The sequence below is a fragment of the Channa argus genome, chromosome 21, assembly GCF_033026475.1.
Source record: "Channa argus isolate prfri chromosome 21, Channa argus male v1.0, whole genome shotgun sequence".
Taxonomy (NCBI): domain Eukaryota; kingdom Metazoa; phylum Chordata; class Actinopteri; order Anabantiformes; family Channidae; genus Channa; species Channa argus.
In genome coordinates, this window is record NC_090217.1 from 16,924,167 (window position 1) to 17,068,345 (window position 144,179).

At 40.6% G+C, this 144,179-nt stretch overlaps 4 protein-coding genes and 1 long non-coding RNA gene across 16 annotated transcripts in view; 2 read left to right on the plus strand and 3 right to left on the minus strand.

Moving 5' to 3' along the window:
- Positions 1–5,195: 5,195 nt before the first annotated feature.
- On the minus strand, positions 5,196–60,346 carry LOC137106951 (uncharacterized). Of its 3 annotated transcripts, none has more exons than XR_010912046.1 (4): positions 60,206–60,346; positions 19,341–19,414; positions 10,392–10,496; positions 5,196–7,672 (listed from the first exon to the last, which is right to left on the minus strand). It is a non-coding gene; the product is annotated as an uncharacterized lncRNA (long non-coding RNA). The 3 variants fall into 3 exon arrangements; XR_010912045.1 differs by having other exon boundaries at positions 8,014–10,496; XR_010912044.1 differs by lacking the exon at positions 5,196–7,672 and having other exon boundaries at positions 7,679–10,496.
- On the plus strand, positions 60,282–89,561 carry mkln1 (muskelin 1, intracellular mediator containing kelch motifs). Of its 4 annotated transcripts, none has more exons than XM_067491042.1 (18): positions 60,282–60,415; positions 67,355–67,424; positions 71,766–71,908; positions 72,974–73,062; positions 73,155–73,264; positions 73,548–73,740; positions 73,880–73,996; positions 74,240–74,305; positions 77,185–77,297; positions 77,690–77,902; positions 79,052–79,273; positions 79,380–79,509; positions 80,405–80,552; positions 80,796–80,910; positions 81,825–81,964; positions 83,180–83,282; positions 83,632–83,686; positions 84,039–89,561. In XM_067491042.1, exons 3-18 carry the CDS (start codon positions 71,874–71,876, stop codon positions 84,158–84,160), a joined length of 1,971 nt encoding a protein of 656 aa, XP_067347143.1. In that variant the 5' UTR covers positions 60,282–60,415; positions 67,355–67,424; positions 71,766–71,873; the 3' UTR covers positions 84,161–89,561. The 4 variants fall into 4 exon arrangements, with proteins under 4 accessions (XP_067347143.1, XP_067347139.1, XP_067347140.1 ...); XM_067491038.1 differs by lacking the exon at positions 60,282–60,415 and adding an exon at positions 66,194–66,343; XM_067491039.1 differs by lacking the exon at positions 60,282–60,415 and adding an exon at positions 66,194–66,343 and having other exon boundaries at positions 73,880–73,957.
- Positions 89,562–90,152: 591 nt separating this feature from the next.
- Positions 90,153–104,791, minus strand: podxl (podocalyxin-like). Its single transcript, XM_067491043.1, has 8 exons — positions 104,310–104,791; positions 96,388–96,903; positions 95,416–95,858; positions 95,297–95,320; positions 93,924–94,056; positions 93,785–93,828; positions 93,543–93,662; positions 90,153–91,816 (listed from the first exon to the last, which is right to left on the minus strand). The coding sequence occupies exons 1-8, from the start codon at positions 104,383–104,385 to the stop codon at positions 91,622–91,624; spliced, it is 1,551 nt and encodes a 516-aa protein (XP_067347144.1). The 5' UTR covers positions 104,386–104,791; the 3' UTR covers positions 90,153–91,621.
- Positions 104,792–117,772: 12,981 nt separating this feature from the next.
- nfyba (nuclear transcription factor Y, beta a) lies at positions 117,773–123,191 on the minus strand. Of its 6 annotated transcripts, none has more exons than XM_067490923.1 (7): positions 123,052–123,191; positions 120,832–120,925; positions 120,170–120,300; positions 119,835–120,032; positions 118,769–118,847; positions 118,586–118,662; positions 117,773–118,464 (listed from the first exon to the last, which is right to left on the minus strand). In XM_067490923.1, the coding sequence occupies exons 2-7, from the start codon at positions 120,923–120,925 to the stop codon at positions 118,432–118,434; spliced, it is 612 nt and encodes a 203-aa protein (XP_067347024.1). In that variant the 5' UTR covers positions 123,052–123,191; the 3' UTR covers positions 117,773–118,431. The 6 variants fall into 6 exon arrangements, with proteins under 6 accessions (XP_067347024.1, XP_067347021.1, XP_067347023.1 ...); XM_067490920.1 differs by having other exon boundaries at positions 120,170–120,303; XM_067490922.1 differs by lacking the exon at positions 123,052–123,191 and adding an exon at positions 122,919–123,051 and having other exon boundaries at positions 120,170–120,303.
- Positions 123,192–130,508: 7,317 nt separating this feature from the next.
- Positions 130,509–144,179, plus strand: part of chst11 (carbohydrate (chondroitin 4) sulfotransferase 11) — a 73,423-nt gene continuing 59,752 nt past the window's right edge. Inside the window, exon 1 of one of the 2 annotated variants that reach the window (XM_067490799.1) lies at positions 130,509–130,687. In XM_067490799.1, the coding sequence (XP_067346900.1) occupies positions 130,585–130,687 (103 nt within the window). In that variant the 5' untranslated portion in view covers positions 130,509–130,584. Of the gene's footprint in view, positions 130,703–144,179 lie in introns of both variants that reach the window. The other variant, XM_067490798.1, reaches the window with a different exon arrangement.

Consider the following 144,179-nt stretch of genomic DNA (forward strand, 5'->3'; position numbering starts at 1 on the left):
TAAGACTACAAGATCAGTTCTATCATGAATTTTTGAATCCAAGTAGGTTATTTTTTTATCTGTGAAACTTCCCCCCCCCCCCCGAGTCCTAAGAAGTAACTTGAGTTTTTTAAAAGCTGTTGTAAAGTGCACAGATGGTGCTGGCACAAAAAGACTAGTATGTGCATTAGGCCACGACATGTGGCAGCAAACCTCTGAACTGCTGCTTATCGGGACAATAAATTATCCTGTGGGCAGCACATGGCAGGTAGTGAGTCATTAGGTAGCCATTTTGGGAGGATGTACCCACAACAATGCAGTCGCCTTCCAGTGACTAATTTATAACCACTGTTCCACCAAGCACACGGACCATCTGCCCTCATCACAGGCAACGTTTATCTCAAATCTTTCCCGTGGTGGCAGCCTGGTTCTCCAAGGGAGCAGGAGGAGACACTGTTAACACTGAAGACCACCGTGTTGGCTCCCGGACTGTCCTCTGGTTCTTCTCGACACAAAGGGTGAGTAAGAGTCGGTTGTCAAGTGGGAGATGATGTGGACAACTGGATCTGGAGCTACAGATCCAGGAGAGAAGGCAGAATGGATGAAAGAGAAAGGTGGACAGGCAAAGTTTGAAATGTCTTCTAAGGCCGAATATGTGTCCTCCCACACTTTCCTGTTCCCATCATTTTGATTGAGGTTGATTTGTGATTCATCACTTCATTAAACCTTGATCCCCAGCTTGTCTGGTTTCGTTTTGTTAACACGACTCCAACCTGGCCATTGTGTGTAATTTCAGGCTTAAGAGAACCTACGTGTTCCTACATGATTTTCAGGAAAGGGATTTTCCATTCCCCCCTTAAGACTTGTGTTCCACTGTCTACCAAACATTTTCTAGTCCTGTGTGCTGCTGCATTTTTTAAAAATGTACCTGACTATTGCTATTGTTAGGACAACTTTGGATATTGTTTTTGGACTTTCATTATTTTCTCAACACTGAAACAACAAAAAAACATAATTTAACATCTCTGACCCGTTTCCCCGTATCAACCTGCAATATTTTAGACATCTACAATTACCTGATCAACTTACAGATGGATTAAATTTGGATATTTACATTTTCTTGTTTACCAAATACAATTTGTCAAATAGTTGCAAGCATAAATGTTGCTCTTTGAAAATGGGATTTCATGTGTGTTCATGTGTTGTGTAATGTGTTGTGTAATCCACTTAGAAAATGTGGCCCCAGGATATAAGTTCCATGCCTCAACCACACCTGTTATCAAACTTGCTTTTTGTCCCTACGTACGTATAATGTCCATGTGCAACCTGAGTTAGTCTGTTCATCTGTGCTGTAGATCTCCACTGTTCTCCTAAAGAAAATGGATGACATTTCTTTATTTCAAAAAAAAAAGCTTCCCTAAATGACACTGCAATCCTTCTCCTTCTCCGGTCGGCTGTTCCCTTTCAGGGCTCGCCCACAGCGAATCATCTGCCTTTTTTTTCCAACACAAACATCTCCACATTTTTAGGGACATTACTAAAAGTAGGATTCATTGAGAAAAAATTACAGAAATTGTCTTCTAATAAAGCTGAAAGCTACGTATTTTTGTAGACTACAGCTGATTCTCCCATATAACATGTCATATAACATATAACCATCAAAACATAAGGACATTCAAAAAGAATTCATGTTTCAAAGGCTGTATTCCATCTGAAAATCTGACATTTTTGTTTGTCAGGTTGTTATCCTTTATTATTTTAGGGATAAACAATAGTTGCTTATGGCTAATAGGTGTGTAAATAATGTGTCCTCCTCCATCACAAACAACTGTGTTGGTTGTTTTCAGTTCTCTTCTGTTTATAGGTGTCCAGACTCCATTTCCAGTTTGGGAAGATGAAACTGTACAACTTATGCATCGCTTGTAGTTAGTTAATATGCATTTATAATTTCTAACCTTTGGTGACAGATGATACTTTCTCTGACCATCACATGAAGTGTGATCACGCTGTGTCTTTGTGAGGACACGGCTCAGTAGGACACGCCGATACCGATCTGGATATCATGCAGATCTGTCTTACTTCCCTGTGTTTCAGCCATTCTCCAGTCTAGTGTCATGTCTTTGAAAAGCTTAACAGGTCTTCAGGTGTGTCCCCACCTTTAGGTCAGCATACATGACATTATGCTATTTTCTCGCAGTGGTCCCTCTTTGAGTCTTCTGAAAGCAGAGGTTTATGATCTGTGATCAGCGGTGCAGTGCATGTCTATGAGGCTGAGCTCCTGCCTTCTCCACCTCATATAGGCTTGTGGATGTTATGAGGCAGTGCTACTACTGCACACATTGCTGGAGGTTAGTGAGCCCACTGACTCACTTCCAGTTGGCTTCATTCCTCCGTTCCTCGTCATTCTCACCACAGCCCAGTCAACAATTTGCCCGTTTTCTCCCCCTCCCACTTCTGTGATTCATTTGGGCGTCAGTTTGGCCCCTGCTTTGCTTCTCACGGTGCCCCCCACCCCCACCCCCCACCCCCCCCACTCCCTCCCCTTCTCATCCTCGGCTTTGAACATGACCTCAGTTTAATGAAGCACAGATCCAGAAGGCCGACCCAACTACAATGGCAAGGAGCCCCCTTTCCACTTGCTACTCATAGCCTGCTCCTAAGTGGTGTAACTGTGCCCCATTCACATTTTTGCAGGAATCAAAGCCATACGCTGCTAAAACTACAGTGGCAACCTGAAGCTGCTTTTGGGGGAATTCCACCTCCAGTGTTGTGACTGAATACAGCTGTGAATGCAGCTCACCCAGGAGCCAGACACAATGAGGGGTGGTGTTCTGCATTTCTCTTTCTACGCCGCAGTGCTGTTAATCCACGAGTCCATAACTCGACTTATTAAGATTATTGCTCTAGGAATCGTCAAACAAGTCTGTCAAGAAAAGCAAAGGTGAATGTCAACATCGTATTCTACAGATTTTCCTTCACTTCCCCCTAAATAACATTGGCATTGATGGTTCAAGCTTAGACTTGAAATATTCAAGCCCAACACTTCACATTTTCATGGCTAGAAACTATTTTTCTGCTTCACTTCAAACTGATTTTCACTGGACATTCTTGGCATATGTGGACATGTTTAGATTTCCACTGGAGGTCGAGATGTGGTTTTTGAGACTTGGTTTACTTCAATATGTGGAGACAGAAATGTGACTTTTGTGTCTCCCCTGCTGGAGTTCACACAGCTTAAAAGCTGCAGCATTTGCCAAAATCCCAAACTCCAGTGACATCTAGTGGAAGCCAGTGAATAACGAATCCATTCATAACTGCACATGTCATTTCTTACCTCATTTGATCAGACAGAGACGTCATTTTACCTGTTATTAAGTCCTAAAAAAAGATTTCCCTTTGTCAACAGTAAGTGCTTTTATTTTAAAGCCCTAAGTGTGTTTCAGCGGCAGCTGCACTTGTATTTCTGTTGAAACGTCAAAAATGTCTTGGACCACACACTAATAAGCTTTATCAGTAAATGTCTCACTCCCTCTCAAGTCACCTGCAGGCACAGCTTAAGCTGAACTGCCGGACTATATAACAATAAAACACCCTCCTTAACATTCGTCTCCATAATATTTTGCTGCAGCTCCATGGTAACTGGGCAGGATTTGGCTCAGGTCTGGCTTCTCCCAGCCACAGATCCTATATGTGCCTCCACATAAGTCTCTTATGCAACACTTACTTGAGCATTTAAAACTGTATCTGGGGTCCCAGTTTGCGAACTGCTTGTGCTTGTGCCTGCACTCTGTGAGCCTTTGACTTAGATTTCACACCTTTACTGAACCTTTTGCATTAGTTGCCCTGACATGAATGACACCCACTGATTACAGGACTAAGAAAAGTAGCTTTTAGTTTCACAATAAACCTAAATCACTATTTGTTCTATTTTCTTATAGCTTCCTTTTGCTTCCGGACGCAAAAGGGACGAAGTGGAAAATTCTTGCGTATACTCCTGTTGTGTTAACATACAGTGCTGGCTCGAGCAAATATTCGTATTTAGTTGATTGGTTTACGATGTTGAGTGGGGCTGGAGACCAATCAATTTCTTTTCCAAATTCCATAACTAAACATCCGGTTCTTATTTCAGTCGAACCAGGGCCAGTTTTCCTGCCTTTAAATGCTCTCTGTATTGGAGAATGCCTGGAACCGATCTTACAATTACTTATATTCTAAACCTTAATGAGACAACAAGCATTACCCAAGAACAGGTCTGTGATTAAAGTGAACCAACTTTTCCCCTATAGTTACTCTATTGCCCATAATTATGGACTCCCATGTTTTTAGTTTTTCTTTTTCTTCATCTGTCTCTTTCAGTGTTTCGTGGGTTTTCACCGTTCAAGTCTCACCGTTTTTTTTTTTTTTATTTCTCTCCACCTGGTCGACTGAAATCAAGTACAACTCTCCTCTTCGTAAAAATTCCTCCTGGTTAGGTCCTGATGGCTGTGAGCTGTCTAACCAGCCAACAAATCCCTAACCCCAACCATCTTCATCTAGGGTGCTTGTCATACTAAAGAAATCTTATTTTTTATCCCCTTTCTGGGGAGAATTTCTTGAAGAAGAACTGCTTCACTGTTTTACACCAGCTGCTAAACCAGCTGGGGCAGGTGTTAACATGTAGACACACTAACTACTCCCTTTTTGCACAAACTGGCAGGAGAAAGCTGTGGAATATGAATGTCTGTTTGTATGAGTGTGTAAGCCACAATATGTCTACAGTGTCAGTGCACTAAGGAAACTAGAAGCTCCGCATTCCCATAGTGTGGGTACTGAAATGTCTGAGAGAAAATGTATATTATGAATTGACCTTAAGGACATGTCACCACCCCCTTCTCTTACTCCTGATACACATCTCATACTCATGAGATTTGTTTATCAGGTAAAACTTGAAGACTTGTAGCTTTCTTTGGGTGGAGAGGGTCAGCAAACAACATGAGCTCACTTACAATTTGTAGGAATTTTTCTTTGTCCAATTCCAAATGTTTGTCTAGGGACATAAAAGACTTTTTTTTTTTTTTTCCGGTATCTGGAACCCACATTTGGGGTCAGGGTGTCTTAGGTGAGGGGGGTTCCCTGTGAACAACCACAAGTCAAGCTCTGTAAATTAAGGCTGATCGTTCCTTGTGTGCTGGACATATACAAGCTGTCAAGGAAATAAATGCACATTCAAACATTAATCTGTGAAAATTGTAGAATTTTATTTTATATTTTTACTTCAGAAATGCATTTTCATTCACTCACACCTTTGTAGGGCCATTGGGTGATCTGTGACTTTGTTGCACCATCTAGTGGTGGTCAGCAGGAACTGCAGCAGACTCGTTAATTCCGATTATGAAGTTATTGTCCATTTTCAGTGTCTTTCAAACTCTTTTAACAATAGGAAGCCAGCAGATATGTCCTTCTGCTTGATAGGTGTTTTCTGGAAGACTTACGGATGCAGTCATCCACGGTTTTATAACCGATTTCAAATGGTGCTAGAAGGCTGCAGTGGGCTCTAAGCACCAGAAGAAATCAGTTATCTTTTAGTGGAGAAAGGAGAGGAGGAGGAAGGAGGGCTGCCCTGTGCCTGTTCCCCTGAGCCTCGCTTACTGCCAAAGCTGTCCTCCTGTCCCCAAGAACACTGATTTCAAATGGTGCTAGACAACGGGAACAAACATCTAAACCACCACATGAAACCAGCTTCTGGGGGAAGACGTGTTCGGTCTCAGACCACAGCTGCAGCGGTGAGATGAACCCAGGGTCGGGGGTGACAGTCACCTCTTTAATTTCTACCATCCACTTAACAAGCATCAACATCAAATAGGGCTGGATTTATTTATTTTTAATAATTATTAAGATAAAATGAATCATTCAGTCAAGCCTGGTGAATCTGTGTAAACAATCACTGGAACAACATCCAAAACAGAGAGCTAAAAGAGAAAAAACATGAAGGATTATAAAACTTTAGTCCAATATCATGTAGATGTTTGAACATAGTTAATAAGTTCTTCTTGATAGAATTTCATTTTTCATATATTTGCATAAAGTAAAAAAAACAAAAAACAAATAAATCTTAACTGGAAGTTAAATTGTAAATGCACTTATATAGCGCTTTTCTACCTATTGACACTCAAAGCACTTTACACTCCTTCTTATTCACCCATTCACACACACAATCAAACACACACTCATACACCAATGGGGGAGCTGCTATGCAGCTGGCCAACACTCACCGGGAGCAACTAAGTTTGGGTTCGGTGTCTTGGTCAAGGACATTTTGACATCTCACAAGAGGAGCTGGGGATCAAACTAACAACTGCAGGATTGGTGGATGACCGCTCTACGTCCTGCTCCCCAGTTGCCCCTGTTTGCATCCTTAAAATTTTGCAGTTTTTGTCAAAATTGAAGAAAATATGTTGAATATTTATTATTTTAAGCCATTTTTTGTGTATTTCATGTCTGAAGGGGGCTTCACATTAAATCCAAATTACAATAATAATTAATCTGGTAAAATAATCTGCCACAAAAAACGCTGCAGACTGACACCTATTAGTAGAGACTATTAATTGTTGCTTTTCATGTCTGCATGAGGATGGTTAAAAATTCCATTATTTTGACGTAATAAAAGTTATCATTTATTGGGTAAAGGATCAATTCAATACATGTGAGAATTATTATTAGAATAATAAATAATGAAAATATCTTTGAACTGAAATTTGAACTGTGAAACCTTATGGTTGCTCCTTCCTATTTATCCAATGTTGAGGCCATGTGTATTAAAATTGACTTTGATCTGGTTAATTGCTTACACAGTTAATCTCTGCTGTAAAGTCCTTACTGTCTCTCATTGTGTCCATCCTGACTCATAGTAACAGAGATTCCAGAAAGACCAAGTCTGGAAAAGGCAATAAGACCAGGACACGCAGCTTGATCTCTGGCAAGCTGCCCCACAATAGCTAATCCCGAGGGAAACTGTGTTTACATGAGCATTTGAAAAGAGTAAAGCCTCCAGCTGCCTGTTCTGAGCCCACATCTTATAAATCCTTCCACCAGAGGTATTGAGAGCAAAGTCAGCACATGTTTAGACTGATCCCAACTAACCTAAAGTTTTTCAAAGCTTTTTCTTCCAGGGTTAAGTCAAATTTATTTATTCAACTTTTTTAAAAAAATACAGGATATACAACAAACTTGGAGCTAAAATAAAGAGCCCCTGGGTCTCAGTCAGGCCCTATTTTCTGACCCTGGTCCCTTTATGAGGTTAAAATGCCATTTCATTACTACTGTTACTACTAGTACTGTGGCCGGTTCTTTATCCAGAGCACAATAAAAAAATTGCAGTATCAGAAACGCAAGTATAGTTAAACCGGTTTGGACTGACAGTGATCTTGCAGTACATCCATGTCTCAGTCAGTGGATGAATCATTCTGTCAGAAGAGGACAAACAGGACAGCGCTTCTAATTTAGAGCGAGTCCATCTTAAACACGAGTGCAGTTGTCATGGCAGCGGTTGGCACATGAAAATTGGCCCCTAGTAGCAGATGTAATCAAACGGAGCAGGCGCCACAACAAATAGTGGTGACAGCACCTGTCAGTAAAGCCCATGTTAGGACACATCCATGGTGGTATCTTGCACTCAGAGGAAGAACACACAGTCGCACACTGGCGGTCTTTAATCCTGCAGGGGGAGAAGAAGTGTGTGCACGCATTAGTATTCATGAGTGTACTGTACACTTTCCCTTGCTCCATCAGTAGCCGATGTATCGTAAACAGTTCACATATGTTCACACTTATTTGGCAAAAAAAAAAAAAAAAAAACAATTTGTAAACAATTAGTTTTTTTTAAAGAGAATAAACATATCAACAGCAAAATGCACACTAATTATATCAGATAATAGTTTTTCATGCATTTAAGGGCAAGTGCACCAATTTTCAACTTCTCCTCTATGGTCTTTATTCTGTGAGAGCAAAAATACAAATGGTATTAAACTGCCTTCTGCCTCCCCGATAATAAAATACCTCTCTGCATCTAGCATCCTGATGACGTCATCACGAGGTGCTTATTAGCGGTTTTTCAGCTTGAGGTTCGTTTTGTGTTTAGCTAACCTGTGTGTGACGCTCCAGCCATCAAGCAAAGACAACAGGAAGACTGATGACGTAAGCAAGTGTGTGATTGCTCAAGAGATGCTGTTTTAACAAACGTGGCCTGGACCAGTTTAAGTCCACAAACAACTGCAAAATGTCACATTTGCATGAGGACACTGACGACAACCAGGAAACCACAGCTTCTGTGTACGTGTACGTTCTGAGTACGTAAGATATGAATGGCAGATACATATTTGACTTGAAAAGTACGAGTGCACCTCCTCAGCCCAGACCAATAGTGTTAGTGCTGTATTCTGTAGCTTGCTGCAGTGTAACAACTGGTTAAGCTTCAGGTAATGTCAAGGCTACATAGTATCATGTCATTTAAATTGTTATCATAAGAAGCTCTCATCCTCCCCATTTCACACCTGAGATCAACAGAAGTGCATTTGTGCAGCAAAATATTGGCGATTGAACTTCTTTTCTTACTGTAATTTAAAGCTACCATATTCTACAAAAGCATTAAATTGAGACTTGAAATTAATCTTCTATGCTCCACCCAGTTTTCTCTCTTCCTGCTCTTCTATGCTCTGATATACTCTGGAAAGGTGCCTGGCTACAACATCACCTATTCACAATAAGATCCTGTAAAATATTAAGCCATATTTGCATCTAAAATATTCAAACAAAACACCACAGAGCAATAATCAAATATCAAATTGAAAAATGATAAGAAATAATAATCATTTCTTTTTCAAATATTCAGTTGCATTTTGCTGAGCAAAACAGGTGAGTAAGAGAAACGACAGTGGAAATAACTTCTGCGTCAACAGATTGACGTATGTTTAAACCACATTAACAGTCACTACTTCAATTCATGACACAACAGGTCGAACGCGCCTGAAACCTGCTATTCTAATTGCTGGCACAAGAGGGTGACATGACTTCTCCTTCATCTGCTACCGTCTCCTCTGCTTCCCTTGCGCAACAGTTACCATGGTGACGCAGCGCCTGTCCATTTGTACAGGGAAAGCTCTCCTCTGTCCTGCCCTTAGTTTAGGGAGGTCAAAGGTCAGGATCAGCAGCAGCAGCAAGGTCGCAAAGAAACACTAACATGGTGTGAGTCATTAGTGAAAACAGAACAACAGAGCAGGCAGTGGATGTGAAGTGAAGATAGCATTGTTGATGATAACAAATCATTCACCTGACAAATAGTTTCTTCAAGGTTGATTTTCCAATTCAAATACCGTCGTCTTACTGTTCTGCCACTACATTGCAAATCAGATGAGAAAACATCTGAGCTGGTAAGAATGTAAATACACTTATACTAAATGGCCCTCAGCTATTACTGTGTACTCACAGCAATAAGTGCTGCAACAAGTACCATGTGAGCCTTCATTTGGCCCTGGGTCTTGTCTCTCAGGCTACACACTGTACAAGCAGCCATAGCTCATTAACGAATGCTTTCAGGGATGCATACACAATTAAAATAATACTTACTGGCAGTACTCAGGGCTAAAGTAAAGCACTGAAAATGGTGTCATTGCCATTTACTTTCATCCATCATCTGAGCCTATCACAGCTGGGCAGGACTCCAGTCTATCTCAGGGCCAACACAGAGAGACACACACCGAGAGACGGACAGACAACCATTCACAGTCACACCTACAGATATTGAACCAAAGGCATCCAACTGCCTGGTTGTAGTCCAGAAGTGCTCAGGGCACAGAGCCTGTAGTAAGTTGTGTTATATTGCAGGAGAATAGACTTGATGGGCTGTAAAATGCAGTTGCTGAAATTTAGCAGTTTTTCTTTCCTTTGTGTCTATTATTGTGGATAGACGTCTTTACTTATACCACCTGGAAATGCTAGAACAGATGCAATAGAACGTTAAAAATGATACCATGGATACTGTCTATAGGCTGAGGCTGTCTTTGCCCTCAAATGCTTCCCCTATGTCGTAACGTCACAGCAGAAGGTCACGCCATAGTTGAATCAGTGCACAGTGCTTTTCCAAAAGAAAACCTGATATTCGGTTCAAAGATTTTGTAAGGCTCCGACCTGAACTAACAGAAGGGAAACATTTAGTGAAAAACCAGTGGAGACTTAAACCACCAAACCACCTCCCTGCTGGATGAATTCAGAGGGTGAGTGAGGGGCACACACTCGCAAACAGTCCTCCTTTTTATCTCTCAGGGGAGAAAGGCTTCCTTGTGGAGGTGAGGCTAGTGCTTTGCTGTCATCTCTCACTTTGGCTTCCTGCTCTATTCTCTCCCAGGAAGTAACACACACACACACACACACACACACACCGCTGGCATGAATGGCCGGCCTTGGCTTCCACAATGATGTCATCTCCTCTGTCATTCCATCTGTCCGTCTGTCTGTCTGACTGCGTGTCCAGCCCGCCCCTGTGCCTGGAAGCAGAGATGTACGAATGACGTTAAATGATGATGCAACTTTATGTACGTTTTTTTTTTTTTTTTTTTTCCCCCCAAGTTTCGCTGAGTCACAGCAAAATGCGCAATTGCACTAATAACTGGGTTTCTTATATAACAAGCCAATTTTAAAAGTGAGATCCCGGAACCGATTTCATCCACACTACAGTTAAAGGTGAGTGTAGGAGGGGGAGGAAGCTGCATTCATCAAAGAGATGCACAGGGTCTACACACCATTTATCACTACATTATTAGTCACACTGCAGCAGCACTGTTGGAACCACCTGCCACGTCTTCACACACACCTTGAGCAAGAAAATATGAGCAAGCGACCTGCTCTCACACGAGGCCTGTGTAGCTGAGCAAGTTATTAAAAGCCTGTTTTGTTGTGTCCAAGAATGAAGTGCTTCAATAACTTCAGTGGCCATGTTATATATGACTAAACATCTGAGACTTGATGCTTTAGTCTTTGGGTTAAATGAAATTTCTGATAAACTTAAAAAGGCTTTTTTAGTAATATGTATTTTAATTTTTAGCTGTAGCTAAAAGATGAGCTTAACAAATGCAGAAGAAATCACAAAAAAACTCTTGTGTCTCTTTGTGCTCTGCCAACAGCAGCTTCCAAATACTTTCTTTGGACTCTCTGAAAACATTTAATACAATCCTATATATGAACGCCATCAGTTTATTAAGGGACCACCCTCATTTTGGGTCCGTGAGCCCACAACCTACACAGTCACACCCACATGCTCTCAGCACATCCATGGCTCACAGCTCTTGGTGCACTGGCTTCTTCCGAAGAAGAGGTCCCACATAAAGTGCTATTATTAGATATTATGTACTTTGGGGAATTGTAAATCATGCAAAACTACGTCAGTAGAGCCCCAGAATAAAACTACAAACCCTAAATTATACCTCACATGGCCTCTTTATATTAACTTTCTTAACAGAGGTTTTTTTGTGCTGGTGCAATAAGACATAAGAAAGACAAACCTTCCCCCTCGGATTGTTCATTATTCCAGGAAAGTAAGGATTTGATAAAGATACAAAGGACGTTTAGAAGCCTAATAGAGGAAGATGTGAGATTTTCCAGGTGGTGACTCATTGAATGTCAACTGTGGTATTGATTAAAGAAGTGATACTATCTACTCTGACTTAAACCACACTGATAAATTGCATTATACTCAAGGATGAATTTTTCTTTCATTTCCTGGGACTAAGTGAAAGTTGGCACTAACCCAACCATTCATAACTGGGAAACCAGCCACAGAGGGGGAGACTGTGCTTGCATATATCAGCGTGTGTGTATGTGAAGTGCAAAAGTGTGTTTGTATTAAACCCAAAAAATGAATTGAAATTTGCAACATCATTGGTAGTAAAAATATACATATACATACTATGCATAGATTCTTAATCTTACTGGCCTACACACACATTACACATAAAAAAACCATTTCACAGGTATAATTCCAGTTCCACAGTAGTTTGCTAATCCAAATGTGCTGATGTCAGTGACATGTACTTCAGCAGGTTCCACTATTACTATTACCGAGACAATTACAGAGTAGTTGCTGATGGTGCTCAATTGAGCCTCTTACTATCAGTAGTGGCGTATCCCAGGGCTCTATTCTCGGCCCATTACAATTTGCATTATACCGTATAACTTTTAATAATAAATACAAAACATATTTTTAAAGGATGTATGTGGATAATTTCCACCTGACTTTCCTGTCGGTAAAACTTTAAAATGGTACCAGCATTTCTTATGCTGAGTCATAAAAACAGAGTCATTTAAGATTTATAGCCCTCGAAAGGCCACCTTACTTTCTTGTGTAGCATATAATTCTGCCTTTTATTTGAAACAACAAACTTTAATGTCTTGTACTAATATTTTTTTCGTCTTGCCTCATACTCCTTTCACGTTATTCATCAGTACAGCTGTACTTGGCTGTACTCAAAGCTGCTAAACTATCCCACATAACTGGAAATGTTTCTTTTTCATACCTCTCTTGTAATCTCTTAATCTCAATGAGATGCTAAGGAACAGAATGGACTGGGAATAATTAGTTCCCGTTTTTATTTTGAATAATGTTTGAAGTTTTGACTGGTTATATTGGCCACTTCTCTGTACTTTGTCACATCGAAGCCACTGTTCCTCAAACAATAATCCATAATCCATAAGGTCCATAATTAATGTCATAAGCAGATTTTCCAAGCTCATCTTTCATTTTATGGTTTCAAGCCTACTATAGCTTATAATTACATGCTGCCACAAAGACATCCCAGATGACATGGTTGTGGTGTGGTGACAGTTGAAGTTGTAATGTTTGTTAAGCATTATTTCCTGATGGTTTTTATTTTTTTATGAGTGTTAGCTCATGGACAGGAAGGGCATAAAGTGACAAAGCAAAACTCTGACTAAGTCAAGTGAGGGCTTCAGATTAACTGTGCTGGACTCTTTCAGTGTGTGGAGGCTGTTTTTCATACGAACACTTAATGGTGGTAGGTCTTGCTTTACGGCAGCAATGTGCCATTCGAGTTGGTGTGACTGTGTTCTCTGTGAAGTTATATCCAGTGTCGAGGTCAAGAGATCTGTTTAAATGAATTCTCTGTGATTGGAGCTTTTCACTCAAGGTTCTTTTCTCAGCTTCAGCCATCTTTACCTACTGGCTCTATTGCTGGCAGAGGAGTTTAAGTCTATAAAGCATTTATATCACCCCTAACTCACAATAAATGCAATTAATTAATAACAAACCATCAATATTTGCAATGCATCCTCTTTGTTACTAACCTATGTGTCTACAGCAAATCTTTTTTTCTGATTTTACACTTCTTTAAGATCAGGAAAGGAGAAATAATGTTATGGTCTTTCTTCTGCCATGAGGCTCCACTTAACAAAATCCGATCCAGAAATTATTACTCAGATGTACTGTCACCACACTGAGAATTAATGAGGTGTCCAAACACGCACAAAACAATTCCTGACTTGTGTAGAGGAGCAACCAGCTCGAACTCAACTCCATTCCTGAACTTGTAGAGGTGCAACTGGATTCTCTTTGTGCCAGGTTATGTTTTACACATTCCACAACCACCTAAGGTCTTCACGGTTGGGGGCTGGATCACACTTTTGGAAAAAGAACCTGCCGCTGGATAACTTTATGCAAGCAAAGCTTTGATCATCAAGAAGTTTCTTTGGTTTAGTTTACCAAGTATCATTGACAGGCCCTGCTAGAAGTAGAGGAAACAAAATGCCAGTCTACAGGCACCTGCAAGAAGAATGGATAAAAGATGATTGGCATAAATGAATATAATCTTGTCCATTGAGCAAACACCCCAGTGACCCCAGGCCATCAATTTTCCAGTGAATAATAGAGCGCACATCATAAGACAAACCTCAAGAGATCCTGTGTTTCCAGAACACCAAACAAAGCTGACGTATTTCTCCTCACCCTCCTCTTCCATCCTGGAAAAAGGAGAGAACAAAACAAAAACCATCTCCTTCTGGAGAATTTCAAACATCTGGCTTTGCTTGGGCTCAGTTCCGGGAATGGATCCCAACTTCAGTCCAGAGAGGTCGACTTCCCTCCCCGGACAGAGATAAACAATCTCAATAGCCGTTTCGAACAAGGTAAAAATAGCAGCACGTTGATCTGAAGTTAACTGTGAAACAGGCCTTGTGGAGGGTGGACAGACAGAGGGGTCTGATGATGGGGTCACCCTGGACAAGGGGTGCGGCTGGATGGCTATGGCATCATGACAACAATCTAAGTCGCTTAAGTCAAAACAAGGGCTGATATCAGTGAGTGTTGCTTTCAGGATTTAAAAGAGGGAGAGCGAGGTAAAGAGGGGGTGTGTTTGTGTGTGTGTGTGTAGACAGAAAGCCAGTGTGTTCGAAAGAAACGGGTCATGACATAATCTTGACACATCACCCACTTACAGTAAAGCAAGATATTTAGTCATTTCTTTGCCAAAAACAGCACCTACTCATTCCTCTGAACTGCTTATCCACACACACACACACACACACACACACACACACACACACACACAATCCCTCTGGATTGCTCTGCAGTTGTTTTTATGTCTGACCCTCCTAAGGCCCACAAAGCAGTGAGTCAGAAAACACTCACGCACACTTAAATGACAAATAACAGCCTTTACTGGCAACGTGGTGCCGAAAGGACCCAGTCGTGTAACTCAAACACTCTGGTCTTGCTGCCGGGCAGACACGCTGCAGCCGGATGATGGATGCATTTCACACACACACACACACACACACACACACACACACACACACACACACACACACACACACACACAGAGTGTGAGTCAGCACTGAGACACAGCGGCAAACCACAAGCCAAGATGTAAATCTTGTAACTTCCCCTCTGCTTCCCTCTTGGCTCCGTGCCAGGACAGCTTCCCAAAACGAGGGGAGAGGTACAGTGCAGTAAGTGCTGCTGCATTCTTGCAATCTCCTGTCTGTCAACACACCACCACTGTGGCTCCACGAATAAAAATCTCCTCATCGAATACTTAAAATCCCTTGATTTCAAATAGACATCCCGATATCGGCCGGTGCTGCGTGCATGTGGGTGTCTTGTTAGAAAGTGTGCGCTGGCTGACGGCAAGTGAGAGATTTACGTCAAGGTCTGCTGGCAAAGGTAAACAATCTCTTTGCAAATGAAGCCCTGCTTCAGAATTTGCTGGCAGCAGTTCATCATTCAGTTTCATTTTTACAGACAATCGGATGTGCGAGTGTGTTAGTTAAGACCCGATCACGAAAGCTCAATGCCTCGTTCACTGAAGATAGAGAACCAGCTTTATATTGTGCATTAGACAATCTGCTGAGATTTGCTTTGGTTGGTTTAGTCGTTTAAAGCTTTTCAAGAATGAGGAGCTGCTGACATTTAATTGCCTCTTTTTTTCAAATTGGAAACATTTCCGGTAGGTCCTTCGGATTATCTATTCATTAGATAATTGCTGTCACGGAGCTGTAATAGACTGGTCATCTTTTCCAAGGTGCACCCTGCCTCAAACCAAATGACAGCTGGGAGAATCATCGACGAGTATAAAATTATTCAAACTCAATGAAGCATTTAGCAGCTAAAGAGTCCAGAGGTTTCCTCAGTAGAGAACAAGAACAGATCTATGAAAGTGTGACTATCCACAACCCCCGCGTAGATGTAAATGCACCTATGTCCGTAAATCTATAGAATTTGGTAACTAATTCAGCATTACTTGATTTTGAAGTTGAATTTTATGTGTCCCGGATGTGTTTACAGCTTGTTCTCAATAGCAACACCTGCCAAACCAATTAATGCTGCTTAAAAGCTGAATCACGTCTGCTCCTCAAGGTAAATGTTTAGTCCAAACATAGGGAATTTCAAAGCTTGTCTAGAATTTATGTTTGACCAAAGCCCACACATCAAGTGCATAAAAACAAAATGGTTGTAACACAAAAGTATCCTCAATATGATCTATCATTTAGAGCCATGTGTTGCGATAATCTGCCAACACAACATTTCAATATACCGAGATACACGGCTTGACACTTTTTTGGTCACCAGCCACTGCAGGTAGTGCTTTTCCAAAACTGTCCACTCCTGGACAGGGGAAGGAGTGTAGGGTGTAGGACATCCTACAATCAATATCAGTGCAGAATGATATTTTGGGGAGTGGGAATGCTCCTGAACCGCATGAACACTTTGCACAAAAGCTACTTTCTAATGAAACACAGATGACCTTTGTATCCTCCAGGGCTTGACTATTGCAACGCACTGCTAGTTGACATTAGGTGACAACATATGGATTATTGTGGATTTGTAATGTTATGAAATGAACCTTTAGGGGCCCTGCAAAAATAATTTCAAGATCAGCAAAAACTATCAAAGTTAAGTCATCAAAAGTCAATATCCATAAGTCAATACCGTAATTATTGTTACACGTCTGTCTACGGGTTTGGTAACAGCTTTTGTGCCACCACATCTTCTCCGCTCTACAGCTCCTCTGGGACTTCTGTTGTTGGTCCCTAGGGTGAAATTGACCCGCATTTGATTGTGTGATTAGGCCTGGTGGCTCAGTGGTAAAGCATTGGGTTGGGATGCAGAAGGCCACGGGTTCGAATGCCACCACACCAGGTGTGGCTCTGCCCAGCCACCACGGGCCAACTAGTGCCAGTCCAGAGTCTGGATAAAATGGGAGTGTTGCGGCAGAAGGGGCACCCGGCATAAAAATTCATGCCAAATCAACATGGGGACCCCCTGAAGGGTAAAGCCGAAAGCCGTTGGTTTTGGTCGTTTGATGGGGGTAAATGTCGAGCCCTGCTGAGATACAATGCGATTCTTTGCAAGCTTTTTAATATCAAATTTTACAAAGACTGTTGTAGTAATGACGAAAACACCCCCGATGTAAAAAGTTTAGTTTTACAGCTGCCCGAGCAGCAGAAACACAGATCTATCTAGTCATCGGGGGTTTAAATACGATACAAATTGAACCACTGTCTGCCACTAAAATTTTGCATGTAAGCTGTTAAATATTGATCGTGTTTTTGAGGATCAATAATCACAAAAAATAATATCGCAATATTTAAGTGTATCAGTACTTTTTCCAGACCCCCTTATCCATCCCCATCGCTCACTGGCTTGTCCATCCCTTCAAACCCCGAGGTGGACCACCATGGGGGAGGAAACAGAGAAAAGCAGATTAAATAAAGCAACACTTCGGCTTCAACACTTTGCTTCCGAGTTGGGCAGTGTTTGTTCAGTTACTGTACATTGCATCCCAGTGCCGAATCTGCCTGCCTTCCGGAAATCAATGATTAAGCTGGAGAGTTATGTTTTCAAGCAATAATCAGTCAGGTCTCAAAGGCCTCACACCTTAAGAAAAACCCCTAGGTGTGGGCAGCATTCGGTACATATTCATTAACTATTAACATCCACAATCAGCCACGGAATTTTTGGAACCACCTGAGACCTGTAGTCTCAAAAAACTCTTTGAAGCTTTGAAGCCTTGACACCATACACAGTCTGTCTGTTATTAAATCTGACTGGAGAGAGTATAAAGCTGTTCTACAATTATTTTATGAATGAGCAGAATACCTCTTTAATGTGAGGAAAATAGAGCCAAGATAAACACAGCCCACCTTTAGCTCGGTGATTACCAAGTGGAAGAAGAAAAAAAAAAAAACACTGTGCAAACAAAAAGCCAATTTAAGCAGTAATCTTGTCAACGGTTGAGGAAGTGCAGAGACACACTAGTTAGCTGAAGTCAAACCTTGAGACTTTGTGAGAGGAGTCACAATTGTTATGGATGTTTTGAGTCTGTACAGTTTAATATTGCCTCACTCTCTTCGGTTATCAGTGCTCTTGATTTTGTTCGTCACGGAAAAGAAGCATCACGGCAAGAGATTTTCCAAACTTGTTGTTAATTCTAGTTCAGTTGGTTTGTTTTCATATTTTGCACAAACCCTTTTTGAGCAATCGTGTTCAGGGACAAACTAAAATGATGTACTGAAACCACATAACCACATCTCTTGATCTGGCCTCGGATTCTGGAGCAGTTTGTGGTGAAAATGTAATCTGACCTTGAATTTAACAGAGTACAACTTGTACCCAAACAGCTTCAGCAGCCAGGTGCACTATGCTTACTGGAATGCGGAAAACAGGTGCTTGTTGGTTCCCTTTCACTTTTTGTCTCTGTGAAAAGAAACTAAATCCAGACAACTCGTTCAAGGACTGGGGGTTGCTCCCACCCAACAGCATTTCCAACCATCCCTCATTCCAACCATTCCTTACAACTGTCCCTTTAACTTCCGACTGACTTTCAGAGCATTAACTGTGCAATGAATGAATCATGACTGGATGGAGATGAACAACTAAGTCAAAAAGATACTATTCATATGATACAGGCAACAACCCTCCTGTAATACAAGTTACAGTGAGCAGAACACACCCACTGAGGTTTGACACACTAATGCTCCTCCGGTGATTTCACTTTCTCGTCACAGTCTATTGTATTTGAGCAAATGTCAAAACGTCACAGCGCTTTGTCTGATTTAAGTTATGAGGGTGTGTGAGGAAAACAAAAGCTCCTCTCTTCTTACACAGAAACAGGAACTGTGGGTTTGGTGAAGCATGTCGCGTCATGACCCCACAACTCTGCTTGCGGTTTGGGAGACAATAATGGCAACGTGGATGTGATGACAGACTGAGGGATGCTGTGGACAGAGGCAGCCTGTTGTCTGACAGTGATGTCGTAATTGTCCATTCAGCTGAGCCATTGATGAGACACATTAACTTGGGAAATGTTTCACCAAATCTATGAATTACTATCAACCCAGCTCGGTAAAAAGTACATTTTATCTTGATACTGCAACACCCTTTCAGATTAGGTTTAGATAAAAAATAACGCAGTACTTCTACATCCAGTGGTTGTTGGCTGGCGATGAAGCAATTCCCTGCAGTGTAATTCTGAGTTAAGACACTGTAGGGTCCAAGCAGCAGAGCTACTTCCACGATGCACTATCCCTCCCCTGTGACTCAGCAAAGAAAACGTTTCACGTGTTTTCTTGTATTTTACAAGAGGAAATAACTTTGCACTGACTAAAAGATACTCACTTGATGTGTTGACTTTATATAAAACAAATACTGCACAATGACTGTACAGCCATTAGAGAAAGAGGGAATGGTTACAGTGAGCAGTAACGTTTGAATACATTGAATTAAGACCTGAAAAGTCAGAACTGATTTTATTTATTTTTTTTGTTTAATCTGGCTTTATAAAATTCTCTATAATAATCTATAATATAACAACATGACTTACTGTCTTGACGTTCAGGTGTCAGTTTTGTGTAGCCATCTCAATAACAGGATTTCTGCTTTGGTTCCCTCTTTGTTCTGCGGTGGAGAAAACAGACATTATGTCAATTAGATGGTGCCACCTCCATCACTGATCAGCAATCAGAAGTCAGATGTCTCTCACCCTGAATTCATAGGTTTTCCTTTAGATATGTGCGCGCTTGCATTTGCCTCCTACGTTCATCTGAACCAATCCTTCGTTGTAATCTTAAGCACTCAATGCTTAAACCTGTGCCCAACCTTCCTCTAACCCTAACCTGTTAGTTGTATCTGCTCTCGACTCTTTGACAACTAATGTTTACCAATGAAGTGAAGTGGTGAAGAAGAGGAGGGCGTTCACTTTGTGTCGCACCCACAAAGTTCACATATGTGTCGTTTGCGTGATCTTTGAGTCACTAAAATCTGGGCAATTTAAAGAGACAGGGTGGGGCACATTTCGAATTAAGGAAATGCTAGAGTTTGTGTCATTTTCAGCTTGTTGGAAGCCAAAGTTTGCTTGCTCACATTGAGACTACAATTAAAGTATATGTATAAGATTCGAGCAGCACGGTGGTGGAGTGGTTAGTGTTGCCGCCTAACAGCTGGCAAGTCGTTGGTTCTCCCCGTGCTTGCGTGAGTTTTCTCTTGATACTCTGGTTTCCTCCCACAGTCCAAACACATCTATGTATGTGTTGGCTCTGAAATAGACTGGGTACCTATCCAGGTATGACAGGTGGGATAGTGGGAGTGACTGTGTTACTTGCCCCTTCTCAAATCCACCATTATCTGTTAAGGTCAAGCTCAGACTGTGTGACCTGAGCATAACCCCATAACCTTGTGCGATGCCAGCCACCCATCAGCGCCCCTGTGGGAGAGTCCTGTAAACAATATTACTGGCATTACTGGTCCCTTTTTTTTTTAAAAGGAAAAATGACAGTGTTGACCCCAAAACCTCAAAACGACCCCCACACACATTAAGCAACATGGTGAGATCACTGCTCCTGCTTCTCAGTGGTACTTGGGCTTCCAATAAGTCCTGAAAAGCCAGCGGCCTTGCTCATAGCACACTAATGCCTGCCATGGCACATGAACACACCCAGCAGTGACACAGGCTCTTGGCCACCACTTCCAGCTCAAACAAAGTGCTCAGCATAGCTGATATGACGCAGGCAGCGTCACAGTTCTGGCTCCTGATTGAGGGCCCTCCTCCGATGCCTATTCACGCTCAGGTGTCAAATGGGTTGGGGAAAACACATTATTGACTACGATCACTTAGCTTGGACAGGCTAAGCAGGTACAGGAGAGGAATTAAGGACGGCTGCTTAAACTAATAAATAAATAAACTGGAAGTTGTCAAAATGCATCTGCTAAGGCTTCTTGCTAAAGTTTGTATCAAGTAAATTAAAAAAGTGACTACTTTCCATACGAAATTAATGTGCAGATAGTAACTTACTATCTGCACATTACTGGCAATAAATTGAAATTATGGCTCCACTAAGAATAAACTATGGGTTGAGTGACAGGTGTCAGCTTACAGTAAGTTTGATTTTGTTATGTTGTATAAGGGAATATACAGTTTTGGCCACACTTCACACTTACACTTGTTCAATCCATTACTTTTGACCAAACTGAAGCATCTTAAACTGTCATGAAACACAAAATTCTTTGTTTCCAGAGAATGAATTCTACTAACTTTTATGGTCGCTGACTTCTCCTCTAGCATCACCAGCAAGAACAACTTAACCATTTATTCAATCAAACTCTTCAACGAATCATGAGCACAAGATTCGGTACATGACTGAATAATTAACAAGAAGGTACCGAACCGCAGAAAAAGATCACAGCTTGCTGAAAAACCTTGTAACCTCCGCTGACGGTTGTCAGCATTTTCCAGTGGTATCTGGTTGCAGACAGATATCAGCAGGAAAGAGTAAAAGATGCACCTTGAAATTAAGATGGAAAGGGTTGGACAGTAAGGTTGGGGTTAGGGAAAGTCATTGGTCAAGGTGATGAGCCCCAGAAACACACAATTCAGAGAACGTTGACAACTGTTGGCCAAGGTTAAATATCTACTATCTTTTTTTTGCAGCCACGTGCGTCTTACATTCATGTCATTAGTCATTAGTCAGATTTTTTTGCCTTTAACATTGCTTTACCCTAATCATTCAACACTATGACGATCTTTGTTGTAGTAGTATAGCTGGAATCACTGCATAATCACATAAGAAAATAAGTGGCACTTTCACTATTAGACTTTACTCAGAGTTATCAAGGAATGTGCAGGATAAAAGAATGTGATCTCACAATACTCAGTTTCTAATCTGACAGCTCAGTGTATGTGTGTGTCATCAGGTGAGTCGACTTACGTCTGCTGGCTAATTGTGGTTAATATAAAACGGTTTCAGTCCTCATATAACTGTAAACGTGTGTTTGCTGCTGTGTTAACCTGCCTCCAACCTTCCACCCTCAACAAAAACAATGGGGGATGTTTCTGCCGGCATTTTGCATCGTTTCAATACCCCCAGATTTTCATCGCTTAACACACACACACACACACACACACACACACACACACACACACAGTCCACCTGTCTGGTAACATGCTCTGTGTTGTCTATGTGTATGTGTGACAGTGCAGTATTACTGAGACATGTCAGGGCAATTAATTCTGGCAGGAGGTTGGATCAGAGCCCAGAGGATCCTGTTACCTTCCACTGATGGGAGTCCATGTGGGAAAGCACACAGACAGGTAAACGGACCTTGGCAAGTACTACATGGGGCAGTCAAGAACACACACACACACAAACACACCCACACTCATTTACACTCCTGTGAATAAGCCAAAAGCCATTACCCGCCTCAGAAACACATGAAAAAACAACTTATTGCTGTAGTGCATTTCACTCACTGTGTCCTGTGAAGGTGAGTGTGAGTTTTCGTCTGTTTGCTTGTCCTCTCCTCCCGCCTCCACCCAGTTCTCCCTCTCGACATTTCCGAGGAAAAAAACATTCCCTTTCTTCAGAATTTGACCAGTTCATTGCCCTGTGTTGTTCCTTCATCCCATCTTCACCTCAACTGTAACTGAGAGTTACTCACTCCTCTCTGTGCTTGTGCCCTGTCCTACAAAACAAAGTGGGTGTGTCTCACTAAAACAAGCCAAAAAAAATATGAGTAAAGAAGAGGAAGCACACACCCACGTGTATGCAGACTGTGTGGATCTGCTCAATTGCATGTGTGTGACTAAAGTAGGTGTGACTGCGTGTTTCCGTCCAGGCTCCACTTTCCCTCTTTCTGTTTCTCTCTCAGCATTTCCTTGACTCTAAGATGCACAGACTATTTGCTCCCAAAGGCAACTGAGTTTGTGTATGTGTGTGTTTGTTCGCGTGATGCCAAATGCTCCCCTTTCTCAGGCAGCCAGACAGGATCCCAGCAAAGTCGGGAGGATGACACGCAATACCAGGGGGAAGTAGAATACCAGCTTAATTCACACAATGTGACTCTGCACCCAGGCAATGCTAGTGTTGAGCTGCAGCACCACATACAAACCAATCGAATGAAAAACAGACAAAAGGTCCGTTTTCCTTCATGCTCTAAAACGTGCAGCTTTAGGCAGCACCATATGATGTGAATGGCAAACAGAAGGAGAATGAAAGCCGCCGAGGAACTCCATCTCCATGGCGATGCCAGAGGCAAAGAGCGCTTCTGTCCGAGAGACCAGGCTTTCCGTCTCCCTCACCGTCCCCCCACCGCCACCTCCTCTCTATACACACAGGGCATTGTGGGAAAGTGGACCCAGTTCACATGCCCTCCCTGTGGGGTACCAGACTCATTCACCGTCACTCTCCGCACACTGAGAAATGTCCTCACTTGCAATGGACCCACATAGGTCAAAGGTCAAGGACAAAACAAATGTACTACTATATAGAGTTTTCTCACTTGTTTGCCTAATGTTAGACCTTATGGTTTCTTCCAATAACCAAATAAAACAAACCATGTTAAGTGGTTGTGACCAGACATTATTCATTCAAATGTGTCTTGAGTGAAACACGTAGTAAGTGTGTGACACAAAGCCAATTTGTGGTTTCGGCATCTGCATTTTGATATTCTGCCTGTGGGTCAGTGAATTTCATTATCCCCAAGTTCTCTCTTCATACTGTTCCCATGACGTTTTTCTAGTGTGCACGTGTGGAACGTGTCTGCACACACAGAGGCCCATTTTGTAGTGTTTGTGCTGCGTAGATAATTGGACAACCCTCATTTCCAGAAAAGTAAGGACAATAATTCTAAAATGCAGTAAAAACCAAATCAGTGATTTGCCAATTCGATCGAATCCCGATTTTACGAACCTCTAACAGAAGTAAAAAGACATCATTTTCAGTGTTTTTACCGACCAATGTACTTAAAGAAAGGTTCATCAAATACTCAAGTAACTCTGCTGAAAGGTGAGTGGCATACAAATGCTAAGTTAGCAGTTTCTAAAAGCGGTGAGTGGTGAGTATACACTACATTCAATTAACTGCTTGTTAACATCCACTTGCAACCCCTGGTCTATGCAAAAAAATAACGTCTCTCTTTACATAAAATGATTTATTAACCGCAAATGTATCAAAACTTCCAGGGAAACAAAGTTGCTGCTGTGTTTTTGGACAGACTGGTCCCTTTAAAAAAACTGCACTAATCTGTCTCAGACGTGTAGCAGATCTGGATCACGGCACTAAACAGAACTACAGCTGCTGAGAGCCAGCGAGAGCAGAAGAACAGGAGCTGTGTCTCCAATTAGGAAGCATGATCCATGGCCACACACACACACACACACACACACACACTCAGACACACTGATGCAACACTTTCCTGCCCCACATTTTCTGATCTTCCTACAATCTTGCTGTTTGTGAATGGCCAGGACAGCTGGGTGTGGCACTGTCTACCTGTGCTCTGCATTGCAACAAGATCCTATTCGTAAAAGCTTTATCTATTACACACGGCTGTCAAATTTTCACCGTAAACAGACAAGTAGGAGCTGCACTGTTTTTGTGGCTCATTGTGTGTGTGTGTGTGTGTGTTTTTAAATAGAGACCTCATTCCATCACAAGGTGAATCTCAGTGGAGACAGGGTGGTGGGGTAACAGAGTTCGGCCTCATTAGTGACAAACCTGCTTATTGCTTAGGTCACACATGTGAGTTCCATCTGTCTTTCTATTTTATACACACAAACACACACACACACGCCTACACATACTCATAAAGGCCCAACAAAACTGTGTGTGTGTGTGTGTGTGTGCGTGTGTGTAGAAAGTAAGAGGAGTTGAAGCAATACTTGCAGCATGGATGTGTGAGAGTAAGAGAGATTAGACTTAAGGCTGCCGTCACTGATATTTAACTTGGTGCTTTTGGTTCGAGTTAATAGAACAAATAATTAAATGTCATTCTGACTTCCCTTTATTCAAATATCTGTCTACTTCTAGCTCAAAAATGCCTCCAGATGACGTCACTCGGAGGAGCTTTCAGTTGAGATTACGTCCTCTTGTTGCTCACACTATGGAGTTCATAAACATGGTCAACCAGATTTTCTAGAGCTCCTCCAGGTGACATCATCTGAACCTCAATATTTCAAAACTCCTCTTGGTGACGTCATCTGGAGGAGTTTCTCAGCTATATTTTAATATAGTGAGGGGGAAGTTTAAAAGCTTAAAGCCATAGAAGTGTCACCCTTTAGTTTAATAAAAATATTAGTTAGAAAGAAAGAACATAAACGTACGTGTGACTTTGTCGGCACATTTGTGTACTTTTATTTATAGAAAAGAGGACTAGGATTTGGTTCCTCATACCTTTACAGAAAGAATTAAGGAAGGAATCAATTTCTGGTTGATATTAAATGTGGAATGTTAACAACATGAAAAACCTGTTTCATTGTTCATATGGGCACCGTACTGTAATTTGAAGTCACACTTAACTATCCTTTAGCTATGACACCAAAGGTGCTTTGCCTTGGAAAGAAACATGCAGTCGCTGGGCTTAAAACCCGCTCGCCAGTAACATTAATACCATAACACTGATGCAATAACCAAGATGATTAAGACAGAAGATGTTACTGTTTTTTTCACAAAGAAACACATTCTCTCTCTGTGGTTGTGGTGGTCTCTGTGGTCTCCCTGTGGTCTCACATGTCTCTCTGTCGTTGCCCTGAGACAGACTGGAGACTTGTCCGGGGTTTGAGCAGCCCCCCCCCCGTGACCCTTAAAAGGATAAGTAATTACAGATAATGGATGGATAGTGTCAGAATGGAAATGACCTCAGTTTCTAATAACCACACAGAAACAGACAGTGTTCTCAAGATATACACATTAATCTTTCAACACATTACAAACATTTTCTTAAAATCCTCCGAAGCCATTTCCCAGATCGTAAGTGATCGTCAGTGTCTTTTAATGTGCTCACACACCTGCCAGAGCAAGTCAAAGGTTGTTCCTATTAAAGTTATATGACCAATCTATAAAACAAAGTATGCATAGACACATTCTCAACACACAGAGCCTTCACCCGCCTGTCATCTGTATGTATTTATGTGTGTGAGTGTGTCTCCACCATAATCCATGCTGCAACGCCATTAAAAATGTTGTCACACCAGCTCTGACTCAACAGGAACAAAAAAAAAAAAAAATCAAATCTTTCTAATACATCAATCTCTGCTTGAGATTTAAAAGTGTTTTCACAAAGTGTGTGTGTAGGATTGTGTGTGTGTGTGTGTGTGTGTGTGTGTGTGTCTAAAAGAACTCTAATCTAGCTCGTGTACACAAACGTCACTGCTTCAACCACAGAACACTACTTGAAAAACACATACAAAACATAAAATGCATGCCTGTGGTCTACCCTCACACGCCGCTGCTCTGTGTGTGTTAGTGTGTATGTCTGTTTGAGAGATGCTGCTGAAAAATAGGAAGTGAGTTGGAGATGAGGAATTCACGAAGTTACATTCAGTTTCCATGGCGGAAAAACGGTATTTTTGCCTCACACACACACACACAGACCACTCAACATATCACACACATCATCATGTGTCACAACTGACTGTTTGTGTGACCACTTGTGTGTTCTATCACCCCCCCACCCTTCAGTCATCATGAACCTTCACCTAATTCCCCTGGAGTCCCCAACTTTTCACCCAGAAGACCAAGCTGTCCTTCACAATATTTTGCTTCCTGCTCCTTTCTCATAGGAAGAAGAGCAACGTTATTTATTTTTTTTTTTACTGCAGTTGGAAATCAAGAGAGAAATAAGACACTGTCTGATCGTCAGGTGAAAAGGGGGCAGGATAAGTTGTCTCTGATGTCGGTCTCTGTTTGTGAGGTTTATGGAGGTAATCGAAACCAAATGACGACGTCACAAGTCCACACACTGCTGCTCTTTGTGATATTTTGATAGGAGCTCTAGTGTACTTACATTAAAACATTACTGGGATATTAACTGTCAGTTTGATAACTTTATGTCTCCTGGCAATTAACCTGTAATCTGTCAACAAGACATCTGTCTGACTTTGTTCTCTGCTCTTACCTCAAAGACCCAAAGACCCAAACACTAGCAGAGTAAATGCTCTGCCGGGGACACAAACAGGATTCATCACTTAATCGATAACTAAGCTTCTGGCACTGACACCTTGTTACCGCTTTGCTTTCAGTTTATCACATTATATCACATACACACACACGATGACCCCCATCATTCCTTCCTATCACTCATCTCCCGCCATTTTTTCCCTTAACCCTTACACCCTCCAATTCGCTTGGGTACCTGCCAGCATAAATCACTGTCACAGTCGAGTGACTGCAGGTACAACACACACACACATCAGATGATGGTATAAAGGTATGAAGGCCATGCAGTGTGGTTAGAGGCAAAGTTCACAAAGAGAAGCCGTGACATGGTGTATAAAGGCCGGAGAACGACACACACACACACTCACACACACACACACACAGATCTTTCACAACAGGTAGGATCATGCTAAACACCCACACAAACATTCTTCTAGTTCCAAAGCCAGGGAAACAATTCCAAACCCCCCCCCTCCCCCCCCCCCCCGCCAACAGACACACACATCCAAACAACATCTTCAACCTAAACCCAAATATTGTTTGTGTTTGATCATTTCAAAAGGTAAATGTATTTCAGTGCCTTGATAATTTGTAGTAAACACAAATTGTACCTGAGGCAGCAGGCAGAGTAAACTTCACAAAGTCTCAAACTCTGAATGTATTTCCTGTATCCTATTGACTTCCATCCTAGACAAATATAATTTTAGTCAGGTTTTCAGGTTTCTTCACAAAAACAAAGATGGTGACAGGAAATGATATCATCATTAAACAGATGAAATATTTTCCTATTATTCACTACATTTTTGTTATCTCTAACTCCATGCAGCCAATATCATCTCACTGCACTTGACTCATGATTAACATGAGACAAAGTCCATCTTTGCTTTTGTGGTAAAGGATGATTTACTAAAGATTAAATTTGCAGATAATACAGTTTTAATGAATGACTGGCTAATGATTACTACATAAGAATCTGTGAAACTCCAAAGATATATTTTTTCAAAAGTGGGTTCTGAATGACTCTGTATTAGCCCAATTCACACAAACTAGTAAGGACTCATTCATCACTCACTACTTAAAGCTACAATATGCAACAACCTAATCTACTGTAGCACTCTAATAAAACTTAAAATCAATCCGTGCTCCTTCCTCTCTCTGCTCTGCTACACTCCATCATGCCCAACATTTCAACTGGTTGTCATTATACAGTAAAGGACAAATGCTCCAAACATTACAAATTAACAAGGAAAATTTGAAATTCTTGGTTGCGCGTCAGTAACAAACATTTTGAAATGAACATTGACAACTGTGAGTCTTTGCACCTCTCGTTTTTTGGAGATTTAAGTAAATAAAAGTCTACTGTCTCTTTTAAGTATAAATGAGCATAAGTCTGGCCTCCAGTACGACTGCAAGGAACCTTGGAGTTATTTTTGACCAGGATTTGTCCCTTACCTCACATATAAAACAAATCTCTAGAACAGCCTTCTTCCACCTACGGAACATTGCCAATTTTAGGAGCATCCTATCTCAAAGTGGAACTAGCAAGAGAGATCATATTTCACCTTCACTAGCTTCTCTCCATTGGCTTCCTATTACATTTAGAATAGAATTTAAAACCCTGCTTCTTACATATAAAGCTCTGAATGGTCAGGCTCCATCATATATAGAAGACCTCATAGCACCATATCATCCCAGTAGACCACTTCGCTCTCAGAATGGAGGCCTACTTGTGGGTCCCAGAATTTCCAAAGGTAGAATGGGAGGTAGAGCCTTTAGCTATCAAGCTCCTCTCCTGTGGAACCAGCTCCCAGTTCAGATTCAGGAAGCAGACACCCTCTCTACTTTTAAGTCTAGGCTTAAAACCTTCCTCTTTAATAAAGCATATAGTTAGTTATAGTTATGCAGCTATAGGCTTAGACTGCTGGGGGACCAACCCCCCGATGCACTGAGCTCCTTTCCTCCTCTTGTCCCTCTCTCCTCTCACCCCACAATTGTCACCACTGTATGACATTAACTCTGTGTTTTTTTTCTCCCATAGTTGTCTCCTTGTCCTTCTCTGTCTCTCTTTATGTCCCTTTCTGGTCCTACCAACCTGCCCAATATTTTGTTGTTGCTTTTGTTCTCTCACCCCAATCAGTCAAAACAGATGGCTGCCCACCCTGCTGGAGATTTCTTCTGTTAAATGTTACAATAAACTTCTGACTTTTTCTACTCGTTGGTTAGTAGCAGTAATGTGTCAATAAAAGAACCAATGTACCAAAAAGAAAAAGATGACTGCATTTGGACCATCCAGACCACATATTTTTCAGGATCAAGCTTTCGACTTGCCCCTTCAGGGGTTGCCACGGTGGAATCACATGTTGATTTGGCTTGTGTTTTTTTATGCTTGTTACCCTTCCTTTTTTCTTATTTTTAAATCTGGACTCGGAACTGCACCGAGGTCGCCCTTGGTGGCTGGGTGGGGCCACACGTGGTGGGGTGGAATTTGAATGCACTACCACTCAGCCAACAGGCCCCCTCATATTTCTCAGGATAGGCCTTGCTTATTTCAACAAAACTACATTCTGCATATATTATGTTGTTGGCATCAAATTCTAAATATTCAAAAAGCAAATATTTTTTTAAAACATTGAAATTTCTGATTCAAATCTGATATGAGGATTCTACTATTTATAATAGAAAAATCATCATTTTGTCTTTTAATTTATATTTTTAACAATGTCCCATATTTTCGGGATATGGGGTTTGCAGCAATGGAGTGTTTCAAATGTGAATCAATACCATATCCCATATGGTATGTGACTGTGGCGCAGGAAGGTAGAGCGGTTGTCTACCAATGTCACAGTTTGTTGGTTCAATCCCCGGCTCCACAGGTCGAAGTGTCCTTGAGCAAGACACTGAACCCCAACTTAGTTGCTCCTGGTGAGTGTTGGCCAGCTGGTCCCCCATCGGTGTATGAGAGTGTGTGTGTGAATGGGTGAATAAGAAGCAGTGCAAAGCGCTTTGAGTGCCGATAGGTAGAAAAGCGCTACATAACTGCAGACCCTTTACCATATACATTTTTTCCTTATATATGTCACTCTCCAGGGAGAAGCAACAACATGGACCCGTCAGAATTGGAAACTGTCATTATCTACCTTTTAGAATAAAGCAGAAAGACAGAAAAAGGGGTTTCCAGGTGCCGGAAGGTCACGGTTTGAGTTTTGTATGAACAGGAGGAGCAGCATCGGCAGCAACCAGGGGTTTGCATACAGGAGCTTTCAGGTTAATTAAAAATAAAACTGCATTGACTGTTGCTAAGAGATGGGATGAAAACCATGACCTTTGGTTCTAAGAGGAGTAGAGCTACATTGAAAGAAAATAACTACTTTCATAATGTTTCATCTTTAAATTCAATCCAGCAACCTCAAGTTCAGGTTCTGAAATGTGGGTTGGGGATTTTGAGATTTAAACGCATTTGAAAGGGCATAAGGATATTGTGGGTTAAGTTTGATTGTTTTCTGATGTGTTTAACAAATGATTGGCAGAATCAGTTTATAGTATTGTGTCGCAGCCTTAAAGAGAAGACAGAAATAATCAGAAAAAGTAGAAGAGTGCACTTCCGAAAAATGGAGGCATCAGTTGTTTATTCAGCTATTAAAAACTGTATCTTGGGGAGTTTTTCCAACCTCAGGGCCTAAGGACAGAGGGTAACAACTTTCTTATCACTGAGGCAGCAGATGACCTGTCTTAGTGATAAGAAAGTTGTTACATTGGCCAATATTAATTACATTTAACATATTTTACAGATTTTTGTTTCCAAAATCCCCACAATAAATATAATATAATAAAGTAGTTTCCGAGTGGATTTCCCATTTAGACAGTGAAGAAGACAATGTTAAAATGTGTAATGGAGCTAGAGATCTGCTAAAGTCTCACTTCTAAAGCCTCATTTTACCCTCCATGTCTCAACGGCGCTGCTACGTGGTGTTTTTAAAGTTACTGTAAAGCTAATGATTTCTGCCATCTCTGGCTGCTGGTGCCCACAGTGTGACTGACACACAGAGAAGAAGGGAATAACACGAGGCGGCAGATGCAGAAGGCAAGAGCGAGGTGGGGTTTCTGTTGTCCTTGGACTCAAAGACATTTATGCAGTTGTTTAAACACGACTGCAGCCAGAGGCAAAAGAGAGAGAGAGAGAGAGCGAGCGAGACAGAGCCACAGAGCAGAGGAGGGTGGGTGGTGGTGGTGGTGGTTGGGGATCTCAGAGCGTTGGTTTTCCTGCATCCAGAGTACCAGACATCATGTTCCTTAGCAGTGTCTGACAACAGCACTGTATGCTGCCAAAGAATGTGCTTTCGTTCAATGGCCCGAACCTTTGACTGCTCCAAACACACACACACACACACACACACACACACACACACACACACACACACACACACACACACACACACACATGCAGCTGTTTTCATATAGTTATGAGGACATGTTTTGACATTACCCAGCTCCAACCTTAACCAATACAACTGTAACCCTGACCAAAAACTGACTGTAACCTGAAACCTACTATCAAGTTTTAGAGACAAAATGTCCTCACAACAATGCTATCCAACAAAAATCTAATGAGACAGTTATAACAATTGCCCCTAAGAAAGCATCTGTTTTCTGTCAAACCACATTTATGATATTTCAGTATTTCGTATCACTTGCAGTCTGCATGTAACCAATTTCCCATCAACGCTACCTTCCATAGGGAATTCCCTGCAGTATCTTTCCCCTAATGTCTTCCAATCCAGTCCCTCTAATTGCCTCTAGATGCTGGCTTCAGACATATTTTTTGTGAAGTTAAAGGGAAAAACCCCGGACTGGCTACTGAAACCCAAAGAGGATTTCCACAAGTATAGTTCCAGTTTTGCTGTGTTTCATTTCATTTCAGATATTCAGATTCAGCTTTTAGAAAGGATTTCCTGTTGTAGTGTACATAGTGTGACTATGGAAGAGACGTGGTCATAGGAAATATGACATCCACATTATTACACCAATAAGTGGAGAATTTGTATAAAATAGCTACACAGCTACATTTGTTGTAAATGCAAATGAAATGTTTGCCCCGTGAAATCATGCCTAAAAGACAAAAAAGCCTGGAAGTCCTACAATTTCCTGCTTCTAAACTCAGACAAAACTGAAGTCATAGTATTTGAGCCTAAAAATCTCAGAAATATGTTGTCTCGTTGGTCTTGATTGCATAGCTCTGTCTTCCAGTACTAATGGAAGGAACCTTGAAGATATTTTTTACCAGGATTTGTCCTTTACCTCACATATAAAACAAATCTCTAGAACAGCCTTCTTCCTATAGAACATTGCCAAAATTAGGAGCATCCTCTCGTCTAAAAAAACTAGTCCATGCATTTGTTACCTCTAGGTTGGACTACTGTAATTCCCTACTTTCAGGATGCCCCAGTTACTCCATAAAGAGCCTGCAATTAATCCAAAATGCTGCAGCAAGAGCAGCACTGGATTTAGCAAGAGAGAACATATTTCACCTTCACTAGCTTCTCTCCATTTGCTTCCCATAAAATCTGGAATAGAATTTAAAACCCTGCTTCTTACATATAAAACTCTGAACGGTCAGACTCCATCCTATCTCAAAGATCTCATAGTTCCATATCATCCCAGTAGACCACTTCGATCTCAGAATGCAGGCCTACTTGTAGTTCCCAGATTTTCCAAAGGTAGAATGGGAGGCAGAGCCTTTAGCTATCAAGCTCCTCTCCTATGGAGAACCAGCTCCCAGTTCAGATTCAGGAAGAAGACACCCTCTCTACTTTTAAGTCTAGGCTAAAAACCTTCCTCTTTGATAAAGCTTATAGCTAGTTATAGTCATGCTGCTATAAATGGTAAATGATCTGCACTTATATAACACTTTTCTACCTATTGGCACTCAAAGCACTTTACACTGCTTCTTATTCACCCATTCACACACACAATCATTCACCAATGGGGGAGCTGCTATGTAGCTGGACAACACTCACCAGGAGCAACTAAGTTGGGGTTCAGTGTCTTGCTCAAGGACATGTGACATGTCATTTGACCGGAGGAGCCGGGGATTGAACCAACAACTGCGAGATTGGTGGACAAACGCTCTACCTTCCTGCGCCACAGTCGCCCCACATATTGCCGTCATATAGGCTTAGACTGCTGGGGGACCCACCCCCGATCGTGTCCCTCTCTCCTCTCTTCTCACCCCACAATTGTCACCACTGTATGATATTAACTCTGTGTTTTCTCCCGTAGTTGTCTTTCTCCTTCTCTGTCTCCCTCTCTCTGTCCCTTTCTGCAGGTGTCCCCGGCGTCTTCATGTTGCTTTTTTGTTTCCTCTCTCCTCTTTCCTCTTGCTCAAGGAGGATTTGTTGGGTTTTCTCTACGGATCTTTATAGTCTTGGATTTATTATGTAAAGTGACTTAAGGTGACTTTGTTGTGAATTGGTGCTATATATAAATAAAATTGAATTGAATTGTATTGAATTACGCAAATGACCAAGAGAGGTTCTACATGATGTACAGGTGAAGCTAGTCGGCCCAAATCACATTGGAATATGTGAGTTAAGGACAAGTATTTTGCACAGTTAGCAGGGAAAGAAAGAGCCCAGTCAGAGTGTCCATTCTGTCCCCTGTCCACCACAACAAGAAAACCACCTATGGCTGATCGAGGTTCCTACTGTATGACATGAATCTGGATCACTACTCAGCGCCAAATGTGACCATTACTCAGGCTTATATTTTGTTTTTATTTTTTCTGTACTGTGGCTTAAAAGACGTGATAATAAAAAAAGACTTCAATATGGTGGTTTTATGGTTTTTGGTCATAAATGTATTTGTTTAGCAACGAAAGCTCAATGAAAACCAGTAACCTAAAAGTAATTTTCTGACATACTATCCATTTCCCACAACTGTGAAACAATTGTGCGCAAATGTTTACTGTCTTCGTGTGGACAGCCCAAAGCCCAAAGCTTTAAGAAAAGCTGCTTTAAGCGATTATTTTACTCAAGTTGACAATAAAAAAGTCAATACTGCAAAACACACAGTCCACCTGGTAGATGATAATGACTATATGCATTTTTACTAATAAATAATGAAATACAAGCCATATTTTCCCCCAACGAGAGTCAGAAGGTCCCACAAGCTGGGGACACACCTGATGACAAGCCAGGTCTTTCAAAGCCTGGAGAGTTCACACACAAACACAGCAGCCTCCATAGATTTCTAGTCTGGAAGCAGCACTCACCTGACACCTGAAAGAAATTCTTCTGTAGCATCTAATTGCGAAGTGCAGGGGACAAGGTGTTTCTGCTATCCAATGTTTGGAGCATGGACATTTTAGCCCCTAATATTTGTTAATAGCAAACAAATAATCATAGGGAATGAAGTTCCCTTCAGTGTTCATCGCTCAGTCAGCACCAGTAAATGCAAAGCAGCCACTCGTGAGTTTAACCACAGAATAAAGGGAAGTGGCAGTAAAACTATGAGCACATTTACTGTAACCGTACCATATGTCACTGTGCTTGTTATAGCACGATCATGTCTGTCCTTTTGGCCAGAACAGAAAATGTCCCTTTACGAATGAGTGATGCTAAAACTTACTACAAATGTACTGCACCACAGATGGAAGCTTTTCTGCTTTCCACTGAAGCTATATCTGAATGACTGGATGACAATTATTTAAGATAGTAACAAAAGTATAAACATGCAAGATTTACTCTTTGATCGTCATCTAATTAAAGCCCAGTGAGTAATATTAGAATCCTGCAGATGAAAGTCCCTTTCTGAGGGGATTTTCGTGACTGAACCTGTGAGTTCAGAACAGAGAAATAACAGAGCGAAAACACGCTTAGAGAAATTTTTTCATTATCATGTCATGACATATTTTATTATTAAGATCAGAGGACTCACAGTTCCTCTCTGTCGTAGCTCTACAACGTGTAGCATTTTCAGAATGATAATTAGAGCAGCGCCGCGGCCGGGCAGAACACAGCCTCGTTTTGTGTGCAAGTTCCACATTCCACATCAGATCACTACTCCCAGGTGGAAACCCCAGACCCAGGCCGTTTATCTGTCACCACACCAACACACACACACACACACACACAACACAACCGACGTGCACATTGATACTTTGAGTCAGAACGCAACAGATGAACTCTGACACTCATTAGAGTACTTCTCTTATGATTGTTTGTCTGCTTGTGCATCCCATTGAGGTTAGCAACCCCCATTTTCAAGAAGGCTTGGCCAAGATGGCAGATGTTTTAAGCCTCTAATCAAGTGAAAAAGTAAAGATTAACAACATTTTAATAATTTGTGTGGGGGTTATTTACAGTCACTGACTTTCTTTGTTTATTTCAGTAATTTAAACAGTTTTTAGATATATTTCATTACAGATTATTACACATTAAGGCTGGGGGGGGGGAAACCCTGCAATATGAGAGGGTAACTGTCCCCCATTTCCAAGTGTTGCAACACTTGTTTTTGTCATTTGCTTCCCTTAAGTCGCATGTGTATTGTGATTCCTAAAGAATGTTAAAAACTGCTTGAAAAGGAACTGCAGTAGCATCTTACCAGTGACAGACCCCCAACCCATGGATGTATTACACCAAGAGAGATCGGTTATGTAGTTTATGTTAGTTGGGTTAAGCTGTGAAAAATGTCAAAGTGACAAAGTGTTGAGGCCTTTCTGTAGGTGGTAAGTGCTCAACTTCCTTCTATCTGCTGTCAGACTAGCACCAACAAATTTGAGGACGTTCCCGTGGCTATGTACTCAAAGAAATTTGTCATTAGTAGTACACTTAGTTGAGTCTGTCTACAATTTCAGTAAAATTTCCACACACACACACACAAAAAAAAATACCTCAAGAAAATTCCTATTTCGGCACGACTGTCCAACATATTCCTAGAGGAATATTATAAAGTTGGCGTAATTTTTTTTTTCTTTGTTTTTCCTTGAAAGCAATGAATCCGCTTTGAAACCGACAGGCTCTTTGTTAAACCTACAGGAGGCAGTACAGGCCTACTGCACCAGTACTTACTGTACTTGGCGGTGCATCCGGCGATCGCATGCAAAACCCATGCTGTCACCCACACGAACTACAGATATGCACATCCTTTTTACTTTCAACCTCTGCTAGTAGCTGAGAAAATAGCACTTTACATGGCAACTTCCGCCCTGTTTGATCTTATTATACAGTGTAATAGATCTACGCACAAGTGTACAGTACAAGCTCTATTGCAGAATGCTCCACACGAGTGGAACGAGCAAAGCAAGTGGATTACAAAGCAAAATGCTGCACATTTGAGCAGTGAATTGGATTCAAAGACAGTGAATCCAGTCTGAGATCATGCACATGAAACACGCACAAAACACCTGCTTACAGCAAATGAACATGTGTCCGCCAAACACATCTGTGTACTTTGACCCGAGAAGCCCGCCTCGCCGAGTCACCACAGCCTGAGCAGGGCAGAAAAACACACTCTGGCAGCAGCCACGGCACTTTGATCTTTAAATAACAGCCAGCAGCCACAAACTGTTTCAAACTAGCTACGTGATGTTGGAGTACTCACAGGTGGTGTTGTTGCCTCGGCACGCAGCAGACTGGAGAGAGCAAGATGGAAGAAATACTCAGCCAGACACAGTCAGTGATGTTCTCCCAGTCTTGTCTTCTCCTCCAGTCCTTTCCTTTTTTTTTTTTGTTCTTACATATTCTCCTCCTGGCAGCTTTTGACATCACAGCAGCGTTCACTTTGCCTCGTGCGATGATGAATGAAAAGCGGTACATGACTCACAGTTCGCAAGTCCCACTCACAGACCACAAACACACAAACACAGGGTTCTGAGTAACCCTACATACCTATGTACGTTTATATGTGTGTGTGTGTGTGTGTGTGTGTGTGTGCTCCTAAGAAGCACTGCTTTCACCTAAGCGGCTGGATAAATCAGAGCTACGAGGCAGATGAAGATGATTGATCTGAAGGCAGGGTGTGACCCTCGTTTGAACACACGCGTTAAGACCTAAACTGATGGAGAAGGAGGAAACAGAATTACCTGCACTGTTCTGACTGATTGACGTCACTTCAAACCGACAGCAAACAAAAAAGCTTTTAAAACAAAGTGAAACTTAGCTTGTGATTGAAAAGAAAGATCAGTCAAGCTCAGCAGCTCCACCTAAACTGGAGGGAAAATCCCACATGCATGTAGTTTCTCCTCCAAAACACGCTAAAAACATCATTAGATCTTATTGGTTCACGCTCACGTCTTGGATGCAGCCGTACCAACAAGCAGCTGGCAGTGCAGAGTCTCAGTGTCCTGTCAGGAAAATTACCCAACAAGTCGTTCCTGCAGGACGACAGCGTAATCTGGTATCATAACAGCGCATAGCAAAAGAGGCAGGTTCCAGTGCAGCTCGGAGGTGGAACCAGACCAGAGTCGGCTCTAGCATTTTGGTGCCCTAGGCGAGATTATGGTTTGGGCCCCCGACCCCTTCGCACCCTGACAGCTCCCACAATATGAACGCTAAAAAGGTGCCATGTGCAAACATTACAAAATAATATTAAAACTCAATACAGTTTAACTCAAAGTCAGCCTCAGTGACTTTTTTTTTAACAACATACATGGAAATGGCCAGGGAATGAAATTGAATACTTGTATTTGTTACAACAAAACCTATACAACATAAAACTATAATGTAGCACAAATCTTATCCAAAGTCTCTGCAAAAGCCTTTATAAATAAACACAAAGCAGAAATATTTAGCTCAACTGTTGAGTTGTAAAGTCTTACAGTGCGAATGAAAGCTCCTTTCTACACTGAGGGTGTGTTAGTCTGGCGCTGAAGGAGCCGCAAAGAGCGTCCACTGTCTGATGCAGCAGGTGCAAGGTACTGCCCATAATGGATGTCATCCTCCTCCCATGCACCTCCTCCACAGAAGTCCAGCGAACAGCTCTGAGACAAAGCCTGTCCCGGGACAGGCTCCTCCCGTCCCAGTCAAAGGCTGCCTGCACCCCAGCAATATGACTTATTGTTGATGTCTGTCAGATGTACACTGATAACTCGTCCCATCTCGTTCATTTTCAAGAAAGAACACGAAGAAAGGGCACCAGTCAGACATGCTCTGAAATGACAAAGTCCAAATAAAAGTTTCTATGTTGCACAAGTCCAACTTATTGATTAGTCCAGATTTGCTTCTAAAGTGTATAATAACTAAGTTTTCTACAGAAATAAGTTCAGGTCTTGTTAAGTTGAATTCATGCGCAGTTTTAAGGAGAAAACCAATTCAAAATCCTGATTTCTGACCATTTATTTAGAAGAATCGTCAATATTTATTTCCATTGTTTGTAGCTATACAAAATGTCAGGTATCAAAAGTAATACTATTCACTATTATATATTATTAATAAACTACATAGAAATATATGTTATTATTTCTAATAATGTTATTTTACTAATGTTAAATTACTGAATACTATCTGGACTGCCATCTGGTTAATCCAAAATTAAACATAATTTATTAGTTAATTATATATTGTCTTAAGAATCGGCAGCGGCAAAACGTAGCTAAAGCATCAGATAGTGGGGTAAAAATAACAGTATTTTCCTTTGAGTTGCACAAGAGTAAAGGTTAAAGTAACATTAAATGAAAGTATATTGTACGTAAGTATAGTTTGGCCAAATGTGCTAAGGTACTTTCCACCAACCTAGAGGCCTCGGTCAGCAGAGCACCACACACTGTATCTAGAACACAGCAAACAGACTCCAGTCAGAGACACGTCAAACAAGTCATTTATAGCAACTGGCCACGTAGTTCAATTTAGCTGAAAAGCCTCTGGTGCTGGTAAAGGATGTTCTCTGAAATGTAACGAACAATGAGCCACGATGGGAAAATGTGCGCATTTTTTTCATAAGCAGTTGTGTGCAGCAGCAAAGTAGTTCAGGTTTTTCATTGGGGGGCTCACACACACTAATATGGACATACATTTTTTAACTAACATTAATATGGACGAAGAAGTATCTTTAAAGATCCGTGCCTGCGGTTTTTTTTTTAAGTCTAAGCTGCTATAACCCCGCTGTTATAATCCCCGTGACATCATCAGGGTCACTTTTTCAGAAAACAACATCCTCCAGAACCAAAAGAGCTATTTTTACTGCCTGACTAACTATGTCTAGTAAACAATGTGGAGTGTCCCTTCATGTTTGGGTGAGTAAAACGTGGAATGACTGACATTTACCACTGTAAGTATTCTCATGGTGATTTTCAACATGACTCAAACATATTTCTGTCATTCCTGTACATTTCTTGTTTCTTTTATTTTCACATCTGTTCATTCCTTATTACAACAAATAACTGGGCAAAAACACAAAAACTGTGGCAAACAAGTCACGTTTGGTAAAATCCGAACAGATTCCATCTAAGCCTTTTTGTGCAATGACCTCCTTTTTTATGCATTTTATCCTTTCTGTCAAATTCCATGGCGTCCAAATTTGAAGGGACAACACGCAGCAGAAATCGTCGGCAAGATGTTCGCCGTGTCAACGGTCGCTAAGGGCGTGACTCCCCAAGCCAAAAGCCACATCATAACCGACCTAACAGTCCTCGTCAAACCAGTGGTCATATCTCGATGACTTTATGACTGGTAAAAGATGGGTTTATCTGATCGTTGACAAAGACAGGAAGTGAAAGAAAGACAAAATAAGAGCGGCACTAACAGGAAATGGTCTGAGGTTTCTCTGTTCTTATAACCCCGTCGCTAAATATTACATTTCTATACAGCTAAACTGCAATCGCAAACACTTTTGTAGGGAGCATAACTATAGTCAGACCACATTTTCCAAAAATATGTTGCGAATTAATGTAAAGTTATAAGTCACAAAATAACCGATCTTGCAGCACAACATCCACTTTTTCGACTATGGTGTTATTTAAATTATTCATAGTTATGTTCAGACACGCACACAACCCATAACTGTACTGACATTAGACTTTAGCAGGAATCGAGCTAAGTTACTTTAACGTGAGAGGAGGGAACTAGAAGATTCGCACTCGCAATCACACACACACTCACACATCGATGGGGGAGCTGCTATGCTGCTGGCCAACGCTCACCGAGAGCAACTAAGTTGGGGTTCGGTGTCTTGCTCAAGGACACTTCGACATGTGACCGGAGGAGCCGGGGATTGAAGCAACAACTGTTAGATTGGTGGACAAACCGCTCTACCTCCCTGCGCCACAGTCGCCCACAACGTTAATGTGTTTCGCTAATTCCATTCAAGAAGTGAAACTTGTATAATGTCTACATTCATTCCACACAGACTGATATATTTCAAGTGTTTATTTCTTTTAATTTTGATGATTATAACTGACAACTAATGAAAACCCCAAATTCAGTCTCTCAGAAAATTTGAATATTACCAATACACAGAAAAGATTTTTAGAAATCTTGGCCAACTGAAAAGTATGAACATGAAAAGTATGAGCAATACTCCGTTGGGCTCCTTTTGCCTGAATTACTGCAGCAATGCAGCGTGGTATGGAGTCGATCAGTCTGTGGCACTGCTCAGGTGTTATGAGAGCCCAGCATGCTCGGATAGTGGCCTTCAGCTCTTGTGCATTGTTGGGTCTGGCATTTCGCATCTTCCTCTTCACTTTGCCCCATAGATTGTCTATGGGGTTAAGGTCAGGCAGGTTTGCTGGCCAATCAAGAACAGGGATACCATGGTCCTTAAACCAGGTACTGGTAGATTTGGCACTGTGTGCAGGTGCCAAGTCCTGTTGGAAAATGAAATCTGCATCTCCATAAGGTTGGTCAGCAGCAGGAAGCATGAGCTGCTCTAAAACGTCCTGGTATAGAGCTGCGTTGACCTTTGACCTCAGAAAACACAGTGGAGCAACACCAGCAGATGACGTGGCACCAAAAACCATCACTGACTGTGGAAACTAAACACTGGAGCTCAAGCAACGTGGATTCTGTGCCTCCCCTCTCTTCCTCCAGACTCTGGGACCCTGATTTCCAAAGGAAATGCAAAATGTACTTTCATCAGAGAAAATAACTTTGGACCACTCAGCTGCAGTCCACTCTTTGTGAATCTCCCCCAAATTTTTCAATGGGTTTCGTTTCACAATTGTCTCCAGGGTGCAGTTATCACTATTGCTTGTACACATTTTTCTACCACATCTTTTCCTTCCCTTCTCCTCTTATTAACGTGCTTGGACACAGAGCTCTGTGAACAGCCAGCGTCTTTTGCAATGACCTTTCGTGTCTCGCCCTCCTTGTGTAAGGTGTCAATGGTCGTCTTTTGGACAACTGTCTTCCCCATGATTGTGTAGCCTACAGAACTAGACTGAGAGACCATTTAAAGGCCTTTTCAGGTGTTGTGAGTTAATTAGCTGATTAGAGTTTGGAAAAAATCCTTTCTTTGTATTGGTCTTAAGTAATATTCAAATTTTCTGAGAGACTGAATTTGGGGTTTTCATTAGTTGTCAGTTATAATCATCAAAATCAAAAGAAATACGCACTTGAAATATATCAGTCAGTGTGGAATGTAATATACATTATACAAGTTTCACTTCTTGAATGGAATTAGTGAAATACATCAACTTTGTGAAGATATTCTAATTATATGACCAGCACCTGTACATTACACCAGTACTGCAAAGAATGAGCATTTACTGTTCAATATCAGAGCATGAGGCAAACAAAGACAGGAGAATCAGACTGATCATCATACTGTTCTGTCAGTTTCTAGTACACTGAGGTAATAGAAACTGGCAGAACATGGCTTGATTGTCATAGTACATCAAGCTGACAAAGCACAGCCTCACTAATGACACATCGCCACAAAGAGAGACTGCAGACAAGGAGTTTAAACAGTAGCCACGTATTCTGTTCACAGGGGTCACAGGGGGATGGAGCCTATACCGACTGTTTTAGGGTGAGAGGTTTGGTCCACCTTGGACAGGTCTTCAGTGTATCTCAGGGCCAGGACCTTCTAGCTATGACGTTACAGCACCACTGTGTTGCCCTACAACCATGAGTCTGAAAAGAACGTTAGGGCTGTAAGGCGGAAGTAGTTAAAACCATCATGACCAGTTGTTGAAGATCAATAATCTCAGTTTTGTGACCTTAGAATTATAAGATTCTCTCTGACCACTTTTGAGACAAGATCTCTCTCTTTTTTTTTTTTTCCAATTAGTTAAAATAAGAGGCACCTTAAGCTTTTTCACCTTTTTCTTGGAATTAAGGAGTTTCTATCTGCTCCCACTGGACAAAATTCTTACATTTTTTGAACGGCTTTTTCTTAAAAAAGACAATTTAGTTTCATACATAACAGCAATGTATTTTTTTTTTTTTTTTTGGAAATGTTTGAGAAAAATTCTAAAACATTGTTTAATTTGGACACAAACAACTTTTAGACGGATCAATTTTCAACTTTTCATAGAAGTAATTAAACCGACATAAGACTTCGCAAACTTAAAGTAAAGCAATTTAAACGTGGCAGAAAGTTAAATATAAGTATCCTGTCATGTCTTCTCTTGGTTTTTCATGTGTTGTTCCTACTTGTCTTCCTTTCTGGTCCTCACTAACTTTAAAGTTATCACTGTTTAGTAGTAGTCAGTAATTACTAAGTCTAAATATTACTCAATACTAGATACTAAATATTAACCTCTGCCTTAAATTTATGTTGACGAAGCTCACAAATTACAAGCCAAACACACATGGAGCATGATAGAGTTAACAATAACTGCATACTAATCCTTTAGGCATACTAGCTAGGATTTTTAAACTCTGTGTTAATTCAATACAATGACCAAAACACTTTTTGGTTAAAAAAGCTGGACAAAGAAAACATAGAACCTTTAAATTCTAATGTGACCATTTTAAAACTGACAGTTCTTCCTCATTTGCTTAGAAACTTGCGTCCACTCTGGAGTCACATTTTTAAAACAGACAGGTCAAAACAGAAGCTAACCGCCAAAAAAAACCCTCTTAAATTAATAAAACATTAAAAACATGGAGCAAAAGCGATTTTTTTTCCTTTAAACAACGCAATCAGTTACTACACAGTAAACAACAAAATACAAACTAAATAACTATGTGATTATCCCATAGAGATATTACTAGAAATAACAAAGTGCTGCACTCTGCACCTGCAGCTTTTTGACATGGCCTGTTTAAATACTGTAAAAAAGTAATTTCGTGAGAAAGTTTTCCTGATTTATTCCTGTGTGCAGATCTGTCTGCATCCAACAGTCTTTGACATGCAGGACCTACAGTGAGCTACTGGAAACACAGAGGAGCATCTCTTATACATGGAGAAGAACTGATCTCCGTTTGAAGAATGTTGTGTTGGAGTTAGATTAAGAAGTCATATTTTAGTAGGTAATTTCTATAAGCTGGGAACGTGTTTTTTCCATTAGCTTCCACAATACAAACAACAAAGTTGTGGGTTAATGGATGACATGTGTGTTTAACTGTTTAAATATGTAAAATCTGTATGAAACCAATGGAAAAGTGTAAACACATTTGCAAGAGAAGATCTGTGTAAGATGGTGATGATGAAGATCAAAGGGATCTCAGCTTTATTAAACGCATCTTAGCAATTGAGAAAAAAATGTAAAATAATTAAAATGCATATGTGGTTGGTTTCATTCACTTATTTTGAAAGTGTAACAATCAGAAACCCCAAACAACTTGAATGTTACTTCATTGTTCTAATTCCTATCCTTCCCATTCTGCCAATAGAATGGAAAGGCAGCAGAAAACAATGTTCCGCACTGGGATCGAACATGTTTTATGACACAACACATCAACCTCCTGTTGCCTTCGCACTGACTAAAACTGAAACTGATTGTGTGATGTTTGCAGATTTTAAAACACTAAATTGACCAGTTTCAATTCTGGCTAAAAGAAACAAAACCTCCCTGAAACCACAGTGAGATGTGAATAAAAACTGGAGTAATTTTACTAGTTACAAGAGGACACATTCACAATACAGACGTTCTGATGACACATTAGACAAGTGAAAGGAACAGAGGGACCTAATGCAGGTTTATTATTGACACATAAAGCTCTCGGGTACTTTTCTTTCTCTGCAGCAGGGAGCAAATTGCTGGTGTGGTTTAAACAGTAATTACCAGCTCTGTGAGGTTCACATGAGCTCAGTTGACCGTTAGAAATGTTCTGAGGCCAAGTTTCTAACTGACTGCAATGAGAAACACGCTCACATTAAAACATTTGACAGTATTAAAGGCTCATTGTTCTGTCAGTCATTTCTAATAGCACTTACATGGTGCCGGTTTGCAACAGCTAATTCTACCGGCTACATCAACAATTCCTAACCGAAGAACTTCATATTCAAACTTATATTTTACTTCGTCCAAACAATCGGGATTCATGTGCACCAAAATAGATGAGTCAACAAAATGGGTGCAAACTGCAATAATGAAATATGTCATTTCAGCATATTTAACTCAGCAAAATCACTAGCTTGCTTTTTTGTCTTTTTTTGGTCATTTTTTTGTTTGCGTGGTCTTTTGATCTTTTATATCTTTGTTTTTTTTGTGTTTTTTGGGAGGATTGAAGCACATTTTTATTCGTGACAGTGGCTTCCATTTTTCCACACCAGACTGAAACACTAATTTACTTGACCTGGGTTACAGTGGCCCCACATATTACATATACGTATATACAGTGGGTATAGAAACCCCGCCTCAACCCTTAACCTGGATTTTCTAAATAAACAGTATTTTCCTGCCAGGAATTTGTGATGTTGCAATTACAACAATAAATGTAACAAATCCCCAATGAATTTTGGTGACATTGCAACATGCATCATAATTTGTTTTTTTAGAAAAGATGACGTGATCTGAGGCATGTTACAGGCTGCAACAATCACAAAAAGGTCTGCTACAATCATCCTACACACTTTGACCGACATTAAATCTTCTGTAATCACGTTTGGCTAGTGAACAGTCAGCTTCTTAGATTTGCTCATTTGCATATGTCATCTTTTTTATTTGTTGTCCAACATCAATTAAAAACATACAGTCTGCTCAACTGTGTGCAGAAATCACGATCACACTAGTTATCTTTATGTGCATGTCTTTCTGGGTTGGCCCTGAGATAGACTTGAGACCTGTCCAGGTTAGACCCCACCTCTCGCCCAATGGCAGCTGGAATAGGCTCCACCCCCCCCCCGCAACCCAACACAGGATAAGGATGGAAATTTCAAATAAGTTGCTGTTGGAGGTAAACAGACTCAGACAGACAGGTTGTACTGACAATCAAGTCTCATCTGAACACAGAGCAGGGGCTAATCAGTTGATAAAGTTACAGTACCTCTTGTACTCTGCCAGGAACAGGCTCTCACATCCACAGGCCTCTGCTCAAGCGTCAATATTTCTTTATATCCAGTTGGGTGTTTCATTTGCTTCGATTTGTTGGATGTTTCAATTGCTTTTTACCTGCAAATTGTTTTGCATGATATAACTCTTGACACGCACCAGGTTAGGACATCCAGTCAAAAGAACTCCCACACAAGTACGTCAACACACCAAAGCTTTCCCCTTGGACCAATGCACAGAAACTGTTGCCCTGACTCTGCTCACATTGCACTCAGCTTTATGGTTGTTGTTGCACAATAATCACCTGCATATACAGTGCATTATAGGCTTTGAGCTGTGCTTTCATTTAGAGAGAGCATTCTGCATATATTCTGCATTTAATTCAGAGTATTTACAGCTTTTAATAATGGATTACTCTCCTTATATTTAAGATTTCTATTTAATTATTGATTGGGCATAACATGAAAATTGTTTTGGTTTGCATCAGCCTCATATGCTGAGTCTAGTTTTTAAAATTGCATCATTGTTTGGAAGTGCAAAAAGGAGCTCAGTCAGGTTTGTGCAGATGGTGGTGACAAATGCACAGCAAAGCAAAGCGAACCAGGATCACACAGTAATTCGAATTCCCAAATGATGATAAAGATATTGTACAAATAAAATACATGTACAGAAGCGAGAAACTTCTGCACACACAGATAAGCTGTGTTAGATTTCTGTAATTAACACACATCAAACGTTCTCCAAAATGTCACAGACACGTAGATCACAATTAAATGAATTAAACAATCATTTAAAGAGCAACGTGGGAAGCAAGAGCAACATTTGATCTTTTAAGAATTACATTTAGACGTGTAATACCTTTAAAAAAAAAATTAGTTCATGCCACATGGACACAACTTTCACTAATTTCCACTAAATTCCACAAACTGAGAATGTTCTGTTACATTGTGTTAATTTAGTTGGTGAATACAGAAACACAATTGCCAGTGTTTAATTTAGTGTATTGTAACAAGTCAACAACAAATTGAATACTTTAATTTAATTTAATAACAAATAATAAAAACTTCTCCAGCTAATTATATAAATTTAAATTGTTACTAGAATATAAAATGTATGAATTCAGTTGACTTTATTCAGAAAATTGTTTAGTGAATTTAACAAATGTTATTATTTTAAAAGATCTTTTGCTTATTTGCATATAGGTCCTCGCCTACATTTCACAAAGGTTTAAATTTCCCATACAAAGAAATGAATGACGGAAGCCAATTAATGCAGAGGAGTCAGAAGATTTTCTTTCAAAATTAAAACAATGAAAATCACAATGAAGCAGGGTTTGTATTTCTTACTTACTTACTTTGTTTGTCTGTTCTCAATACAGCAAACCTTTTATAATAATTAACATGTTTACATAATTAAAAAAATAAAACAGGAAAAAGTCTACTCATTTGTTCAAGATTTTCAACAGGACATAGCCCGTATATCTGATTTAACTAATTCTCAATTGTGGTGGTGTAAATCAATATCAATATTTTTGGAATATTGTCAAAGAGCACACACATACTAATACCCCACCAAACTAACTGTGATTCTATCCGATTTCATTCAACTGTGAAATGTCTGACTCTGGTCTCAGTTGGTGGAGGCCAAAAACAGAATCAAAACAGCGTGAATGTGGAATTTAGATTCAAATTAGGATCAGGTCGTGTTGCTCGGTAACTACTGCAAATGGAAATAGACAACTGTTGGATTCCAAGCTGAACCTTAAAAAGTGAACATACTGTATGTCCGTGTTGTGTTCACTACTTGTTTCCAATGCCCCCAAGTGGTAAAAACTATTATTTAAAAAGAAAAAAACTTGTGACTTTCTTGTGCTTTAAGATGATGCTTGTACCCGCGGCTCATATAAAGACTTGTACAGTATGTGCCATGTTTATTATAAGCAAACAGTGTGGTTCTGAAGGACAGTGAATGCAACATGTAAAATAGAAAATAATGGCCTGTTCCTTTTCTTCTTTTTCGTACAGAGTGTGTTTACATTTCACACAAGACAAAACAGAGATAGACAATAAAACCCAGTTTATTAGGAAATGGCTCCTGTGTGCTTCACCACTGCCCCCTCCCCCTCGTGTCGTTGCTACGGAAACATGACATAAGAGGCAGTGCTTTTGCTGCTCTTAGTGGACTGAGTCACCGAGGGAACCTGTGGATTCGGGCCAATCAGAAGCTGCCAGGAGGACTGAAGTTACAGAGTCACACAGGAGTGATCAGGAAACTCGAAATTACCATGATGAAACTTTTGATTTCCATGTGACTAATGACTTTGAGGCGTGACTGAATATGGCTCATTGTTTTACCTGGATTAGTTCTCTCAAGTCATCCTGACCTGGCGTCAGCATGACTCAGGTGGAATGACCCTAGCAGCGGGTTAGAACAACTCTGGAACACACTGGAACCTCTTACCTCCGCAGATGAGGAAGTGATACTAAAATAAATAGATTGCAGGCAGACATCGACTGGAACACATGAAATGTCACAGCAGGAACAAAACTGTTCAGCCATTACAACTTTTTTTTTTTTTTTCCTTTTTAGTTTTTGCTCAAACTCTTACTGTTCTTAACTACAAATAGATTCTATCAGCAGTCCAATATTAGGAGTTCGTTTGAGAGAGCTTGTAATGTCAGATAGAAACAGTTTTCATCAATTTGCAAACATTAACTAACATTAGCCTCCATTAGTAAGTGGTTACACAGCAGCCAAACCTGCACAAGCGTACGTCCTTTGTCAGTATTGCAGTAGATAAAAGCCAAAGGTTTGCACATGCAGGCTTCCCGTAGCTCTCCATCACTATTGTTAGATCCTTTTTTACCATTCTTGCCACTGATCTTGGTTTGTGGAGATCCAGACTAAACATGGCAACAGTTAACAGTTTGATTGATTCGCCACACGCTAAGAAATGGGCAGAAAACCTGTGATTTGATATATTTTCTTGCTCGGGGCTCTGCTTCTACTGGTTATGAGAACATTTCACAAACGTAATTGCTGAGATCTTGGGATAAAACAACATCACGAGGTTAACCACCATCTACAAATGCTAAAATGATCCCAGTGGTGATGCATGGTATTAATGTCACCATCTGTATTATCTCACTGCTAATTAGTAGATTATATCCATAGATATTAACAAGCTAACAAGGTAGATAAAGGAAGATAAAGTATTAGCTGAGGCTGATTGGTGTGTAGTTTTGCAGGTATTAGATGTAAGTATTGAACACATTTAAATTGTATAAGCCCTAATTTCAACCCTTTTCTATTAGCTTGTTATAGATATATGATATGGACTTTTATGGGGATCCTGCATCCTGACACCCAGACTTGTACAAGGTCCATGTGTCAAATCTTATTTAATATGTTTAATATTTCATTTAGTGTAATCCTTGAATGGTAACAACATAGATGCATAGTAAAATGATCCGTTCACAATTCCACATCTTTTAAGCAAATCCCATTTAGCAAGTTTAAGAATATGATATACAGTTACTGCTGGGTCCATAGGATTTATCAAGGACACTTAAGCAGAGTCGGTCAGTCAGATATGACGGTTTCTTGCCAGGTTGCACACTCCACATAGTGCATACCAGGCTGTGTCTGGGGCTCCATAGAAGGCAGTCTGATTACTGTGGGTGCTGAAAACACACATGAGCATCATCCACTTATGCAAATTCTTCTTCTTAGCCATTACTGTGTAAACACTTCAGGAGCATAAGAGAAAATCTAATCTCTCTTGTTTTTCCTCATCTCCCCCCCCCCCCCCAACATAAACATGTGGTCCCTGAGATAGACTGGAGACCTGGTCCAGGGTGTACCCCCACCTCTCCTCTCACCCAAAGACAGCTGCGTTTAGGTTTAAACACCCTTGCAACCCTAAACAGAATAAGCCTAACAGCCATTAGAATCACATATTTTAACTGTCTTGTGTGTAAGCATCCCCCACCTGGGAGTGATAGACCACACTGGTTAAATATTGCTCGCATTTCTCTCTCATAAATATGAAATGAAGCTAAATTAGGGCGGGTGCCCCGCGTGGGCTCTAATTGAAATGAACAGCAGCTTGGGCTCCCCTGCTGTGGCCTGCCTAATGGCATTAGAGGCGATCTGAGGCCATGGCTCTGTGTGTGTGTGTGCGTGTGTGTGTGTGTGTGTGTTTCATCTGACACTCACGCACACATCCAGCTCACTGTTTAATCATACGCTAGTCGTCCAGCTACAAAGGTGAAAATTGAATGAACTTTATGGGGCTGTTTTTTTGGATTTGCTCCACTTTGATGGCAACTTAGGGGGTAATTTATTGGGTCCCCCTCCTGCTCGTCCCTTGAGTGTGCCTGTGGAAACAGCACACGGGCGAAAGCAGCACATACACTCGATCGTTTGCAGAAGGAGCTTCAATAATTCTAAATATCAGCATATGGAAATGACACCAATCTAACACCTCACTGGAGTAATGGAAGCTATAATGAACTACAGTAGTTGTATTTTTCCCATCTAGTGGAAATTAAACTGACTGAAGCAAGGGAAATTTAGAGCAAACGCATATGCACAAACACCACACACACACACGCACGCAGCTAAATGTATTACTGCCTCAGGTGCAATCAGCTTTAACACTATTAATAATGCACTGGCATGAACCTGAAGGCTAGTCAGACCTGAAAGCTGTATGTTTCCTGTTTGGTTTCGTGAAAGCAGGGGCAGCTACAGGGACACGCATACACAGACAGACAAGCACACGCATGCTGGGAGTGTTGTCGTTATGTAACAGAGCAAGCGGATGGGAAGACACAGAGAACGAGAGAGAGAGCGAGAGAAACGCTTATAGTATCAAATCAATAAGGTGAGATTTTGCTAACAAAGTGAGCACATGCACAAACACATGTACACACACAGGTCATGTCTTTGTTGAGGTAGTTGACACAATGCTAGAGCCACTGGGAAACAACGAAAACACATAGGACTGCATCCGTAATGGCTGCACTTATACATGTTTGATTCATATTAAAAATGTAATAAATTACCGTGTGTAAATACAAACATGTCAGCTGTAGTAACACACCAACAGAGACCTGCCACCCAACTCTGCATTTAATACACCTTCATCGGACTGATTTATCATCTTCAACTCTAATGTTCGGAAACTTTGAAACTTTTTGAATTTTTAAAAAACAGGTAATGATGTGTTTGAGATAAATACACATTTTCTTAAGAATATCTCTTAATTTGGGATGTTAAAGCGCTCTGACCAAGACCCTTATCAGATTTGAAAGTTATAAATCAACTTGTCAGTGCTCTCTGGTGGGCAAACGAGGTAATAATGCTGCAATGAACATCAAACAAAGTCTTTGGGATTACTGTAATGCAATCTCTTGCTACTAATTATATAATTTACCACAAGGGGTTGATAGCCACCAATACTGGCCGTACTGTTGCATCAGTCGGGCTCTAATAAGCTTGACCACTACTGTATTTTGAGGCTGATCAATATTGCTGAATTTTAAAGCAATACTCCGCATGATTAGACAGGGGTCATGTGGCCTGCTCTGGGTCGGCTCCATGTATTAAAGGGCAGGAAGATTTTTATAGGTAAGAGCTGCTCTGTTACACCAAGGAGAGGCAGGGGAAGGGCTATAAACAGCAAGTGTTCCAGGTCCATTTCCAAAAATCTAGGCCAATCACTGTGACGTAAAAGCCAGCGAGCAAGAGGGGAGGCGTTCTATTGCTCATCAATGTGTAGAAGTGGATGTGGTTGATGAGGGAACAAGTGGTGATGTGTGTGTTTGTGCATAAAAACACTACAATGTCAGCAGTACCACCACCACATCAAGAAGCTTTCTGAGAAACAAAGCCTTCTGTGTGCTGTTCTTGTGAATTCTTAGGAACCCGAGATCTTGCGTTATCCCCATGTAACCCTGGCACTGCGGAGTGAACTGGTTTGGTCAGTCTACTAGGTTCTGGTTACTGGGGAAACTGGTGCCATGGAGAGAGTCTATTCGCTCCTCCTCGTCCTGGACAAGGGCCGAGAAGAGGCCGAAGAAACTCTACCAGAAAATTGATGTACTAACAAAGAAGAAGAAGAAGAAAAACACAGTTGTGTCAGTAGCAGCAGCGACACACATAGGTTTGTCAGAGCTTAGTTTTTGCCTGTTTGTTTTTTCTTTTCTTTTTTTTTTTTGTTCCTGATTCATGCTTTGACCTCACAACTATTTTCTCTTCACGTTTCTCTCTTACTCTGCCTATATCACCATGTCCTCTGTTGCCGTGGGGATTTATCCGAGGGCTTGCAGGGTGGTGGCTAAGAATGGAGGAGGAGGAGGAGGAGGAGGAGGAGGAGGAGGAGGATGACAGGGAAAGAAGACAAGGAGGTGCTAAGAGTGTGCCAGACTTAATGGCTTCTTTTGCTGTAGTAGGAGGAGGATGAGGAGGAGGAGGAGGAGAAGGAAGTGGAGGATAAAGAGGAGCAAGGGGGGATTTGTGCAGGTGGTAGTAACAGATACCCAACAGATAACAAGAGGAAGAGGAGAATGAGAAGGCAGAGTAGGTGGAGGAGGAAAAGTGAGGGCTGAAAAGGGAGAGAGAAGGAGGAGGTGGTAAGTGCATGCCAGGTGGTAAATGGACAACAAGAGGAGGAGAAACATAGAGAAAAGAAGGAAGCAAAATAGGTAAAGGAATGTGATATTAAGGAGGTGGGGAGGAGAGCATGGCGGGTGGTAAACAGTCTGGGATGTCTCTCAGGACCAGGTCAAACTGCATGTGGCCCTTGTGACCTCCGAATAAAGCTGGGCGTGGGCTCTGAGCCCGGAGGGAAGTTCGGGCTTCGCTGACCTTGAGCACTAGTTAACGTGGTTAAACAGAAGGTCGGTGTTGTCTCTGGACTGATGGAAACGAAAACTTCCCCTTCGCAGCAGTGTGGTTTAGGGTGTCATGCACAGATGTCATGCAGGATGGGAAACATGACGCACTGTCTCTCCTCCCATCTGTGGCTGAACAGGACACTGGAGAATGGCTAACATAGCAGTGTTGGTTCATGTGACACTCCCTGGTGCCTTTGCCCTACTTTGCTGGGCTGTAGCAGCCTGCAACCTCCGTTTAAACCTTCTCCCGTTTAAACCAATTCCTCCTCACTTACCTTTAGCTTTGAGCTACAAGCCCACTAACTCATGTAGCTCTCTGACAAAACTCCTTCTAATTTTGCATTTTCAATAACTATCCATCCAAATGTATCTTCATCCTCTCAAGTACCTGTGTTTGGAGCCGGCTTTTTAAACTCAAGTTTTGCAGCCAAATTAAAACCACAAAGGGGGATAATATCAAATTTATTTTTAAATTTATTTTCCAATCATCATCATCATCGGGGATGCTCACAAGTATGCAAATAACAAACATGTCTCTGTCACAGCTCAATAGCTTTTCCTGGTTTATATTAAAGGCTCTAAAATGTTTGTCCGCGGTGAAAGAATTTATTGACTAGAGTTCGTTTAGATTTAATAAAATTAACTTGAAGAGAAAGATTGTGTCACTTCTGTTTTCCAGTGTTTCATAGTTCAGCTTTAATTACTGAGTACTAGAGCAGTTTCAGGTCTTATTGCCTATGACTTCAACTTTACAGTTCTAAGATATTGTAGTCATATACGGTAGCTTTCACACAGTGCTGGAACAAGGCAGCAGGTGCAACATCTATTAAAAGGTTAAAAATGGTCTCTTTCCATCGAAAGAAAAACTGTATCTATGTTGTATTTCCATTTAAAGTTGTTCCCCTGCTCTCTGAGTCACCACTTTACTTGGTAAGTATCCTACGACGGGTGTTTTTATGCAGATATGTGCATGAAAAGTTATTCTCTCTGAGGCTGACCGGTTGCTCCGGTCACTGCTATTTAGCGTTTAGCACTCGTTGCCCCAAATCTCTACAACCAATGCAGTGATAGCAAATGCTATAGTCAGCACATCTGCTTTTTGGGGGGAACTACAGCTGATAACAGTCCTTAAAGTGATGCTAATCCACTCCTCTTCTAAACCATTCTGAGTAAGCACGTGCTTCTATTCAATTCAAGGTTTTCAAGTATTTCTGCTGAATTATTACGTTTTTAAGCAGTCTTATATATTGTCTCTTTGTATTGTACACCCACCGCCCAACCCAACCACGTCCTGGAAGTTCCCTTTGGTTTAATGAAGGTACCATTTCATTTAATGAAAAAAAGACCAGCTTCGGAACTTAATTATTACGTAATTATTAAACATAATCACGTTTGCAGTTTAGTTGTATAGGAGACAGGGTTGCACAATAATAAGAATCTGCGATTTTTCATTTCATTATTTACACGTGCTTCTCCTACTTTGGCCAGTCAAAATGTCTGCAACCACCTAAACCTACTTCCCATCCAACTAACTCCTCTCCAACTGTTGACTTGCATACTTTTAAAATATCTTCATCTCTTCACCAACCACATTTTTTTTTAAAGGCTCCATTCTGGCATTGGCAGAGCTCTTTCTGTCCTGTTCTGCAATGTGAACACCTTGTTCTGGCCGCCAATCAAAGCAAACAGTGTGTGTTTATGTGTGTAAGAAGTGCGGAGGGAAGGCACTGTAAGAGGAAACACTATCAAGAGCTTGTGGTCTTTGCAACCCAGTCCATCACTTTTTCTTCACTCTCTCTTCTTTTACTTTTCTGTGTTGCTATCTCGCCCCCGTAGGCCATTTTCGCTCATCATCCTATGGTTTAATTGCCCTGGCCAGCGCACATATGGACAGTGGGTTGTTTGCAGTAAATGTTACATTTTCGTTAAAGGTCTTTCTTACGGTGCAGTAGCTCTGCTAGTAATAACATACAAAGTAAAGTAAAAAGAAGTACAGTTAACTCATCTTCCCCTAAATAATCATTTGGTTGATGCCTTCTCTCTTCTTCTGTCTTCCCTCCCTCCCCGTCCTCTTCAATAAAGACATGAACAGTTTTCTCCTCCATTACCCGTGCCCCGCTGAGGTTTCATTTCACCACCTCCCCAGGCCGGTTGTGTGCCAAGAGGCTTAGTAGTGCCAGGCCTGACTCCCTCTGCCAGCTCACCCTCCATCCTGCAGTCTGCCTAACAATGCAATCTGCCACTCACCTCTGAGCAGACAGGCTCCAGGCTATGATTTATATTCATGATCCCCGGTGAATAAATTCTACTGATCTGTGTGGCCACCCCTTGCCTTGCCCTCTGACTGTTCATCCAATATTACCGTCAGACCAGGCACATTCAAACATTTACTTGGCTGACGTTGGCGACAATGAGCACGTCCATGCACTCTAGTGCAGGGGCAAGTTGAGAAGGCTCATCATTATTCGGTTTTTCTCTGAAGCAGTTTAGCTATAGCTGGCAGAGAGAGCCAATCGCAGGACGTCAGTTTACTACCTGACACGAAGTAATTATAAAGACCATGGAGGAAAAATGCTTCCAACTTTAAATATTCAGGCTACGTGGTTTAGGCTGCATTTCCACTTAGGGGCCAAATGAGCTGAGTTCCATCCCTATATATAAGAATCCTATAATCACAGTTTAATTTTGTTATATACATTCATACTAAACAGAGGTAAAACCCTGTCCAATTCACAATCTTAATTTTCCACCCAAATCCCAGCAGTCACAAATTACGCATGTGCAAAAAATGTGCTGAGCGTCATTCTCCCAAGAGAATCCAGACTTGAAGCAACATTTATTGTAGTGTAGTAGATGATATCTTACTAACTTACTTAAAATATTCAGGCTCCGCAGAGAATAGTTACTTCTCACTTAAGGGCGAAATAAGCTGAGCTCCCTCCCCGTGACACCTTTGGAAACAACAAATCTCATAATCTAACAGAGTAATTGTGTTTGTTGAGCAGAATCATGCTCCAAATACACAAACCCCTTTGCATTTCCCCAGTGAGCTTGTTATCACCATATACAGTGTCTCATTACTGCGGTCGTCTACTGTGAAACGTACTGATCTTCAGACTCCCCAGAATTAGTAGAAACGAGTTTTACTGTGGCGCCATGGACGACATGCATGCTCCACAGAGGATGAACCAAAAGGATGTTGATAGTCTTAACACAAATCATTAGGAAAAGGTTCTATTAATAACCAAATACTGACATTGAGGTGGTTTGGACAAGTTCAGAGGAGAGACTGTGAATATATCGGTAGAAGGATGCTGAGGTTGGAGCTGCCAGGCAGGAGGTCTAGAGGAAGACCAAAGAGGAGATTTATGGATGTAGTGAGGGAGGACATGAAGTTAGTTGGTGTGAGAGAAGAGGTTGCAGAGGACAGGGTTAGATGGAGGCACATGATTCGCTGTGGCGACACCTGAAAGGGAACAGCCCAAAGGACAAGAAGAAAAGAAGAAGAGACAGTGTTAGACACAGTACCTATCATGCTTTATATGAGCCTTAGAAGTGTCCAGTTTTAATAATGTCAGCATAACAAGAGGAGTTCACGTCGAAACCTCCTTGCTGAGTTTCAGCCGATTTCCCTTCACCCTGTCCCTGAATAATTTATACTCTCAAATGCCTCATTTGGACTTCAGTGACCTGCTTTGAGAACCATCTTCCCATGTCTCTTTTCCACCGCTTAGCCAGCCCAGTGTTAGCTGAGGAAATATTTGAGGAGTGTCCATTACCAAGGCTGTTATGAAAGTGTCCTGACAGCCAAAGAAAGTTGGGAGCCTGCTCCAGTTTGTGAGGGCAGCTGGGCAGTGAGATGGTGAGGTCATCATGAATCGCAACCAGCGATGTTGGCTCCAAGCTGGGACGAGCAAAGCTTTGGACCAACAAAAAAGCCTGTGTCACGTCTTTTATAGGGACTGGAGGGTAAACACATTTCATAATCAAACGTGCACTTGTCCAACCTACGCAGACATTTTTACTGCATTTGTTTACAGTAGAGCGGCAGAGGCACTGCGACCATCCTGCAGTCCAGAGCGGGAACGAAGAAAGTGATTACACAGTTTGTTAGTTTGTTTTTGCTCTCACCTCACTCTTTTATCTGTCTGTGGTTTTCCTGTCCCTTCCCTCTTTTCTCTCTCTCTCTCTCTCTCTCTGTATCTGCAGCAGTGTGTAATGCCCCCCCCCACCCCCCCGCCCCGCCCCCTCCAGTCTCCGCTACCTCCTGCGTCACTTCCCTTCCTGGTCGGCTGTCATGTAAACACAAGCACACCCGTGCATACAGGCGTGTTCTCGCATACAAGCTCAAACACACACAGATACACAGACGCACACACACACACATTCAGACACACACACACACACACACACACACACACACACACCCAGTCACATGGGAGCTGCTAATTATGACCACATAAACCCAGCGGAAATACAACTTTCACAGCTGGCTGTGCACAGACAACAGAAAAAAAAAATAAAAACGCACTATTTACTTCAATTATTCAGCAAAAGCACATTAAAAAAAATGTGTCTTATTACTCAGATTAGACTCCACTGGTGGATATACAAAGGTTTTTCTGGTGAGGAGCAATGAGAGTCAGAGAGAGGGCGTGAGAGAAATGGAGGGAGGAAGGTTTAGAAAAGAAAGACGGGGAGAAATAAAATAATGTGCCGGCAATTTACACAGGCTGAAGGAGGAAACTAAGAAAATGACACATGCTCGCCAATATCCAAATGAAACCGATCCATTGCTAAGACAAGCGCACACATCTGCTGAGCTCAGCCTGTGACGCAGATGAGAAACTCTTGTCTTCAGCATGCACCCACGAAAACACACACAGAAATAACAAGAACACAAGAACACAAACGGACAAGCCGCTGCTGGACTCTTCGGACACACTGTAGCCATGTCAAGCATGTCGCTAATCCGAGCTTTAAGCACATTGGTGGAATTCTGTCCCTAGATATATATATTTGTCAAGTGCTGTTCTCAAGGGCGGAAATAACAGCTTAGAGCTGTGAAAGTTCGCTTCAAAGGGGCTGATGGATTTGTTGTCGGCTAATAAGGCCAAACACGGCCGGATTTGTGCTGGTTAATGGTTAATGCTGCAGGATTATTGCAAATTTCATTATCATGTAAGTGCTAGAGGACAGCAGAGCTTGTGTTGTAGCCTGCCCCTGCTTGTCAGGGCACAGTTGTTGATTGTTTACCAGGGAATGAAGTATAATTCTTTGTTTCACACAAGGATGGACAGGAGGATACAGAGGAGATGCAGGAGTCGCAAATCTGCTGGATTATTACTGAAACAGCAACCAACAATGCGATGAAACATTCAAGTACCGATGCAGTGTTGGCGTTTCCCTGAACTTCACCTCATTCTTAATAGCATTCGCAGAAAAAGTGCCGTAACAGGTTTGTTATTGGTTCATAGCACGTTGCAGAGTCGCAGTAGTGCTGTTACATAATATCTGTCCTGGATTTAATGGCTCATTCCACATATTTCAAAGTACTAAAACTGAATGCGTAGTTTCCCCTTATTATTATGCACAAAATAGACGTACACGACGAAACTGTTGACCTATCAGACGGAGGCTGAAACTTTAGACTATGTAATATGCTAAGCATTAGGATTTTAGGTTCGTAGTATTATTGTGAGTTTTTCATAACAAAGTACAAACCCTATTTGCAGAAAAGTTTGGATGCTGTGTAAAATGTAAATACAAAGCAAATAATTGTTCAATAGTACAAATACAACATATCAACTGTTGATACGGAGAAATGGTTTGGGTTTTTTTTTTTTTTTTAATTTGATGCCAGCGTCATGTCTCAAAAAAAAACTAGGACGAGTCAACAAAAGACTGGAAAAGCCATGTAATGCTTAAAACCTAATGAGGTTAATTGGCAGCAGGTCCGTGCTATGCTTGAGTATAAAAAGAGCCTTGCACAGAAGCTGAGTCTTTCAGAAGTATTCAACACCTTGAGAATAACGTTTCTCTGTATATAATTGCAAATTGTTTCCATACTATCATGTATGGTACAATAAAAAATGTTGAGAATCCATAGAAATTTCAGTATGCAAGAGACAAGGCCCAACACTAGTGTTGAATGGTTGTTTTCCGGAACACTTGTGAAAACCACCGTCAGTGTTGCTGCATCCGCAAATACAAAAAGATCCAGCATCACTGCTCAAAAGCTCAAAACTGTCCTGCAGTCCGAGGAGACAAAATTCTAAATTCTGCTACACAATTGCACGTATAACAGCAGCAAAGCTTAGGAGTAAGTCTGGGTGCTAAACAAACCTGTCTGCAGTTCCAGACCTGTCACCCACTAAAAATACTGGGAGCATTAGGAGGTGAATATGACCAAAAAAAAAAGGCCCTGAACTCTTTAACAGCTAAACTCCAATATCCAGCAACAATGTGGATATGTTGCTTTCAAAATGAAAGTACGGGTCTCTTTAGTTCCCAAGCAGGTACAGAGTGTTGGAAAAGTTACTGTTGATTAGTCAGACTCTAATATGTCTTTTACATGAACTGCTGTTTCCCCCCAGTTGGCCCAGTCTTGAGAGTCAGCCGTCGCTGCTGGTAAGCATTCCGGAAGAGCCCCAGTCAATTATTTCCCCCTCTGCTTTATTCTGTGGCCAAAATTAGACGCAGTTTGAACTGTGTGACACACACACACACACACACACACACACACACACAGATGTGTCCTGTTATGAATCAGCAAAATGTAGACCAGTGTGTGTGTGTGTGTGTGTGTGTGTGTGTGTGTGTGTGCAGTAGCAGCAGAGGCTGGTTTTCTTGTTCTCCTTCTATTGAAACATGGAAGTGCTCACAGGCTCATTTCCAAAACAACCCGCATGAAAAAAGTGCGTGGCTTTATTGAACAATGTTTGTGAGAAAACACACACACACCCAGGTGCCGACAAGGTGCCAGATTTGTTCATTAAAATGAATCCCTTAAGCTTAAAACACGTCGCCACCGTGTCCTCCGGTTAATCCCTTCAAGCTTTTTTTTTTTTTTTCCCACTTGATTCATTTTTATTCGACATTTTGGGCCATGGCGCTTTTGTTATGATGACGTCCTGCGCTTGTTTCCGGCTTCCTTTTAAATATCAAAATCATGCACCCTGTCCCACACATTCAAGTCATTCCTTACTGAGCGAAAGTTCATTCCAAATCACTTTCAAATCCATAAAACGAAACATTAAAAAAAACTTTAATAACTATCAATGCATCATTTAATAAAGTACGAATGTGTAAAGTGTGGTCATCTTTAGAAAGAAGATTAAGTGGAGAAGAGCTTGCGACGTGCTTTATGGCTTCATCAAAGGCTACACACTCCAAACATACTGACGTGTGACGCGCAGGCAATGTTTCCACATCTTCAGCCGCTCATCACCGAGGAAGCTGAACGGCACTTTACTTTGAACACATTTGTCTAAAAAGATGCAATTCGAATGTAAACAGTTTGTGCTCAGTCTTGTGTACAGCTGCTACAGATGTCATACAAAAGTCGCCCACAGCTTCACTTGTTTCTGACTTGTGGACTCACAGACTTCCAGGCTGAGGGCGGGATGTTTTCAGTCAAGCCTGGAGCTCGGTGGTGAACAAACTGTTTTGTTTTTTTTTGTTTTTTTCAAGCTCCGGGCCGAGGCCTTATTCCCACTTGTTTACTTCAAATTCAATTTCTATGTGCGCAACAGCACCTGGAATGCGGACACTGGCGACTATACGCACATGGCACCAGATCAAACTCTCGCCAGCAAAAATGCTGCGCTTTTTCCAACAAACACACTTTTCCCGGTAGCCGAGAGATGCGGACCCTCACTAGAATATAGGAAGCTACCAGGAACAACACACAGGCGCAAACGCACCTGCGCTATCAACACGGAGCCGATTCTACCTCAGCCGAGCTATGAGAAAGAACTTCACTCACGGTGAAACGGGGGCTCCTCTTCTGCTCCGGGACCTGGCGACATTTTCCTCCGCTTTTCAAATGCGTGTCATAGCTGGCAGGTGCAACTGTCCTGTCCGATAAAGCGCAGCGACTCCGACTCGGCCCGCCCCGGTCGGAATCGGCTTGGCTCGGCCCGGCCTCTCCGTGTCCTCTCCCCTGCAGGACTGCTGACCGTCCGCAGACGACTGGGTAGGGTTTCAGCCCCCTGCTCTATGAGCAAGGAGCTCACCGCACTCCGGATCTCTGTTCCTGCCTTTTCATTATATCATGTCCATGTGACACGCTCAGGCCTCTGTCAGTGGAAACTTAAAGGGACCTCCCACGTGATGGCGTTTTGTGCGCGCTCACAGCGCCCGGTGCGCGTCCCGGAGAAATAAGCTGCGTCCTTTACGAAAGTAGCGCAGCAGACAGAAAGTCTCTGACACTGGTTTACTGTGTTTTTACCGAATGATGAAGATGATGCCAACAGTGGCGTTATGATGATGAAGATGGTAGTGGTGATACCGGTGCTAATGATAATAACAGCTGTGGTACTAGTTCTGGTGATACTGATAAACATGATAAAACTGTGGTATTGGTACTTATGATCAAGATTAAGATTTTGATAGCACTGGATACTACTGGTACTAACAATCATGACGGTGATGATACTAGTAGTGGTGGTACCTGTACTAATGATAGTAATGAAGATGAAAACAGCTGTGGTACTAGTACTGGTGATACTGAGGAAGATGATGATAGTAGTGGTGGTCCTACAGATGATAGTAATGAAGATGAAAACAGCTGTGGTAATAGTACTTGTGATACTGATAAAGATGATGAAAACAGTGGTATTTGCACTGATGATCATGATGAAGATAATGATAACACTGGATATTGGTATTAACGATTGTGATGGAAATGATGATGGCAGTGGTGGTACTGGTACTGATGATAGTAATGAAGAAGATTATAACAGTGACGGCACTGATACTGATAATCACGATGAAAGTGATGATAACACTGGGTACTGGTACTCACTGTAGTGATGATGAGAAGTCTGATGACGCTTCCTTTCCAGTCACATTTCTTTCTCTCATTAAAGTCACAATGTGTATGACATCATCACTGGGTGACTAACAGCTTTGGGAAACACAGATCTCAGATCACACAGAGAGAGAGAGAGAGAGAGAGAGAGAGAGAGAGAGAGAGTCCAAAGGACTGTTAGGATCCTCTCATAGCCTTTGTTTGACCACAGTCTTCCTCTGTATCTTATCATGCCAGTGGAGTTTTCCTCATTTTAACTTTCACATTCTGTTCATATCTGGGTTTAAATACATATAATAACAGTATATTACCTTTTTAAACGCATTGCTTACTGCTTAGAATCTATGTAGTTTGTTAGAAAGTAGCTATTAGCTGGCCACGTGAGCCCACTGCAGACAGGCCAGTTTAGCACCCAGACTCTTTTACTACTGAGCCATGCTGTGGTAATATGTGCAGAATGGGCTTTTACAGTGAGTTGTTGAAATAAACAAAACCTAATTTGTTGTGAGATATATTGTTTAGGTATCACACATCTTTTCTAGTCTTTTGTTGATCCCGTTCCAAGATTTTGGAGACATGTTGCTGCCATTAAACCATGTAGTTGTATTTGTACTACTAAGTTTTGCATCTATATTGCATGGCCAGTCCAGTTTTTTTGTTCATCTGAACCCTGAGATGCCCGAATGAGTCCACAATCTGTACCTCCTCTCCCGGATCATGGGAGGGACTGGGATCTTGATTCCTGCATGATTTCTGGTATCACCAGAACGTTTACTGACAATGGGTTGTGTGCAAAAGCACCGGAGAAATCAAAGAACATGATGCTCAGAGCACTATTTTGCCTTTCAGATGGGTAACTGGTGCTAATTACCAGGGTCCTTGGGTAATGCAGAACCAATGTCTTCATAACGTGATATTATCGGAACTAATCAAATCGGAATCGGAAAAAATCATGTTCAGATGAACATTAAGGGATGTAATCACACTTGCCAGTGTTACTCAGTAATACAACCGTTTTTAGTTTTAGTTATGGGGTTAAATTCATACCAATTAAATGTAACCAGTGCTTTTTCATTTGCAATGAGTGAAAATAAGGCTCTGCCAAACTCTTACAAGAAACACCATTATAATTCACTTCACGAAGTCCAGTCTGGAAGAGGTCCACTTACAGATGATTCATCAGAAACTAACACTTTTCACCAAGTACACACAAAAATATCACATCCAAAGTAAAGCTAGCTGCACAGCTACATGTTGATTTCACACTCTATCCTCTTTGTCGTATCTTCACTCCTAGTACTTATTTTAAAAGTTTTCATTTTAGTGTATTGTTATATCTTTATGCTTTGCATACGGCCGTTTTCTTTAAATGCACTGCTTCAAAAAAAAATAATAATAATAATTTTTGAATAGTTTTGATAGTAGTAGAGACATTTTCCTGAAAATGTCTGAAACATAAAAACCTTTAGAGATCTCAGTCCAGTGCAACCCGTAGAGTAAATAATAGAATCGTGTGACAAAGGGTCTCGCTGGCAGTCAGGACCGTGTGAACATACCAGAGGTCCATGGCTCTCTGAGGCTCGTCCACCCCCCGTTGAGTGAATTAGAATGGATTACAACTCTCACCACAAAAGACAAGTCTCCACCGTCTCTGCCTACCGATTTGTGCTATCTGTTCATAAAAAAAGTGACACTGCCGGCTAAAAGGTTCCCCGAAACCCACTGAAAACACTGTTAGTATATCACACACACAGACCTTTAAGTCTACAAATAGCACAGATAATATTCAAGATGTTTGTCATACAAGAAAGTCGGTCAAAGTGTCGTAGACAGTTTTGCAGTAGCTAAAAACTGCAATTTACTTTATAACTAACAGAACAATCTCACATGATTTGAAGCTTTCAATGATATCGCAATCACATGTAGTATGTGCAACGGCTCTAGAACTTCTTTTCCTTTCGGCTGTTCCGTTTCAGGGGTCGCCACAGCGAATCATGTGCCTCCATTTAACTCTGTCCTCTGCATCCTCTTCTCTCACACAAACTAACGTCATGTCCTCTTTCACTACATGAAAGTTAGTTTACTTCTAATTTACTTTAAAACTAACAGAACAATCTCACATGATTTGAAGCTTTCAATGATATCACAATCAAATGTAGTATGTGCAACAGCTCTAGAACAGCGTCTCCCTTATAATAATTTTTTTTCCCCAACCACTGTGTCCAAGGTTAAGAACCAATCAGTTGGGTGGCCTGGTAGCTCCATAGGTGGAGCAGCAGGATGGGATGCAGAAGTTGTTGGATCAAATGCCAGCCTACCCACCAGGTGTGTCCCTCAGTGAAACACTCAGCGCTAGCTCCCCCCTGCCCTGTGGTTGCCCACTGCTTCCCCAATGGGGGGTAAAATTCAGAGAAAGAATTTAATTGTAACATGTATGTGCTATATGTATATGTGCTAACTGACAATAAGAATTGTCGAATTTTTATTTACACCAGTCAGCCACAACCTTAACACCACCTGTTGGTTTTGATTTAAACAATAATATGACGTGTTTTATATAATAATATTATGAACTAATAAATGCTGGTCTAACAATGACCTTTGACCTTTAGTTTTGACATGTATTCATATCATTTAACATTCCAGTAAAACCAAAAACAAAGTGGGGTTCATAAGTGTTTGACCAATGACACACTCCTCTATAATTTGGACTTCATACGTCAATGTGTCATCTACATGCTAATGTGTTTTAAGTGTAGCCTGTTAACTTCAATTAAAGGGTTTTGTCAATATTATAGTAATTGCAACCCTTTTCTATACATAGATCTCAAATATCAGGGGCACAATAATATCTGAAAATAGCTGAATTGCGGAATACTTTTTTAGCCAGATATGTTTTTTCTAATGTAGATCCTTTACACATAAACAGATAAAAGGTCAAATGTTGATTTCAAATGTGGCATTTGAATTGTAGTCAATATGACGTTAAAAACATCGTAGCTCAGGCTGAATAAAGATATCATGGGCTGAAAAACTAAAACAAAGCCGGAACAAAACACTGGGTGTGATGCATTCAACTATTTGGTGCATTTTTTAAGAAGACAGAATGCACTGGTGAGCTCAGGAACATCAAAAGCACCGAAGACCACGTAAAACAACTGTGGGGGATGACAGAAAAAGGCTTTCTCTTGTGAAGAAAAATCAACAATCAGACAGATGGAGAACAGAGCCTCCAGGGGAGCAGTACAGACCACGTAGATGCAGACAGTTTACAACAATATTCTTAACCATTGGCCTGTCTCAAAAACAAGAAGACCAGATTAGACTTTGACAAAAAAGTTAACAGCCTGCACTGTTCTCAACAACAACCATGAGAACAACTCTCCATAGATAGATAAGAAACGATCAACTTGTACAACACGAGTTCGGAAAAGGGGAAGGAACTGCTGATGACCCGAAGCTACCACGTCCTCTATGGAGCATGGTGGAGGCTTTTTACTGTATTAACTGAAGATGGGACTCCTGAAAAAAGCTGCAAGATTAATGCTGAAGTATTTAGGGTTAAATTAGCTACTAGTGGAATAGAGAAAGAACTGTGTCACTCTACAGTAAGTTGCAGCATAAAAGGTTCAGTTAAGTGGAATAAAGCCATGATCACCACATTACTCACCTGATGATTCATCTATGCTGTAAACTATTAGTGACTCCACATGATGAAACACTAAGATTACTCTTAAAGGCATTTCCACAATAGCACTGGGACAACTGAGCTTTCCCCATTTCAGAGATGAATTGCTGCAGTGTCTAATAAACCTGCCTCCTTCAGTCCAACAATAATAACTGTATATAGTGCAAAGGATCTAATTCTAAAAATGACCTAATGACAAGAAAATGCAAGAAAAGATTGAGATTGATAGGATAGGATGGAGCAGGACTTGACAAAACAAGAATTACTGCACATTACTATAACCACTTTAGACAAATGTGAGTTTTTGATTATGTCCTACATTACCCTTGGCCGAGACATTTTATCACCTCTTGTTGAACATTATATTGTGTTTTTGTTGTAGAATCAATGAGTGGATGTGATTGTTACAGTAGAAGTTCTCACCTTAAAGTGGATTTTCTCTTCTTTGTTTTGCTAACAATATGATACTGTTCAGAGTATGACTACCTGCACCCCCTCCCCTTATTTTTAATGATTTGATTTGTTTTGCAGCCTTTTGGCCTCTTCAATGACCCCCATCAACCAGTACTCCACAGTTAGAGTACATATGAATTACTGAACAGGTGAAAAAAACCCAGAGATCAGGGGGCCCAACTCCGGGGTCTTGGGAATATATCAGTGTATAAGGTTGACAGGTCCATGTAATTAATTTTTGGAGCAGGGCTCAACAAGTTCTGGAAATGTAGCAGTGAAGTGTGTGGATAATCCCAAATAGCTGCTTCCGGAAAAGCATGAATATTACATCACCAACCTTCAAAAATGCATAATGATATATCAGGGACAAACTGTAGTCCAAGATTATTATTATTATTATTAATATTATTATTACATTTACAGTATAAGTTATTCTAATTTTATATCTTATTTCAACAATTGTGCCCTCTTCGGACATTTGTTTACATTCTTCTCAACTTTCTTTTGATATGGTGAACATTTTATGGCATGATTTTATTCAAGAACTCTTCTTTTTAGTAAAAATATTTGAATCCAGGATCTTTTACTCTGACATGTCATTTATACTCTATTTATGCACTTTGCACCCTCTGGACACCTTTGTGGCTATTTGACATTTTTATTTTAAGTTTCTGTTCAGCCTTTTTCAGCATTGCTCGGAAAATCCTTTCAGCGCCGATTTTCTTTTTGGAAATGCTATTTTTTTTTTTTTTTTAAATTATTAGACGCCGTGTTTAAAGCCAAACGGAAAAGGGCGCACTGTCTCTTTAAGGCTGTCACCGCTTGCTCCGCGTTAGCTTCCCGCTGCTTGTTTTTTTTTCCTGCACCAAGATGGCTGTGGTTCTTGAGAGCAGAGTACTCACTTTCAGCGTTTTTAAGTGGAGCTCCTACTCCTCTACATATTTACCAGAGTGAGTAGTGCACACAACATCCGCCCCCCGTGTACGCGTTCGGTTTTGTGGGTACATGTGCCCTTTTATCCCCACAGTGCACCCAGTGTTTCTCAGCCGGCCCGATCAACCTTATAGCGTTAGCTCGTCCGCGATCCGAGCCTGCTAGCGTTAGCTTTGTGGCTTTGGAGCTTTGGATAAAGTTACGTAGTCGCCTGTGGTTTTTGGCCAATAACGTATTGCTAAGAAAATTGTGAACCTTACAATTATTTTCCAGCTTTAATTTAATCATCCAGTGGGAGTGAGAGTGTTTAATCTGCACTGTCTGCCCGTCTGGCTTCTTTGTTTACGTTAACGATAAGTTACATTCACTTCTGTTGACATGAACTTGTATTGGATCAACACGCTAACACGTTAAGCAAACTCACCATAATCACATCTTGAGTTGTCTAAATCGTATTATATTCTACAATTAATATCATCAATGTGCAGCCCGGTGTCCTAGTACGTCAACAGCTAACGACCATGTTGGCTACCTGGAGCCCAGAGCTATTAGGTAACGCTAACTAGCGTTAGCCGGTGTTATCTATCCGAATATTTCTTCTTTAGCAACAAAAGCAGTCAGGTTTACGGTAATACGCTGATGCACTGGCAACGTGGAACCGCTATCAAAAACCCAAATTCACACACACAACACCACTCGTTAATGTTTATTTGAAGTGAAGTCAATCCTAGTTAGCATTCGCCTGTTGCTGCATAGCATTAGCTCGGTAACGTTAGCAACAGTATGCTAGCTCGCTGAATTTATAGATTGATATATGAGCCGTGGCATCTGCAGGAACAATTGAAATGGACTGCGCAAGAAGTCGTGGTGTTAAGTCCGAGTTTGTCTATTCATGCTGTTTAGTTTGCAGTTTGACTAATTGTGATACCTGTGTCATAATTGTAATGTGACGTGGTCTGTTGCTGCTGTGATGTACAACACCTTAATAAACTCTGTCATTCTCTCTGTGTGTCTCTTTGCTTTTTCAGAAACATCTTGGTGGATAAACCCAACGATCAGTCTTCTAGGTGGTCCTCTGAGAGCAACTACCCTCCGCAGGTAGGTCCACTGCTGCCCACACCATGTGCATCTTCATGACTTGCCCCTCATGCAACATCATTGGTGTCTGTGCAGTGAGACATGCAGGCAAAAATATATTCCCAGATACCCTTTTAATGAGGAGAAGATTGAGATGTGCTGATGTTCCCTCGTTTTCCCGGGTTCTTCACAAGATTTAATTTTTCTCTTAATGTCAGTGCTACAAAGACTAAAGAGATGAGTGAAATAGCTGAAGAGTTAAAGCAGACTGTCAGTGCAGTTAACCTGCTGATTCAGAGTAACTGGAGACTGTATGTCCATTATACATGCAGCATATCAGTTCAATGCTTTCTATAATCTATTTATTATTATTTTTTTTAATAATGAATCAATTAGTCTGTAGATTATTTTATCACATTAAGGTCTTTTTTATTTTTCAATTAATGTAACAATCATTTACTAAAAACAAAAATTTCAATTCATCAATCATTTATACTTCAATATTTTATTCAGTCATCTTCTCTTTAAACAAACATGACCAGAACTAAAAAATAAGTAATTGGTTATATTTGTTTTACACACTAATATAAAGTTAAATAAATGTGATGCAGTCTACATTTAGCAAATCAACTGCAAAATAATACAGTCATACTTTAGATGATTGCGGTTGATTTTTTTTCTCCTGCTCATCAGTGAACTCTATGCTCTCACTAGACACAGCCATGTTACTTCCAACTTGTGACACGTCCATGCATGTTACGTAAATTGATCTGTTTACGTAATTGATTGCGTCACCCTACCCCTTAATATTTTACAGCGCTTGTTCAGTACAGTGAGTAAAATATATTATGTTGTTTTGGTTTTCAAAACATAATGGTTATCTGATTAAGAGGGGATGTTAGAGGTAAACAAAGATGTAAGTAGTTGGGACGGTGTTTCCACCGACCAACAAAAATGCAACCAAAGGGCAGTTTCAATAAATCATCGGCATGCACCTGGGCCCTTGCACTGACTACCGTGATATAATTGTGGTGGAGGTAGGTTTACTGCTCCACCTTCTGCAGGGAGTATAAATCCCATTATAGGCCACTTTGTCTCAGCTATAGTTTTACCAGGACATTTGGTGGACTTACTTTAAGGACAAGGGCCATTGTTCTATTTAATGTCCTTTAAATTCAGCAAATCTACTCCACAATTTTCCCTGTCTGCAGCCATTTGTTATGCACATGCACACTTGTAAAAAGCTGATTTGAACCTGGTTACATGTAAACATGACAGGAAGTTATGTCTGTAGTTGGTGATTCACACCAAGCATTAATTCATCCACTTTGATGATGTCCCCTGAAGGCCTGTTTGTTAAATGGGGGACAGATCACACCTGCCAGCCTCCTCCAGACAAATAAAGATTGGTAACTTGCCAGAGTCGGACCATTAATTAAAATGGACAAGCATATGGATGGAAGTGGCATCTTTGTCTACAAATGCAATTTTTAACCAAAAGGAAAATGTTCTCCAGGAGAAATCTACTTGGTGAAATCAGGTTTCTCTAATCCCCTACCCTCATTTATGAGAACAGACATCTTTTCAGTTTACTTGAGAAAGCCAATTGTGAGCAGACTAATAAGATGCATGTCAATTTAGTCACCATCTCTAAACCCACCTACATTTGAATGTCAAAACTATGTCAGGTACACATTAAAGGGGAGAGTGCTAGCTGCAGTAACCTTCTCCATTCCCAGGCTTCGAAAAAGAAAACATGATTGGCCGTGGCAGTGCCTTGCCGGATAATGTGCGGTTAACAAATCAGGGAATGGCAGCTTTTTTAGCAATGCACCGTGCATTGCACTTCCATATTCAAATAAACAAAAAGGCCTTTATTTTTTTTTATAAATGAAAAACAACAAGTAGCCTAAATGGAAAGTAACGTGCAAAACAAGAACTGACAGCAACAACAACTACAGGTATCTTCTGAGTGAAACTAACTGTATAAGATAAAAGAAAAAAATCAATTTGTTAGTCTTTTAATAATCCTTCAAGTGTCCGACTGCTTTCCTTGTTACTCCCTGCCCCACCCCGATCAATGTGCATCAAAAAAGGCAGCCTGAACTGTATTCATTTGTATGACGAAAAGGTTGTTTCTCTTTCTGTTGAACTCAGTGACTCCTGCAGTGCTGTGGCATGGAGCCTGAGTTTGATGTTAAATGTGAAAGATTGTCTTGTGAAGCAAGAGGAAATGAAGCATTTCAAAACAATGGTTAACCATTCAGCCAACTTGAGCATGCTAGTGTCAAAATCCTCCTGATGTTTATATCTGGTAAAGCAGTTTATTGGTACCGTTTGGCTGCACAACTTCAAGTAGCAAGAGCAATAGATGATTTGAAAGTTGACCTTAATCACCTTCGCACAACAGATTGCCTTATTTAATAAGCAGGTATTTGCCAGTCATTTTTTCAAAAATTCTGATATTGGTTCTGCTAAAATTATGAATTAATAATCACAGACCTGCTAGCCTGTATGCATTTTGCTAAGCAGCTGTGCATTTTCTGTTTATCAAAGTATGCAGAGTACGATTTCTTTCTCCAAAGTATAAGTTCTATTCCCCAGACAAGGCGTCTGTGTACCATTTGAAAATTTATGAGATGAAAGGCCAAATGTCTTAGCCCATTAAGTTATGACAATTATGGCCAAAATTGATGTCCACCTTTGCAGTTCTTAAGTCTACATCAGTGAACAGCTGTATGTATTCCTATTCTTAATCTTTTCTCAAGATTGTGCATGAGGCCAGAATTTAATTAATTAAACCTTTAAGCTACTGTTATAGAGTCAGTTTTAATTTCCAGAAACTCAATTGGTTAATAAATAAGCCAGCTATGTAATAGTTCAGTCGATTGACTTGGATTCTCAGGTCTTAGTTGCAATCTTGAGTCAATTAAATATTTTTCGGTGCATTATGTGATCATTTGAGTTTTGTTTTGGAGGGTTTCATTGAAGGCAAATGTATGCGACTTTATTCGCCTGATCATGCTTGAATAAACCAAAGTATGTTAGGCAGCCCTGCACTAGCATCTCTTTGGTTAGAATAGCCGGACCTCTGATGCTTTTGATTCGATGCTTCCAATAATCACAGTGATAAGAAACCCGGAATGTTGAAAACCTGAGGCAAAGCCATATTTATAACCAGTAAATGGTGACTACAGGTTGATTTAATGCATACGTTCGTGTGGAGTCGGTCAAATCAGAATGTCATCTGAATGTGTTTGTCTCATGACAAACAAATTTCTGACCTATTACGGGTTCAGAATCTTAAATATTTCTTCTTCATTTTACTTATCAGAACTTCTTTGGTTTCTTAAACACCAAACAAACTCATTTCTGGTTTAACAAAGTTTCTTACTATGTCAGATTTTGCTTTAGAAAACCATGTCAACTTAAATGAGCCAAAATACTATGTTAAAGTCTTGACTGAGAGGCAGAAGTTAAGTTCACTTGAAATCAGTGTTGGAAATGGAAGAATGCTTAGGTGGGGCAAGTGTAAAAGAACAAGCTTTAAAAGGAGACATGTTCACACAAAGTAAAAAGTCATGATCTATTAAAACAGCTCATATATCGCATTGTTCATTGTAAAAGCTCCCGTGTTGGCACATTATTAATAGCAGTACAGTAATATGATCTGTGCCTGTGTGACAAATGGAATTCAGAATAAGAGTGGTTTGTTCGTCTTCTATCTATCAGTTATAAGAACGACTGGAGCAAAGCACAAGCAAGAATCTGTAAATGATGCCCTTGAACATGAGTCACTGAAAAAGCTTGACGGGAGGATGAAGTCATTTTATCGGACATTGACTCGTGACCAACTCTGGCAAAAAGCAAGGTCAAAGGGAGTCAGAAATAGGTGGACCTGCTTTTGTATTTGTTGATCCTTAAGGTTTGAAGTGAAGTTCTTGTGGAAAGGCCCATGAATTTTCTTACTTTAATCCTGCATTGAATTCCCACATCTTTTGAGTGGATGTTGGGGGGGGGGGGGGGACAAATTGGTCCTTGTGGTTTGTGAAACGCCTGCTTTCCAGTCGCACATTTAATCAGCGTTCCTGCCTCTGGTTTCCACTCGATCTGGCCTAATGGTTACCAGTGATTACCTGTGCCATCCAAAGCCCTCACTTAGTTAGAGTGTTAGTGACATGCACATGGAGCTCAAAGACTGAAATGCCACTTACCTGACTGAGTAAATTGACTCCCACTTTAGCTGATCAGGTAATGAGCAAATCTTTTCACAAGTGCAGGTCTGCCATAAATACAGGCAATTTCTGCAGTCCTCCACCCATACTAACAACACCTCTTTCTCTCTCTTTTTGTTCCCTTCAGTTTTTAATATTGAAATTGGAAAGGCCGGCAATTGTTCAGAGCATTACCTTTGGGAAGTATGAAAAGACTCACGTTTGCAACCTGAAGAAGTTTAAATTGTTTGGTGGGATGAGTGAAGAGAACATGACAGAGCTTTTGTCCAGGTGAGATGCTTATGAAACACAAAATCGAAACTCTTTTCTTTTTCATTATAGCAATCACGAGGAAGCTTTTGGGTATTAAAATTAAAAAACAGAATCACTCCACTTCACATGTAATGTTGTAAATCTAGATTTATTCATTACTTGAGCCTCTTGCAGGCGTACACTGGAATTCTGACATTATCCTGACTTTGTCATTAAGCGTGTGTATGTGTGAATGCACATGTCCCAGTGAAATGCTCCCGACATTATCTGGATTTCGGACCAGAGGGCTCAAAGGATAATGTCCGTATTATGTGCGTGAGCTCATGCGTGAAGCCCACTGCTCTGTCCTAAATTGTCGGGTGGATTAAAGGTAAACGAGTGGGCATGTTCTTGATGTAGATGCACAGCTCCGATTTTCATTACAGGTTTTAGAAGAAAATGTGAACTATGAACTAAGTAGATCTACACTGAGACCAGAAGATGTAGCTGAATTAAAAATTGAAAGTTCAATTATAAAAAAAGGGGATAATTGAACACAGGTCTAAGGATAAAACGTTAATTATTCTTAGTTGGACATAATTTGCGCTAGTGTCACAAGAAATAAGTGAATTCCAGGATTAATGTTAAAAGTCAACTGCAGCTGTCCCCAGTAGTATTTTTTGGTGTCCTGGAGCTTTGATTAGAATAGTCAGAAAACATTCAAAGTTTGTACTGCACATATTGTATGAACACGGCTAAATGTAATCAGTATTAATGTAATTTCTCTTAATATCCAGAGATACTAGAGCAGTGTCCATGAACAACCTTCTTTCAGTGCAGGAAGGTTAAGTCGGTAATCACGCCAAGCATTAATTCATCCAGTTTGACGGCGTTACCAGACGGCTTGTTTGTTAAAGAAGGAGACAGGTCATAGCTGCCAGCATCCTGACAGACAAATGAAGTTTGGTAACTTGCCAGAATTGGTGGACATTATCTCAAATGGACCAGCATATTTGGATACATTTGGCATCTTGGTCTGCAAATGTAATTGGTTTTACAATGTTGGTTCATCCTTCTTTTTTTTTCTCTTTCTTTCTCTGTCAGTGGCCTTAAGAATGACTACAACAAGGAAACATTTACCTTAAAGCACAAGATAGATGAGCAGATGTTTCCCTGCAGATTTGTCAAAATCGGTAAGATAAGTGGGTGCAAGCTGTGTATTACACGAACATTTAAGTTTTACACTGTTCTCATTCTCTGTTTTAACTGTCTCTGTGTGTGTCAGTGCCTCTTATGTCTTGGGGTCCTAGTTTTAACTTTAGCATCTGGTACATTGAGCTGCATGGTATTGAAGATCCCGATGTAGTGCAGCCCTGCCTTAACTGGTATAGCAAGGTAAGCAGTGCAGCTTGCAGTACAACAGAATTATTATCCTTTAGCACCATCAACAACCAAAAAATTACCAAAATGATGACTTGGATTAGGATACACTTAATAAAGAGTAAATAAGTGAATAAAACTACAATGCTGACCTAGTATTTGGTGAAATTTTGCTTCATGTTTCTGAACGAAACTAGCTTTAAATGGTACCGTCCAAACATGTCATGTGCAGTAGGAGGTTGTGATTGTGAATAAATTTGACCCTGTATCGCTTTTCTCTCCCTTTGTGCTCTTGCAGTATAGAGAACAGGAAGCCATTCGCCTTTGCCTCAAGCACTTCCGGCAGCATAACTACACAGAAGCCTTCGAGTCGCTGCAGAAGAAGACTCGAATAGCACTTGAGCATCCCATGCTGACACACCTGCATGACAGGCTGGTTCTGCAAGGAGACTTTGATGCCTGTGAAGAGCTCATAGACAAAGCCGTGAGAGGTACTGTACCTGGCCTCGCACAACAGCATAACGTTTGCACGTTTGAAATGTTCACCAGTGAAATCCTCTAATTCCTGTTTCTGCTGGTATTAAGGGTTATTTTTTTTTGCCATATTTGATCCTCTTCTCTCTTTGCTAGACGGTTTGTTTAACCAGTATATCAGCCAGCAGGAGTACAAGCCCAGGTGGAGTCAGATCATCCCAAAATGCAACAAAGGTACAAGCGCCCAAGAAATCAACCGAGACGACATGAACAGTGAGACGATCTATTCTAATGGGAAATCTTCCCAATCTGTCTGTTAAACATTTCAGTACACTTAAAGCTTTGCGGCCTTGTAGCTAAACCCCTGCTGCTTTTTTTTCTTTTTTTGCCACCCTCTCTCCCTTTTACTCCTTTTGTTCCACCCATCCTACATTATACTCTGTCCTCTTCTGCGTCATTTCTCATCTCCCACGTTCATACGCTGTCCTTGTCCCCTCTTTCTTTTCCTTTTTACAGGCGATGGCGACGCCAACAGGCCTGGGATGCGGGGAGGACATCAAATGGTCATTGACATCCAGACTGGTGAGACCCACGCAGCCAGTGTTATGGCTTGGCTGTTTAACTGATGCTATGACTCACATCCTCCCACACAGACTCACAAATCAAAGAACTATTACTGTGTAATCAAATTAACCCCTCTTCTCCACAGGAAAACTCTTGAGGTTATGTCCCTTCCAGCAGCACATAAATCACCACTTTTGTTTTGACAGAACCACAACTATTGTTGTTTGACAGTGTTGCTGGTGGTGTTTTTCCCTGCTGACCATCTGAGAAACTAAAGCCTGCTTTGTTTGTGTTTACTAGAAATGAGTACTGAAACCTGGTATTAAACAAACCCCGGGGCTAAATGAATGAAGACTGTAGTATCAATAAGCTCAGGCGTTATCAGTTATCGGTATTGCTTACTAAATGTAAACAATGTAATATCTCAAGCCCTGTCTTCTGAATACGGACTTATGCCACCTGCTGGTATAGAGAGTTATTTCCTCTGACTCGGACAAATAATTTATGTGCGAGTCAGTAGTTGGCTGTAGTGTTTTGTGTTCGAGTGCCCAGTTTTAGTTTAGACAACAACGGTTGCTCTTTGTTGCACTGCTAGTTCAGCAACTGGAATTGCGTACAGAATGCTTCCATATACGTCTGCGTTCATCCTGTTGCTTTTGTGAGCAGTGAACTCACTAATAAATGCTATAACAGAATTATGACACATACACAAGCTCTTGTGCTATGCAGTTTTTCTTTCCTTCCTTTTACTATAATTTTGATAGTTTTCTTTTTATTTATTTTTGCCACTCCATTAAACCTCCGTTCCGAACTGTTTTCTTATTTTGTGAGAGTGGTCAGAAAGCTGTGTTAAATTTTTTTTTTTTTTCTTTTTTCTTCATCAGGCAAAAGATTTTCCCATTTATACACAAGACTTGTGCTACTTGGTCTAGGAACCTGTTTTTTTTTTTTTTTGTTTTAGTTTTCCTGTCCACTGCTACTTTTTACAATCTACCCACATTTGAATTTACAAACCATCTATCTTTCAATATCTTCACCGATAGATGTTTGGTCCCCTTTTTACCATTTATTTGTGAGCTCTTTTGCATGAACTAAAGTTAAACACACAGCTGTCTAACAAACACACAGCAGCCAAGTGTTACTCTATTTAAACAGTACTGTGGACATTTTACACTAATGCGCAGTGTTGTATAAATTTTATGAAGTCATTTTGAGATGTAATACACTTGTTGACTTACTGTTAAGGCAATGTCAAAAGTAACTGCTTGTGGTCGAGGTTTTTTGTGTAGCTGACATAATATGCCTAAATGTGCCGTATCTAATATCACATGTCCCGCTGTTTCACTATTGCGCATGGCAATTTCAAAACAAAATATTCTGCATCCATACTAAAAATGTTTTCCTACACCGGTTACAAGTGAGAACAGAACGTTCCTATTGATCCTTTTTCCGTAACAACCTATTGTTGATCGTTACCACCGAGTAATTTAATAGTTTTGGCTTCACAATTTGTTTTTGGAATTTCGCCACAACTTCTTTCCCCTCACAACCTCCTACACGCATCTCCAATACAACCACAGCTTCCATCTGCCTGAGCTGTAGTGGCCTGTGTGTGACCCAAACAATGATGTGTTTACAGCAGATTAATGGGATGGAGAAGACCAAACGAATGTGTTGTAAAGATTATTACATCAAAACACAATGTGTCATTGAGAAATGTTCTAACGTGGTATGCCCTTAGTCCATTGATGGATAGATCATATTGACTATGTAAATCATATACAAATTAGTTTTCGTAACTCACATCCTTGTGTGCAAGAAGGCACAAAACGCCCACACTCAGTTGCAGAGCTGGAACACCTGCAAATCCAGATGTACCAGGCTGCTGATGGAAAAAAATTGCAGCTGAGCTTCAGTGTTTTGTTAATGCAATGGCAAAATAAGAGATACAATACATAACGGACTCCACTCTCTCTGCAAGACATTTTCTTAACCTTTGTTTAATTCCTTCACTAATTTTAAATTAGGTTTCCAATAAAATATGTGGGCACTGTGCAATGTTATTATGCAGGTTAATGTATGTAAAAATGAAGTTTAGAGCCTGGGCAAGACTCGCAGAATCGAAGAACTAAATCAGGTGCAAAAAAAGGTCGATTACACATCGCAAAAGAAACCAGTGATAGTAACCACTGTTGCATTATGGTCATGAGTTCCTAGCATAAAGGTAATTGGTGTGTAACATGCTTTAAATTATGCAAACTGTTTGGGTATTAATTAGGCACTTGCACTCTAAGCCACCAGGGGTCAACAGTGATTCTGGTGGTGGCCTTTACCATCGGCTTTCATAAGCACCTTTTAGTGTGTTGTTGAAGGGCACAAATCACAGCAGCTCTTGCATAGAAAACCCAACTGCAACATACTATAGTCCAAAAGAGACAGTAACGTCATCATAGCTTTTTTTTAATCTCAAACCCACTGCGACTAGGTTTTCTCAATGTTAAGGTTTGTCCTCGTCAACAAACTCCTGCCATTAATTTACAGTTGTGCCACTTGATAAGCTTAGTCGCTAAACTTCTGTTGTGTGTTTGTTTGGTCAATTAGGCACTAAACAATAGTTTTGTGATGTTAAAACCACATGTCGCTTCATATTCAGATATCAGTAAACACTTGAGCACTTTAGCCTGATTCCATGTCAAACCTACCTTGAAAGCTCTACTAAAGCATAACCTGAAGGTGGTCGTTCGCACTCACTGAGTGTCACTTAAGTGTGTGTGACGGCTTATGTTGACAGCTTGAAGCTAATTAGCTGCAAGCAGTGCGTTGTGAAAAAGAAGCGTTTTTTTATTTTGCGTGTAAGGAGTAATTTGTTAAACATTGCTGTTGTTTGTTACCTGCAGAGACCGTGTACCTGTTTGGGGGCTGGGATGGCACACAGGATCTGGCTGACTTCTGGGCTTACAGTGTTCAAGAGAACCAGTGGTCCTGTATCTCCAGAGACACAGAGAAAGAGGTGAGACTCATGCCTCGAAAAAATCTTGGCGATCAAAACTAATCTCAAACAAGAAATACCGAATTTTTCCACTTCATCTATATGGGACTGAAACATTTTGGAACTATTGGCTGCTTTAAAACCTTAAAGTTTCCGATCTGCTCGTGAAATTGATTTCACTTTTTTTTTTTTCTGATTGTATACCTAATAATCATAAAATGGTCTATTTTCTTAAACATCTATATTAGTTTTGAGGTAAAGTCGTGCACTCTTTTTAGTTTAGTGTGCAGTATCCATCTGTGGCTGAGCTTGTATCCATGTAACACACAAATACTCAATACTTTAAGATTGGTTATTTGTGTGTTGAAGATTTATGTCTGCTAACATTTTTCTCCTCTGCACCTTGACATCAGAATGGTCCGAGTGCACGTTCGTGCCACAAAATGTGCATCGACTCCCAGCGACGTCAGATTTACACGCTCGGCCGGTACCTGGATTCCAGCGTCAGGAACAGCAAGTCTCTGAAAAGCGACTTCTACCGCTACGATATCAATGCCAACACCTGGACGCTACTCAGTGAGGACACGTCAGCAGATGGAGGGCCAAAGTTGGTGTTTGACCATCAGGTAACTGGAATCTGTGATCTTCCGATTCCCCATACTGGCTTAGTAAAAGGCAGCAGTCGTGTCTTCTTGAGCAGATATCGTCACAGGAGATCAGCCTTTGCAAGGATGTCAGTTAGTCAGTTCCAAAATTCACTTTTATTGATATAAATGAGGGGGACAATGTAGTACGAGGCAATCAGATTTTTATTTTTTTATTTTTTGTAATTCAATTGATTCAAATTATAAATTAACAAGTGTTGATGATATAGATATAAAGCAATAATCAACCAATCATCATTGTCACAATTTAGATAAAAACAAATAAATTAGGTTAATGATTGAGAATTTTTCCTGTTCTTAGTCAATTTAATAATTTTTCAGAAGTTATGTAAATTTACCATAAATATAACCAACATTTAAATGTTACTCCACAGTTGTTTTGTATGAGTCCAAGTGCAAGCACATTTCTCCAAGTTTCCTTGGAGAAAAAAAGCTTGAGTTACTTAGGGTTCCTGCATCATGTCACTGAAAATAAGAGAAATGATGTTGACACTGTTGTTCTTAATCTTAAAGTAATCACAGAAAAGATTAACAGTGTGGTTTACAGTATAACTTTGTAATCTGCTTCTGTCTACATCTTATCCTGCAGTTTTCAAGATAAAAATAATTTTTGATTTTCTGAAACCTGATGCTGTAGTTATTGTCTTAATCGGTAGTAACGGAAAGTACTTTTTTTTTTTTTTGATAGATTCTGACCAGAGCAAATAATCTATAGGTTTAAAAATTCTATCCTAGTCAAAGCTTTACTGCAGCTTTAAACCCACTTTCCAGTTTGTTAATTTGTTTAAAAAATGGTTCCCTGTGTTTTCTTTGGGATACATGGTCTAGATCAAACCACCAGGTGTCTTATAGCACAGATCTGTTAGTTCTTCTCAACCCATGTTGAGCTTGTTGTCCTGGCAACAAAATACATTTTTAGTTTTTAGTAAGTATAATCAAGATAACATGTTGGATTTGAAGGGGTTGAGTCGATCTAATTAGCGATGTGCTATCATTGGAGTTCCATGATGTTGAAGTCAGAGCTATGTGGGTGTCAATGATTCGGTTCCCCCTTAAAGCCTCTTTCAAAACCTCAACACTTTTGTCCTCTGCTCCCTGCCCTTCATACAGATGTGCATGGACTCAGAGAAGCACATGATCTACACATTTGGTGGTCGAATCCTGACTTGTAACGGCAGTGTGGAGGACAGTCGGACTTCAGAACCCCAGTTCAGTGGCCTATACTCCTACCACTGCCAGGCAGGAACATGGAGCCTACTGCGTGAGGACTCGTGTAATGCTGGGCCAGAGGACATCCAGTCCCGCATCGGGCACTGCATGCTTTTCCATACAGTGAGTCCAGGCAGCTTGTTTGAAAACACATTTTGAGTTTATTTCTGCTGCCCTGATCATGATGTCTATTGTTCTCCATCTTTGTTGTGTCCCTTATCCTCCACAGAGAAACCGCTGTCTTTACGTGTTCGGAGGTCAGAGGTCAAAGACATACCTTAATGATTTCTTCAGCTATGATGTCGACGGAGACCATGTTGAGATCATATCTGATGGCACTAAGAAGGACTCGGGAATGGGTATGATTGTCAGACCTCATTGAACTGAAGCAAAATATTTTTATAGCACATTTTATTCCAAGAAAAATTCTTTAGGAAAATAAAACCGCTGCATGGACTCAGGCAGACCTCTTGAAAAAAACCGTCAATAAAGACAATTTGTCACTGCATCTGAAAATACAAGTTAAAATTCTACCATGCAAAGAAAAAATAAACAAATTAACAACAGTGCCGTCCAAAGGTTTTGCAAGAAAGCTATAATATAATAAATATACACTCACTTGCTACTTGCAGTCCAATCAGCAGCTCTGTCAAGAATTCTGTCACCCTATTTAAAAGGAATGAGGGGGGCCTCCAAACAATTTCACCACCCACTTAACCTCAATAATAAACACACAGCAATGTTTCCACCTTTCTCACATTTGCGACTCAAAAACCGATACTATATCATAATAATTATATATAACTGAAAACTATTAACTGACATTGAATTGTATGTAATTAAGTGGCTACTGAGTGTTTAACACACACGGTATTAGACTTGGGGGAAATGCCGTGTTTTGGCATTGCACAAACATGTTCATAGCCCACGCGAAATGTCCTGAAATAGAAAGAAATCACTGGTGAACAGAGCAACATACCCAGAACAGGTCAGCAAAGGAAAACAGCTGATGACAGAATCAAGCATCTTATTAAGTATTATTTTTAATTATGTAATAATATAATTCTATAACAGTGCTACTTGCTTTTCAAGGAGAAGGAAGTTTGATTATAAATGCAATTAGGTGACACCAAGATGAACAACCATTTCTTATCAATGTCAACACTTAATCTTAACTGATTCATATTTGTTGAAGAAAATGATTTTATGTCCTGAGTTGACCTTTCCCTTTGTTTTTTGTTATTTATTTCACAGTGCCGATGACGGGCTTTACCCAGAGAGCCACCATTGACCCAGAGCTAAATGAAATCCATGTGCTCTCTGGTCTTAGCAAAGATAAGGACAAACGTGAGGAGAACGTCCGTAACTCCTTCTGGATTTATGACATTGCACGAAACAACTGGTAGGGAACAGAAGAAACCCAAATTATGCAGCAAAGGCTTCTGTGATTGTCGCTGCAAAGCCCTGCAGACAATACTTTTGCAACAACAGATACCAGGCATTAAACATTGTAACAAGACGGGCTCACATCTTTAAACAAATACTTGCCCGTTTCAGAGCAGTTCCTGATCACTGTGCACGTAGCTGGTTATACCACAGAATGTTCAATGTGTGTGTAAATGTATTTATATGCGTTCCCGCTCAGGTCCTGTGTGTATAAGAATGACCAGGCAGTGAAAGAAAACCCGAATAAGGCTCTCCAGGAGGAAGAGCCGTGTCCACGCTTCGCACACCAGCTGGTCTACGATGAGATGCACAAGGTAACAAACACACAGCTCCCACTCAAACACACTTACATTTACACTATCACACGCAGTTAACAACAGATACTCAAATAGTGACACATTTTTGAAGGTGCGCTCTTTTCTTGACGCTGTGTTGGAAATGCACTTCTTCATCGGTTGTTGATTCTTAACACCTGTCTGGTGCTGAATGACGATCTCCTCCTTCTGAGGTTGCTCTGAAATTGCAAAACAATATGAAAGCAAGAACAAGAACAGGGGGCTTTCACTAAGGGCCCCTAGTGAGACATGCAGGAGAAATCATTTGTGTGCAATAAATACATCTTACATACGTCAATATTCACTTTGTTTTACTTGACCCTTACCAACCAAAGGTGCTGCATGAGAAATAAATACCCAAACTTTTTTGTGTGGGCATGCAAAACCTCAATGACCCTCCTGCCACCTTGCCTGAAAAATGTTGTGCACTGAAATGTAAAATGAAAATGCTGAAAACATGTTTGAGTTATATGCAACAATTTAATCAGCATATGACCACAAATAAAAACTTTTATCTTTTACAAAACGATTATTTACTACTCAATCAGTGTTAAATTTAAAGGTTTTGTGTTTACCTTTAATCATTCATGCCCAGGCAGGTGTCAAGAAAACACCCTACTAACAGTTAACAAACGATAAGGAAAGATTGCAGTGGGCAAAGTGAACAGTGAACTTTGAGGTGTCTGCATTGGGTGAAAGGCTTCTTCAAACATGCAACTTTCATTTGACAATTATTCTGTGTTCAAGTTTCCTTACTGGGCATTAACAAAGGTTCGAGTACTTGTGTAACTACTTTGACAAAACTAGGATAAATGCAGCTTTATTTGTGACCTGATCTTTGTTTGACCAGTCTTTGACAAAGACTCTTTGATTAATGATTGTTGTGTCTCCAGGTACATTACCTTTTCGGTGGAAACCCTGGGAAGTCTTGCTCTCCCAAGATGCGTCTAGATGACTTCTGGTCCCTCAAACTCTGTCGACCCTCTAAAGAGTACTTGCTCCGCCACTGCAGATATCTCATCAGGAAGTACAGGTCAGTTTTTTTTTTAGTTTTTTTTAATATATAGACCCAACACTTTCATTTCACTGTATTCTGTTGAATTGAGTCTCATCTTCTGTTATCAGTGCTAACACTGCCCATGGCATCATCCTCTGAGTTTCCCGAGGTCTTTTTTTTTTTTTTTTTTTTTTTTTTAAACAGTGGAAAATAAAACTGACTGTACCGTGTATCTGTGCAGCCATTGTTTCTGATAGTGAGTGATTAATGGGCCAATCTGAAAATGGAGCCACAGCTTATTACTTGACTTACTCGCAATCTGCTCAAGGGATTATGTTTTTATCTCTGTCTCCTGCAACATGACTGGTTACTATTTTTGAATTGGGTGTTGTTTCCTTCCAGTAAACTCTGATTCACTCTGTTATTTATGAAACTCCTGCCACTCCTGCTTTTTTTTATTTCTTGTTTTTCCTTTTTTACCGGTAGTGTGTTAACTGGATAAATGGTTCCGAAATGGGAGTGTGTTGTTATAAAATCGAAGAGTCCTTTAATGTTTGGAGGACACCGAGAGCTGGAGCACAGTTTTAGTGCACTAATGCTGTTACTGACTTTTAGAAGTGGTACGGTGTAAAAGTGAATGAGTATAGAGAAAGTTTTTGTGATTATGTATTTATTTGAACTACTTATTACTATAATTTAGTTTATACCTATTGTGTTGCAGCTGTTACAAAGGGCAAGAATAATAAAGGGTTGTGGGTTTTAATGGAATGAAATATGTTCATCACCTTTTACTTTTCTTGCTTAGGACTTACAAGCAAAGTGTTCTCTCTGTTTTGGCATGTGGCATGTGGCAGGTACTCAAAAAGAGTAATATGTAAAATATTTTTTTCTGGTCTATTTCTTGATATTCTGATAAGCTCTACTTGTATCATTGTGCTGCAGAATTGACACATTATTCATTAGAAATTAGTCCCTATATTACAACTCAGGTATATTATCAATTCACGTATTTTACATGTTTCTACATCCAGACTGATGAGGTGAATTGTAGATGAAATGTTATAGAGAAAAAAGTATTCAAGATTAAAAGTAACAAACACTAGCAGTTTGTGTCATGAAATGTTTTGGCAAAGCCTTAAAATTTCCCGAGTTCTTTGAAGCTTGAATCGTGCTTCCACCTAGTGGTCAATTGTTGTAACTGCAGCTCTACTGTGTTCACACATTTAGCATGATTGTGTTTTGATTGAACAGGTTTGAGGAAAAAGCCCAATCAGAGCCACTGAGTGCACTGAAGTATCTCCAAAATGACCTGTCACGCACTGTGGACCACACAGACCCTGATGAGACCAAAGAGGTAGATTGTGGACACCAGCTTTGAGCATTTCCATTTAGTACAGTTTCAGTGTGGGTGTAGTTTTTACAGGTAAGACAGACACAAATATAGACGGCGGTAAAAAAGCTAAACTGAGCAAAGCTAACTTGAAGTCAGGCTAAGAGCTACGCTAACAGATCAGCAACAGAGTAATCAGCTGTCTATATGGAAGTTCGATCAGAAGGTGTATTGTCCCTCTTTTTCATGCAGCATCTTGGAGCAGCAGCAATTGTCCCTCAGGCTATTTGTTCTTCACTGTTGCATGTTAACCACTGTTGAGTGATGACTGTGGACTGTTAAAGTGACTCAGACGTGTTGTGTTGCGCTTCAGTTTCAGCTCCTGCCTTCTGCTCTCTTCAAGTCCAGCTCTGACTTCATCCCTCTAGGTATAAACACCTCTGACCTGTCATTATTATTCTTTTTGTTTGTCTTTGTTTAATGTTACATTTATTTTGAACATCTCAAATGGTTAGAATTTTTCCGCAAATCTCACCCTTTTTGACTTATATGAATGAAGATTAAAATGATTTTTAGAGAAAATCCTGGACGATTTGTTGCACCTAGTGCTACTTTCTCAATAGAAAAGTCTCCTTTGCTATATGTTAAATACTGCTACAGGATCCCTACCTCTGTTCGATCATTGTTTTGTTTTTTTTTCTTCAGGCTGTGAAAATACATTCAAAGGAACTGAGAATTACTGAGTAATTTCTGTTCCGTGTTTCCTCTGGGTTCTGTCAGGTTTCTCAGATGTAGACCAGACGTATGCCCAGCGGACGCAGCTCTTTGACACGCTCGTCAACTTCTTTCCGGATAGCATGACCCCACCCAAGGGCAACCTGGTAGACCTCATCACCCTCTAGCCCCTCCCACTTCCTCTGATTCCTCGTACTTTTTCGCCTCACCGACTGGACTAACGGACTGAACGCCACCCATAGACCGGATGAGACGGAGGAGACATGGACGTTTTGTTGCTATGGCTGATGCGCACTAGTGGGAGCACGCGTCATTTGAAACTGCTCCATCTCCATCACACTGACCTGCTGCTGTCACAGGTCGCGTTAACAAGGTGGTGACACTAGTAAACACACACACACACACACACACATCAACAACGCTGTGGGTTGTTTTTTTTTTTTCTCTTTTTCCCTCCGTTTTTTTTGTGTAGTTTGTGCTCTGAACAAACAAACACCCACACAGTCGACCGCAGGCATCGTTCCACTTTTGGGAGACAAAACGGCTGATAAGATGTTCGTTCAGGCCAGTTGCTGCAAACATTAAGTTATTCACTGGTATTTAATTTATTTAAAGGCAGAAAAGTGTAATCACAAAACAGGAAATGACTTCCCTCTCTCCCAGCTTTTCTGTACTTTTAGTTTATTTTCAGCATTTTTGCCAAACCAATTTTTTCATCGAGCTGCAGAAAAAGACATGTAAGAACAATAGAAGAGTTAGTCTTGAAGATTAAGTTTAATATATATCTAAATATACCTGATATTGGTTTTGTTTGTTATCCCTGTAAAAGTGGCCGATACAAGGTGAAATTGAATTTCTTTCCCTAATAATTCATGGACTGTAACTATAAAAGTAGTGTACACAATATGTAAATATACATATAGGAAATATTTCTAAGATTCCAGATTGAGCAGATGCAGTGTTGGATTATGTTCTTGTCCCTCTTAATCCAAAACTAAGTGTTCACACTAACCACTTTCTGGCTCCACACGTGCAACTCAACATAACATACTGGGAAGAACTGAAACAAACTGGTGTACGTGTGAATGAAATGCCGGTGACAACAGCAGTTGAAAAATATGTCAGGTCTGTTTTGCCGTGATATTGTTTTTGTTTCTGCATTTTTCTCCCTTTCTCATTGAAGAGGCTATATTATGCTGTTTCATGTTTTTAGCTGTAACGTTCTGTAAAGATGGCAGAAACTTTCTTTGTCCCAGTACACGTATTGTCATAGAACGAAATTCCCTTAACTGTTTAAGTTGAAGCTCAAAAAATAAAATCTAAACCTGAAATGATGCATAATATTGCCTCTTTAGAATCCCTCACGCAGTGTTGAGTAAAAGCCTTCATCAGCCTAAAGTCAGGCAGACGCTGCTTTTTATTGGTCGCGTGAAACGTGTTTACTCGCACTTGCGCGTTTCAGTGGGGGTCTTCCTTCCTTTCTGGCCACGAGCTCCAACTTCACCACTTGCAGTGTACAGGTCGGTCAGTGAGGACCTCACACTGAATTACTAACCAGAGCTTCAGTTCCAGTTTGTGACGAGTCAGTATCTATGAAGTTTATTCAGACAAAATGGCTGCATCCTTACTGTTGACAAAAACAGAGAAATATGACTTTACTTTTTGTGATTTATCAATCGAAGCAGAATGACGAGGGGAAAATCTGTAATATAAAGCTGCAAAAAATGCATCTCTTTTCCAAAAAAAAAGTTCTGATATTATGTTTGTGGTACAGTTGGATGCAAAAGTTTACTTCCTTTTATTTAAAAATCCAAAATTAAAATCAACATTTAATTAATTTAACAAAGGGGGTGCAAAGTTTTGCACTTTTCAACTTTTCATTGTTTAACTACACTTCTTGATCAGTTTTCTTTCTTTCTTTTGATGATGATGAAAGAACTAGGTAATGTTTATACTTGGTGATGTCACATTGGTATTATATACATATGTAATACATATATATGTGTATATATATATATATATATATATATATATGTATTACATATGTAAGTATTACATACATATGGTATTATGTATGTGGTATTATGTATTGGTTATTTTTCAGTGGCCAACGCTGATGCAGAATTTTTTTTATTTTATAAATATAAAAAATAATTATAAATAATTATAAAAATTGGGGTGAGCATTCTAAATGAATTCAGAACCATATTAGAATTAATATAGATAGGTTTCTTTTTAAACATCAAATCTACATCCTGACAATCACGACATTTTAAAAGAATGAAAATATAAATGTTTCTTTGTCATCAGAAGTAAGAAACCTGATCAAGGAGTGTATCTAAAGGTCTGAGTCGTCCTTTACAGCCATAGAACATACAGTTCGCCAACAAACTTTCTAATTTTTTTTTTTTTTTTTTTATTTTTTTTACTGCTTGAAACAAGAGAAAATACGTCTCTATCAAAATAGTTGCCATTTAAGTTACTTTTACAAATGAGCTTTAATGAAATAAACCCGTTTAAATGTTTAACTTCCGTACTATGATTCAAATGGCCAAATATATAGTGTCAAACATTTTATACTGAAAAACACAACATCATCTATTGTTGGTTACACATTGATTTATTCATTAAATTTAATTTAATACTATCCCATTTTTCCAAAATAGTGGAAGAGGAGAACAGGGGTTAATTTACTAAAAGTTAATCCACACCTTTCAGCCAAACAGAATTAAAAGATGTCAGTGGTATGAGTTCATTTCCCAGTAACAGAACGTGTTGCTGTTATTTTAACTCTCAGTTCTAATCTAACAGACCTCATTTGGTTTAAACTGTGGCTTAACCCAGCACCTCTGTGTGTTAGTGGTTCTTTCTCAGAGGTGAACTATGCAGGAAAGCTTTCTGTGGCCATCATCCAATTCAGCTTATTTATTATTTCTGCTAATACTTGATTTATTCCAGTAAGAGGAATGTAAAACTGCTCATTTGTGAGTTTAAACAATGTGAAATGACGAAGATGACACTTGTAGTAAAAATCCAAAAGTTCTCCATTGAGATGAGATGGGTGAGGAAGTAAATGAGAATCAGTTTACCATGAATGGGAAAAAAAAAAAAAAAAAGAATAAAGGACAGTGTATGAGTTTACCAGTTGGTAGGTTTGCTAATGTCTTCCATCAGGAGCTCAGAGGTCAGCTGTAGGAGAGGAGTCCTAACAGATGAACTTTACCTGCTGCTACCATGTCCTACCTGGATTTGTGGGGTCCATGTTCTTTGGTGCTTACTGCTTACCTCCTTTCACTTTTGTTTTTTTTTTATTGTCTTCCATGACAGTCAGCCAGGCACTAACAGAGGAAATGTTGACCACTAACATTTTAGATGGAAGCCGCCAATGCTTGCATCTCCCAGCAGCAAACAGCACTACACGACGTGTCATCCTTAGCACCTCTGACCGTTAACCACAACTTGTAAATGATGTATGCGAAATCAGGATCAGCTTTTTTTTTTTCTCTAAGCCTGGAGCTCGTTGAGGATGTGTCAAGAGGGCAAAAGCTAAAAACGCTGACAAATATATTTAAAAAAAAATAAATAAATAATCTGTCTTTTGTGTTTAACACTATTTAGGATTGATTTGGTGTCATGTTTAACAAACACACATGCTGCTTAACTTTTAGGACCCCCCCCCCCCCCCCCTGTTTTCACCGTATGCACTTATTTTTAAAACTAAAGGACCATACTGGTGTTTTGTGAGTTTATGCAATGCATGATTGAACTTGTGTAAAATTTGCTGAACAACATAGACCATCACCACATTAGGTCTAATGTTTTCATGGGATGTTACAGTCACGGATCCAGGGCTTGACACTGACTTTTTGCTCACCAGCCAATGTGGTTTGTGGTTTTCCAAAGTCATGAGCAACACTTGGTAGCGTCCCTGAACACACATTGTTTGCATTTATATTTATTGTGCAGACATGAGTAGTATTAATGTTTAATTTCAATCTTTGAAAAATGTCCTTTTCCCAAATTGCAAATAATGCAACATTTGAGGCGTAATCGGTGTCAAATAGGTGGAATCTGCAGAACAACAAATAGTGGTATGGTCCTTTAAGTGTTTGATGCTTTTCTTTGAATGCCCTTCAGTATCTGGTGAATTCAGCCATGAGGCACAATCCCTCACTTCCTTTGTCTTTGTTTAAATAGATGAAGTACGTGTTTTTCCTGCAGTCGGGTGGAAAAGTTTGCTTTCCCTTATTTTGAAAGAGTAAAACATGTTGTGTTTTTTTTCTACAGAAAAGTTAATGCACATTTACCTAGTACAAGTTTCCTTCATCAGAAATTAAAATTAAGTTTTGATTCATCAAGGCGGGTCAAACTTAAAAAAACGTAATAATTTAATTTTCATTATCCTGCTATAATTGTTTTGAACACACTCCTTGATCATTTTTTTTCATACTTCTGATGATGAAAGAACAATTGCAGAGTTATGATTAAGGTCAGGTTTGCATCTCTTTATGTGCCATTTCAGTGAAGGTGGATACAAACTTGACCTTAAACCTAACTTAATACCAGTGCACATCCTGTTAGTCCAAATGAAAAAATTACAGTACTATAAAAATGTATTGTAAAATAATAGAAAATTAATTTGGTGCATAAAATGCACCCACTGTCATAAATTGGTTTAAAAATGTAATCTCAGACTTTTTCTGAACATTTTTCATTAATTCTAATGTTGAAGTATTTCAAAGTAAGGGATCAGACTTTGGCAACCAACTGTACAATTTAAAAAATACATATAAATATTAAAAATAATAGAATTTATTATTATTCGAATCCTTCGAAGTGGTTTACTGTGACTGTGGGTGCTCTGCTGCTGTACCCATCATCACTGTAGTTACTTTTTGTGGTGTGTTTACTTTTTGTTTTTTTACAGACAGTTTAGACAGAAATCATTTGCTATTCAGTCAGAAAACCTTTAAATACTTATTAAACTAAATATTGATCAGTGGAGGAAAATAACACCCTGTAGCAAGTTACTGCATTGGGGATGTTGCTTTATAGTATAGAATTATTTAATCATGCTTTGATGAAAGATGTGCATCATCAGGTTTGTTTTTGCCCATGATTTTCTGCCCTGAAATGGGGGGAAAAAAAACAACATCTGTTTATTATTCGATAAAGAAAACAGAGAAAAATGAAAAGCTGTGTGAGGGGATTAATGACTTTGTGTGCTGTAGCATTTATTTTTGTTTTGTGCCAGAAGAAAACGGTGTGAAAAAGACACAGTGAAAGCACCTTTATACACGACACAATGCCCAATACTACTGTCCTTTATAGGGTAAATCTCGTTGACACAAAAAAAAAAAAAGTTCGCTGTATGGATTAAGTCCCATCAATCCCTCCAATCTTGCCCTCCTCTCGACCCCTCAGTGGGACTCAGGGGTTTTAAGGGTGGTACTCAGATCATTGATCAGTACTCTGTGAATACAGGAAACGTGTAGAAAGCCCTGTAGTATTGCATTGTATGTAATGTATATAATGAATAAAGATTGTATTTTGTTCAGGTTTTCTTAACCTCTGACTCAGTGTTTAAATTTTTTTTTCTGCCCCCTGGTGGCTTGTGCAAACTGCTGTAGAGAAGAAGGACGCTGCAGAATCAAAGTGGAGAAACTTTCCATTTATTTGCGCACGATCGCCACGGCAACCAACAATTTACAGTTTCCAGTGTGTCAGACCCCCTGCCGTTTGCCTTCATCAGACAAACCATAAATATATCAAATACAAGTAACTTACTTTGGTGAAAAGGGCACAGCTATAATAAAAGTACTGAGGCTAAATTGCAGGTGAAAATTCAATTGTGTGTTTGTATATAGTCAAAGTGAAAATAAATGAAAATTGTTATTTGGTTTAAAGGGATTTAAATTGTGAAATTCGGGGGGGAAAACAGTTCAGTGGCACTGACTTGAAATGTCAGATGACTCAACCCTTCCAGCAACAGTGATTATACAATTTACAGCGTATTTACAGTGTTAAACTAGAGATGCAGCAGTTATTGATGCAACATGTGTATTGATTAATACCAACTTGAAAAAGTAACATTAGGTAGAAGTTTCTGTTCACAGTGCACAGTTTCAACATGATTTGCACCTTTTAAAAAAAAAAAAGAAAAGAAAAATACTCATTGTAACAGCCAGTGTGAGATTTCTATTGGTGTTCAGATAATTCCACATTATTATTACTTGAGTGCTGTTACAGCAGATTTGCCAATGGTCCTACTAGAAGTGCTCGGTCCAAATTTCAGGTAATCTCACTTTCAGTTATACCTCAAAATGAAGTGGTTTGAAAATTCTGTCTGTAATTTAGTATAAAATAACAAAGTGACAAGATATGAGTTTTATTATCATAGTGAGCAGGAAAAAACAGGAAATATTGTAATGTACAGCTGCAGCCTGTGAATATTTATCTAGAATTTAAAATAGCATGGCTTCCAAAATTTTTAGCTTCCGTCTTTTCTTTGTGATTTCAGGAGTAGTAGAAAGTTGTAATAAACTTTCCTCTATCACTGCTTCTAACTAAAAAACAGTTCAGAGTATGACACCGACACAATTAGAGAATTGGCAGCAAGTGAAAAAAGAATCGGTGAAGTTGCTCTTTAATTGATAATCTGACTGCCTCCTGAAAATGTTTCTGGTTTAATTTTATAGCTAACTTTTTTTTTTTTTTTTTTTAAACAAATGATATGATTGAAGCTGGAGCATTTTTGACAATCACCTAAAAGCAGCTTTAGGCCAAGGTCACATGAAAAAAAAGATGAAAGGAAAACGCACACAACCACAAAACCCGTCCTACGTGTAACATTCATCCTTTAATTTGTCTTATTTCTGTAGATCCACCTGCTTTCAGCAGTGTCTTCGTCGTTAAGTTTAGTGCTAAATGGTACCAGTGGGGCTCTTACAGCCTCTGGCAGTTTCCTCACCGCTGACACGCACTAGTGGAAAATCACCAGGATTCTGAAAGTATCCTGAGGTCATCTATGAAAGTAAGTCTAGAACCGCCGAGCTGATCATCCTCTTCTTAGGCCCCTGGAAACCAAACGATAACACAAAGTGGTCTTTTTGCCAAATCCCCCTGACTCCTCCCGGCATGCAGAAGATATGTAACATAAAAACACCATATATGCTGGTGTTTAGGTACAAAGCAACTTTTCTGTGGGCACAGGAGAAGAAACGGCTACATTTTCTCACGCTCGTCACAAGAACAAATATATAATACACTGCTAGTGCATTTGAAATAATGAACAACAGCTAGATGTTGTTGATGTCAGGTGAGATTTGGAATCTCAATGGAACCATACCTGAATAAAAATAGGACAAGGAATCTGAGTCAAACTGCTCGACATAAGTCACACTTATACAAAAACTACTGTACAGGCACAACAGTGATTGACATTTCAAACATATCCACTTCCAAGGCCACTGTGTCTGATTTTAGTGTTTCTTCATCCTCAAAGTGTTTGATTTTTGATCATCATTTCTACTTTATACCATAGAGGTTTTGGCTGGACCTAAGCCAGCTCCCGTTGTAGTGTCCTCTTGCTCCTCCTCCTCCTCCTCCTCCTTTGTCCCCAGCGGTGTCTAGAGGTGGGTGTCCTCCACGTCAGGGATGTCCTCCTTCAGTAGGTTGTCGATAGGGACGATCCAGCTGTCATTGAACTCGCCGTTCAGCGCCGTCTTCTTCTCCTGCATCTCCGGCTGCACCTCCATCACCTCTAGCGTAGGGTTGTCGTGGTAACCATTCTCCACGGTATGCAGCTCCTCTGTCAGGTGTTGCTGCAGGGATGAAGAGGAGCCTTGAAAAACTACATGTTTTTGAGTGTGACTTTTTAAAATATATAAGCAAAATAGCTGGTGCCATTTTAAACGACTGAACTGTGGTTTTTAAAAGTGAATCGTGATTTGTTGAGAATCGAACTGTGTGATGTAACAGAATGAGAGGTGCTACACTCACTGAGCTGTTGGCTTTTAGATTTGATACTATTTATGTATTTAAACATTATTTTGTTTGCTTGTTGTTGTTTTTTTTAAACCTGAAAAGGCTCCAATTATTTCAAAGTTTCAAGTTTTTTCTTTCTTTTTTTTTTTTTTTGTTATTTCAGCTTATCCTGTGAGTTCAGTGTCGCCACAGCGGATCATTGTCCGCATGTTGATTTGGCACAGTTTTTACGCCGGATGCCCTTCCTGACGCAACCCTCCCCAATTTCTGCCAGGCTTGGACTGGCACTGCACAGCTGGGGAGGGGAATGGGCTGTTAGGGGTTCAGTGTCTTGCCCAGAGACACTTTGACATATAGCCAGGGCTCGAACCAATCACCCTGTGGTCGGTGCCCTCAACAACTGAGCTACAGCCGCCAGAGTACTGACTGTAATAAGTTAAAGAGACCAAAATTTCATTAGCTTCTCTTCATTGGCTTCCTGTAAAATCCAGAATTTTAAACACTCCACCTTTTAGATAGATACACTTCATTCATCCCAATGGGAAATTCACATTTCCCAGCGACACCCACAACTTGAGGTAATGGGACGTGCGATAAATACAACGACTTTAAGGAAGGTAAATGTAAAACGTCCTGTGCAAATCAGAGTATTTAAGATGCATTGTACAGTACAGAGAGGGATCCCCTGCCTCCCCAGGTTAATGAATAAGCTTCATTGTACTTTAAAAACCTGTGTATCATGTTATTCCATAAGAACATTTCAGTCTCAGGCTGCAGGTCAAATTGCGCCTCCCATAGTTTCCAAAGGTAGAATGGGTAGCAGATCCTTTAATGATCAAGCTTCTCTCCTGTGAAACCGGCTTCCAGCTCGAGATCGGGGGGCTTAAAACTAAGCTGAAACCTTCCTTTTTTGACTCGGAACCATCTCTTAGTTATGCTTCTTAGGGCTTAGGGCAGACACCCACCAAGACTACAGAAGTCATCTAGCAGATCCTTTCTATCTTTAAGTGACTTTCTTGTAAGTAGCACGCACCAGGGGCAACGTCAACATGTAGCCAGTAAGAACCAAATACCGCCCCCCCTTTCCGGCCCCAGTTCCACTCACCCTAACCAATGGAGGCAGATGGTTATCCACCCTGAGGCTGCTCTCTTGGAGGCTTCTTCCATTAAAGGCAGTTTTTACTCTCCACCTTCGCTTGATGTTTGCTTAAAGGGGGATTTGTTGGGTTTTCTCTATGATTCTGTGACGTCTTACTGTTACTGCGCAAAGGGCTTTGAGATGATGTCGCGTTTATGTGCTATGAATGAATTGTAGTGCACTACTACCTTCTGAAACAGCACCACTCTTAATCTTTGAATCTTTGAAACAATAACGGAAGTTTTAATGGAAGTAATACTTAATTACTGCAGTGTTGAGCACAAAGTCAAGCTGAGCTGATGGGAATGCCTTTACTTTTGCAGGTATTAAGAGCTAGGTGAAGAGGTCACCAAGGTTATTATGCTTCACTCATGTAGGAACATCTTTGAACCAAGTTTGGAGATAGAGTTCATTAATGCACCGACCTGGTTCTCGTTGTATGGTTTGCGGTGGTGGGAGGCACAGACAGCAAGGATGATGATCATGATGAGCAGAGCTCCACAGGAGGCGAGGATGGCTATCAAGGTTTTGTTATCATTTCCTTTCTTCAAGGGGGAAACACAAGAAAAACGACATCATTTCACATTGTAGCGTTGAGTCCAGCTGCAAAGTGGAAGTGTTCCCGTGAATTGAAAACAGCCCCCATTCTTAATTTCCCCCCACTTACCTTGGTGAGTTCTTCATAAAGTTCGGCCGCCAGGCTGTTTTTCACTGCAGAAGAAATGGGATTATATTTGTTTGCAGACGTTTTTTTTTTTTTCCAAGATTTGAACTGTAATGTTTGTAAAGGCAAGAAGGATCATTACCTTTGCCAGATATCTCCACTGAGTCAAACTGGATTTTGTCTTTGTCGTGTCTCCACATCAGGGTGCAGTTACCCTCTTGCACGTTTGCCAACAGCTTTCTGCAAACCTTCTCCATTTCACTCTCCTCCCCATTCTGAAAACACCATAATCACAGAGATGTAATTATTCCACTTTGCATGTTGCACTTTTAAATAAATGAAATTATTGGTGAGCGGAGAAGCCGGCGCCAGGCCCCCAACTCTGCTCTCAGAAAGTATGGACAGGAGACTAAGAGGTGACAGCTGAGGTCATATCTTCCTGCGCTGGGAGGATCATTTCTGCTCTACTCTGGAAGGTACAGTCAGACAGTTAGAGAGACGGAGGGGGTGAGTTCATGAAAGAGGTGTGGGAACGAAGGAAACTAGTGAAAGGCAGGAAGGGTTCGTGCTAAGACACTTTTTCCACCCAGTGACTGGAATCCTTTTTATAGTGGACTTCACTGTTTCCTGTGTGGTTGCTGGACATACAGAGTCTGGATGGTTCAGAGATCCACCCAGAGCCCCCACCTACAGCAGGAAGTCCTCCTTGTTTTTGGCAGTTGTTATTTTTGAACTTTATTTGTAATGTTGTGCTTTTATGTCACAGGCTAGTTAATAGATCATCAGCTGGATGTTGAATGAATCAAGAATAAATTACAGCCTTTGTTATGAAGTTGGCTCAGTGTGTGTGTTGTAATGGTATTTGGACAACGATAATAACTTGTTTTAGGATAAGTTAAAGGATAAGTTACAATAGAAAAAAAAAAAAAGCCTCAAAAAATAAATACTGTAACAAAATGACCAAGAAGATGGAAAATCATCAAAGTGTCCAAACAACAAACTAAGCAACAAAAAGATAAAAAAAACAAAACACAAAATGACCAACAAGAGACACAAAACAACTCAAAAGAAAGAGAAAAATTGAAAAAAAACAAAAAACAAGAGATTTATTGGCGACTTTATCCTTCAAGGAACTGTGTCTGATTTTGAGGCTCGCATGCCAGAAACGTCTTGTTAGGGATCAATTTGCAAAAATGAAAGTTGAACACAGACATCGCAGCCACACAAAAAGCAAATGACGGTGCCGCATTATAAAACCATCATCTCTTATTGTTCTTGTGCTTCCTGCAGCGTGTTGCACAATGATTGTAGATCTTTAAACTGAATGAACCTTTGGGAGTAATTGTCAGTGAAGAAAGGAGTGGATGGGTGTGGGTCTGCCTTCATCGACAAGACAATAGCTGAGGGCTGATTAGAGTTGCAGCAGGATTTGTCTTCCCTATCCGATGTATTATTTTGGTACACAGAAATACTCAGGTTACAAATATTTAAGTCCAAATAAATGCAAAATCTCACCTCATGACTGGTGTTTAGAGAAAACTGCAGGAAGAGAAGCAGAAAACAGGCATCAGGAAAAACATTAATGACCCATGTTGAAGTTGAGTAAAAGCTGTGTTTCTTTGTTGCCGACTTACATGCAAGGTCTTCATCGAAGCTTCTGTGGTGGAGGTTGTAGTGGTGGAGTGAGTGGAGGGAGTTGAGGTGGTGGTAAATCTAGTTTTGGTACCAGCAGCGGTAGTTACCATCGTTGATGCAGGGGGTATTATTGTGGTGGGGGGCCTTGTGGCGGCAGCGATGATGGTGGACTGAGTTGCCACAGTTGATGGTGAGGCCACTTTTGCTTTTGCTGTTGTTGCTGCTGCTGTTGCTGCTGCTGCTGTTGCTGCTGCTGCTGTTGCTGCTGCTGCTGCTGTTGCTGCTGCTGCTGCCGTTGCTGCTGCTGCTGTTGCTGCTGCTGCTGCTGTTGCTGCTGCTGCTGTTGCTGCTGCTGCTGTTGATGCTGCTGCTGCTGTTGTTGCTGCTGCTGCTGTTGTTCCTGTTGCTGTTGACGTGTTGTTTGTTCTCAGTGTAGTTGTAACTGTTAATGACACAGCAACAGCAAACGTGATGTTTATAAGTTACGATGCAGAACGTTCAGAGCGAACCACTGACAACTTTACACCATTTAATTTACTCTGTGCTTACAGCCCAGATTGGTGTAATTTAGCTGAAAAGCAATAAAAGCATGTTGATGTTGATCTCAGTGGGATAAAAATAAAGTGATGAAAGTCGAAGCACAGGGTCACAGTTTTTTTAAGTCTGTCTTTTTACATTAGTCCAGTGCCTGTATGAAGACTAAAAAATGTCCACAGTACTTATTCTGTACAAATGTGTATCTGAAGCTTATAGTTGTCAAACCAAGTGAATTGTTCACTCTGTGGTTTCATGTTGAGCTGCAGTGGAAGTAATGTAATAAAATGAGACTCCAACTTATTAAGATATTTACTGAATGTTGCTAATTTAAAGGTTAAATTATTCTATTACCTTTAGATAAACCCTTTAACACATCGTGCAGACTCAAATCAATCAACTTGGACTGAGTGTGGTGGATTCAGCTGGGAGCTTACCCATTTGAGTGAGGGGGGCATTATTTGGAATGCGCGCTGGTGTTGAGGAAGGGGATGTTGAGACCTTTAGCGTGTTGTCTGAAGTTTGAAGCGGGTTGCTGCCACCACTGGAGGATGCCGTCGGGCTGCTGCTCGGGGCATTTGTTGCATTTGGAATCTTGCCATTTGGGAGGCTGGTGACTGAGGCAGTAGTTGGCTCAGTGGTGTTGGTAACAGGGGGCAATTGAGAGCTTGTACTAGCAGTGGTTGGAGTTGGATTGGTTGTTGTGGTGGTGTCTGATGCCGGCTGGCTCATGGCTGGGGTGGCTGCACTGGTTGTCTTAAGAGCAGTCGTCGATGTGGCTGAAGTAGAAAACGTGTTTGTTGTGGGTTGTACGGAAATAGCAACAGTGCTCGTGGTACCAGTTGAATTGGCGCCTGTGCTGGACTGAGGAACAGTAGCTGACTCAGTCTTAGATGAAGTGGTGGCACTAGATAAAGCTGCCTCCTGTGAACAGATGCAATGAAGTAGGAAGCCTATGAAGAGAGAGAAAACATTACCAAACACACATTTTTAAATGGACGACATGAAAACCAACCAATCAGCTCATTTTTCACTCAAGTTCAGTGAGTTCCGTAAAACAACCAAAGGGAATATTTTATTCTAAATATCAGAAAACCACGGCAGATTTCGTCAAATGCGGAGCAACTTCCAGTGCATCCAGTGCTCCCTCTGTTTTTTACTGTTGATGACCTCTCGTGACTCATGTGTGTGTGTGCGTGTATGTGTGTGTGTGTGTGTGCTGAGGAATGCAGGGGTGAAGTAAAAACAGTCTTGGTGCTGATAGCAGCAGGATCAGCGAGTGCTGTCGCCCGCTAAGAAACAGATGCGTCACGGTAATAGGACAGGTCAGAGGTGGTCCCTCCCTGGTCTGGACGAGCGTGATGGACATCTCGGTGGGTGGCAAAAGGACAAATACACTTAGGAGAAACACACCGGCAGCTCATTTTAATTAAGAGGAAATACTTGATCGGTGCAGTGAAGGCGACGCTGCAACAGCCGTTTGAATCCTTCTCATCTCTCCCATCTAATAACCCACATGACCTGAACACACAAACACTCATATTTTGATTTATTTGAAAGAACAGTGTGTTTACATTAGTTGCTGTATAAATGGGGGAACCCTAAACTCAGGAAGTCAAGTCTCTCCCCAACATCATTTCTTTGATACAAAATGTTCCTCTTTTATGTTTAAATGTATGTATATTTATATCTTTATGTATTTTGACTCTCTTGAGTCTTGAATTTAAAAACGTGTGGTATCAGGCTGCAACTTAAAAAAAAGTGAAAAAAAGGTGAAAGTGGTTCTGAAAACCTTCTATATGCAACCTATAATAAATATTTTCAATCTTTTTTAAGAATGTCTCACAATAAAAGGTGACCTCATGAACAAAGAAACAGGATTTACCGTCATTTTTTTACCTTCTTTAGTACAAAATGATGTCTTTTGTCAAGTGTCTTCCACAGGAAATAGGAACTTTCACAACTAAAATACTCGTTAGACATCCACTTTTAATAAACCTTATTGAACCACACCAAAAACCTTATATGAGTTTTAGATGGACGTATCCTTTGAAACCTCTAGCTGAGCCCTCAGAAACAGTTCATCTATCACAATGAACATTATGTCAATTGTTTGGTTTTGCCAAAGTCAACATCTTATGGCTTGACAAAGTCACACCGAAAATGAAAATTGAAAATGTGTTTAAACAGCTGCCGACATGACGTTCAGCGTATTTCATTCCTTATCTAAAGGAAACTCTGAGCCACCTACAAGTTCCAAAACAGATTTTGAAATAACAGCATCGATTGCGGATGAAGTATCTGGGACTTGTAATGCCCCTCTTCTCCAGCACCTTTATGACGGTCTGAGGAAGACTTACATAACCCAGATCTGATTCTGGATCACAGAGTGGGAGTTCATGTGAAAGCACAAAAGAATCCGGGGGGGGGCAGCAGGGTGGATAAGGTCATTGTTTTCTGGTGGCAGCGTCGGGTGAGGATTGTTTACAGGACACTGAAAACACGCCTTGGTTATGGGTGTGGATCTTATTGTGGTTATTGTATGTAGCATCCTGTCCTGCTCACTATAAATAGAACCACAGAAGAAGCAGGAAGCTTGTTACTCCAGATTGACTTCTTTAAAATTAAGTGGTTTCAGAGTTGCGGGAAACTCAACTGGCCCCATCGTATCTTTTTGGTTCGTAGGTGAAGCGTTGGGACCAATTTGCGCCACCTCATGTCCAAAGAAAACGAATCCGCACAGGACTTTACAGCAGTGTCCAAAAGCAGAATCTGACCTGACATTTGACTTCTGTTTTACGGCTAAAACATTTTCTGCAATCGTCTTTATGTTTATTGAGGGCGACAAAAGCCTTTTTCTGTATCCAAAGCTGCCATCCAGTCCCAACCCCTACTTTCAGTGGCAGAACCTGGTTTGTCTTCCGTTGTTGAACGACAGCTAATAAAATGACAAACAATACAAAGCAATAACTGTACAGCTACTATTTTTAACTGTGCCCCCAAATCTCCTCCTCTCTCTGTTCTACTTATATCATCAACATCATCAGTAAAATTAAATAAAAGCTCAAAGGTCAGTTGACATTCAATTATCCTCCTGTTGCTGAACACTTTTCAGTACTGTAGTATTATTTGCTCTTGATAAAATAAAATAACGTCATAATAATTATTATACACAACAAGCAAACAAAGTTAATTGAGTGTGTGTTAACCACTGATACCAATGACACATTCTGAAGCTTTTAGTGATTTACATATTTATTAAAATCCTACTGTTGTCATCAATGTCATCGATGTAATCTGAGGGGCCACGAGGGGCCTGATCTCATATCTCCGAAAGGCCCCAATGTCTAAATATTGAAATACTTAATAGTGACAGGTAAAAGTAAAAATCTAGTCTAGTTAAAGTTATATATTTGCAATGTCTACATGTCACATCATCAACACACTGCAAAGTGGACAAAATGACAAGCACCTGGCTGTTTGGGATCTAGTGCAGCTGGATTGTTCAAACCTTGAAAATAAACCTAAGAAAAGCCCAAAGTCTTGCAGCATTGCTGTATTAGCAATGCATTTATATTGTCCCATTACTGTCTGTGCTTGGCAGCGGTTACACTCTGCCGGGGATTCTGACTGTAACTGTGGACTGATGTGCAGCTGAGCGTGAACGTGCACCGTGCGAGCCAATGAACGCAAGTAAATAAATGTAGCTGCAGGACAAAGCTGCTGCGTTAATTTGGTGACAGTTCATACAAAGGCTCCTCTGGCTCCACGTGCAGCTAAGTAAGCATGGGCTGCTCCCTCACTGCATTGCCCCCCCCCCCCCCCCCCCCCTGCAGCCGAGGCCTTTAAGGGCTCAACTAGCCCCCATCGCTGTCCTATTGAGGGAGGTAATTGAGCTCTCTGTGGGACTGAGGGGTGGTAGTTAGGGGCAGGAGGGGAGGACAGAAGAGGCTGGAGACTTTAAACTCCAGTGAAGGGAGGTAAGAAACTGTAAATGGAATAAAAGGGGGGGGGGGGCTGACAGGACAGAAAGTGGGGAGGGGGTTTGGAACGCTGTAAATCTAACGGCCACATGGGAATAAGTGACCACACACACACGCGCACATGTAAACACAGAATTACACATGCACCTTTGTGCACATTATCCACAAACAACATGGCCCATATCCATGGAAACCAGACTGGCATGTGTGTTTCTGGGAGCGGAACGAAAAGTTCAATGTTAAAGATCCATCAGCGTCTTGTTATACTCACACACACACACACACACACACACACACACACACACACACACACACACACACACACACACACACACACACACACACACACACACGAGTGTATCTATACTTGTCAGGACACTGATTTTCTTTTTGCAGCTCATTTCTGTATTTGTGCACAGAAATATATATTTGTATTTGCAAATGTATTTGCATTTGTTTTTCTAAATGTTACGCCCGTGTTGTTTGTATTACTTCGTGATTTCTTTACTTTTTACACTCCAGCACGCGCTGCACAGCCCTTCAGCTACTTCACTTATCAACTACCAACTAATCCAAAAAACACACTTATCGACACGGATGGAGCCAGAGGGGAGGGGTGGGGGGGGGGGGGGGGGGGGGGGACCTAAGGTGAAGTCATATATTTAGTCATTTAGACATTTTCTAACAGGTGCAACCAGGCACATTATCCCCGCAAAGGGTGGATTTTTACCTTTTTCCAAATGTTTTTTTAATCATTTGTTAACGACTGTTTTGTCGTATTCGCCAGTTTTGGCACTTAACAAACACTTTATATAGAGTTTATTGTTTCCACATTCGTCAAATGCAGAGCAACATCCGGTGTTGATGATCTCTGCTGACTCTGTACAAAATGGTTTTTAAATTTGACTTTAAACTTTAAAAGACCATTTTCTAAATGTGCCTCAGTATTTCGAGCATTGCACCTCAATCTGTGGCCAAAGAAATTCAAGCTCTGCCCCTGTTTTTTAAGCAGAAATAATAAGTGTTCTCCGGTCGAGCAGGTCTGTTTGTCACAGAACGTGTTGACAGCACCTTTCAACATTAAGATTTTGGCTCATATTTCTATAAAAAAAAAATGTGGAAAAACATGAACATATTATTACAGTGCATTGAGCTCTTGGGACCAACGTTGGAGGCACTGCAGAAAAAATGTTGTTGTGATTGAATTCTTCACAACTATCTGACTGTATGTAAATGAATTCCACTTGCACATTAATAGCAAGTTGCTATAAAAATGCCAGTAAACATATTAAGCTGGATATGTTTGTATCTGTCTAAACAGGGGCAACAAAACTAAATCCAAAAGGTAAGTGATGTGTTTGTACCCTGTGTGTAGCTACACTTTACTCACAGTTAACTTGAGCCATTTTCTGTTTTCCCAAAGTTGAGGAGTAAGGACGGGGATGGGGGGCGGCATAAAGTGATGAGGTGGATGGAAAGACTGCTGAGAAAGTAAGGACGGAAAGCTGAAGGGAGGAGAGTTTTTGAGGAGGCTCTGTGCGAGGGAGAGGCGAGTGAAAGTCCCTGACGGTACCAGCCACGAGCCTGATTAATGGACACCTGGGTGTGCAGTGTGGCATGCTGGGTAGAACGAGGGAGTGAGGGGTTACAAGCGAGGTGGAGGAGAATGACTCTTTATCTGCAGCAGCTGACATGATGAAACGCTCGGCTTTACTGAAAGCAGAGGCTCCACATGGCGGCAACGGCCTGGCTTTTAAAAACAACCTCCACTGCATCAGGATGGAGCAAGTGGTGTTACACTAACAGCTGCTTTAAAACTCTCTGCGTCTCAGAGGATTGAATGACACTTGTGTGGTCATAACACTGCACCAACAGTATCATGTTCAAATCTAACTTAAAGCTGCCAACGTTCAACTTCTGGAAATCAAGCCAGTGCTGCCACGACACTCGAAATCATTCCAGTCTGCTCTGCACAGACCTATTTCACATATGAAATTACAACAAACATGAAGCTTCAAAGTCAAGCAGCTGCCAGTCGGTTCAATGCGTCAGAGTGATAGAAGCCATCGCTTCACATGTAGATAAGTTATGGAGCACACGTCTATAAAAACTGATACCGGGAAAAAGTTTGATGCTCGCAATTCCTGTCACTGCTCTAAACAGCTCAGACCATAATCTTTTGTCTGTTTAATTAAAATGTTTAATCATCAAAGCAAACATGGCTCCTGTTTAAGAATTTCTGCTAGAACCGATCGATTGCACACATTCTAGCCCGTCCAGCTGGAAAGGCTCCCTGTGTCTGAGTAGGAAAAGGTGGCTTGAGGTCGTCTCCTGTCACCACACCCTCCTTGGGAACCGGGCTGTGGACAACAAGTTCTTTTTCCCATGTATTGTTTTCCATTCTGCGTGCGGTGGTCAGTGCAGTCACACGGCCGAGCGCGCTCCAGCTGTCAGACATGGGCCTGGAACCCCAACTGGCTGTTATCTTGTAGGAAGTGGGAAGACTCGTGAACCCACAAATGCACAAGGAAGACGGACTGTGACGGGGTTAGGAAGTCCTGGAGAGGGCTGATAACCCAGGATGCTGCCTCATTCCTACAATCTAAACCCACAGTGTTTTTTTTTTTTTTTTTGTTTTTTTTTTTGATGACATTTGATGAAACAGTTCGAAAGTTCAACTGAAGTATTCAGATGATGTTTAAACAATATGGTCGTCCGCGCTCGTAACTTGCCGTCACATTTTCATCTTTCCGGTAGCGGCTGCTGTCAGAATGTTACTGTTGAAGTGAAAATGCATTTTCCCAACAAGCTGATACACGTAGTCTAAGACATGTAGGTTTTTTTCGAGTTGCAGAAAGCACAAGACCAGTTTGTCAGTGGGAAATTAATACTGATATGTATTAATCATTGTGTAGTATTCGCCCTAAAAAAACCTTTTATACTTGACACTGAAAATGTGGCAACTGAGCTTTCAGGGTGTGTATTTGAGAATCACAAGAAACCATTTTCAGAAAGAGCGGAAACAGGGGGAAGCGGCTCAGTATCAGAAGATAAATGAAATATTGACTTGGTTCCTTGTGATCATGCGAATCGAGAGCATCTCTTTTCCCACTCACTGCATCAAGATGAATGCAAACTGGAAACAAGCGGCTTCTCATTTACATCCACTGTCACTTCGCAGCCGAAAACCACTCAATGCAGCTTAGAAAGGTGCCACGCTTTCTGTTTTTAGAGAAAGTGCTGACACTGTCGGACGGAGATTGTTTGGAGGATGCGTCACAAATGTTTGTCACTCCCTCACAAAAATAAAAGCTTCCCATCTGAGTCAACTACTGTAGTGGTGAGAGTGGAGCAGGTGCATAATTAAAGGAAAACACTTTCCTCGCCTCTGAGCTGGGGAGGCCAGGGGCACACTTCATTATTCAGCCTCCTCCTCTCTGGATGTGTGTGTGTGTGTGTGTGTGTGTGTGTGTATTAAGAAAGGCAGTGGGGGCCTTGGGGAGCTCTTAATTGTGGGATGGTGGGGGGTGGAAGGGCAGATGTTTCAGTTCTGAATCTGCTCAAAGTGTGCAAAAAGAAGCACAAAGAACATTCGAAGCATTATGTACAAACTCGAGGAAATTATAAATACTCAAGCTGTGAACTAAGAGTGTGCACGTTAGAGCCGCTACTTCCTTTAATGTAGATGAATTAGATCATTGGTGGTTACAAAGACGATCAGGGGAACCACAAAAAAATTTATTTGAGTTGTGACTTTTTCTCAAATATCTGACTGCAAGTTTTTTAAGTATTGTTGTAAGTAGAAGATGTAATTATTATTATTATTATTATTATATAACTAAAATACTTAAACTTATGTACAGTTTTGAAGTAATTATACGGTTACTTTGCATATTAGGATTTTATGTTCATGTAAAATAGCCTACAACACATTGTTCTTGATCAAACTAACAGTCTAAGCATTATAAAATCTAAAACGTTTGCATACTTTGATACTTTAAAAACTTACTGTGAGTAGAATTTTTGCATAAAAAACTTTTTACATTATTGTGTTAGTATTCAAACCTCTTCCGCTACATAATGAGTACTTTTGCTTTTGTTATGTTAGTTAGTTACTTTGAATTGGATAACATTTTAAACACTTTTTAAAAACCTTTTTTTTCCACTTTTACTGAAGTAAAACTCTGTATTCTGAGCACCTGTTGCTTCTCTCTCGCCATATTCGCCCTGCATCTTTGCAGCAGGGATGCTGCACTCACACACACGGGCTCCTTCACTTCCAACCAAGACACCGAACTTAGAGACGAGAGAGAGAGAGGAACTCGCAGAAGCATCTCAGGTGTGCACAAGGATTAGTGAAAAGAAACTCAACTCACTGAGGGAAAGCAGCGTCCACGTGATCCTCATGGTTGCTGTCGGCCCGTTGCTGCACATTTCTCCTCTCAGATGCATTTATCCTTCATCCAGCGCTGTGCTACAATCCCTCACTTTTGTGCTGGGAAGATGCTGCTGGCTTGCTGACTGACGCAGACCTGACACGCTTTTCTCCTTGGATTTGTGTCTGAGGCAAACGTATTGTTAGCAGTTTTCTTCCTCCTTTAAAATGAAAGCCAGGAATGCTTTTGTGTGTCTCTGCTGCTTCTGTCTCTTCTCTCTAGGCAGAGTTGGGGATTTGGGGGAAGAGTATTTGTGCGGTCTCCTTGGCTGCACCAAGAGTCTCTCTACCCCCCTTTCTCCGTCTCTCTCTCCCACAGTGGCTTGGTGTTTGATTGTGCTCAGTCAGTCCACTCTCCTGCCATGTGTTCAGCTGTTAGCAGCCAGTGTGGAGCAGATCAGGAGGACTGCCCATTCCCCTGAACTGGCCGAGCCTTCCTTATCATGAGAAAGCAGGGGCAGAGCCAGTCTGGTCCAACCCCGCAGCCCTGGACTCGCTGCTGCCAGGACGATTTCAATAAACAAAGGAAGCCGTGAGAATGTATGTTTCATTGATTTTGATTCTTTACTAAAATGGCCCATGACTCAAGGACACGTCATGGCTGATGCTGTTTGATCAGAGGAACGGAGCTTTGACACAGTCTCCGTGTCTTCATGGTCCAATTTTTGCAACCTTTTTACAAATTTGCCCTGGACTTTTACTTACTTACAGAAAAAAACCCCAATCACAAAGATAAAAGAGAGAGATCCACTTACAACAAAAGGAAAAGAGAAGAAGTAGAGAAGAAATATCAGATTACTGACATGAGGAAAAAAAGGAGTTCAGTCGGTTTGATTTGATCTTCTAGTAGGTTTTAGTAGGTTCTTATCGTGCCTGATGGTGGAGGCCTGGTAGCTCAGTGGTAGAGAATTGAGTTGGGATGCAAAAGGCCACGGGTTGGAATCCCTCCCCACTAGTTGTGGCCCCACTTGGGTCCTGAGCCCAGGCAAAACGGAAGGGTTGCGGCAGGAAGGGTATAAACTCGTGCCAAATTAACATGTGGAACACGTTCCGCTGTGGCGACCCCCGAAGGGACAAGTCGAAGGCCGCTGATTCTATCACGAACGCAGACCTACAGTCTTAGGTTTAGGCACAAAGAATCAGGGACACGTTGAGGAAGAAATCATGAAATACTGAAGTACAAACACTTCAGCTGGAAGTGGAGAACAACCTGCCATCACCCACTTGAAAGTCCTCTTCTGTCACACGCCCCCATCTACCCGACCACATCACACCACAAGCTTTCAGTGTCTTTAAAACTCTTCTGCTACTTCTCTGTTACAACTGCTGTTACATGTCGCCTGTGTGTCGTGGTTGGAAGGAAAAGGCAAACTACCTAAGTAATAGTAATAAGTAATTTGGACAACATTTGTACAATAGCTTATTATTATATCAAGTGCTTGATATCAAGTGCTTTCCACAGCAAGGCCTCAGGACACTAAACTCAAGTTGCCCCTCCTGTCTGAAATCACTCCCCTCGTGACTTTTACTTCTTACTATCTGTATTTGTATTCAAATTACCACTGCAGTTAAACTTTCCAGGGTAGTTACAAGTTTTTTGTGAAATTGTTGGCGATATCTGACCAATCGGCTACTTTCAGCACTACAGGCACCAGTTCAGTTCCTGAACGGCCTGGGCCTACTATGGCCTGGAACTTAATTTCGACCCTGGTTGCTCCGGTGGAAGTGGTAGGTGGAGAAAATAAGTTCCAAAGTACGTTCTTCAGGGTTTCAAGCCCTGGAGAAAAAATATTGTGGTTGAAACACGGCTTATGTTTGCTTCTCTCTGTTGCTCTATGGCATCTGGGTCTGCTCCAGGGTCTCCTCCCCATTCCACATTTCAGGAAAAAACTTCTTAGGGGCATCCTGTTATCCCAAACACCTTAACTGACTCCTTTTGGAAAGGAACTTTTGCATTCTGCATGTACTCGAACATATGGGGGTTTCATTTAAAGACATTAAGATATGTTTTTGTATAAAATATGAGTCACATTGGCAGTGTTGCATTTATCAACTCAGTATTTATTAAAGAGAATAAAACAGGTAACTAAAGTTGACCATAAGCAAATTACTACACTACAAGTTCTTCAATGCAAAGGAGGAAAAATACATGTTTTCTCTGTTTTATTTGTCTTTTCCTTCAGTTTCTTGCTTTTCTTTGTTGATTTCTTTTTTGGTTAAATATGACTTTATGATACAATCAGCTCAGTGATGCACAGCTCAGCACAGCACATTACCGAAATTTGGGAGGTTTTCACGTTAGGGCCTCTGCGACCTGCAAGTTGCCCACAACACCCTTCTCAGTTTAGCACACACAGAACATGTATCGAGGGAGAAGTATGAGTTTGCCTTCCTAAGTTCCTAATTCTTTCCTAAGGCTCAGTTTAAAAAAAAAAGGTTCAAAATTCTGCAACAAAATGTTAGAATTATTAATGGAAATTGGAATTTGGTTGAAAGCTGAATGGCTTAACAGTGACGTTCATTGTGATGGTTGCATCGATGGAGCTTGATGACTAGATGTGCTATAATTAGGTGGTCAAAGCTGAACAGAGCTGAAGTTGTTTCACCTGTGGAGAAGGTCAAGGACTCATCTGGGTTGTGTTTAGGTCCAAGCACTGAAGGTATGGCTGCATACCTTCAGTCGTAAATTCCTGCAGCTGGTCAGTGCAACGGAATCTCAGTTTTAGACACAGACAGAGAGACATCAAGCTTCCTTTACCCCTATGTGACCTGGATGATGCATCTCATAAGCCGGGTCCTCGACTGACAGGGTGTGTGTCCACATCCGTGCCTCAGCAAAGTGAGGTAACTGAGAAAATGGCAGATGGAGGAACAGAGAGGGGGAAAGATGTGTCATAGAGCTTCCTGAATGTGACGGGCTTTATTCCTCCTGTCACTGGTCTCCTAGGAAGGACGTCCTTCGTCCACTTTGATGTTAACTTTAGCCCCTGAGAGACTGCTGATCACCACAACTTGTGTCTTGTTGGCACTTCTTGCACTTCTGGCACTTGTTGACCTGTTTTACTCTAAAATTGACGTTTATTCCAAAGCCGAGCTCAGCTGCAACTTTTGACAGTGTGGAAAAGTTTATTTGCTGTGCACTTTTAGAAGAAGGTTTGCTATGTATACGTGAATATTTATCAATTTCCATTTTTCCTGAATGCATGAGAAAACAAATGCTGTGCATCTATTTTCTTTTTTATGTAAAATTGAATTAAAAAGAAAATGTGATCATTCAGAAATTAAACAATTGTAACTCTGAAAACCAATATTTGCACTATGTCCAGAACGGGTTCACATTTTGTTATGTTACGGCCTTATTCCAAAATTGATCAAGTTCATTATTTTCCCCCAAATTCTACATAATGACAATGTTAAAGAAGTTAGTTTGAAATCTTTGCAAATTTATTAAAAATAGATCAACAGTTTTCGGCTTGACCCTCCAGGGGTCGCCACAGCAGAACATGGCGTGTGTTTTTACGCCAGATGCAGATTCCTGCCGCAACAGTCCCATTTTTTTTGTCCGGGCTTAGGACCGGCACCAACGTTGCCCTTTTGTTGGCTGGGTGAGGCCACACCTGGTAGCGTGGGATTTGAACCTGCTGCCTCCTGCATCCCAAGCCAATGTTCTCCCACTGAGCCAACAGGCCCCGTTTGCAAATTTATTAAAAATAAAAACCATAAACGTCCTTCAAGTTGTCATACCGGGGTATTGTTTGTTCTACTGGAGGCCGGACTTATGCCAGAAATATGCTGTTGAATGGTTCCGAGATTTTTAGGCCCAAATGCTATAAATTCAGTTTTGTCTGAGTTTAAAATTAAGAAAATTGTGGGACATCCAGGCCTTTATATAGTGTAGGCAGGCTTGAAGCTTGATTAACTGATTTTTTTAAATCTGGTTCCATAGATAGATATAGCTGAGTATCATCAGCATAACAATGGAAATTTATGGAGTGTTCTAATGTTGTTATGTAAAGTAGACATGTATAAAGTAAAAAAAAAAACTGTAGATGCTGGAAATTCAGTGTAATTACTTTGCAAGATGAAATCTAAAACATTACTGAAATAACTTTACAAAACACCCCGGAGTTTTAGGTTTGCCTGACTTTATTTTATAACTTTTTCAGAAACAGCAGATGGCTCCTCGGGCGCTAAACTTAAAACACTATCAATATGAATAATACTCAACTTTACATCAGCAGTGGACGGTTCACATGTGACGAATGAGTCTTCACCCCAGCCCAGCCTGAGTCTGCGTGTGTGTGCGGGGTGTGTGCACTGTTTGTGCAGTGCTGGCAACCGGCCGTGCCCTCCCATGTCCGGCGTTTGAAATTCCTCATCCGTGAGCTCAGCCACTTGGTGCTGGCCAGCGCTCTGGTGGTTTTGTGCGCTTTGTGGGCTCCGGGCAGTCCGGGCTTCCTCTCTCACTTCATTAGCCCACTACAATCGAGCGGGCATGTTAGGAATGTGAGCGTGGATTCTTTCCCGTACCCACAAACTCCCCAACAGCAACCTCCTCGCCACCTTCTGCATCTCCTTCAAACAGCCTCACGCTGTCCTCTCACACACACATACTCCTCAACATCTCTCACAGCCCCCCCCTCACATCTCCTCTCCCCCTCACGGCTCTACATCTCACCAGACTCAAAACCTCCCATCTCACTGCCTCTCACTACTTTTCCCTCAGGTTATTACGAAGCTTCCTGAAATTCTCCTGAGACACGGTACCAAGCGCAGGAAGAAAATATTTCAGTCCTCTCCGTGATTTATTGCAGCCTTTGTATCAGCTCAGAAGATTTCTGTTCTGTTTGTGCAGATCTGAATGATAATTGTGACATCTGTAAAGCTCAGTTCATCTTTTGTGCTTTAGTAATGTTCTCTGAGTAAAGGTCACATGAGCACATTAGTCATAGTTTATCATTAAATAAACTGAGTGAGGAAATGTTTTGCACTGGAAATAATTAAGAAATCTCCCAATTATCACGCCAACATGTCACAAAAAAATACAAACGACATTATCGTTACCACACTAATGAAAACATTCACACAATGTTAATTCAGTGTTTTTGTCATTAAAAGCTTCTTTTCTATCTGTTGTGCATAAGTCCATATTAGTGCTTGTCGAACAATTTTTCGGAATGCGGCGTTTCAAAACCCCAGTGTTGTTCTCTTTATTGTATATTTCAGCCTTTGCCGTGTGCCAGAAGACCACAATGACCACAGAAGAGGGTTTCCTAGGTTACGTCTGGCCAGCCAAGAGTTGCCGCACCACCCCGGCATGAGATGTTGGTCTTAGGTCACAGCAAGGCAGAGAGAAATCGGCAATTCTGTCAACTGAATTCTCAGACATGCTGTTCCCCTTCCCGGGATTGATCTAATAAAATGATGCTTTGATTTTCGACAAAACCTTCAACAAAACCTTCCAATCAATGGTGGGCTTTCCCAGGGCTTTGGTGGGTTTCTTCCCTCTAACACTGGGGGACCTGCTACTGGGTTTACTGTGTCTACACACCACTTCACTGCTCTGTATTAAATGTGCCGAACCAGTGAAAAGGGTCAGGAACACCGGTCAAGTTCAGGTAAAAGTCTAGTTAATGTCGATGTCTCTTTGTTCCTACTCGTACTCCATGTCATTAAGTACACGTAGAAGTACACGAAGACAGTATTTGGACATCCCTTGTCACAAAAACTCTGGGTTATTGGAATTCATCTCTTAGAATATTAGAATCACAAATGTTTTCTAGAAATACGTTTGAACCAAAGTGGACAATTGAGAAACTGGATGTACCCTTTTAGAACATTTACTCCAATTTGAGTCTCACATATTTGGTATCTCTGGAATCCTAGGAATCTCCAACAGAGCTTAAACAGGCAAACTGTGAGGCTGTGCTGCTTTACTCCTATGGCTGATTTAAAGCTCCTTTATACCTGCCAAAAATATTTACATTTAAATTATGAGACAAAGACAATGATGCCATAGTTGGATGTGACGTTTTACTCTAATCTGTTCCTAGATGGTTTAGCTGCAGGGATAACTGAAAATCTGTGATTGAAAAAAAAAATGTTTTCCATTGTTTCTCTCTGTGTTTTTTGCACATCGAGTCCTGTGGAATGAGACCTGTAATGAGATAGGATGCAGAACACTCCACAGCTTGTTATCTCAGAAGCCTGGTACCAAGTGGATTTGCATCAGGAGCTGTAAGTACGGTTTGTGTGTGTTTCAGAAATACAAAGAGGCCTTGGCAAAGATCCGATGACAGGTGGTTCTGCTCTGAGCCAATGCTGCTTTCCTCTGCTTCAACTGTGAAAAACTTTGTTGTTGACCCCCCCTTTCCACCACACAACCATCTTCTCCTCAGAATGGACAGGGAGGACCCCAGGTCAAAAGTTAAAGGGAGGAAGGAGGTGACGTAGGACAAGCTAAGAAGGGAGTGGAAGGTTGGAGGATGGTGTGCGTGTGACCTGGAGGAACATTCTCCAGACACAAACCCTGAGAGGAAGATACTGGGCCGAGGAGCCCCCCCGAGAGGAATCTGTAACAGCAGGGGGTCAGGCTGACAGACAGATACCTCTATCTGACTGTGATAGGAAGCACAGAGAACACACTTATCTGGAGGTGCTTATTATATGGTTTCATGTCTGACTGACACCACTGTTAGCTGTTGCTGAGATCCACAGCAGACACAAACTGCAGCACAATCAGGCTCTTTGGGGAAAACACATCTCCCCTGATAGTTTCCTGCTCACCTCTTTCTTGGCAAAAAAAAAAAAAAAAAAAAAATCTGCAAATCTGTCAAAGCTCTCCATCTGTTTTGGATTCTTTACTGTGTATTCTGGAGTTTGAAAGGTTTAATCAAACACATGCACAGATTCACCAGAACTCAAACAGAAACTTTCTCATGCAAAGTGACAAAACTAATTTCTCCTCTCAACAATGTCAATAAAACAATTTATGCTCAAGGCCTCTTACATGAAATAACACGATCACTTATTAATAAATGCTCTGTTATCATAGACTCTTAATAACTGAGAGTTAACCTTGAAAGCTCATTTTGTTCTGCTGTCATAAAAATTTCTTGTTTAGTCATTCAACAGCTGGGAAAGACACCAGCCCCTCCCCCCACAACCCTGACCACGATAAGTGGTCACACAAAATGGATGGATTGATGGATGGATAGATGTAGAAATCTATTATTACTTTGACAATTTGTCAAAAAAGCCAAATTGAATTGACTTTAATCAAATGTTGTAGTAAAAAAAAAATAAAAAGTTTGTGTCCTTCCAAGAGGTGAATAGTTTTTACAGACACTACATTATATAAATTGTATATTAACTCCACTTTCTCAGGTCTGTTATTTAAAGTGTGCAGTAAGCTCTACAGAGGATTCATCAGTGTAAATGGAAAATCATATTCATAGCAATATTTTCATTAGTGTGTAATCACCTGAAAATGTCAAATTTTCAACATTTTATTTAGCTACGAAATAGAGTTTTATGTCTACATAGTTGTGAGGTGTTGTCAGCCATGTTTCTGCAACAGCCAAGAGGACAAAAACCCAACACTGACTCACGAGGGCTTTTTCCATTTTCACAATCAAGTAGCAGCTCTAGGACTGTTTGGGCCGGTGTCTAGAAACATACTAATTTGAAACCCACAGGATGAATGAGTGTGTGTGACAGCACAGGCCTTTAGGTTCTCTTTCCACCTTGACATGACAGTAGCTGTTTGTACTTTGGCATTTTAAAATTTAATAGACATCTATGATGTTTTTGAGCCTAAATCAAATTGGAATGTAACTCTTTTTTTTTTTTTTGACACTATTGAATCTCGTTTACTGGCATGTTTCCCGTGTTTTATCATGTCTGTGGTTTTAAAATTGTGTAAGACTTGAAAATCTAGTTCACCTAGTGAGAAACCAAATTTCCGTACCATCACAGCTTTTACGAGAAGACACAGTTTTCATCCTGGGCCACAATTTGTAATTTCCCTCCACATTTCCTTCAACATTTTGTACAGTAGGCTTCAATGACATTAACGTCATTTTACTGAGCCACATGTGTGATGAAAAAGGCCTCAGTAAGCTCTGACTTCAACTGTTATTTATGGTGCTTTAAATATAACAATGATCCTGAACTAAACAATGGGTAAAACTGTAGAAAAGGAGGGAAAGGAAAGGGAGGAGGCCAGGTTGTGTGTCTTTGTTGGGAGTAGTCGCTCAAGACACAAAATCGATGTGCAGCTTATTGTGTGTGTGTGTGCATGGGTTTGGCTGTCTGAGGGGATGTAGAAGCCTGTGGGTGGACACTGAAGTGAGCTGTTTATTAGGGAGCAGCTCAGGAAGCAGCCAACAAGAGCTTCCCGAGGAAGAAGGCCAGGGGCAATCCCTGGTGTTCTACTGTATAGTAGGAAATGAACCACGTGGGCGTAGGCCTCATCCAGAAAACTTCCAGCCCAGGGGTCCTGAAGTGGGGACCCCGCACAGGACATTTATACTTGTACTTATACTTAAGGTTTATATTTGCACTGATGTTACCGAGGGATGGGAGGAAAGCATTAAAAAGTGGGCTTGAATAAGGTAAAACAGCACCTTGAGCCACTTTACTGACTCTGTGACAGTGAAGCGATGAACACTATGAACAGTACTTCTAAGGTAACAAGTTCAAGGTTTAGATTGAAAGAGAAAACTTGGTATTTTAACCGTTTCAAGTTTGTTCAGCTTGAAAATGAAAGTTCCCCTGCTGCCTTGAAACTGTGATTTACCTAAACTTAGGTTTAATAGTTATTTTGTCATTTCATGAGTTATGTGTATGAGTAAAACTAACTTAGTTAACAAAAATTCACTCAAATTAAAATAGTAAGATGAAATTAACTACTTAGTCACAAATTTAGTCAATAATAATTGTCTTTTTTCACATTTAGGAAAGAACCAGTTGAACTTTCAGCTGCAGCTGCTAAAGTCATTTTGTACTGAAATCAGCACAGACAGACATCTATGGCTGCTCTTTGTGTATTTCTTAAATTCTCTGTCTGCTGCTGAATTTAATACTAGGGGAGAGAAAGAACACACAAAGTTTATAATAATATAAAAAGTGGCGTGAGAGGAGAGAGCGACAGGAGAAGGAAAGTAAACTTTTCTACCTATCGACACTCAAAGTGCTTTAACTGCTTCTTATTCACCCATTCACACTCACAGTCACACACACACTCACACACCAATGGGGGAGCTGCTATGCAGCTGGCCAACACTCACCAGGAGCAACTAAGTTGGGGTTCAGTGTCTTGCTCAAGGACACTTCGACATGTGACTGGAGGAGCCGGGGATCGAACCAACAACTGCGAGATTGGTGGACAACCGCTCTACCTTCCTGCGCCACAGTCGCCTAAAGTGCCTTGAGATAACGTAGATGTGAATTGGCGCTACATAAATAAGCTGAGGCTGTGGAGACAAGTTCTGCCAATAGGCAAAAAAGTGCTATATAAGTGCAGAACATTTAAAATTTACAGAAAATAATGTAAGGATTATAAAGATGTATAGAGAGAACCCAACAATTCCCCCTGGAGCAAGCCATAGGCAACAGTGGAGAGAAAAAACTCCCTTTAACGGAAGAAACCTCCAACAGAACCAGGCTCAGGGTGGACGGACGGACGGATCTTACTTGACCGGTTGGGGTGAGTGGAAAGTGGAAAGAGAAAAGAAAAAGAGCAACAAAAAGCAACAACAAAACATCAGGGCAGGTTGGTAGGACCAGTAGCTGCAGACTGGAAGACACACAGCTTCAAAGCCGGGGGACACGGGAGACAGAGAAGGACAAAGACAAGTACGGGAGAAAACACACAGAGTTAATGACATACAGTGGTGACAATTGTGAGGTGAGAGGAGAGGGGGACAAGAGGAGGGGGGTCCCCCAGAAGCATAACTATAACTAAGTATAAGCTTGTACCTTAAGTAGACCTGTATTCTGAGATCGAAGTGGTCTACTGGGATGATATGGTGCTATGAGGTCTTCTATATATGATGGAGCCTGATCGTTCAGAGCTTTATATGTAAGAGGCAGGGTTTTAAATTCTATTCTAAATTTAATGGGAAGCCAATGGAGAGAAGCTAGTGAAGGTGAAATATGATCTCTCTTGCTAGTTCCAGTCAGCACTCTTGCTGCAGCATTTTGGATTAATTGCAGGCTCTTTAGGGAGTTACTGGGGCATCCTGAAAGTAGGGAATTACAGTAGTCCAACCTAGAAGTAACAAATGCATGGACCAGTTTTTCGGCATCACTTTGAGACAGTATGCTCCTAATTTTGTCCAAAGAGGACCGATATGGTTGTTCAGCATATTTCTAAGATTTTTAGGCCCAAATACTATGACTTCAGTTTTGTCTGAAATTATGGGAAATCCAGGCTTTTATGTCTTGTAGGCATGTTTGATTAATTGATTTGTTTCATCTGTTTCCATAGATAGACATAGCTGAGCATCATCAGCACAAATTTCACATTTTTTAAAATAATGCAGTGCCTTTAATCCAAATTTCATGTTCCAATCCCTGTAATAAAATGTTATGATCAATGGTATCGAATGCAGCACTAAGATCTAACAGAACAAGTCTAGAGATGAGTCCATTATCTGAAAAGCCAAGAGAAGATAATTGGTGACTTTCAATAGTGCTGTTTCTTTTTTTAGATACATTCGTCTCAAGTCATTCCTGGGTGTCCCTCTATCTCTGGGAGTGTGTTGGAAACACGTTAAAGCGTAGCCTGGTTTTAACATTAAAATATCATTGTAACACTGGGTGTCGATAAAGTAGAAAAGTGCAGCCTATTTAGCATTTACACGTCGTTATAGCACATCCAACGTTCTGCAGCAGGAATACTGCCTGGAATTAATTAGAGATCATATTCCTTTGCTCGACTGGCTTGGCAGGGAACGGAAAATCAGGTGAAGGTTTCTTTTGTCAAAGGGAGTTTTTTTGTCTCCGCTTTCATCTAATGCTGCTTGGATTTTCTCTATAAATCTGTATGGTCCTGACTTTATTATGTTAAAGTGCCTTAAGATATATGTTGATGTGAATTTGCCCTATAACAATGAAAAGTGAACTAAATGAAAAAAACAAATCACAGTGTGTGTGTGTGTGTGTGTGTGTCTACTTTCAGAATTTCAAGGAAATTGATAAATGTTACGACGATTGGGTTGAAACCTAACTAATGATAAGTTACTGCTTTGTCAAGAAATAAACAATGTCAATTAATTATTCATCTTTGTCAGGATAATTAATAATTAGTAATAAATAATGAAATAAAAAGATCCTGCTTCAGATCCTGCTGCTGTGTGAAGGTAATTTAAGGAATTCACTTTAAAGAATCACAGCTATAAACTTTATTAATGGAACCTGTTAAAGGCTCCATCATCAACACAATGAAGTAGTATGTCATAAATATTGTAGTGTTTAATAGTGAAGAAAATTATGAAAACTCAGTTTAACCTTGATAATCCTTCGAACAGCTGTGTGCTTAGACAATTGACAGAGTGCTGGGCCTGAAGCTGTTTCCGTTTCTTTATGGATATAATGAGGTGTGAATTGTAATTTTTGCTGGGGATGGGAATGAGCTGTTAGGGTTTCAGTGTCTCATAAATTTGATTTAAATAATAAATGCAATAAATGAATAGCACACAAGAGATGGGTTTTAAGTTTACTTTCAGAAACCTTTTGTGGTTCTGAGCTCCTCGGGCTGTTCAAACAGCTTAGAGCGTAAACACTAAAAGCTGTCTAACTAAAAAACACCCATGCAACAGCGCCCCCTACAGTCGCAAAATGTGTGCTGACCAGAATATTGTCAAACACCAGTTTCAAAAAATAAAAATGCAGCCATTTAAATAGTTTATGACATAGAACATATAACTGAAATTCATTTTCAGAGACGCTGCTGTTTTTTGACCAAAAAAGTCGTTTTTTTACCTTTTGTCTTTGTATTCAAGCTAAAAATCAAACATTACTTTAAGTTTCATTTGGTTTCAAATACTAAAGAATTTAAACTAAAAAATTTTAACCTTCAAATACAGTGGTTCACATAAACTTCTTCCCCTATTGTGTACAACCCATTGCATCCGTGTGTGTATATTCCCTTCAGATGCTGCTGCATTCGTAGACTGAGGCAGTTACATTTGTGAATAGAAGAAAACCTGTGTTGTAATAGCTGCAGATTTCTCAAAATGCAATTGATCTGATCAGCGACACAGCTCGTCAAGTTTCTAGGTGCTGAGGCTGTGGAGACAAGTGCTGGGTGTGTGCTTTTAAATGTATTTTAAACCATGTCCCAACTTTTCAGAAAGTTATGTTTTTATACTACATGTGACTGCAGTAGAGTCCAAGTGGTATAAAACACTGAATGACTTGGAAAAAGGAACAAATTCTGAGAACAACTGTAGTAAAAGACATGATTGCTGTAGCTATCCACACCGTGAGCCCCCACCCGGGTCACACAGAGGGGGCTAATAGGCTCTGCTTGGCTGCATTTGATCGTTTCTTACAGGCTCATGATGACACAATTTATTTTGTCCAGAAGGTGATTACCAGCTCCAAAGACAATCCAGTATCCTATGGATAGAACCGTCTAGCGTGTTAATCAATATGTTTTAGTACATTTTATTACTAAAATGTTATTACTCACTAATTACATTAGTGAGCCCCCGAGATACTGTCAGGCCAACGTGAAGTCACATCCATCAATCTTCATCTACTTCCATATGTAGTTTATTTTTATTAAATGCTTCAGCTCGAACATGTGGTGTGAATGTGCTGTTTAGGTCCTGAACTACATGGCTCTAGGTGTCAGGTGTCAGATTGAGAAGCCTGTGAACTCAGTGTGGTTAAACTGTGGCTTCATGTCTGCACATTGCAGTGCTGCTGCTGCTTTATGTCTCCCTGTATTTTTAGGAGAAACTTTTGTCATAAAAGTCAGAGCACAAAAGCTAGAAAACTAGATTTAAATCAATATAGAACACAAAATGGCGAGAAAAAAGACAAATGAATACTCAATTGGCAATACTGTGAACTGACTCCAATTTTCTTCTTGTAAGTACAAATACACTTGCTAGTGCTACACTTGCCCGGGTCTGGACGTGTCCTTGTCCCTGCGGTTCTGAGGACTGAGACTGCATCATGAGTTCTCACACAGAAGCTGCCAACACACTTGGACAACAGAAAGCAAACGTATCCCACAGCTTTGCATGTTACAGGTAGTGTGGAATGTCACGTGATGCCTTTATTGTTTTCAGTGTTTTTCTGCTTCCAGGTTGGGAGCACAGTTTTCAGCCTCACACAGTTCACTACAGGAAGAAGCACAAATATAAAAGTTTACAGATGCTACAGAGATAGAGGGCAGAGAGGAAAGCTACAGCTCAAAGTTTATTAAATTTGAAATTACACAATCTGGAGTTTAATGACATAAAAAAAAGAAGAAGTGAAAAACATCACTTTAGAATTTTTTGTTCAAAGGATTTCCATAACATTAAAGCACATGGTAAACTGTGTGAACTTACAAAAAGAGCTGCATGATCTGATGCGACAGGAACAAGGTTTCTCTCAGTTCAAACTGAGTTGGCCTTCAAAAATAAGCTTCCAATAGAACACCTCCCGATATTACCACCCACCCCACAAAAAAAAAAACAAAAAAAGGGTATAAAAGCAAAACACATTAACACCCCCCCAATATGCGCGCACACACTCACACACACACACACACACACAATTCAACCACTAATTATGTAATAAGACTAGCCTTTAAAATAAAGCCTCAGACTTCCCAGCTGGTTTGGAATACTCCAAAACATTTGGTACCTTACAACTAGAAACTACACTTTCTACTTAACAAGTAGTGACTTCTCTGTACATGAGGGTTTGTGCAGATGTCTCCCCACCCCCCTCCCTGTCCGTCTGTCTGATGACCTCTACCCTTTGGTGGGCCCAGTGGTCATCTGGCGAGTGCAGGCCCGGTGTAAAGCTGTGGTGTTCAGGCTTAGACCGAGGCCTTGTCATGAAAATTGGATCTGTTGTACGGTGGGAATCTGGAACACAGACACGTAAACCAGTTGGAGATAATGTGCGACATTTTCAAAGTCATCAAGATCAGTAGTGGTAAAGCAAGCAGCACGTTGGGAGCTGCTGCTGCCTGAGTGTAGCTTTTACCTGTTGGTATGAGGTGGTGTACACCATGACATTCTGCTGCTGGCCATCTGCTATGATCCCAGTTGACAGGTTATTTGCTAACGTGGGGGGGAAATGGATTTAAAGAATGATCCTCAAACAAACAGTAGAGATGGACCGAAGAGATAAACTGAACAAATATTACTACAAATATACTCTACTCACAGAAGGTATCGTCTGGAAGATCTTCTCCCAGGCTTTCTCCTCCTCCCACCCCAGGTATGCCCTTTTCCCCTTTCATTGCCTGCAAACACAATAGAAAAACAGAAAATATTACAAAGCTAAAAAGGGATGAGATCACCTAGTAATCAACTTACTGATTTTCAGGCCATTTTGAAACTTTTGCGATGTGATGTTTTGTCACATCTGAGATGTTTTTATAAAGCCTTTGAAACCACCCTATTTCTTTAGTCAACTCTATTTCCAGAAGGTTGTTTCCAATCTCAAATACATGAAAACTGACAATTTAAGACTGACTATACTTAATGCCAAGCCAACACCTGTTGCAGTTGGTCTCCTTTTCTTTTAATTTATTCTTTCTTATAGTATTTTAGTATAGTAAAGTATTTTATGACTTTTATTTTTTTACTTTTTTTGCTTCTAGCTGTGACCAGCGCGCAACAGCTATGCAGAGCTGGAGCCGGCTCATTTGTTTACAGTTGGGAACAGCTGATCTGCACCGCGGATGTAAGTTTCATTCCGAAATAAGAAAGCAAACAGCGAGAGGTCGCAGAGCTGGTAAAAAGCGGAGGGGTGGAAAAGAAAACTGGTGAGCGAGGGAGAGTCTTACAGAATAAGTTGGACGAGTTGACTGCACTGGTGAGGAAGGAAAATATTTCTCGAGAGTGTAGAGTAATGTGTTTCATGGAGACATGGCTGCAGGAATGTATGCCTGACACCTACATTAGTATTGACGGCTTGAGCACAGTGCGGGCAGATGAGAGGAGAGAGGGAAGCGGAAAGGAGGAAAGAGGAAAGAAGAACATGTATCATCAGCAACAGGTGGTGTCATTTTCACATGTAACTGTGAAAGAAGGAGTCTGTTGCCCTGAGGTCAAACGGGCAGCAGACCTCCGTCCTAACTATATGCCCAGAGAGTTCTTACATGACATATTACTCCCTTAAGTTTATTGCATTTATGTTTATTAACTATTAAAAGTGTCTGGCAACATCTTATCTAAGTCATCTCTGCGAACAGGTCTAAATCCATGCTTATGTGGTGACTTCTCACCTCTCTGAACTTCTGCAGGTAGAGCTTCAGCGGTTCCACATACATGTCGAAGCCCAGCGTGGACATGGCAAACAGGATGTCCTCTCCGTTAATGGTCTTCCTCTTCTCCTGGTGGCAGCGTTCGCTTGCCTCGGATGTGATGAAGCTGATAAACTCACTAACACACTCCTGCACACACTCTTTGGCATCTTTTGCAATCTGTGGATAAAACAGAGGAAGGAGGTTTTCTTATGATAAACAGCTCCATGGCTTTGACAATAACCTAACTCTTCTAAAACAATGTGTCATTATTTGATTTAATAAATTAAATTTTGCTTCTTCGTTTCCTCACTGACCTTTCCAGTCTGAGGAACAGCATTCTTCATGATGCGAGCCACGTTTGCAATAGGAAGATAGATGTCCTGCTCCCTGTAGTTCTCTTTGACTCCGCCGTCTTCATGGTCATTCATATTCTCCTCTGTATCATCTACTGGCACACACACAGAACCAGTCAGCATTCCACAATATACAGTTGGGTGCAAAATCTTTTACCCCCTTTTAATTCCCATTCAACTAGTACAAATGTTTGTCAGAATTGTATTTAATTTCTTACACCACTTGACCATTTTTACTGTTTAGCATTAAGTTTGTATCTGCTGACACTGAACTAGCATGTAGGGGCATGCAAACTTGAATCTAAACCCAACATAGCAACAATGCACATTCAGCTAGTACATATGTTCTTTCATCAACCGAAGCGACGTATAGTGTGTATAAAAAGAAAGTGTGTATAAAAAAAGTTTCAGTAAAATAATGTAAATTACATTGGTGCAAACGTTTGCATCCCCCTTAATAAATTAACTAATAATAAACAGTTGATGCGTTAAATATTATGTTAATGAAAAATGTCTTTGTATTCCTCTTTAAGCTATTTCACGCAGAGGGGATGAAAACGTTTGCACCCAACTTTATACTGACGCTTGTTTTCACCACCATCTACTCCCTGTTTATTTCTCACCATCTTGAGACTGGAGAACGTAGTGACCAGATGTCATGTATTCTCCAGTGATGCCCAGCTGGGAGGCATCGGTAGTTGAGCTGTCTCCATCCATCTGTAAAACAAACGCACAAAAAACATGGTGAAGTAACCACCTCCTTCAAAACTATTTTGTTTATATCATTACAAATACTTCATCAGAAATTGATAAAAGTACATTTTTAATTAATTTACTAAGGGGATGCAACCTTTGCACTAATTTAAATTCCATAATTTTACTATAACTTTTATATATACACTCTCTGACCACTTTTGTTACTTTCTGATGATGAAAGAACATTTGTACTAACTGAATGTGCAACAGTTTAATGTTTAAGGTGCAAACTTAACCCTAAACCTAGTACAATACACATGTACATTCAGTTGGTAAAAATGTTCTTTCATCATCAGAAGTAATAAATATGGTCAAGGTCAAGTGTGTGTGTGTGTATATATATATATATATATATATATATATATATATATATATATATATATATATATATATATATATATATATATATATATATATATATATCCAAATCCCATTCACTTTCAGATTAGGGTCAAGTTAAATATGAAGGAATGAATTCCACAAAGGTGAAAGCTGAATTACAAGGTCTTGATAGGAAAGACACGTTATATTATTTGTGTAAACCTGGAGGTCATCCTGCAAACTTTAGCTTGCTAGTTTTTCTCATAAGCGTAAAATAAATCCACAGAAATGATCATTCTGGCTTGTTCTTGCTGTGTAGTTGATCTCAGATCTGATATGCTGTAAAAATGACAAGAATCACTGTTTTAACATCACCTAATCTTTCATGTTTACACCATTATCTTGTTTTTAGTGGGTAACTTAACTTAAAAGCACAAAAGTAAGTCAGCGTTTGGTTATTTATATTCTTTAGATGACGTGGTACATACGTCTGTCATCTGACGATGCATTAGAATGTTTTATTCAATGGAATAACAATGTTAATGCTAACAGACTGGTAACTAGTAACATTCTAATTCCATTTTTTAAAAAGGTTACTTTATATACTTTTACTCGAGTCACATTGTACAACTACTTTGACTTTCTCCATAGTAAAAGTACTTGAGTAAAATAATCTAGTACCTGTTCCATCAATTAGCTTGACTGTAAATCAACTCATATTATAAATGCTGCATCTTTAATTCTCATTAATGTTTTAGGTATGATGGCCATATATTATACTACGGGTTTGAGTTTTTGTTTTAATGATTTGATGTCACTGAGACACTGAGACTACAGCTGCAGCGATTTCTTTCGTTTTCTTTCCCTTTGGATTGACAACTTACCCTTTCACTACTAACTCTACCCGAAGTTGCGCTAACAGTGCGCATGTAAACGTCACGTTAGATTACGTTACATATCGCAGCGCGTTCATTGTCGCGTTCATTGCACGCCGACATGGCCAAACTGCAGCTATGGATTTGTGTTAAAAATCTGCATGCTCATTTTTTCCTCATCTCTTTCCATTTTTCGGTCTGTGATCTCCTTTAGAAGACGTCTCGATTTTCTGTTGTGGAAAACGAAGCATAGCACAACACGACTCCCGTCACGTTGCACGCAGTCACTATGAACTGTGCTAACATTAGCTAACGTTCACGTCCATAACCGTATTAAGGTTAACTATACAGCTGTGAACCCGCGGGCAGCTTGGGTTACACAAGACAAGCACATTGTCTATTTTTGACTGTCGTTTGCTAGCGTTGGTTAATGCTAACAGTTTTCAGGTCGTCTGCCCCATTTATTTAACGCTAGCTAATGTTAGCTATTCCAGTGTTAACCAACGAACGAAGCAAGCTAGCTAATTAGTTCGCGGGCTTGAAAAGCTGAATTGAGCATAAGAGAGATTGTCCAAGGGGCAATTACCTTCTGTATTTAACATATTCGGGTACATAGTGTCCCCTTGAATAAAAACGCATTGTACATCCACCGCAACTCGCGCCTGCACAGGCTGCGTTTGGCCTGTTCTTTGTCGTGCAGAGCAGAGCAAGACGTGGCCTTGGCCGTAATGTTTAATTGTAATTTTTTAAAGTTTCACCCGCTGGATACGTCCTGACGAGCAGCCCTCATTCACCCGGACAACAAATAAAAAAAATCAGACTGAGACGGACATTTCCATTCGAGCTAACGAGAAATCGGTTAACAATCATTGGCCGGAGCCAGACACAAACCTGCAATGAAGCCCTGGTTGGTTACCTTCCTGAGACGGCTGTTTGGTTGGACAGAAAATGGCTGCGAAAGGACCAGTCCCAGCGCGGAGCAGCGGCTACGTTACCGCCGCTGGCCGGCAGAGGGCCGCGCTGCGTTCAGGGACTCCTAGAGCGATGGAACCCTATGAATCAGGAACCGTAAACTTGTATTCAAAAAGCTAGCTTGCTAACTCAGGTGCCCGGGGTAAACAAATTTAAAACCATATATTCAAATACGACTATCTAATTTGTTGCCGCCGTTGTGGAAAGAGAAAATGAGGACAAAACATGCCTCAAACATTCTTTCCTGATTACTATACTATACACAAAAATTGAAATAACATACACAACAGCTTCTTCTTATTTAATCTCGTGCACGCATAACCATTACATCGACTACGTGGATACAATGTAAAATCTACTCTACGTCGGTCTGTGGTAATCCTTCTGAGTTGTAATAATTCCTATATTTTGGGGTGTCGGGAACGCATCTCTTCTTTGTCTGCAGGTGTCCTGCAGAAGATTCACCCTCCCTCCGCTGGTCGTAAGAGAACAATGCTCAGGCTGTTACTACAACTGTTTGTACCCCACATGTGTCTGTTTAAAAGCATCTTATGCCAGCGCAAAACTCGTTTACCGAGAATGCGGAAAACTATTTGTATGTTGTACAAAGAATTAAACGGTTTTAAGTAATAGAAATAGTACTAGAATAACTTATGTAGCAATTAAGAGAAAAAGGATAAGTAATAACCAGTCATCTGTGATAACAAAATAAATCAATAAAATAAATCTTTTTGACATAATCTAGTGTGTGTGTGGTTAAAGAAAGAACTACATTTTAATTGTTAAAGCTGCATTAATTGACCAAAGGGTTGTCACAGCAGTATGAGCTCTGAACTCAAATAAGGAGGGTAAATACAATCAAATGGAAATGCAATTGCACTGCGGGCAATTCCCTGGTTTATGTACATAAACTGATCATTAATTGTGTACTGATCTTCACCAAATTCAGAACCATCAACAAACACAATATTTCTACGCTGATAAAACACAAAAAGCCATGATCTTTCCTCCTGTCTTTATTGAACACACCCATTAAACATATAAAGTGATTGTGGAAACAGTAATAGCAACAGTAGGGATTTGATTTTACTAAACTTTAGGTGGAGTCAGGTTTAAGCAAACCTGGAGTCCCATCAGTGAAACTAGAATGGAGATGTGGCTTAGAGCTGAGTGTTTAGTTGTTTTCAGTGAGTGCCGGGTTGCCGACCACCTTGCATTTATGCACCCTGTGTTTTTGCTGGAGTACCCTGAATGCCTGCAGTTCAATCCACTTCAGTAAACAACAGTAAAGTGACTGTGGCACAGGAGGTACAACTGTCAACCCCCCCACAACTCCCACATACCTATAGAGACTGTGTCTGTGTCTGGAGCAGGAAGAATATGTCAGTTTAAATGAGTCAACCCCCCCAAGTCAATTTTTCACTCAAGCTTACCAATAAACTCTAGACCTAAACATAGTTATAACTCATTTCAAACCCTTACTCTTAGTCTTTCACACCTAAACTGGAAAACTCAAAAACCACTATTATTTGTTATCGTGTACCGTCCTCCAGTCCCTTATTCAGAGTTTTTGATTGAATTTTCTGATTTTCTATCTTATTTAGTGCTTAGTACAGATAAAGTCATTATAGTGGGTGACTTTAACATTCATGTAGATGCCGACAGTAACTGTCTGAGCACTGCGTTTAATTCATTATTATGTTCAATTGGTTTTTCCCAAAATGTAAATAAGTTAACTCACTGTTTTAGTCACATGTTAGACCTTGTCCTTACGTGTGGAATTGAAGCAGATAATTTAACAATATTTCCTCACAACTCTCTTCTGTCTGACCATTTTTTAATAACATTTGAATTTACAATAACGGACGATCAGGCTCCTTCATATATAGAAGACCTCATAGCACCATATCATCCCAGTAGACCACTTCGCTCTCAGAATGCAGGCCTAATTGTGGTTCCCAAAATTTGCAAAGGTAGAATAGGAGGTAGAGCCTTTAGCTATCAAGCTCCTCTCCTGTGGAACAAGCTCCCAGTTCAGATTCGGGAAGCAGACGGCCTCTATACTTTTAAGTCTAGGCTTAAAACCTCCCTCTTTTATAAAGCTTTTAGTTACTTATAGTTATGCTGCTATAGGCTTAGACTGCTGGGGGACCCACCCCCCAATGCACTGAGCTCCTTTCCTTCTCCTGTCACTCTCTGCCTCAAGGCCGATGGCCGCCGACCCTGAGCCTGGTTCTGTTGGAGGTTTATTCCGTTAAAGGGAGTTTTTCCTCTCCACTGTTGCCTATGGCTTGCTCAAGGGGGAATTGTTGGGTTCTCTCTATGCATCTTTATAGTCTTTACATTATTTTCTGTAAAGTGCCTTGAGATGACTTGTTGTGAATTGGCGCTATATAAATAAAGTTGAATTGAATTAAATTGAATTGAGGTACAGCAGCCGTCCACTGGGGGTTGTTGCTTCAATCCCCAGCTCCCCCATAGATCTGTGAGATGTGAATGGGTGAATGACAAGCAGCGTAACGTTCTTTGGGTACCAATAGGTAGAAAAGTGCTATAAAAGTGCAGACTGTTTTCCATTTTAAAGCGCACAGTGTCATTAGAATTGGGGTTTGACATCAGGCTGTAAAAATGTACCTGAATTATCCTAAAATAAGCTATGACACAACTATCCCATAGCATTGCCCATGACCCCTCCTCTTTCTAAGGGACTCATTACTATATTTACATGGATCTCAGTTTCACCTTACGCTGAAGCCGATCCAGAGCAGGTACCAAATGCTTGTCCATTTTTATGTGTTTAGAGAAATATTATTTATATGAAAGTTTAAAAATTTTAACAGCCTTTAGTTTAGTGTTAGAAAGACATAGCAACATGTTCTTTTTTTTTATTGTGTAGGTTTCACCACAAAGGACAGAATTCAATTTCAATTCAATTCAACTTTATTTATATAGCGCCAATTCACAACAAAGTCATCTCAGGGCACAGAAGAGGTGCATTTTGTTTTGCAACCTGAAAAAGATCAAAAAGTGTTTTTTCAGTTATCTGTCCTCTTAATTAATATGAGTTTGACAATGAAACAAATTTCAATTTGGAGTCCAAGTCATTTCAATTGGATGCATTACTGGTTCTCCTGTAAATGTGAGGCACTTAAAGCAAATAAATGAAATTTAACAAATGGAAAAACAGTGAGCAAAATCCTGCACTGTCAGTGAAATCGATTAAAAAAGCCAACGCAGGCTGGTGAAAAGTGCTCTGTGCAATGACCACCCTTCTCATATTACTCACAGCGATGATTAAAATGGCCGTCTGCATTAATTAATCAAATGGTACTGCGATAAACAGCATCCACTCTTTTATGGGGAATAACAGCAGCACAGGAATATGGGGACATTGACCCCCAGACAAGTTCAAGTTCAGGAAGACAAAGAGTATAATTACTGCATTACCAGTTCAATTTGAATACTGATAATATGTAAAAAAAAACAACAACAACATACTTATTTGCTTATGCTTATTTCCTCAATCCAATGTACACTGCATGGTGGTGAACATAGTAGAGCTATTAGCAGCTACTATCTTCTTTCAAGAAACCAAAATAGAATAAGACTGAATACTAGTTATCCATCCATATAAATTTCCTTATAACCTCTCTGATGTCCTGTCAGACTTGGTCATGAAGTACTTTGCTCAGCTCGGAAATATTACCATGTTCAGCCCTTGAAAAAGCTCCAGTGTCTGGGGGGGTCATTGCCAGAGCAGCAGATTCAAATGAGTTTCCTACTCCAAGTGTCGCCTGTGTGAATTATTCATGCAAAATATTTAATAAAGCCCACTGGAGACGGATCCCACTGTACACTACGCGAGCGGGTTACATTTTCAGAACTTAATTAATAGGATATTTTAATGGAGTGTTACATAGAGGTCACTGGTCTTGATGACATGAGGTAATGGCTACCTATAGACCCATTGCTGAAATGACTACTGCTCAGTTTATTGACAGCATGTAACAAAGGTTGAGGTCAGTCATTTGGGTTGTGGTTATCCTGAAGGTGTTACTCTGGCAACTGGAATTGTTGAACGTTTTCGAAGATCTACACCTTGTATGAAGCATCCGATTTGGTAGGAGATCAGGAGTGTGGGCAACTATATCCCAGCTACTTTCCAGCTCAAGATGATGTATAGAAAATGGATAGGTTGATGGATTAGTGCTGCTTTAAGTAATCAGAGTCATTTGTGAGATGCTGTAGTAGCGTGCATTCCTATTTAGCGCAAAAAAAAAATAACTTGAATGCAAACGAGTAAATGAAAATCCTGCAGACAACGTCCTACAACTAGATGTTGTTGGGAAGAAATCACAACTGAGCCTTTTGATTTGAAACATATCAAATTATGTTAAACTAAAGACAAACTTGTACCAGCATAAAGGAACAGGGAAGTGCTTGCAATGATACACAGGCCGATCACAGGTGATAGGAGGGTGAACCGACCAGCCAATGACATGTAGACTGAAAGCCAGACGGTCGAGGACGGATCCTCTCCTGTGTACGTTTTTGCTGCTTTTTTGGTCTGTGGGCTTTAAGTATAACTTTAAAATATACAGTCCCGCTGATGCATTCTATGGCCCTCAAAGGCAGATAATTTGCTGTGTAAGGTTATGTCTCCTTAAGCCTTAATGTAGCAGAGGTTTTAAAGGCTGCAGGAGAGCGATAAGAGTCTGGGATGTTATGCATTTGCATGGAATCAAAGCTCAGGTTTATCTTACAACATGAGTCTCAGGGGTTTTAAGGCCTTAATGAACTAGACAGGCTTCGGAATCATTCAAATGAATAATTGTTTATTGTTGCAAGCTGTCTTTTTTTTTACACAATTTGGCTCCTGGCGTCAGAAACAAAACATTGCATTATTATTAAAATCCCTTGTTTGCTTCCCATCTTTAATATCCTTGCACATCTAAGTACGGTAACCATCTAAAAAAATAAGAGCTGAATATCCAGTGAAGTGTCCCATACAGTGTGAACAAATGCAGACACTGGGGTGCAGACATCCATTCCATGTTAACATCTGTACTGCTGTGCATCAACCTGGGCAATAATTAGATCCACATTTTTTTGGACAAATTTAATGCTCTATACCATGTTCTCTTCCTGACAGACCTGATTTTAAGGCAACTATCCTAATAAAAAAAAAAGTGCACAGGATTTTTTTGTGTTCCTCCTTTTGATGTCCCTCTCAGGGCACAATGTGATACAACGCAAAGCTACACTTACATTGTACGGGTCCCACAACAAGGTTCAGACGCTACATCAGTGCCTGCGTGTGCTGGACAGGGTTCAGAGCTTCACCTGACCTCTGTGCACATCCACCACTAGGGGGCACTGGAGTTGTATGAGGGACAAGTGCATGAAGCATTATGTTTTCAGAGGGTTACTGCCTTAATGTGTCTAAATACTATTACTCTTTATACTCCATTAACTATTAGCAGTTGTGTTACTTTTATTTGTACTGCGACTACGAATGCTGCAGTTTAGGTTAACGACTGCAAATATAAAAGTGAAAATAATCATTTTCATAGATGGTTATAGATATTAATATTACTACCACAATTTGTACTATTTTACTATTTACTGTCATAGGGTGAGAGGCGTGGGCCACCGTGGACAGGTCTCCAGTCTATCTGAGGGCCAACACAAAGAGACATACACAGACAGAAAACCATTCACACCTACGGGCAATTTAGAGTCGCCAAAGAGGCAGGAAACCCACAGAGGCCCAGGGAGAACATGGAAACTCCACACAGAAATAACGGTGAAGCTGATTAAAACCACGTTATCTAATGACTGGCTTTTTATCCATAATAATACATTAATATTTATTAGGGTTTTTTTTTTGTGTGTGTGTTAAGAAAGTGCACTCGTGAATAAAAAATTATGAATACTTCTTCTACTACTTAAAGTACAGATGTAAATGTCAAAGTCTTAAGTCACAAAGTCTTATCATTACTTTACTTCACTAGTTTTCTTCACATTTCTGCAAAGAGGAAAAGTGTCTGAATAGTTTTGACACTCAGCAACGAAAGCTGGGAAGTCTTGTAGTTTTGGTTCTTTCAAAATGACAAGAGTTGACCTAACTGTTAGTACTTTTGTTTAAAGTGAAAAGCCCTCAAATCACAATGAACTCTGATGTGGTCCAATAAGTTGAATTAACATGAAATTATAAAATGTTTTAATTTAAGTTAATGAGAGATGATTAGTTGAGTTTGACAATGCATTGACTTTAACAGCTATAGACTATTATTACACATTTTATATAGCATATTTAATCCATAAACTAAATTATAGGCTTCAGTTTCACTTCCTTTAAAAAAAACAAACAAACTGTATGTTAACAGAATGTTATTGGACCATGGAGAACAGGGTCAGTGATTCGATCCTCGGTCCCGGCTACGCATCGAAGTGTCCTTGGGCAAGGTAAGTTGCTCCAGGTGGGTCAGGTGAGCACCTTGCATCAGCCACCGCCATCGGTGTGTGAGTGTGTGTGTGAATGGGTGAATGGGAATCAACATTGTAAAATGGTATATTAGTGACCATTTCCCATTTTACTTAAGTAGATTTAATTATGGCAACTTTTTTACTACTACTTCACTACATTTCTGATAAAAAAAAATTGCATTAAAATCACGTCACTTTACATTTCATGTTAATACACTTTTTCCATTTTTTTAATGAAAATGAATCACTGTAAAGACAGACAGGACACTGTGTCTGTGTCAGTTTCTCTTATTTAACATACTTGTTTTTTTGTTGTTGTTTTTTTTTTTTTTTTTTTACATGTTATCAGTATTCAAATTGAACTGGTAATGCAGTAATTATACTCTTTGTCTTTGTTTAGAAATAAAACTGAAAAATCATATAGCTCATCAGCTTCAAGCCATCATTTATGTCTATTACTATTATTAGTTATTGTCCCCCCCAAACATGAAGTCCACAGGAAAGGACAGAGAAACAATAGTCAAGTACTTGTTATTTTAATACTTTAAGTAAAATATTCTCAATATGTACTTACTACTACTTTTAATTGAGTAATGTTTGTTTATTTGTACATTACTAGTATAAGTACTAATATACTAATACTAAAGTACTAACATAGTACAAGTACAGTTTTTGAGTACTTCATCCACCACTGTCCCATAGGATCCATGCGCCTTTGAACGGAAGCCCACATCTGGACGCGCCCATTTCCACCAAGCGGGGTGCCATCACGCCGTCATTGCCCTCCCCGCCCCCCCCCTCCCACAGCCCAGCAGTGGTACGCCCCGTGTTGGATACGTTCAGCTCATTGACCAGAGGACAATCCTCATCAGTACCAGCAGAGCTTCCAACAAACCGGCCCTTCATTCCCCCCCCCCCCCTCACAAAGCGAGCAGCACCCTCCAGCCTCACCACCGTCCCGCCATGAAACAGACTCTGAGCGAAGTGATGAGGATGAGCAGGATATGCCGGATGGTATTTGCCACTTGTTTGGGATCCTTTATTCTGGTCATCTTTTATTTCCAAAGTATGTTCCAACCAGGTAGGATTTCGTTCTTCGCTCTCGTGTGTGAATTGATGAATGGCATCTTGTCTCGCAGCCTCCTGGCACATTGGCACCGACGTGCCCGGACAGTTCACTAACGCAGCTGATAAATAAATGATACTTGTAAATCATGTAGCAGGAGTCTGTTAGTTCATGTGGCACCATTACAACACTCGGGATTGACTGTCTTGTTGCGCTTTTGTTGAGCGGGTCTCTCCTGCTGGTGGGTGTGATTGGATGTGAGGAATAGCCGCCGAGCGGACAAGTGGCAATGGCAGTAAAGGCTTTTTGTCTTTAGAAACGTGGCTTGGCGACGGGCGGCTGCGGGGTTTTGGCAAAGTGGGCACTTGCAGCATGAGGCGATGCAAATTAGATCCTACCAGGGGTTCTCGCCATCTGGATGTGGAGTCCATGTGTAAAAATAAATCTTTAGGGAGCATTTAAAACCTATATGTCCTCTCTGATCTGCGCACGGAGATCATTTATGAATTATGTATCGCATTAAATTCAGCAGAGGGTCCAGAAGGAGAATGATCACTCAATTTGCGTAAACTGTGAGATTAGACGTTGCCAAAACCGCCGTTTAATAAATCACGCCCATGGACGTCTGTGCGCGAAATCAGGAAACCTGCATCATTTGCGCAAAGCAAAAGCGCACAGTACAATAGATTTACTGAAGAGAGACATGGTAATATGGGTTCTGGGCTCTCTGGGTTTTGGCTTTTACTTAAAGAGAAACTGGATCAGTCCTAAGAAAAATTATAATCCTGTAATGCTCCTGTTGGAGACAGAGAGTCTGCAGGGCTCTGGTTGAGTTTATGTTGTCTGTTTTTATTTAATTTTGCCTACAGTACATCTGTCAGGTTACAGTGCTGCAGCTGATGACTTGTGGGTTCAGTGCTGCAGTATCGTTTGTTGAGGTTAAAGGTCCAGTGAAAGAGAACATTCAGGACTTACAGGTGATGATGTGGTATAAGAGTCATCTGGGGATAGTATGAGCTGCACGCATGATCACACCTAAACCACCAATGAACTGAACAGATGAGCTGTCGCATCTCTGATTCAGGAGTCACACTGTCGGTCTGTGAGAGTCACCTGTGTTTCTGGTGGATGGTGAGCAATGAATATTTCTATTCGTCACAAAGCAAATCAGCATGTGATACATCACCTCACTTGAAAGGATACCAGCATACTCGTGGGGCTTTAGTAGAGTGGTTGTCCACCAATCCCACAATTGTTGGGTCGATCCCCGGCTCCTCCGGTCACATGTCGAAGTATCCTCGAGCAAGACACTGAACCCCAACGGTGAGCGTTGGCCAGCTGCGTAGCAGCTCCCCCATCCGTGTGTGAGTGTGTGTGTGATTGTGAGTGTGAATGGGTGAATAAGAAGCAGTGTAAAGCACTTTGAGTGCCAATAAGTGCAGCATATTTAACATTTTCACACAGCTTAATGACACAACAGACTTGTGGTCAAGACCACCTTTTACCAAGACCAGACTAATCAAATCTCTCTCTCTATATATATTTGTGCAGTATTTGCTGTGTGTCTAGTCTTAGGGTCTTGTCTTGGTTTTGCCCTGCCTTGGTATTGGTATTGGCCCTGGTCTCGATATATACTTAGGTCTTGGATTCGGTAAGGTGGCCTTGACTACAACACTTTTTTTACATAATGTGGATACCGAGTTTTGTTGTTTCCAACCCTATTACAAAGCTCATCTAACTTTCTGCTGGCTGCAGCGAGTGGAATTGTTCCTCTCATTTAGATAGCTGCAAAAACTGAAACACACACACACAGTCTCTAAACCAAATCGCTGGGGGTGAATATAATTTAATTTGTGGTGGTTACAGGATTATAAACTGATAATGTTTCATGTTTTTTAACAGTTCTTTCAATTTATCTGTAGAACTACTGTCTTAGAAAGAAATGGCTCCACTGAAAGAAGTAATCTGACTAAAAAGTATCCAGATTAACACATACACTCATCTTGCATGAAGTTATTAAGAAAATATGGGTCCTTTTGTTATTTGGGGCAACTGATTCTATTTGTCCTCTGTTTGAAAGGACCCTGTAGTTAGAAATGATGTAGCTAATAAAAAACTGTGTTGTGTAGCAGAAACATTGCACAGGAGGAGACTTATGTTCTACATTACATCCTTTAATAATCATCTGGAGAGTAAACGGTTGTAAAAATTGAACTGAGGCTTAATTGAGGTCCTGTCCGTGATCTCTAGATTCTGCTCACTGAGTCGAGCCAGTCTCTACAGCTGTTGCATCAGCTTCAGCCTGAGACACGCACACACACACACACACACACACACACACACAGGCCTCACAGTGGCTGTTTTATTATTTCGTAGTGGTGATGACAGGGTGCTGCATCCTGTGCGCTCTGATTGAAAAGGAGATGTCTGAAGCAGAGTGTTTGTGCAGCAGCATGAATATGAGTTTTAATGACGCACTGTGTATTTATGTATGATTACACAGGTGAGATAGATACTAGAGAGAAGTGTGTGTGTGTTTCCTTATAACCCCTCTTATCTTAGTCTGTTTACCTTCTTTTTAAATGACTTTGTCAGTCTTTCGTAATTTCGTAACTTAGAATTTTCTCCTATTTTCTCGCTGCCTATTTGTCCACCCTCTCTCTCTCTCTCTCTCTCTCTTTCTCTGACACACACATACACACAATAAGCAGCATTGTTGTTCAAGCACCGTCTTCCTGGTTCAGGCATCTTTAACAGGCCTTGGAATCTCATCTCCCCCCAGTGTAAACTCCCACGTCTCTTCCAGGACCAGTGGGGTCACGACCTTCTGCATGGTACAGAACACACACACACACACACACACACACACTCACTAGGGAAAACTTAAAGGACTTGTAATTTATTCCAAGTAAAACATCAAGAAAAGCCACGTTTGGGTGCATGTTCGTTGTCAAACTCTGCCGTGATTCAAATTTTACTTGTGCTTTGAGCCCGAAAGTGAACACACCTGGAGTTAGTAGGAGAACAGTGCTGCCCTGCAGCGTTGGATTCCCCTAGTAGTTCGAGAGCTCGCCAAATTAGATTTTGGTTTTGGAAGTGAACTGTCAAAAGCAAACAGAAAGCCAGTGGCACTGGAAATGTAAACTGCTTGTCAGCACGCAGGTATGGCATGTTCACATTAGTGTAAAAAAAAAAAAACCAGCGACGTGTGGGGCACTGAGCAGAGCAGGAACAGTGAACGTTTACCGCTGTCTGAACAAATGAAAAATAATTGCCTACTCTGAATTTTCCAAACTTAGCTGGAGGCAAAACAAAGGAAAATTGGAGGCAAATAGGATCAGGGTACATCACCTACTGAAAATGTCCACACCGAGTCTCTTAAATGTAGGTGCGAGCAACACTAGCATTGTCTTTGTCCTCTGCTCTCATTGTTGCCATTGCTGACGTGCTCCTGCGAGTTTTCAAGGGTAAATGCTGCTGCAAAAGCATTTAAAAATGATAAACTCAGCAGATGCTCAAGAATGGAAGTCTTTGTTATTCTGAATAAACCACAGAAAACACTTTGGACTGGAACTACATTGAATTTTTCAATGCTGTCCAGCATCAGAAACTGTCATTTTATTCATCACATACCCCTATGGAGCCTGGCAGGAAGATGTAGGTCATTTAGGCCAAATAGAGGTTTTTACACCTGTTGTTGTATCACAGGTTAAAGGGCCAATCGGTCGCTCATGGACCTGCACCTTAACATCTCCATCTCATCTCTCTGAAGTTAAGGTTGAGCCGCTTGCTTAGTACTTCTGACAGATCCAGCCCGACTCTTCAGGCTCTGCTGCTCCTTTAAAGGCAAAGAGATATACAACAGTGAACAAGGCAGTTTACTCTGCAGGCTGCCTGTTTGGTTTCTTTGTGAACTGCCTCTGGGATATTTTGGAGTCTCTCTGTGTGTGTGTGTGTGTGTGTGTGTGTGCCGAAACTACAGCTCTGTTCTCTCACTGTACTGTCTTTTATCATTCACTGACTGGTAACCTGCTTGTGCACCCAGGCCTAAAAGTCACATGCTCACATTTCACGTCTTTCACAACACTCTTGTGGCTTCGGCCGCTGCACCCAGAGACAGACCTGAATCCCCTTATTTAAAATGCCAGCATTTGTTTGTGTGTGTGTGTGTGTGTGTGTGTGTATGAGAGAGAGAGAGAGAGATTTCATTACAATGGACACGAACTACTTTAAAGCAAGGAATGGCAAAGTCTGCAGAAAGAATGACATATTCCCATCTGGAATTTGTGAGGGAAACTCAAAATTCCTCACCTTCATTGGTGTGTGGCTGTAGTGTCAACTGTAACTGCTGCAAGGAGGGAGGTCTGACTTGTTGGGGTCAGTGACCTCAAATATAAGACCCTATAATCAGAGAAATGCGTTTTGGTCCTTGAATTACTCTGTAAAAGTCTTTTTGCACGGAGCTTTTCAGAAACTGTAAATGTGTTACGTTAAAGAGGATGTGTTAAAATGAAGGGGTTTCTCATCTGATTCACAGCTGGTGAGGGGTTCTGATTGTGACGAAATGTATTCATCAATGACCTTGTTCCCACAGTGTAGACAGGATGCGGACAAGAGGGGAATAACTTTAAATCATGACCATCCAATCACGATACGGCAGTGAGCCTGTGTTGCAATGACATTTGTTCCTAATTTTTCCTTTACACATGTCTTAAATAGTGTTTAACCTCGTTTAACACTTACTGTATGGCTTTAACTTGGTTTAGTACAACACTACCCCTAAGCACTACTTACTTACAGAATGAGATCAACCTAAATCCACCTAGATCAACCCAAAACCCATTAGATAAAATCTTACCTAATAGGAGTTTGCTGACGTTTTGACAGAATTCATTCACTCTTGGACTAAAAACGGACCGATATGTTTTCGACTTAAATTTTTCGAATCGGCTTTAATCTTCAAAATAATCATGTACACGTAGGACTTTGTTACAATCTCCCGGTGTTAAAACCAAGGTGAATACGCAGTTAAGATGTTATTATGGTCTTCAGTGGCCTGTTATTTTTATTTTCCGGTAAATGGGCAAAAATCACAAGGACACCAATTTTCAGTGATGTTGCTATAACAAGAATAACAATCTTCTATATTGTATCTTCTAAGATGTTCAAATTTATTGATATTTGGATCAACTAACCAGGAACAATTCCGTAGTAGTATACAGTAAGTGTCTGTCCTTCAGTTTGACTGTTCACACAAAGCCTGCCTGATGTTATCATACAGTAAGCTCTGCTGCTCGGAGAGGACATGACCCAAATACATGAAATAAGATACGTCTCACTATTCTGAGGGTATAAACTTCTGCTTGTTTATACTGTAGCCAACCTAAATAAAAATTGTTCCCTCTCTTGTATTTCTCTTCTATGGAACTAACGGGCAAGTTTGCAAGTACCATTATCTTATCTTTTGAATGAATTAAACTGAAGGGGAGACAGAAATGCTTGGTGATGGACTGTCACACTTGAGACCCGGGTTTGAATCCAGAGCCCTGTTTGTGGATATGTTAAAGCCCCAAATGCACTTTTTTTAAGGTTAGAGAGATGTAGACGTGTTTAGCGAGAAGTGACTAGCTTTACCTCAGTGTTTTCTGAAACCTAACCAAGTTCTTTGAGAATCTAAACATTACATTTCCTTTTTTTTTTTTTACTCCTTTCTTTCTCGTTTTTTTTTTCTCTTCTGCTCTCTTAGTTTTTAGCTTTCTCAGAGAAATTATAAAATAAAATGGTACATAAATTGTCAGCTTTCAGAAAATGTGCTTCCCATTTTGATGACGCTGACATTTTTCGAAGAATTTTACCAAAATTTTCTGAACAGATCCAGATGCGACCGCGACTTCATTTTTTTTACAATTTCTTCACATGTGTTAGTTGAAGCGTTCTGCCGCTCACAGTGAAGAAAGTTTTCGAATATGACTCGTAGTTTTTTTATTTATTGGACTGTTTCTGAGGCAACGTTTTGAGTCTTTTCTGACACGTGTCTGGATGCAAACAAATGTGTCTCTCGCCCATCTCCCCTCTCTCTCTTTCATCTCTATGAAAATAGTATCAAACAAGCACAAGCACAAAAAAAGAACAGGACAGAAGACAGAAGAATACCGGCCGGATCTGAATGATGACAAGTAATTTATCCCTTATTTTTAATAGCACCCGTTGGCCACCTTCGTGGCTTTTATACATATTTAGCTATTTCAGCAACAACTGTTCTAGTTTTTTTAGCTTTATTTTGAAAGTGCTTTCAGCGCTGAAGCATTCACAGTTTTCTTTTTGGAATTACTTTTTACCACTACTACTTTTTTTATTACTACTACTAGGACTATTGGAAATGACTCGAAACTACATATATTAGATTCAAAACTTTATTTTTAACCTGATTAACCAGATTATTTTCTTTAACTACTGTTATGGCCTTGCTGAAACACACCTGATGACTGTTTAACATGTCTGTATAAGGACATTGACATACTTCCCTGCGCACCTAACCACCTAACCTAAGTTTTATCTGGGATGTGCATGCACTAGTTTTTGAAAGGGAAGATGAATTGTAATCCTTAGTGATGGCGCCCGTTGATGGTGGAACTTTAAATGATGAGTAGTAAATTTACTGTCGTAAGAGGACATGGATGCTAAATACAAAGCCAGCAATGTTAACATGTCTAAAAAATGTTATGGACATTTGAAATGGATAATAGTCTGAAGTGAGACATCGGAATCCTAAACCTCTGTGTAAGAGTGGATGCGTCACAGTCAATTGTCAGCTAAACTCCGTTGCACATGCTTGTACAAAGTAAAACCAGCCAAACATGGTAGAATATATTCACTATGTATCATCACTGCTGAATTTGTGTGTGAGTAAGAGGGAGCAGAGTTCCTGTGTTGCTCACCCGTCTGGACGGTAGCTGAGGCAGCAGCTAGAGGCTGATGCCACATGTTAAAACACAAATGGGTGAAAGGTGCAGCGTATTTTGGTGCAGATGTCTGCATTTAACAGATGATGGTCTCACAGATGTTCCTCTCAGTCCCAGAGCACTTCATCTTCCCATGAATCAAAGGCCAATACACTAATGACAGGAACTGTCTGCACCCCAACATCTGCCTGCCACGCAACGTAAAATGTGTCTTAGGTTGAGCAGGCTGTTTAATGCAGAATTGGACAGGTGTCCATCGGTCTCGTCTTTGGTTCCAGTGTGTACTGCCACATTTTGGTTCTCATCATGTTTCTGGTGTAATCACATAGTGTCAGTTTCACAGTTTCATTTCTCACTGTGATTGTGCTGGATTTTAAAGTGTGTGTGTGTGTGTGTGTGTGTGGGGGGGGGGGGGGGGGGGGACGTCAGCACTTTAATTGGGTTCTCCAAACAGAAGCGGATGTTAAAATCTGGCAGGCTTAAATGCAGCAAATGTGAAAAAAAGTCCAGTAGAATGTTTTTCCTTTAAATGAACAGTAAGAGCTGAGGAGCTTCAGTCTTTGTTGAGCCATTTTTTTGTGGACAGAACATTCACTGGCTTCTGTAAACCTTTCCATGGATTGCAGCCACTTCATGTGAGCAGCAAAGATTTCCCTAGGCCACCTGAGCCAGAAATGTCTATGAAAGTTAAAGAAATGTGAGTGAGCTTTAATAAAGATCAAAAATTTTAATCATTGGTGATAAAACTTGTTGCTGAGGATTCATTTAGTAGCTTTGCTTTGAATTTAGAAGGCGGGAGAATGTGAGAGAAATAGAATGACACATGGCAGTTTATCTAATCTCTGAGCCCTCTTAATAGGGAGCAAAACAAATGTCAATTTTAATGTGACCATTATTGATAGTAGGGGTGTAAAGGTGCACAAATTTGGGACTGGTGGAGTTATGTGCAGATGTGTCCCAAACACAGTCTTTAACAGTAATTAAGAAAAGCTTTTTGCATGTGGAACATTTTCCAAGTCTTAGCTCTCACATGAACACTTTGATCACACAGGTGGATCAGAGTGCAAACACGCAAGGTGAATCCCAATTCCCTTACCTGATCCCTGCTCCGTCCATACTTTTCTCAGAAGTTCTCCTCCATTTTGAAACATGTTCCACAGCCTCTTATTTTGCTCTGAGGGTGGAGGAGCAATGTTTGAACAGAGATAAGTGAGAAGACACAAGAGCGTCCTTTGTGTCCTTCACAAAGTCATTTGCCAAAACTGACACACCCCTGTTTGTGATTTTATGCTGATCGAGCTAATATGAAACTGTTGCCCAAGTCACAACACCTCAAAATATCAAACATTGGGAACAGCACCACGTAACTGAATAAATATGAGCATCAAATGCTGTCTTCTTTATTTCAACAGCCTTTTCAATGTCAGTGTTTTTATAGCAGCAAATCTATGTTTACATAAGTTTATAATTTATAGGACAGGTAATTTCTGTCTAGTGTAGTCTGTCTTGTATTTCTTCCATTTCTGATGAACCAAACTGTGCCTTTAAATGCCAGGTATGTCATGTGTCTATCTACTGGTCACAAATTCTCGCAGATGTCAGGTTCTCAACTATGGGACATAAATATATGCTACTGCAAACAAAAACACTGAGAGATGAATCCACAGCAGAAGATGTCCTCTAATCCTTGCGTCAAATGTTTTCCAAGGACAGATTACACAATCACTGCACAGAAACATCCACAATATTTCCAACATGCATCTGCATTTTGTGTAGTGCAGCCTTTTATGCTATACAGATGTTCTCTTTTATAAGATGCTCCACTATGGCTTAGCTGAATAGTAGACTCTAGTCCACTGGCGCCACTGGAAGTACATCATAAAGGTCATGTGTTAAATGGTTTTTATCATGTAGAGATGATCATGATCATCTTTAGGACACAAATTATTTTCCAACATGCAAAATAAATTAATCGTGGCATATTTTGCCCTTGGGTAATTATCCCAAAGTATTGCATGATGCATTTACTTTACATTCTTCTGGCCTTGGAGCCACTCGTTCTGTTCCTTCATTACCATGAGCATGTGTATCACTCTGTATGACTCTGTAGTTTATATTAACTCAATTCCTGCTGTCTCACTAGAGACCAAATGTGGACTAATCTCCTGCTAAAAATAGTCCCTACTGCATATGCACAATTGCACGATTTCCTTTTTTTTGTTTGATTAAAAACCCACAGCGAGTAGCTGGTTTATAAAATCTATTCCCTAGATGCTAAACAAATACATTATGTTATGTTTATGATCCTAAAAGTAGTAAAATCCCAATTGATTTTGGAAGAACAGTACAAACACTGGTGTAAGAAAATGCCTTTACTTCCTTCTGGCCAAATAATTATAATTTTGTGCGTAATCTAAGATCTGAATCATGTGAAATGAGACGGTGAGCTACTTTCCAGACACGGTGTTTGATGCAGCCTGATAAAATTGAGTAATTGCATAAAAAAACACCAGAGCAGCCTTAGATGTCATACATGCATTGTAACTGTACTGAGGATCTCAAAGTCCTTAGCTGCTCCCCTGTGCCTCACTGTGTTTGTGTAGGTATGCTGTATGCTGGCACGTTGAGTTTATCGTCGAAAAGGAACAGCTCCCTGTGGTCAATATGCAAGGCTGCCCCTGCTTGTCTACAGGCCCCGAACAGCAGGCGGAGATGGGAATGTAATCACACAGCCGCTGCCGATAAATATTGATTTTGTTGTTAGGTTTTAGCCTCGAGCAGGACGTGGAAAGAGTGTGAGAATCGTCCGGTTAACCACATTTGGGCATTGGTAACAGTGGAGCCGGAGGGAGTTGGGGCATTTTTAGGCGGTGACAGATCTGCATGCAGACCAGATATCACAATCAGTGTTTTCCTCTGCAGTGCAAGGAGCCAGTTGCGACATACTGTACTGGCCCGCAGAGGATGAGGCAACACGTGTGTGTGATGGGTGTCGTACTCCGTGGGAAAGTCAACACATTGATTTGGGAGTCAGGGAAAGTAACAGGGCATGGTGAGGCACTCAGACCTCCGTACAGCATCTATATTTATGTGTGTGAGTGTATGTGAGGGAACTGAAGAATGTGTGTTGGTGTCCTCCGCTGCCAGATGTACTGCAGACTGCTACCAGACGTGAATCATGGCTTTAATTAAGCAGTGGAAGCCAGAGCTGTATTTCATTAAACAGCTGCTGGGGAAACATTGCAACTTGCTTGTTCTACACCAACTACTGGAAGGGAATTTCCATCTTAACTCTTCTTTTTCTTCCTCTTCTTCTTCCATCCTCTTTTTTGGATTCTGGTCATTGTAGGAGGGCCTCTTTGATCAAGTGGACCAAGATGACCAAGGATTTGGTAAATCTGAGAATGTGGGAAAAGGGGGCATTATGGGTAATTTAGGGTTGTGTGTTTTTTTTTGCTGGATTGTGTTGAATTCTTTACGTATACCTTTTAAACATCCAATGTATGGCCTAAATGTCTTGTCCTTGATTTCGTTTTGGTCTCATTTCTGCTCCTGTGGGTGTAGATACTTGTCTCTGCGTCTCTTTCTTGATGGATTTCTCTCTGTATGAATGTTGAAGGTTAGTTGTGGTGCCAGATAAAAGCCTCTTTGATTCCGAGACACTGACATCAAAACCTGACAACTGTGATGTCTCCATTTTGTGCCCATCTTGAGGAAAATGAAAAGTACCAAAAGCAATCTTCAAAAAGCCTACAAAATGTAATCCCAATCAGGGATCTGTTTTTAGCGTCTTTCATTAGATGTATCGAGTCTGCTGTTTTAGAGGTTTATATCTTTAAAGCTTTACATCTTTTCAGTTTCGTGCAAATACCCTTTTGTGTAGTTTTACCTCTTTAATTATGAAGTCAATCCCATTATTCACAACTCCTACTCATTTTTCCACATCACTTCCCTTTTCTTCCTACTTCCCTTTATGCATCTCTTTCCTATTCTGTGTCCATCTGGGTTTAAATGTCTGGGGAGTCAGCCATGGTTATTACGCGTGGTCGGCTTGGCATGTAGATTGATGCACCGTGCCACTGGCCTGGTGCAGACTCCACAGTGCGGGATGCCAGAGCAGAGCCTGCTCAGCTGGCGGCTCTGACGGAAACTCAAAGACTCTTCTCATGTCTCCCCAGAGGGGTCAGGGCGGACAAGTTGGCAGAGCCGGACAAACAAACCTTTCCTCATCACTGACTCAGCAAGAACTGGGCACACACACCAGTACATGCACATTTCCCTTTGCAAACCTTTAAGTTGGAGCTGTTTTATGATCTGATGTAGCAGCTTCACTGCAAAATAGAGTTTGAGTAAAAAGTTTGAATTGTTTATCTCTACCTCTTACTTCCAACCAAAGACACATTTCTAGCTGTAAATATATTTATCCAGGATTGTTGCGATGTCCCTAAATTACAAGAATATCTGGATTTTAGAAGATAGAATAGGAGTATTCATATTTATATTGCAGTTGGGCCAAAGTGGAATTAAAGTCTTATCAGTTTATCTAGAGAGTGTGGAGCTTTAGAGGCAGAACTGGGCGGGTGTGCTGAAGAAGGTGGGAGCCATGTTGACCAAAGTAGTCCAGCTCTGATATTTCATAACCTGGTTGCCTTGACTCTTGGCCACTGCCAGGCCTTGTGAAAAAAGTGGACTAATTCCTAGTGAACTGTATCCGATCTGCTCAGCACTGGCCAAGCATGTCAGCCCCCGCATAACACTCAGCATCGTAATGACAGCCTACAGAAACAGAGGGAGCATGATGCAACAGATAGAAAAACTAAAGCATGAAAAGCATCAAGCACAACAAACCGTGCAAAAAAAAAGCGCATAAAGGCAGAGGGCAAGGTGCAAATGGTGAACAAGCTGAGAACGAGACAAACACTGAAATCCTGCAGCTGAACAAAGACAAAGAAAGTCAACTACAAACTCAGCATCGATAGACCAGAGAGGCTGAGAACCATTTTACTGACCAACAGTTACAGAAAGAATGCACCTGTCTGCAGCATCACCAGATCTGGGAGGGTGAGAGACAGTTTGAAAAAGATCGACAGGAACAGAAGAATTGACTACACAGCCTGTTTCTAAAGATAGAGTGATATCTAATACGAATGTATCTATTAAGGGTAAAGCTTCCTTGAGCAGAAAGAAATGGTCAGACAGAAGAGAGTTGTGAGGAAATATTGTTAAATTATCTGCTTCAATTCCATATCTAAGGACAAGATCTAACGTGTGACTAAAACAGTGAGTGGGTTTATTTACATTTTGGGAAAAACCAATTGAATCGAGTAATGAATTAAACGCAGTGCTCAGGCAGTTACTGTCAGCATCTACATGGATGTTAAAGTCACCCACTATAATGACTTTATCTGTACTAAGCACTAAATCAGATAGAAAATCAGAAAATTCAATCAAAAACTCTGAATAAGGGACTGGAGGACGGTACACGATAACAAATAATAGTGGTTTTTGAGTTTTCCAGTTTGGGTGTGAAAGGCTAAGAGTAAGGGTCTCAAATGAGTTATAACTATGTTTAGGTCTAGGAATTATTGATAAGCTACAATGGAAGATTGCTGCAACTCCTCCACCTCGGCCTGTGCTTCTAGGAACATGATCATTAATATGACTCGGGGGTGTTGACTCATTTAAACTGACATATTCTTCCTGCTGCAACCAAGTTTCAGTGAGAGAAAATAAATCGAATTGATGATCACTTATTAAGTCATTTATATTATATAGATCTGATATTTAATAATCCACATTTAATAGTTTTGGGGGTTTGTTCTGTAAGAGGAGTAGTCTTAACTTTTATTAGGTTATTATGATTGTGAAATGGTCATTTTTAGTTTATGTAATTTAGTTGGTCGGGGAACAGACACAGTCTCTATAGGTATGTGGGAGTTGTGGGGGGGTGACGGTTGTAAGGACACTGCAGAGAGACGTGTAGGACTGGATCTCTGCATCCTAGGCTCAACTCTGGATTGTCATACTTTTGGTTGTCTAATAAAACCAGCCATATTTCTGGATAAGAAAGCTGCACCATCTAAAGTAGGATGGATGCTATCTCTCCTAATCAGCCTAGGTTTTCCCCAAAAACGTTTCCAATTGTCTATGTAGCCCACATCGTTTGCTGGGCACCACCTAGACAGGCAGCGGTTGAAAGACTACAAGCGTAGTAGACATGTCGTCATTTGTCAGATATGGCAGGGATCCAGAGAAAACTATGGAGTCTGACATTGTTTTGGCAAACTACTGGTAAAAGTAAATTGAGAGCTGCAATTAATAAGTAAACAGTCCTTCGATAGAGACCCAAGGAAACAGGAAGTGGCGCAGTACGCTTCCAGTACTAGGAAGAGATTCCCAGTACCATGTAGACATAGGAAAAAAGTTACAGTATAGAAAGGGTCTGATTCTGATTCTCTCCTCTGCTCCTTTAAAGACTACAGTTGTTGGGGTTGGGATAAAATGGGATGAGTCCATCCCAGGGTTTAGTG

Coding starts and splice junctions, on each gene's coding strand:
- nfyba (XM_067490920.1), bottom strand. CDS start 120,925: ATGGATGGAGACAGCTCAACTACCGATGCCTCCCAGCTGGGCATCACT. Junction 120,033..120,169: donor CTGTTCCTCAGACTGGAAAG/GTCAGTGAGGAA, acceptor TTTTATCCACAG/ATTGCAAAAGATGCCAAAGA. Junction 118,848..119,834: donor ACCTGCAGAAGTTCAGAGAG/GTGAGAAGTCAC, acceptor TTGTGTTTGCAG/GCAATGAAAGGGGAAAAGGG.
- podxl (XM_067491043.1), bottom strand. CDS start 104,385: ATGCATCTGAGAGGAGAAATGTGCAGCAACGGGCCGACAGCAACCATG. Junction 96,904..104,309: donor GTGGACGCTGCTTTCCCTCA/GTGAGTTGAGTT, acceptor CTCTCTTCATAG/GCTTCCTACTTCATTGCATC. Junction 93,829..93,923: donor AGTGGAGATATCTGGCAAAG/GTAATGATCCTT, acceptor TTTCTTCTGCAG/TGAAAAACAGCCTGGCGGCC.
- mkln1 (XM_067491038.1), top strand. CDS start 66,264: ATGGCTGTGGTTCTTGAGAGCAGAGTACTCACTTTCAGCGTTTTTAAG. Junction 66,344..67,354: donor TCCTCTACATATTTACCAGA/GTGAGTAGTGCA, acceptor TTGCTTTTTCAG/AAACATCTTGGTGGATAAAC. Junction 73,997..74,239: donor CAACCGAGACGACATGAACA/GTGAGACGATCT, acceptor TCCTTTTTACAG/GCGATGGCGACGCCAACAGG.